Source organism: Eschrichtius robustus, chromosome 16 (assembly GCF_028021215.1).
Source record: "Eschrichtius robustus isolate mEscRob2 chromosome 16, mEscRob2.pri, whole genome shotgun sequence".
NCBI lineage: Eukaryota > Metazoa > Chordata > Mammalia > Artiodactyla > Eschrichtiidae > Eschrichtius > Eschrichtius robustus.
The window spans coordinates 78,080,379-78,204,603 of record NC_090839.1 but is presented as its reverse complement, the minus strand read 5'-3'; the positions used below and the strand labels follow the sequence as shown (position 1 = coordinate 78,204,603).

General features: G+C 42.1%; 2 protein-coding genes and 2 pseudogenes across 3 annotated transcripts; 2 read left to right on the top strand and 2 right to left on the bottom strand.

Annotated features, from left to right (window-relative positions):
• The first annotated feature begins 12,720 nt into the window (after positions 1 to 12,720).
• On the top strand, positions 12,721 to 13,268 carry LOC137778403 (large ribosomal subunit protein uL6 pseudogene; annotated as a pseudogene).
• Positions 13,269 to 19,917: 6,649 nt separating this feature from the next.
• GUSB (glucuronidase beta) lies at positions 19,918 to 33,703 on the top strand. Of its 2 annotated transcripts, XM_068565430.1 has the most exons (12): positions 19,918 to 20,184; positions 21,656 to 21,841; positions 22,138 to 22,319; positions 22,479 to 22,621; positions 23,042 to 23,229; positions 23,933 to 24,085; positions 24,341 to 24,519; positions 24,602 to 24,748; positions 26,049 to 26,133; positions 28,160 to 28,336; positions 31,358 to 31,493; positions 33,318 to 33,703. In XM_068565430.1, exons 1-12 carry the CDS (start codon positions 19,972 to 19,974, stop codon positions 33,485 to 33,487), a joined length of 1,959 nt encoding a protein of 652 aa, XP_068421531.1. In that variant the 5' UTR covers positions 19,918 to 19,971; the 3' UTR covers positions 33,488 to 33,703. The 2 variants fall into 2 exon arrangements, with proteins under 2 accessions (XP_068421531.1, XP_068421532.1); XM_068565431.1 differs by lacking the exons at positions 19,918 to 20,184; positions 22,138 to 22,319; positions 22,479 to 22,621 and having other exon boundaries at positions 21,664 to 21,841.
• Positions 33,704 to 35,315: 1,612 nt separating this feature from the next.
• Positions 35,316 to 94,968, bottom strand: VKORC1L1 (vitamin K epoxide reductase complex subunit 1 like 1). Its single transcript, XM_068565437.1, has 3 exons — positions 94,757 to 94,968; positions 42,975 to 43,084; positions 35,316 to 39,175 (listed from the first exon to the last, which is right to left on the bottom strand). The coding sequence occupies exons 1-3, from the start codon at positions 94,948 to 94,950 to the stop codon at positions 38,949 to 38,951; spliced, it is 531 nt and encodes a 176-aa protein (XP_068421538.1). The 5' UTR covers positions 94,951 to 94,968; the 3' UTR covers positions 35,316 to 38,948.
• Positions 94,969 to 100,546: 5,578 nt separating this feature from the next.
• On the bottom strand, positions 100,547 to 101,101 carry LOC137749999 (large ribosomal subunit protein uL22-like; annotated as a pseudogene).
• Positions 101,102 to 124,225: the final 23,124 nt, after the last annotated feature.

Sequence of the window (124,225 nt, the reverse complement as noted above, 5' to 3'; positions counted from 1 at the left end):
AAGCTCAGTGTGTCCTAGTATTGATTTCCTATTGCTGTAACAAAGTACCACAAACTTCATGGCTTAAAATAACATAAACACTATTTTATAATTCTTGAAGTCAGAAGTCTGAAGTGGGTTTTTTGTTTTAATTTTTTTAATTTATTTTTGGCTGCATTGGGTCTTTGTTGCTGCGCGCAGGCCTTCTCTAGTTGCAGCGTGCGGGCTTCTCATTGCGGGGGCTTCTCTTGTTGCGGAGCACGGGCTCTAGGCATGCAGGCTTCAGTAGCTGCAGCACACGGGCTCAGTAGTTGTGGCTCGAGGGCTCTAGAGCGCAGATTCAGTAGTTGTGACGCACAGGCTTAGTTGCTCCGCGGCATGTGGGATCTTCCCGGACCAGGGCTTGAACCCATGTCCCCTGCACTGGCAGGTGGATTCTTAACCATTGTGCCACCGGGGAAGTCCCTGAAGTGGGTTTTATTGAGACAAAATCAAACCTCAGCAGGGCCTTGCTTCTTCCAGAGACTAGAGGAAAATCTGTTTCCTTCTCTGTTCCAGTTTCTAGAGGCCACATGCATTCCTTGGCTTATGACCCTTCCTCCATTTTCAAGGACAGCAATGTAAAATCATCAAACCTCTTTGACCCTCTGCTTCCATTGTCACATTATTTTTGTTTTTAATTTATTTTTTATTTACGTGTAGTTGAATTACAATGTTGTGTTAATTACTACTGTACAGCAGAGTGACTCAGTTATACATATATATACATTCTTTCTCTTTTCCATTATGGTTTATCACAGGATATTGAATATAGTTCCCTGTGCTGTACAGTAGGACCTTGTTGTTTATCCATTCCATGTATACCAGGTTGCGTCTGCTAATCCCAAACTCCCAATCCAACCCTCTCCCACCCCCCGCCCCCTTGGCAACCACCAGTCTGTTCTCTATGTCCCTGATTCTATTTCTGTTTCATAGGTAGGTTCATTTGCATTGTTACATCTTCTGACTGACCTTTCTACCTCCTTATAAGGACCCTTGTGATTACACTGGATCCACATGCATAAACCAAGATAATCTTGTCTCAATATCCTTAACTTAATCACAACTGCAAAGTCCCTATTTATCATGTTAAGTAACATAGTTACAAGTTCCAACAATTATTATTCAGTTTACTACATTCTGTCTGGCTCTCAAAGATTTATGTCCATCCCACATGCAACATACATTCACTTGATCCCAAGGTCCCCCAAAGTCTCAACTCATTACAGCATCAACTCAAGTTCAAAATTTCATCTAAATCTCATCAGCTCAAAAGTCCCATATCTCATCATCTAAAATGGGTTTGACTGAGATTCTGGATATGATCCATCCTGGGGCAAGATTCCTCTCTATCCATGAACCTGTGATTGTGCTGAGGATTAAATGAGTTCACACAGAAAAATTCAAGAAATAAATTATCTACTCACTTTCTAAAGTAAGATGCTGGTTTAGGTACAGTATAACAGTTGTAGACATTTCAATTTAAAAAGGAAGAAAATGGGAATTCCCTGGCGGTCCAGTGGTTAAAACTCAGCACTTTCACTGCCATGGGCCTGGTTTTGATCCCTGGTTGGGGAACTAAGATCCCACAAGTTGTATGGCGTGGCCAAAAAATATAAATAAATAAATAAATAAATAAAAGGAAGAAAATAGATAACACAATATTGTAAATCAACTATACTTCAGTTAAAAAAAAAAAAGGGGGGGGCTTCCCTGGTGGCGCAGTGGTTGAGAGTCTGCCTGCCAATGCAGGGGACACGGGTTCGAGCCCTGGTCTGGGAAGATCCCACATGCCGCGGAGCAACTAAGCCCGTGTGCCACAATTACTGAGCCTGCGCGTCTGGAGCCTGTGCTCCACAACAAGAGAGGCCGCGATAGTGAGAGGCCCGCGCACCGCGATGAAGAGTGGTCCCCGCTCGCCGCAACTGGAGAAAGCCCTCGCACAGAAACGAAGACCCAACACAGCCAAAAATAGATAAATAAATAAATAAATAAGTGAAATTCTTAAAAAAAAAAAAAAAAAAGGAAGAAAATGGAAAGAGAAAAGGAGTCACTGGTTCCAAGCAATTTTGAAATCCAGCCTAGCAAACTCCATTAGGTTTCAAGGCCAGGAAATAATCCTCCATGGCTCTCAGCTCTACCCTCTGGACCTGCACCTCTGGACCTGCACCTCCATCCTCACAGTCACCACTCCTTTTTCTTGAAGGGTAGCACATGTTTGTAGCTGAGTAACATATAAGCATATTAGCATATTTCCTAATATTTTGAGAGAACTTTTAGAGCTTTCTTTAATTTCCCCCTCTCTTGTTCCTTTTAGTCCTTGCCAGCAGAGTTTTTGGTGATATAACATCCTCAAGAACTTTGTGGGTCTCCTGTGTATGTCACAGGACACTTCACTGGACAAGAGAGTCCTCCTTCCTAGATAATCCCATCTCTCTTCCTGGCTTCTGCTGAAATATCTGGAGGGATCCATGAGTCATGTGCCAAATCTCTTAAAGAGCACTCTTAACAGGATACTCTGGCCTTCTGATCCTTTCCAGGCAGTAGCAAAAGTTTGTCCAACCACACCCTAGGCTTTCTCTCTAAAGCATGTTTTCCTGACAGTGAATCTCCTAATTTTACCATATTTTTGCAATCTAGATAGGCTGAGCATTTCCCAAATCATCAAATCATCAAGGCCTGGTTTCTTCTTGTTTACCAGTTCTTACCTCAATTTATGTCTTTATTCTTGCATTTTATACTTAAAGCTGCAAGGGATGCTGAGGAAGCAAGTACCTGGCAAAAGGGAATGAGGTTGTCTTACTGGCTCTTATACTAAACTTTAATCATCCCTTGGGGACTGGGGCAGGGCCCACTTCACTGTGCCTGTTGTCTCTGAACAATATTAGGGTCCATAACTAAGGAAGAAGGGAGAGGAGCAATGACTGTTCATTTAGCAGACAATGGAGTCCAGAGTGGGTGATTACTGTCCTGTTGAAGCACCAAGATGGCACTGACATGTTTGGCAATCACAAAGTTGGTAGACTTCACAGGACCGGGGTCCGGTGTGGACAGCCCTTCATACAGGGACACAGGGCACGGCTGGAAAGGCAGCCACCCCCTTGCCCATCACGTACTGCACGTTTGTGGGGAAACTGGTGCTAGATCATTCGTAGGCGACCTGCTTCTGGGCCGGGGTTTTGTACGTAGCAGAGCAGCTCCCTTGCCGCCAAACTTTTTTTTTTTTTAAACTCGTGATTTTTTTCTTTTTTTTTTTTTTAATACATTTATTTATTTATTTTATTTAAAAATTTTTGGCTGCGCTGGGTCTTCGTTGCTGCACACGGGCTTTCTCTAGTTGTGGTGAGCGGTGGCTACTCTTCGTTGCGGTGCACGGGCTTCTCACTGCGGTGGCTTCTCTTGTTGCCGAGCACGGGCTCTAGGCGCACGGGCTTCAGTAGTTGTGGCTCACGGGCTCTAGAGCACAGGCTCAGTAGTTGTGGCACACGGGCTTATTTGCTCCGCGGCATGTGGGATCTTCCCGGACCAGGGAGCGAACCCATGTCCCCTGCGTCGGCAGGCGGATTCTTAACCACTGCGCCATATCTTTTTGAACTATAGTGTTGTCTGGGTATATACCCAGGAGTGGGATTGCTGGATCATATGGTAATTCTATTTTTAGTTTTCTGAGGAAACTCCACACTGTTTTCGGTAGTGGCTGCACCAACTTACATTCCCACCAACAGTGTAGGAGGGTTCCCTTTTCTCATACCCTCTCCAGCATTTGTTATTTTATAACAGCTCTATTGAGCCATAATTCACATGCCATAAAACACAACATTTTAAAGTGTTCAGTTTAATGGTTTTTAGTATGTTCACAGAGTTGTGCAATCATCACCACAATCAATTTGAGAATATTTCATCACGCTAAAAAGAAGCCCACAAGAAACTTGCCCTTCAAAGGAAGCAAAAAGACACACAGAACAGGTGTGTGTAAATCATATACCTGATATGGGTCTCGTATGCAGAATATAAAAAGAACCTTTAAAACTCAATAATAGAAAAGACAAATAACCGAATTAAAAATGGACAAAATATCTGAATAGGCATTTCTCCAAAGAAGATATATAAATGGCCAATAAGCACATGAAAATATGTTCAATATCATTAATCATTAGGGAAGAGCAAAGCAAAGCCAAAATGAGAAATTACTTTATACCCACTAGGATGTGAGTTAATTTTTGTATATAGTGTGAGGAAAGGGCCCAACTTCATTTCTTCTCCATGTGGAAATGCATGTGTCTCATCACCATTTGCTGAGATGACTGTTTGTATCCAGTTGACTTGTATTAGCACCCCTGTCAAAAATCAACTGACCAGGAATTCCCTGGCAGTCCAGTGATTAGGGCTGGGCACTTTCACTGCCAGGGCTGGGTTTGATCCCTGGTCGGGGTTCTAAGATCCTGAAACCTGTGTGGCACAGCCAAAAAAAAAAAATCAACTGACCAATATAAGTGAATTGTATGGTATGCGAATTATACCTCAGTAAAGTTGATACCCTTCCCCTAAACTGATTATTCTTTTATTTTTAACAAATAAGTGTTTTCTACATGTGCCAGATGCTGTGCTGAAGGCACACGAGTCTATTCAAGTATTTGTGGGATTCACCTTCTTCCCATTCGTGAAAACTTAACGGTCCTTCCAGCCTACCCTGGCTCACCAGCAGCTACCACATTGCCCACAGTAATTCTGAAAAATCATCAGCTTGTCCTCAGTTACCCTGATCTCTTACCAACTCCTGTGGCCGTCTGAATGTACAAGGTTGGGCTTATAAGCTCAGCCAAACATTTAGTTTTTCACTTATTCCTGCTCAACTTTTCCTGCCCTCCCCTGAGGGGAGCTAATCCAAAGATTTCACACCTTCTTCAAGCTCCCAACCTGATCCAAACATCTTCCCCAAACCCCCAGAAACTACTAATCTACTTCCTGTCTCTGTGGACTTGTCTATTTGACTTTCATACAAATGGAATCACATAGTATATGGCCTTTTGTGCCTGGCTTCTTTCACTTCATTCATCCATGTTGTAGCATGTATCAGAACTTCATTCCTCTTTATGGCTGAATAATACTCCATTGCATGGATATACCACATTCATGAGTTGATGGAAATTTGAATTGTTTATACTTTTTGGCTATTATGAATAGTGCTGCTAAGAACATTCAAGTACAAGTTTAACAAAAAACCTCTTAATAACAAAATCCCCTTCAGTCCTTCCCCTACTTGACCTCTCTGAGGTTCCTGACACTGCTGACCATTCCTTCAATAAATCTTTTCTTTAAAAAAAAAAAAAAAAAAGTGCAATATGCCACAGTTTTAAAAATAACAACATTAAAAGGATTATATATCATGACCAAGTGGGACTTTCCCCTAGAATGCAAGAATGGTTCAACATACAAAAATCAATCAGTGTACTATACCACATTAACAGAATGAAGGGGAAAGAAAACCACATGAATATCTCAATTGATGCAGAAAAAGCATTTGTCAAAATTCAATACCCCTTCATGATAAAAATACTCAACAGACTAGGAATAGAAGGAAACTAACTCAATATAATAAAAGCCGTATATGAAAACATATACACAGCAAACATCATACTCAATGGTGAAAGAAAGTTTTTCCTCTAAGATAAAGAACAAGATAAGGATGGCTCACTCTTGTCACTTTTATTCAACATAGTACTGAAGTCCTAACCAGAGTAATCAGGCAAGAAAAAGAAAAGTCATTCAAATTGGAAAAGAAGAAATAAAATTCTCTCTGTTCACAGATGTTATGATCTTATATGCAGAAAACACTAAAGATTCCACAAAAAATCTGTTAAACCTTATAAACAAATTCAGCAAAGTTGCAACCTACAAAGCAACACACAAAAATTCAGTTGCATTTCTATACACTAACAATGAACAATCCAAAAAGGAAATTAAGAAAATAATTCCATTTATAATAGCACCAAAGAGAATAAAATATTTAAGAATTAACCAAAGAGGCAAAAGATTTATACCATTAAAACTATCAAACATTGCTGAAAGAAATTAAAGACATAAATAAATGGAAAGACATCCCATGTTTGTGGACGCTAAGTGATCTATAGGTTTGATGCAATCTTTCTCAAAATCCCAATGACATATTTAACAGAAATAGAAAATCCCATTGTAAAATTCATAATGGAATCCCACGGGACCCTGAATAGCCAAGCAATCCTGAAAAAGATGAACAAAGTTGGAGGTCTCAAGCCTTCTGATTTCAAAACTTACTACAAATCTACAGTAATCAAAACAGTGTGTTGAAAGATCATTGGCATAAAGACAGACATATGGACAATGGAATAGAGTCCAGAAATAAACACTTGCAAATATAGTCCAGTGACTTTCAACAGGGGTGTCAAGACCATTCAGTGGGCAAAAGACAGTCTTCAATAAACGGTGCTGGGAAAACTGGATATCCATATGCAAAAGAATAAAGTTGGACCCTTACCTAACACTTTATACAAAAATGAACTAAAATTGATCCATGACCTAAATGGAAAATCTAAAACTATAAAACTCTTAGAAGAAAACGTAGGGGAAAAACTGCATTACATTGGATTTAGCAATGATTTCTTGGATATGACACCAAAGGCACAGGCAACAAAGGAAAAAATAGATTGCACTTGATGAAATTTTAAGAATTTTGTGCATCAACAGGCATAGCAACAGAGTAAAAAGGCAACCCACAGAGAAAATATGGGAGAAAATATTTGCAAATCATATATCTGATGAGTTAATATCCAGAATATATAAAGAACTCCTTAATAATAGAAATAAAGTGCACAATAAATGTAAAAAAAAAAAAAAAAGAACTCCTACAACTCAACCACAATTAAAACAAACAAACAACCTGATTCAAAAATGGGCAAAGGGGACTTCCCTGGTGGTCCAGTGGTTAAGAATCCGCCTTCCAATGCAGGGGATGCGGGTTTGATCCCTGGCTGGGGAAGTAAGATCCCACGTGCCGCGGGGCAACTAAGCCCTCACGCCACAACTAGAGAGAATGCGATGAATGCGATGTAGAGCCTAAGCACCACAACAAAGACCCGACACAGCCAAAAAAAAAAAAAAAAAAAGCCAAAATACATTAAAAAAAAAAATGGGCAAAGGAGTTGGATAGATATTTTTACAAAGAAGACATACAGATTGCCAATAAGCACATGAAAAGATGCTCACCATCACTAATCAATAGAGAAATGTAAATCAAAACTACAGTGAGATACCACATCACACCCATTAGGATGGCTACTATCAAAAAACAGAAAACAGCAAGTGTTGGCAAGGATGTGGAGAAATTGGAGCCCTTTTACGCTGCTGGTGGGAAGGTATAAGAACGCTAGTCGGGCTTCCCTGGTGGTGCAGTGGTTAAGAATCTACCTGCCAGTGCAGGGGACACAGGTTCGAGCCCTGGTTGGGGAAGATCCCACATGTCGCAGAACAACTAAGCCCATGTGCCACAACTACTGAGCCTGCGCTCTAGAGCCTGCGAGCCACAACTACTGAAGCCCACGTGCCACACTACTGAAGCCCACATGCCTAGAGCCCATGCTCTGCAACAAGAGAAGCCACCAGAATGAGAAGGGCACGCCCTGCAATGAAGAGTGGCCTCCGCTCGCCACAACTAGAGAAAGCCCGCGCGCAGCAACGAAGACCCAATGCAGCCAAAAATAAATAAATAAAAATAAATAAGGACACTAGTCATTGGATTTAGGGCCCATCCTAATCCAGTATGATCTCACCCTAATCCATTACGACCCCATTTTAACTATAACATCTGCAAAAACTCTATTTCCAAATATGGTCACTGTCATGGGTTAAATTGTGTCACCAAAAAAAAAGGCATTTGAAGAGGAAAAAAAATCAATGAAACAAAAAGTTGGTTCTGACTTCCCTGGTGGCACAGTGGTTAGGAATCCGCCTGCCAAGGCAGGGGACACGGGTTCAAGTCCTGATCCAGGAAGATCCCACATGCTGCGAAGAAACTAAGCCTGTGCACCACAACTACTGAGCCTGCGCTCTAGAGCCCGCAAGCCACAACTACTGAAACCCATGCGCCTAGAGCCCGTCCTCCGCAACAAGAGAAGCCACCGCAATGAGACGCCCGCGCACCGCAACGAAGAGCAGCCCCTGCTCGCCGCAACTAGATAAAGCCCACGCGCAGCAACCAAGACCCAACGCAGCCAAAAAAAAAAAAAAAAAAAAAGTTGGTTCTTTGAAAAGCTCAACAATATTAACAAAGTTTTAGCTAGACTGTCTTAGTCTGGTCAGGCTGCTATAACAAAATACCACAGACTGGGTAGCTTATAAACAACGGAAACTTATTTCTCACAGTTCTAGAGACTGGAAGTCCAAGATCAAAGCGCCACCGTGATTAGGTGAGGGGCCTCTTCTAGGTCGCAGACTCTCATTATCACATGTGTAAGGAGCCAGGGATTTCTCTGGAACCTCTTTTATAAGGGCATATATCCCATTCGTGAGGGCTTTGCCCTTATGACTTAATCACCTCCCAAAGGCCCCCACCCCCTAATACCAACACATTCAGCATTAGGATTTAATAGACGAGTTTTGAGTGGACATAACATTCAGAATATAGCACATACTTAGAAAGGAAAAAGAGAAAGCTGCAAATAACTGAAATCAGAAATGAAAATGGGGGGCTTCCCTGGTGGCGCAGTGGTTGAGAATCTGCCTGCCACTGCAGGGAACACGGGTTCAAGCCCTGGTCCAGGAAGATCCCACATGCTGTGGAGCAACTAAGCCTGTGCGCCACAACTACTGAGCCTGCACTCTAGGGCCCACGAGCCACAACTACTGAAGCCCACGTGCCACAACTACTGAAGCCCAGGCGCCTAGAGCCCATGCTCCACAACAAGAGAAGCCACTGCAATAAGAAGCTTGCGCACCACAATGAAGAGTAGTACCCACTCGCCACAACTAGAGGAAAGCCCGCGCGCAGCAACGAAGACCCAACGCAGCCAAAAATAAATAAATAAATAAAATACAGCTAAGAACATAGTCATAAAAAAAAAAAAAAGTGAAAATGGGGATATTATTACTGAGCTTTTTGAGATAAAAAGGGTTTATAAGAGAATATTCTGAACAATTGCACACCAACAAATTAGATAACCTAGAAGAAATGGACGAATTCCTTGAAACACACAAATTACCTAAACCAACTCCAGAAGAAACAGGAAATCCCAACAGGCCTATAACAAGAGATTGAGGGCTTCCCTGGTGGCGCAGTGGTTGAGAATCTGCCTGCCAATGCAGGGAACACGGGTTCGAGCCCTGGTCTAGGAGGATCCCACATGCCATGGAGCAACTGGGCCCATGAGCCACAACTACTGAGCCTGCGCGTCTGGAGCCTGTGCTCTGCAACAAGAGAGGCACGTGCACCGCGATGAAGAGTGGCCCCCGCTCGCCGCATCTAGAGAAAGCCCTCGCACAGAAACGAAGACCCAACACAGCCAAAAATAAATAAATAAATAAATTTATTTTTAAAAAAAAGAGATTGAATCAGTAATCAAAAACCTCCCAACAAAGAAAAGTCCTGGACCAGATGGCTTCACAGGTGCATTCTACCAAACATTTAAAGAAGAGTTAACACTAATTATTCTTAAACTCTTCCAAAAAACTGAAGAAGAAGGAGCAGTCCCCAGCTCATCCTATGAGGCCAGCATTACCCTAATGCCAAAGCCAGATAATGACATCACAAGAAAATAAGATTACAGACCAATTTCCCACATGAATATAGATGCAAAAATCCTCAATGAGATATTAGCAAATTGAATCCAATAACATATTTAAAGAATTATTCACCACGACCAAGTAGGATTTGTCCCAGGGATTCCAGGGTGGTTAAACATAAGAAAATCTGGAAATTCCCTGGCAATCCACTGGTTAGGACTCCGTGCTCTCACTGCTGAAGGCCCGGGTTCAATCTCTGGTCAGGGAACTAATATCCCACAATCTGCGCAGCGCAGCCAAGAAAAAAAAAGAAAGAAAGAAAAAGGAAATTCAATCAATGTAACATATCACATTAGCAGAATGAAGGAAACAAAACTGCATGACTATCTCAAACGGTGTAGAAGAGGCATGTCACAAATCCAACATCTTTCTATGATAAAAACTCTCAGAAAAGTAGGAATAAAGGGAATATTTCTCACCATGATAAAGGCTATTTATGAAAAACCCACAGCTAACATCATACTGAAAGACTGAAAGCTATCCCCTTAAGATCAGGAACATGACAAGGATGCCTGCTTTCACTGCTGCTATTCAACACTGTATGGAAGGTTCTAGCCAGAGCAAATACAGTTGACCCTTGAACAATGCGGAGGTTAGGGACACCAACCGTCTGAGCCATCAAAAACCCACATGTAGGGCTTCCCTGGTGGCGCAGTGGTTGAGAGTCCGCCTGCCAGTGCGGGGGACACGGGTTCGAGCCCTGGTCCGGGAAGATCCCACATGCCGCAGAGCGGCTGGGCCCGTGAGCCACGATTACTGAGCCTGCGCGTCGGAAGCCTGTGCTCCGCAACAAGAGAGACCGCGACAGTGAGAGGCCCGCGCGCCGCGATGAGGAGTGGCCCCCGCTTGCCGCAACTGGAGAGGGCCCTCGCACAGGGGCGAAGACCCAACACAGCCATGGATAAATAAATAAATAAATAAATAATTTAAAAAAAAAAACAAAACCCACATGTATAAGTTTATAGTTGGCCCTCTGTATCAGCGGTTCTGAATCTGCTTGTTAACATTTTATCTCCTTTTTTGTGTGTGTTTTGCCCCTCTCACGCTCTCACTACAAGCCAGGTCTCCATTTGGCACTGGACCTTTGTTTCTGTCATCCTTCTACTCCAGCTCAGCCAGAAAAATTCCTTTCCCCACCCTCGGCTCACTTGAGATTGTCCAAGTAGAATCTGGATTTTGAGGTCTCCAGAGCCATCCTCCTCCTTAGAGTATCTACTTCACACCACGAGTTGGCACTCCAACAGGCGCTCACCTTCTTTTTTTCAGGATCTTAGTTCCCCAACCAGGGATCGAACCCACGCCCCCTGCAGTGGAAGCTCATAGTCCTAACCACTGGACCGCCAGGGAAGTCAACAGGCGCTCACTTTCTGGTCTTGTCCTAGAGTCATACGATTCCTGCCCAATATTTGAGACAAAGGATTGTCATTTTTGCTGGGTAAAGGGGCTATGGTGGAAGCAGGGACTTGGTTGACCTTCCCTAAAGGTGAAGTCAGAGGGAGAGGATCAGTTTGACAAGTTCCCTCCTGAGGGTCAGGACCCAAGCAGAGCTTCCATGTACCACCTTAGCAGATGTCCGTCCTGTGGCTGATCTTGAAGGACACCCCATCCGCTGAAGTACGCTGGGGCCCCCCTAGGCAGGCTTGAGAGCTGGTTGGGCCTGTTGGCAACTGCCTCATCTTCAGCCCTTGCTCTGACAGTGTTCCCTCCTCCAGGCAACGGGACTTTCACCTCTTCTCCACTCTTGTCTCTCTGCATGTCCACCTCTAAGGTGTCCTTGGGCACTCTTCCTCTGGCAGGCAGCTCTGCAGTCTGCACGTGGGGGAGGAGAGGCAGCCCTGACCCACCTTCCAGCCTTTGCACCACAAAGGTGGGCTCAGACCCCATAGCAGGCAGGGCCTGGAGATCAGGGGTCTGGATGATGAGAACCTCAATAAAAATTCAAAATGTCCCAAATTCCCTGGGTTGTTATTTGTCCTTCTTTTCATTTTGTTTCCCCTAGAATGATCTCCTAAAGAAAGAGTCTCTGGGCTTTCCTTCAGAGAAGGGAGAAGAAAATATAACTTACGGGTTTGCTATAATGTTCTGCTAATCTTGAAAAACGTGTAAAATCACAGAGTTAAAAGCACTGTTTCTGATGAATTCTGGTATAAAGCAGAATTACAGTGTAAACACATTTAATTTAAAAACATTAAGAGGCAAAAGATCACATATTACATAATTTACATAAAACATCCAGACTAGCCAAATCTGTGGAGACAAAAAATAGATTAGTGGTGGTTTAGGGCTGGGTGGGAGGGATAGAAGGATAGATAACTAAAAGGCACAGGGTTTCTTTTTGAGGTGATGAAAATATTCTGAAATTGATCATAATGATGGTCATACATATACACAAATATACTAAAAATCATTCAATTGTACACTTTAAGTGGATGAATTATATGATATGTGAATTATATCTCAATAAAACCGTTTAAACACAACATTGTAAATCAACTATACCCCAAGAAAAATTTTTTTTAAACTGCTTAAAAAATAAACCTTAAGGAGACTTCCCTGGTGGCCCAGTGGGTAAGACTCTGCACTCCCAACACAGGGGGCCGGGAGTTTCGATCCCTGGTCGGGGAACTAGATCCCGCATGCACGCCGCAACTAAGAGTCTGCATGCCACAACTAAAGAGTCTACATGCCACAACTAAAGATCCCGAGTGCAGCAACTAAGGAGTCCGCATGCTACAACAAAAGAGTCCGCATGCCGCAACTAAAGATCCCACGTGCCGCAACTAAGACGTGGTGCAGCCAAAATAAATAAGTAAATTAATTAATTAATTTAAAAAAACAAAAACAAAAAAAATACCTTAAGATGCTCTCTTTTCTGAATCCACCGTGAGAATGAAGACTATTTTCAGCAACCAGACTGTCGACATTCCAGAAAATGTCAACATCACTGTGGAAGGACACACAATTATTGTGAAGGGCCCCAGAGGAATCCTGCAGAGGGACTACATCAGTATAGAACTCAGCCTCCCTGGGAAGAATAGGAAGGGACTCCAGGTTGACAAACAGTGGAGAAGAGAAAGGAACCGGCTCGAGTTCATGCAGTCCCAAGTCCCATACAACACATGATCAAGGGTGTTCCACTGGGCTTCCATTACAAGAGTACGTCTGTGTGTGCTCACTTCCCCACCCACGTCTTTATTCAGGAGAGCAGGTCTCTTGTTGAAACTGGAAATTTCTTAGATGAAAAATCTGCAGGGCTCATATGAGGCCAGGCATTGCTTATTCAGTATCTCAAGCCCAGGAAGTGATTTGCACTGATCTTGCATCAAATTCAGCTGCTTTGATTCAGCAAGCCACACAGTTAAAAATAAGGATATCAGAACATTTTGGATGTTATCTGTGTCTCTGAAAAAGGAACAAATCATCAGGCTGATGAATAAGATCTAAGAGTTGTCTTGCTATGGAAACAAGAAGATACCAAATGATTCCCAGGACCTCTTTGTGATATCTTTAAAATGCAATGAAACTTATCTATTGGAAAAAAAAAATAAGAAGTCTCACACTTGTGCTCTGATCAGCTGAGTGTCCTGTGACTTGCTTGTTATGCTCAAGGCTGGAACCCTCACATCTTTGCATGGACATTTTGTGTTGATGCACCTCACCACCAGGGGGAGCTTAGTCTATCAATATTATTTTCTGTCCTGGACATAGAAAGTCCTCTGGATGCAGGGTAATTTGGGGGAAGGAGAGGAGTGAATGTGCCAGCAACAATGGTAAATGTAGGGAATTCCCTGGCGGTCCAGTGGTTAGGACTTGGCGCTTTCACTGCCAGGGCCCGGGTTCAATCCCTGGTCTGGGAACTAAGATCCCGCAAGCTGTGCCAAAAAAAAAAAAAAAAGTCAATGTATTTTGGGTGTGTTTCCTTGAGCAAGTCATTTCATCTCTCCTCTCAATTCAGCCTCAATTTCCTCATCTGTAGCAGAGAAAGAATAACTCCATTTTACAGTCTTTCAGAGCTGTAAGAATCTCTTAGCAGAGTGTCTGCTGGCGGGGGGCGGTGGGCTGCTGATACTACTGTTATCAAGCGGTAGGAGTCCAGTGGGCACCCTATAGGCCCCAGGTCACCTGTACCCAAGTGATACTCTGAATGCTGTCACCTATGGCATGAGGCCCACATCACTGTGGTTACGAAAGGAGGATCAGTTGCCAGAGAGTCACGGTTTGGCTCAGGCCAGGTGGCCGGGACTCCAGTTCAGGACCCTGACTACAAATGCAGTGACAGCTGCTTATCCTAGGAGGAAATCCTGTCCCCATCAGGAAACAGAAGAGCTGGCATGTGAGCCAAGCTTAGAAAAATGACCCAGAGAAGACGAGAAAGAACTATGCCGCCTTCAAGACAAGCCTGGGAAGGTATTTCTGGGGCCAAGGAGCAAGTATACCAGTAGAAGGGCACCCAGGGATGGGGGAGATGCATAGAAAAGTCACTTAGAATAGACTTACAGTCAAATAGCATCATGACTCCATGCTTCAGATATATAATAAAGACGAATAAAATACAAAAAGAGAAAAGACCCAGATCTAGTCAAGATAAAAATAAGCAAGACCTCTTTGTGAACCAGACACAAGCAGAAGCGGTGAAAGGGGAGACACAGGGGCCTGCGCTGGGTCCAGCGAGGAGCTGGCGGCTGGGTGATTTTCTTCATCTTCCATGGGGTAACTGGGAGTAAAAGCACTGGTGTGCACAGCCCCCGTGGAGAGTGCGCTCAGCCATAGTAAAGGGGAAGATGCACAGGGCCTCCAGCCTAGCAGCAACACCCCTAGGAAACACCTGGGGAAAGTCTCACGTGTGAGCACAAGGTCAGGAGGTACATGAGGAATGTGTTGATGGAAAGTGAAAAAGGGCAACAACCTAAATGCTCAACAGGAAAAGGGGTGAAATCAGTGGTGGTGTATTCACACAATGTAATTACTCTCCAGCCATTAACATGGATGGGCCTGAGCTACATTTGTCAGCACGGCTAGAGCTGGCCAAGGCATGCATCTGGCTATGCCGGCATTCTGGAAAGGAAATGGGCATGGTCGTTTCAGATTGTGAGAAGTGTCAGGGGTAGATCAGGGAGAGGTGAGAAGGTGATGGGAGAGGTGCTAACTTCTATCAGGTGTATCTTTTTCTTTTTTTTGGCTGTGCTGCCGGCTTGCGGGATCTTAGTTCCCCCGACCAGGGATCGAACCTGCCCCCTCAGCAGTGAAAGTGAGGAGTCCTAATCACTGGACCGCCAGGGAATTCCCTACCAGGTGTATCAGAGAAGAACGTTACATGCCCCTTATTCCTCTGACTTAGAATTCTCTTTTGCCTTTTTCCTTTCCATTGGGTGGGTTTGGAGCTCCCCGGAACTTTCTTTTCTCCAGGTGCTAATGGAAAGCTGGTATTGAGTTTTGAGAATGTTGCAAGAGAAAAGGAATGTCAGGAACTTCCTGTTTCCAAGCAGCAGAGGGTAGACACCATTCCAGGTCATAAAATTGGTTCAAAGACTCTTATCTGAATAAAGTATGGAATTGAGAATAGTTACGAAAGTTCTGCCCAGAACCGAAAATTGTTCTATTTTCTGTTACTAAAAACTGTCCTTGGGAATGACATATTGACATGTGCAATAACATGGAGAATCTCAAAAACATTTTATTGAATGAAAGAAACCAGACACAGAAAAGCACCCTGTATCATTCTGTTTATGTGGCACTCTAGAAAAGCCCAGTCTACTCTGTGGTGACACAATGTCGATCAGTAGTTGCCTGGGGCCAGGGGTGGAGGTAGGACAGACTGGACAGGGTCAGGAGGGAGCTGCCTGGAGTAATGGAACTGTTCTGTATTTTGATAGTGCTGGTAGGTACTCAGGTGTGGACATCTGTCAAGCCTTATCAAACTGTACACTTAGAATGCACGTGCACTTCATTATTTGTAAACTATACGTCAAGAGAGTTTGTTCTAAACAATTAAAAAAAGAAGTCCTTGGAAGTATTTCTACAAGGTGGGGGAGGGTCTTTTTAAGACACTCAGACTTATTTTCAGATCTTGTAAAAATAACCTTTAACTTCTAAAATATTTGTTATTCTAGGGAATTCCCTGGCAGTCCAGTGGTTAGGACGCCGTGCTTTCACTGCTGTGGCCCTGAGTTCCATCCCTGGTCGGGGAATTAAGATCCTGCAAGCCACATGGCGCGGCCAAAAATTTTAAAAAAAGAAAAAAAATTGTTATTCTAACTGGTTGCTATACTTGATAATTGTTGTCCTGGTATTGATATTAAAATAGCAATCAATATATCAAGTGACATCCTTGTATTCCTAAAAGATACACACACACACACACACACACACACACGCACACACACACATTCTCTCTAAGGATGAAAACTGGCAGTTCCCTTTTCTCTATATATGTATGAATATGTAATAAAACTCATGACTCTGTCAATTCCTTGTTCAAACATGAGTTTGAACGTCTTTTAGAGGCCGTATAGCAGAGTGACCAAGAGCATAAATCTCTAACCAGGTTCAAACTCTACCTCTGCCCTTTACTTAACTTTTCTCACTCACTGTATTAGTAACGTGGGAATAATAATAGTACCTACTTCATGTTGTGAGAAGTGAATGAGTAAATACAGGTAAAACACCCAGATAAGTACCTGGCCCTATAGTGTATAAGTCTGGATAGGCTAGTTATGCTGTAATAGCAAACAACCCCACAATCTTAGTTGTTTGAAACAATAAAGGTGTTTTTTATTTTTTTTACCATTTTATAATTTTTTTGATTAGAAATTGCCAGATTCTTGATGCACACTTCTCAAATAAAATTAGATTATAATCATTAGCATGATTCTAAACATGCTAATTTATAGATAAAGTAATGCCAAAGTTAAGACAAATTTGAAACCTATCATTGAGAAGAAATAGGAAAGGATTTTGAATTTATAAAAGCACAAGTTCTACCCCGAATTTTGCTACAGGTTTTTCTCTGATCTTGGCAAGTCACTAGCTCTATTTGTCTTAGTGTTCCCATCTGTAAAACTGTGGTGGTCATGATCCTTGACACTGCCTTTCTTAAAAGAGAATGTTATGAGGATGAATAAGGTAATGCCTTGTGGTAGAAATAATAAAGGTTTATTTCTCTCTCATGCCACACATCCAACACAGGTTGGAAGGGAAGCATTGATCACCCTCAGTCACTCAGGAATTCAGGCTGATGGAAGCTCAATTTGGACACATGCTTCCATGATCGCCAAGGCAGGAAAAAGGGATGTGGCAGATCAGCACTGGCTTTCAAATTTCTGCTATCAAAATCTCATTTGGCAAAAATAGTCACATGATGACACCTAACTTCAAAGGGGCAAGGACCATGTGTCTAGAAAGGGGGAGGACCAGAAAAACGTTTGGTGAAAAGCACTAACGACTACCATGGTTAACTTTTTTTTTTTTTTTTTGGCTGCACCTTGTGACATGTGGGATCTTAGTTCCCCCGACCAGTAGAAGCGTGGAGTCCTAACCACTGGACCACCAGTGAAGTACCATGGTTAACTATTATAATTGAATTTTAAAGTAGGCAGAGGAGGAGAACTCAAAGAGGAAGTGACATTTAAGCCAACGCCTGAATCACAAAAAAGGGGAAACTATGAGAGCATTGTGTGCAAAGTCCCTAAAGCAGGAATGGGCTTGAAGCATTTGAGGAATAGGAAAATGGCTCAAGTGTTTGCAAAATGGTGAATAAGAGTGAGAGCTGGCAGGGCTGGGTCACACGGGCCCTTGAAGGCCATGATAAGGAGTCTGAATTTTACTCCAAAGTGTACTGGGAAGCCACTGTTTAACCAGATAACATGGTATAATTTTTATAAAGACCACTCACTCTGCTTGCTCTGGTGGGATGGGCAAGTATGGGGAAAGGGAAATCAGTGAAGAGGCAACAGTCCAGGTGAGAGATGCCTGTGGTCTGGGCCATACTGGTCTGGGCCAGTATGATGTTGTGTGGAACGCCCAGTCCTTGTAGACTATACTGACAGAGGATTAAGAGAGCGTAGGCCTAGGGCTAGACAGTGAATGTCTACCACTGCCCCATATAATTACGACCTGCTTTTGATCCTGTCTCATTGCTGAGGATTGAAAAGAACACATTTACCACATCATTAGCCACATATCAAGTGCCAGAGGCTGTGTTGATATATTCTAGCAAAGAAACAGCTTCTGAGGGGCTTCCCTGGTGGCGCAGTGGTTAAGAATCCACCTGCCAACGCAAAGGACACTGGTTCGAGCCCTATGCTCCATGCTTCATCCCCTGTACTCATAATGTGGGGTGTCTTGGGGCTAATGTTTGGACCTGTTCTCCATCCACACTCATTTCTTTGGTGACCTCATCCATTCTCACTGCTGACAATTCCCAAATTTTCATCTCCAGATCCATATGTTTGTACCAGGCTGCAAAATTAGTGGGGAAGGAAACTGGTCAATGGGCTTTACCCATCAGGGTCTCGTCGTCAGGTTCATACGTTCAGAAACCAAGTTTTATTTGATCTCTATTAACAGTCAACTTGTAGGACTTCCCTGGTGGCGCAGTGGTTAAGAATCCACCTGCCAATGCAGAGGACACAGGTTCAATCCCTGGTCCGGGAAGATCCCGTATGCTGCAGAGCAACTAAGCCCGTGTGCCACAACTACTGAGCCTGCGCTCTAGAGCCCGCGTGCCACAACTATTGAAGCTGCTCGCCCTAGAGCCTGCGCACTGCGACCGCAACTACTGAGCCCACGTGCCGCAACTACTGAAGCCCGCTTGCCTAGAGCCTGTGCTCCGCAACAAGAGAAGCCACCGCAATAAGAAGCCCGTGCACCGCAACGAAGAGTAGGCCCTGCTTGTGGCAACTAGAGAAAGCCTGCGCGCAGCAACGAAAACCCAACGCAGCCAAAAATAAAAAATTAAAATTAAAAAAAAAAAGAAAATCAACTTGTACTAACTAAATATATATAGGTTGACTCGCAAATGGAAAATCAATTTATTAATTTATAGAAGCAGATTGACCTTTACTTATTTATTTTTGCCCATTTGCTAGTTTTAAAAGGCTCATTGGTTTGATTCTGATTATAAAAATAATGCATGTTCACGATAGAAATTTTCACAAAATCAGAAAATACGAAGAACAAAATGAAAATCATCTATGACACCCATAATAACACTTTACAACTATCTAGATCTGTGTGGATATAATTTTAGCACTATTGGGATCATACTGTATATACTTTTGCATCTTACTTTCTCTTATTTTTATATGGTAAGCATTTGCGGAAAAGAAAAACCTGTAAGCCTTGTCATTTCTTACAATATATTTATTTTTACCACCCTGGGAACTACTTTGTTTACGGCGTCAAGGTCCATTACCAGAAGGTTGCTTTGGTGAACATGAAATCAGAGCAAAAATTAATAAATTAAAAATAGAGTAATTGTACGAACAATTGCATCCAGGCCAGGTTACCGGTACCATAGACCCCCTCTCCTTGCATCTTTATGTGTGTGCCCGCAATGCCAAGAGGGAGTGCCGGGCCCCTGGGTAGGGGTTCGGGGCCCAGGGGACCGCAGGTGGAAGCCCAGGGTCAAGGCTATAAGCCAGGTGGGCCTGCGCGAAAGTCACTAGACATGTTGAGGCTTCGTCTGAGCTCACCGGTGTCCCGCAAGCATAAGCGAGTGGAGGTGTCCCAGGTCGGCCTCCTTGAAGCATCGGGGGTAACCCGGCCGTCTCCCGGATTTCGCTGCGGCCCGCGTCCCTGGACCAGCCGCTCTGGGCACGAGCAGCCGGGGATGGGACGGCGGGGGAGGGCGGAGGACGGCAGTGACCTCGCGGGCGCGGAGCCTGCGACCTCCGCCCTTCGGGGCCCGGGGTGGAGCTCGGGCTCCCCGCGGGCCCTCCCCTGCCGCCGCTCTCGGTCAGGAAGGCGGGCCTGGAACGGCCTTGTGGGCGCGGCCCTCCGGCGGAAGCCTGGCCGCGGAATCGCCTTCAACGAAGATGGCGCGGGGGCGGGACACGTGACTTCAGGCTCCACCCCGGCCCCGCCTCCCGCGCTCACGGCACCGGGCGCGGGGCTGTTGGCAGCTAGGGGCCCGCGGGAACCATGCTCCGGGGGCTGGCGGGCGCCTGGGCCGTGCTCGGCCCGCTGCTCTGGGGCTGCGGGCTGGCGCTGCTGCAGGGCGGGATGCTCTACCCCCGGGAGAGCCGGTCGCGGGAGCGCAAGGAACTGGACGGCCTCTGGAGGTTCCGCGCCGACTTCTCCCAGGACCGGCGCCAGGGCTTCGAGCAGCAGTGGTACCGGACGCCGCTGCGGGAGGTGCGGGCTCTGGGGACGGGGACCAGGGCAGGGAAGCTCCTGGAAGCCGGGTCGGGGGTGTGGGGAGACTTCCCCTGAGCCCTCGGAACTGCCGGCCAGGAGGAGGTTAAAGATGGACGGGCCTGTGGGGCTTGGGGTCGACCCACCCGGAGAGTGACCGGGAAGGAGGAAACGGGCGGGCCCGATGTCGGTGGGGGAGGCGGAGCCGGAGCAATGTCCCGGCACCGACCTGGGGGCGGGTGGCCGCGCAGTGGCAGGAGGGGAGGCTTTGGACGTCTTGGGGCCAGCTCTGCCCTGGCAGGAAGGACCTTGGGTTCCAAGGTTCAGGTAGAGGACGGGGCTTGGCATCCAGCCGAGGACCCCCCTTAGGTCTCCCCTCTGACTTGGATCGGGTGGGAACTGAGAACTGGGGCAGGGGCAGGCCTGTGTGCCCATCCGACACTCACCTCCCTTAGATCCTCTTTTTTCAGTCTTGGCCGCCCAGCCCTCATCGGCGGCGGAGGAAGAAAGGGGCGGGCGGAGGCTGGTGCCAGGCACTTGCCCCACTCAGAGTTTCCTCAGGGAAGCGGCCCATGCGCCCCGGCCAGCCTCCCTCCCTGGGGCAGTCAGTTGATCATCTTCCTCTTAGTCAGGGACTGGTTTGTCTCTGCAGATCCTTCTTGCCCTAGGCTGGTTGTGGCCATAGGCTCACCCCATTCCATGGAGACCCTGGTGCCTGCTGCCCGCTACCCTGAGAAAGAACTTATGGCCTCACCAGACTTTGGACACAAAGCATCCTAGCAGTTGGTCTCTCATCAGCAAGTTATCCATCCATTCATCCAATATTTGTTGAGTCCTTACTATGTGGCAGGGCTTGTGCCGGAAGCTGGGCAGACAGCTGTGAGGGACAGGAAATCCCTGCTTCCTTGGAAGTCACATGTGTCTTCAGGAAGCTCTTCCCCAGGCTGCTTCCAGACTCCCTGAGCTCTCTGCCCCACTCCTGCCTTGCCTTCTCCCTGAGGTGTTCAAGGGTGCGGAGGTTCAGGGGATTCCCTGCGGGGCTCCGATTCACCTGGTTCTGCCGGGACGTCCAGAGGTCGTATCTCAGGGGCCCTGGCCCTCAGAGGCCTTCCCTGGCCCCTAAGATAGTCCCCCGCCATGCTCCATGCTCTCTTCGTAGAGCTGCTCACCTGGCAGCAGAGGCCTTGTTCACTCTTTCATTCCCAGTGCCTGAAACAGCACGTACGTGTTCACTGTGCGCCACTGAGTGAGTGAGTGAGTGAGTGCGTGCGTGACTGGGTCTACTTCATGGAGTCGCGAAAATTAAATGAGTCCGTAAAAGACATTGGTCAGTTGCTGGTGGGGTGGCCTGGAATCCGGGAGGGTCTGGGAGAAGTCATCTCGTCCAGCTTCTTCCTGTAAGTGGGGTTGCCGGGGGGGCCCCTTAGCTTCCCAGGTGATCTGGACCTGATTCCAGTCCTTGTCTCCTCAGTCGGGCCCCAGCCTGGACATGCCGGTTCCCTCCAGCTTCAACGACGTAGGCCAGGATGGGCGGCTGCGGAGCTTCGTTGGCTGGGTGTGGTATGAACGGGAGGCCACCCTGCCCCAGCGATGGACCGAGGACCTGGGCACAAGAGTGGTGCTGAGGATCGGCAGCGCCCACTACTACGCCATCGTGGTCAGTGCAGCAAGCGGCAGGCGGAACGAGTAGGGTGCCTGGATCCCAGCCGTCACCTGACAGCCTAACTCCTGCGGTGCCCGCGGGGTGGGGGGCACACTCACGCCCCGCAATGGGGTTCGTGCCCTGGGCGGGGGGAGGGTGGCCTCATCTGTTCCCCCGGAGATCCCTTCCTCCACTTCTGAGGCGGGTGGCAGCTGGCAGCCCATCCCGCCCGTTCCCCCCATACTGCACTTCTACGTGAGGGAGCGCCTGAGATGGCAGGGCCCCCTCCTCATGTATCCCTGTGTCTGCAGTGGGTGAATGGGGTCCATGTGGCAGAGCACGAGGGGGGCCATCTCCCCTTCGAGGCTGACATCAGCAAGCTGGTCCAGAGTGGGCCCCTGTCCTCCTGCCGCATTACCATCGCCATCAACAACACGCTCTCCCCCCACACCCTGCCGCCAGGGACCATCCTCTACAAGACGGACACCTCCAAGTGAGCAGCACCTCGCCCCCCTCCCCGCTCTGCCCAGTGGTCTTCCCGTCAGGGGCAGGGTGGCCTTAACAGAGGTGAGGCCCTGGCTCTGGGAGGCCAGGGAGACGTGTGAGCTGAGGTCGAAGGACCCAGGGCAAGGCCACTGCCCTCCTATCCTAGGTACCCCAAGGGTTACTTTGTCCAGAACACAAACTTTGACTTCTTCAATTACGCGGGACTGCATCGGACTGTGCTCCTCTACACCACGCCTACCACCTACATCGATGACATCACCGTCACCACCGACGTGGACCAAGACACTGGTGAGGCTCCTGGCAGGGTCTGCCGTCAGCCAGGCCCCCAGCGGCTTTGTTCCCTGTTTGGAAAGATCCCCTAGGAGAAAGACTGTCCCATCCACCTCAGCAGCTGGAATCCAGCCTGTCTGAGCTGGCAGAGGCTGCGGAAGTCACCCATCTGCTCTGACTTCACTTTGGGAGCAAGTGGGGCTTGCCTCAAATCATAGCTCATGGTGAATAATAGCCCAGGATGCAGGAGAACCCCGTGTCTGTTCCCCACTGTGCCGCCCTCACTTCATCTCCCCTCACTGCAGATTGAGCTCAAGAAATAAACGGCTGTCAGCTAGGGGCTCCTCAGAAAGGTGGCCTCAGGGCACTCTCATCTGTGTGACCCCAGGTCACATCCCTCCCTCCTCTCTCTTGTCTGATCTGTCTTGTCTCCTGCAGGGCTGGTGAATTACCAGATCATCGTCCAGGGCAGTGAGCACTTCCAGCTTGAAGTGTGTCTCCTGGATGAGGAAGGCAGGGTCGTGGCCAAGGGGACAGGGGGCCGGGGCCAGCTGCGGGTGCCCAGTGCCCACCTCTGGTGGCCGTACCTGATGCACGAGCACCCTGCCTACCTGTACTCGTTGGAGGTAATGGTGGTGAGGATTGGGCTGTGGGAGGCCTTTTCCCCCCATCCAGCAGCCCTGGCTTCAGCAGGCATGGTCCTCTGATCTTCCTAGTCAGTTGGATTGAAGAGTCCCCAGCCTGCTTTTTTCCAACCCTTGTTGGGGAGGCCCAGTTTGAAGAGCAGGCCCCAGGGGCAGGGTGGGCAAAAGTTCCTTCTTTTTTTAAAAAATTTTTTATTTTTTAACATCTTTATTAGAGTATAATTGCTTTACAGTGGTGTGTCAGTTTCTGCTTTATAACAAAGTGAATCAGTTATACATATACATATGTTCCCATATCTCTTCCCTCTAGCATCTCCCTCCCTCCCACCCACCATATCCCACCCCTCTAGGTGGTCACAAAGCACTGAGCTGATCTCCCTGTGCTATGCGGCTGCTTCCCACTAGCTATCTATTTTACGTTTGGTAGTGTATATATGTCCATGCCACTCTCTCACTTTGTCCCGGCTTACCCTTCCCCCTCCCCGTATCCTGAAGTCCATTCTCTAGTAGGTCTGCATAAAAGCTCCTTCTTGTTCATGGCGGATGCCTGTACTTCCTGCATCTCTCTACTTGCCGTCCCAGAGGTGGGCTGCCGTGGTTTGCAAGGGGCCATCCTGCCGACGTGCGGGCTGCGTGGGGTTCAGGCTGTCCAGGATGCCTCATGCCCAGTGCTTGGCTTTTGCAGGTGAAGCTGACCGCACAGACGGCTGCTGGGTTTGTGTCTGACTTCTACACCCTCCCCGTGGGGATCCGCACTGTGGCTGTCACAGAGAGCCAGTTCCGCATCAACGGGAAGCCTTTCTATTTCCACGGGGTCAACAAGCATGAGGATGCAGACGTGAGTTGGGGCTCCTGAGTCCCTGGGGGGAGCCATTTCTTGCCATCCCTTCCTCCGTGTCCCTTGAAGTGGTTGAGGGCGGCTCAGAGCAGTGAAGCAAACCGCTCAAAACCACTGCTCAAAACCACGATGGGGCCTGTGCTTGGCCTGGATAGCGGGCTAACGGGGTGACTCTTGAGGGGCCCAGCTCTAGAAGGAAGCGCATCTTCAGCGGGGACAGGGGGCAGGGGCTCACGCTGCTGTGCTGTCCCCTAGATCCGAGGGAAGGGCTTTGACTGGCCGCTGCTGGTGAAGGACTTCAACCTGCTGCACTGGCTGGGTGCCAATGCCTTCCGCACCAGCCACTACCCCTACGCAGAGGAGGTGATGCAGCTCTGTGACCGCTATGGGATCGTGGTCATCGACGAGAGTCCCGGCGTGGGCATCGTGCTGGCGTGAGTGCCCGCCGCCCGCACGGCCCAGCCCGCCCAGCTTGGCGCCCTGTGACCCGCTCCCTTTCCTCCCCCTGCCCCGCAGCCAGAGCTTCAGCAACGTGTCTCTGCAGCACCACCTGGAGGTGATGGAGGAGATGGTCCGCAGGGACAAGAACCACCCGGCTGTTGTGATGTGGTCTGTGGCCAACGAGCCCGCTTCCTTCCTGAAGCCGGCTGGTTACTACTTTAAGTGAGTGCCCCTGCCTTCCCCGGGTCAGGGGTGAGACCTCAGCCCGCTGGCCCAGCTCAGCCTCGGCTGGCAGCTGCGGGCGAGCTGCAGTGGGCCCTGGGGTGGGTGTGGGCTGTGAGAGGGTCAGCACCTGCTCCCAGCCCAGGTGCATCCATACCTGGTCAGTTCAGGGGACCAAGTACCCACCCACCCAGATCGTGATTTTAACCCAGTGTCTTCCTTGACACACCTGAAGTGAAACCCAGAGTTAACCTAACCTATTTATACACATAACTTCAAATTAAGAAAGAAAAAGAAATAGTGACGTGGCCTAACCATAATATAAAGGAGAGTCATTTGTAAAATAATCCGTGAATGCATGGGCCTAGACTCCCCAGAAGATCCAGTGAAGGGGTCAGGAGCTTGCACCTAGATGTGGCATCTCCCTGACAGCACAGCTACAAAAGCTGATGACGGGGGCTGGAAAGCATAGCTGGTGACTCTGATACCGTGAGCAGCGTTTTCTTCAGTGCTGCCCTTTTCTAAAACACTGAGCCACCCCAGGTAAAGTTGCAACCAAAACCAAGTATAGTCTTCCCTCGATTTTTATGGTATCTCCGTTCCTGGGAAATTTAGTGCGTGTTTGTTAAAACTGCACAAAACCACTTTGTGATGCTTCGGGTTCATCTGTAAAGGGGAATTAAGCTTTATAAAGCCGGCTTACCTAGGCATGTAATTATAAACAGGTTTTCAATGACGTGCACGTTCTAACCATTCTAAGTTACATTGTTGGATGGGACCAGGCCATCTAAAGTTCATGGTCCGTTCACTGAATGCGAATAGCTTGTAATTTGTTACATTCGCCTGTGTGGCTTCACTCCTTGGAGCTTCACAGCTATTTAAGTCTCTAGTGAGTGCCCAGCGCACAGCCTGCCTCCCAGCCCCCGACTTAGGTGTTAATATCCATCCTAATCCACACCCCGTCCTATTTTCAAGAGCTTCGCCAGAGATGCAGAGCCCAGCTTTTGGCAGTGCCCAGCCCAAGGACCTCTGCTCTGTGCCTCCCACCCCTGGAGGATGGCCCCTCCTCTGGGAGGGATGGGGGACTAGGATCTGGGGAGGGAGGAAGGAGGAAAGAATGATGTCAGGGAACGTGATGCCTAGAAGAACATGTTTGCTTACCTGAAATACACTGGAAGGCAGGGAGGAGAGCGGTGTCTTGGGGCTTTTTTTGGCTGGGAAGATGGGAAGGAGAGGATGCGGGATGAGAGCCCTCCCTGGACTGACTGACGGTGCCCTGTCTTCTGCCCTCCGTGGACAGGACGCTGATTGCCCACACTAAAGCCTTGGACCCCTCCCGGCCCGTGACCTTTGTGACCAACTCCAACTATGAAGCAGACCTGGCGGTGAGCCTGGGGGTCTCCATGCCACGTCTCCTCTCTGCCTGTCCTCTCATCCTGCCCGGATGCTGGCTGACATGAGCCGCTGGGAGGGACCACGAGCAGCCAGTCCAACCATTTCCATAGATGGTCTTTAGGTTAAAGAGGACTGCCCGTCGATTTGCCAGGCAGTGTGGCTTCTTGAATCTAAGGAGGCTGGGCACAGGGAGGTCGAATTCATTCTCAGTTCAGACTCAGAAGTTTTTATGCACCTCAATTTAATTTTATGCCCCTCAGTTTAATATGCTCAGAAAAGGGTAGAGGTTTAAGGGAGCCTAAAGTCATCTTTGTCCCGTGTTTCTCAAACCTGGCTGATCGTCAGAACCACTAAGGGAAGCTTTTTGAAAGTGTAGATATCTGGATTCTGAGATTCTGATTTAGTAGAGTCCAGGGTGGGAATCTGGGTTTTAAAAAAACTCCTCAGTGATTCCCGTCATCAACCCAGCTTTGGGAACCGGACTAGACTAAACTAGATCCAGACCCTGGGATTGAGAATCAAAGGAACAGGCCACACAGCCGGCCAGACCCCACGGCCACCCTCACGGTCCCTGGGCGCAGCAGCCCCTCGGAAACCATGTTGAGTTGCACAGAAGCTGTAAAACATGGGAGCAAGAAGATGCTCTTCCACTAGAGAACTGAGGCCAGTACTTAAAAGTGCTCCAGAGAGAGGAATCATCTAAAGGAGAAAGAATGGATGAGAAAACACTATGCACAAGTATAAATTGTGAGCACTGTCATTTTGACACGGATGGGACAGTTTGTAGCCCTGGTGTTCCTGTGCCATCCCTCGACAATGCCCCCTTGAAGGAGTGCGAAGACTGTGGTCAAATACCAGTGTGACACAGGCAGACCTGGACTTTCTCAGAGCCCAAGTGGTGTCCCTTCCCATTCTAGTGGGCAGGGGAGCCTGTGCCGGTCCCCCCAGAAGGTTGCCAGGCTCACCTGGTGGGGGGTGTGTGAGCCACAGTCATGGTCACGTGCCCACCCAGAGGCACCGCTTTCCACCTGCATCTTTCCGCCACCAGTTCGGAAAGGTGCCGAGGTCACTTGGGAAAGACGGACCACGACAGTCACAGTGCAGACTTTGGAGGTGAGTGTGGGTTCAGGTGAGCTCTGCTGCCCACTGTGCACCACACTGTTCAGACTGGAGGCAGTCCCGCCCCATCATCCGGGCTACCCTCCTAGGAGGGAATTTTCCAGCCACTTTATGGCCCACAGTCCTAGCTCAGGAAGGTGAATCAAGAGCCTTTGTGAGGAGAAAAACTGCCTTTGTCCCTTAGTTGGGAACACTTTTCCAGGGCCGGGGGACAGCCAGTGACAGGAGCACAACCTAAAGAGGAACACAGTCGGGTTGGGATGGGCCCTGGGCTCCCACTGGGGCCAGCGCGCTGGGCACCCTCCCTTGAGCCCAGCTGCAGCCAGGTCAGGGGCACCAGCCCAGAGTTAGAGACTTGTTCCATTCAAGTCTCTTCTAACTCCATGTCCTATACGTGTGAGCATCCAACTCATTTCTTTTTTTAAATTAATTAATTAATTAATTATATTTTGGGCTGCGTTGGGTCTTCGTTGCTGCACGTGGGCTTTCTCTAGTTGCGGCAAGCGGGGGCTACTCTTCACTGCAGTGTGTGGGCTTCCCATCGCGGTGGCTTCTCGTGGCGGAGCACGGGCTCTAGGTGCGCGGGCTTCAGTAGTTGTGGCACGTGGGCTCAGTAGTTGTGGCTCGTGGGCTCTAGAGCGCAGGCGCGGTAGTTGTGGCACACGGGCTTAGTTGTTCCACAATATGTGGGATCTTCCTGGACCAGGGCTCGAACCAGTGTCCCCTGCATTGGCAGGCGGATTCTTAACCACTGTGCCACCAGGGAAGTCCCCTAACTCATTTCTGCATCCCCTTCTTAACTGCTGTGCCAGAAGCGCCGCCCCCCTGCCCAAGTGTTAAGTCCGAAGGCTATCCTACACTCTCCTGGTTCTTGAACACGTTTTAACACTCTTCCAGGTGCCGTATGTGGACGTCATCTGTGTGAACAGTTACTACTCCTGGTATCATGACTACGGGCACATGGAGGTGATTCAGCTGCAGCTGGCAACCCAGTTTGAGAGCTGGTATAAGACCTACCAGAAGCCAATTATTCAGAGCGAGTACGGAGCAGAAACCATCACAGGGTTTCACGAGGTAAGTAGTGTAGAACATTCGAGTTATTTTTTCACTCTCCTGGACCGTGATGTCATTCACTGCCCCAGGCTAGAAAGGTGCCTCCTTCCCGGTCCCTCACTTGTCCTGATGACCTCCTATAGCTCACCAGGCTCACCTTAACCTACCCCTCCACACGGCTGCCCTGGACTCAGCCTCTGCCTCACTTGAGTGGTCCTCAGACAGCCTCCCACTAGCTGCCCAAATGGTCTTTGGAACAAATCCAAACCTTGGGAGTTCCGTCACTGGCTTCTGGCCCACAGGACGAAGCCCAAATCTGTGGTCAGGGCTGTCAACATCCTTTGCCCTGTGCCATCTCCCAGGTCTTCATCCTCCTCTGCCTTCAGTCCTGGACCCTGGCCTGTTTTCACTGTGCTCACTGGCTTCTGCTCTGGCTTGGCCTGTTCCTTCTGCCTAGAATGCCCTTCTTAGCACCATAATCATCAACTAATGGATTCTGTTTTTTTTTTTTAAGGGATTATTTATTTATTTATTTGTGTATTTATGTATGTATTTATTTATTTATTTTTGGCTGCGTTGGGTCTTCGTTGTGCCGCAGGCTTTCTCTAGTTGCGGTGAGCGGGGGCTACTCTTTGTTGCGGTGCACGGGCTTCTCATTGTGGTGGCTTCTCTTGTTGTGGAGCACAGGCTCTAGGCACGTAGGCTCAGTAGTTGTGGCGCACGGGCTTAGTTACTCTGCAGCATGTGGGATCTTCCTGGACCAGGGCTCGAACCCGTGTCTCCTGCATTGGCAGGTGGATTCCTAACCACTGTACCACCAGGGAAGCCCAACTAATGGATTCTTACTCAGCATTCGAGCCTAAGCTTAGGTGGCCCCTCTTTGGTGAGGTTTACCCCACCTGCCTGGGCAGAGGAAACTCTTCCCCCTGCTCCATCTCTGTCTCAGCATTTCTCAGTGTGCGCTGTCATGATCTCTTTGGCTCTCTCCTTGACCAGACCGAGGGCTCCAGGAGGGAGACTAAATCCTATTTATTGTTGCTTCCCAAGCACTCAGCAGGGTCCGGCACACAGCTGGTGCTAAATGATACTTGTTAAGGGAATGAGTGAGATCTTGGAGCAAGATTTTGGTTTTTTTGGGAGTTTTTTTTAGCTGCGTCGCACTGCATGCAGGATCTTAGTTCCTAGACCAGGGATTGAACCCACACCCCCTGCATTGGAAGCATGGAGTCATAACCACTGGACCACCAGGGAAGTCGTTGGAGCAAGGTTTAATCACTAGCTTTTTCTCATTGTTTTGTCCATTTCCTCACCAAAGATAGGCTGTTTTGTCTTGTGGGGATTGTTTTCATGTGGATTCTTGAACCCCAGCCAGCTGACACTCACCTGTCACAACGGCTGGGGTTCCTTGTTGACACATTTCTTCATTTGCTGATCCTTCGTAGGTTGAACAGTAACCCAAATGGACTCTCTTATTCTGTTCACACCCTTAAATTCATCTTGCCTACACAGAGTGCCACTTGGACAGACTGCTAACGTAGGGGGAAGTATCTTATGAAGATAAAGTATGTACATTTGTCCTCCCTCTTTAAAAAGGTGACCAACTCTGAATTTTTAACAAATTCTGAAAAGGACTTCCCTGGTGGTCCAGTGGTTAAGACTTCCCCTTCCAATGAAGGGGGTGTGGGTTCGATCCCTGGTCTGGGAGCTAAGATCCCACATGCCTCCTGGCCAAAAAACCAAAACATAAAACAGAAGCAATATTGTAACAAATTCAATAAAGGTTTTTAAAAGAAAAGGAAATTCTGAAAGAGTCTGGGTCAGCACTCTCTGATAGCGCCTTTGTGGTGATGGAAATGTTCCAGATCTGCACCGTCCAGAAGGGGAGCCACTGCCACGTGTGACTTCTGAGGACTTGGAACGTGACTAGCGTGACTGATGTAGTTTAATGTAGTTTTAAATTTAAATAACCTCATGTGGCTAGCATTAGACAAGGCAGGGTCATTTCCATTAAAACACAGTAAGGAACTCGACATCTTGCCCTGCCCTCAAATTCCACTTTGGAACTGCAACAAAACAGGGCTCAGTGGTACAGTTGTATCTTCGGTGTATAGTAGCTTTCACTGTTGTTGTTGTTCTGTATCTTTTTTTTTTTTTTTTGGCTGCGCCACGAGGCATACAGGATCTTAGTTCCCCGACCAGGGATCAAGCCTGTGCCCCCTGCAGTGGTGCAGTGGAAGCACAGCATCTTAACCACTGCACTGCCAGGCAAGTCCCTATAATAGCATTTTTTTCCCTATAATAGCATTTTTATTTATTTATTTATTTATGTATTTTGGCTGCACTCGGGATCCTCACTGCGGCACACGGGATCTTTAGTTGTGGCATGCGGGATCTAGTTCCCTGACCCTATCTTTCTAGTTTGCCACTTTGTCTCCAATACCTGCCATATAAGCAGATACTAAATAATTATTTGTTGAATGAATGAATGGGCTAAACAGCAGCTACTTACCCAGACGAGATACAGATGAATCTGAGGCGAGTTAAATCTGAGTCACACTAGTTCTCAAATTATACACTGGCAGCTACTTCAAACTTGAGTTTTAAATTTATTATCCAGAGACATACTTTTACTCCTAGTGTAGTTCAGCTTTAAGACTGCACTGGGGAATAGAGATGTTAAAGATAAAGCAAATATTAAATTCTGTTTATGGGAATTCCCTGGCGGTCCAGTGGTTAGGACTTGGCACTTTCACTGCCGTGGGCCCCAGTTCAATCCCTGGTCAGGGAACTAAGAACCTGCGTGCCATGCAGTGTGGCCAAAAAAACCCCCAAAACAGTTACTAATTAAGGTTTTGTTTTTTTTTTCACCCTGGGCTATGTCATACCCTGGCTGTGTCCCTACACCAGCATCAGCAAGTCCTGCAGTCACTATAGCCCACCATGAGGACAGATATTTTGGTCATCACGTGGATCTTTATTTTTATCTAACATTTACAGTCCTGCTTGTTCTGAGTCCTAAATTCTCTTTGCCTTGACTTCCAGGATCCACCTCTGATGTTCAGTGAAGAGTACCAGAAAGGCCTGCTTGAGCAGTATCACGTGGTTCTGGATCAAAAACGAAAAGAATATGTGGTTGGAGAGCTCATCTGGAATTTTGCTGATTTTATGACTGACCAGTGTAAGTGGCAGTTCGGTGCATGGAATGTACCGCTTCTCCTTTTTTCAGGTTGGCATTTCAGTTCAGGACATTTGGTTGTAAGAACCCTGGAAACAAGAGGGGGGAAAGCTGATGTAATCAATGCAGGCTACATAGAGGATTCCCTAGGAAAAGTAAGTTGTGTTTAGCAAGCAGCCATCACTTGCTGGCTGCCTAAATCATTTTATGGTAAACAAGCAAATGGGAGAGGCTACCGTCTCAAGGCAGAGATGGCTAGCTTACCTCTGTGTTTCACCACAGTACGAGGAAAAAGTGGACCTCGTACTGGATTTATTTGTGGGATATACTCATTATTCCAGAATAAGGTACAAAGCCCGAGAAACTTCAGATATTTCAGTCTGTTTTATATTATTCACTTACAAAAGGCAAGTTCGCCAAATACAGGTAAGTGTCAAAGGGTTTTGAATGTGGGAGTGTTTAAAAGCCTTCAAAGTGAATACGATCTGTACTTTCTCAAGTGGGGATAATGAGGGCTACTTCACAAAAGTTCCAAATGAGTTTCCCATTTCTTTCTACCCCTCTAGGTAACTAACTAGCTTCTTGATATACCATAAACTTAGGATAGCAATCTGGGGAGGAAGGGAAGGATTTGGTAGTAGTGGGAATTACATTACATTACTTACGGGGAAAGACAGGTTTTTAGAAGGTTAAAGTTTTGTTTTGTTTTGATATATTTTTATTTATTTATTTGGTTGCACCGGGTCTCAGTTGTGGCAGGCAGGCTCCTTTGTTGCAGCTCGCCGGTTCCTTAGTTGTGGCACGCGAACTCTTAGTTGCAGCATGCATGTGGGATCTAGTTCCCTGGACCGGCATCAAACCCGGGCCCCCTGCATTGGGAGCACGGAGTCTTAACCACTGTGCCACCAGGGAAGTCCCTAGAAGATTAAGGTTTAATTAAAAATCCGAATGGGAGAGGTGAAGAAGAGAAAGCATGAGCCTCCACTCTGCTTGGCAAATGAGATTCACAGCTCCTGGAAATAAGCTTGGATGGAAGTCTAGTTCTGTGACTAAGTGCACTGCTTTGCGTAGTAAGGAATTAGCTGTGTGACCTTGTACAAGGTACCTACCTTTTCACAAGCCTGTAAAGTGGGGCTAACGCCTACCACCTTGCAGGTTGATGCAGGGATTCCATTTGACGAAGCGCTTGGCACAGTGCCTGGCGTTTGCTTTTCGTGGAAGAAATTATTGTTTTCTTGAACTTTTCAGTGGGAAAGACCTGCTTTCCATTTAACAGAAGCGGTGGTTTCTCTAGGAGATGGAGGGGTTCTCTGGAGTGTAGCTGCTCCCTTCCCAGCTCCAGCTCTGGCGGACCTGCCACCAGGGGTGGGGACCCAGCTGGAAGTCTGCCCAGCAGGACTTTAAAATCTACGAGTAGCTCCCACTTAGGCGCCTGTGACTGGTCAAGACTCTGGCTCCCACTAGCACAGTTGGCTCCTCAGAGAGGCGCAAGCCTTTCCAAGGGGAACTTCGTCTCAGCCCCGCTCCAGTTACCAGGCAGGTGGGTACCCATAATGTCTTAAACCTTATTTTGCAAGTAAAAGATAAATAATTTTGGATTATTTCCCTAAAAGAAGAAAAATTAACACACCAGGGAGCTCAGTGTTTTGGGGGAGCAGTGGTGTTTTAAATCTTTAACCCGTTAAGGGGCCACTTCATCAGATACCGCTTCAGACCAAGCATCTCTAAACCATGAGGACCTCACTGTTTAGTGCCCAGCTTGGCTCCAGGCTGGTTCTGATTTGGCCCATCAGAAGTCATCTGAAATACCTTTTGCCTTGTTTTTAGCACCACAGAGGGCGATAGGGAATAGAAAAGGGATCTTCACTCGTCAGAGACAACCGAAAAGTGCAGCATTCCTGTTGCGAGAGAGATACTGGAAACTTGCCAATGAAACCAAGTACCACGGGTCAGCTGTGAAGTCACAGTGTGTGGGAAACAGCCCGTTTACTTTTTAAGCAAGAACTACCTCTCTGCCGACACGGGCTCTGTCAGCCCCTCCTTCCCAAGCAGGGGGCGACTTCCACAGGACACAGAGCAAGCGCTTCCTGGACTGTGCATGGCAGACCGGGAAGTTTCTGGTCTGGATTTTGTGGTCATTTGCTAGAAGGGAACGTTAGAGGTGAAAATAAAGGCTTCTGGAGTATGAGAATAAAGAGTTGGCTTAAAAGTGACCATCCATAAATTCAGTGATCTGTACCGCTGAAGCATCTGAAATTGTTCTTCTGTGTCAGGCTGTTTTCATGGCCTTAACCGAGTACGGAGTCTTGAGAAACCTCTGCTTCAGCACTCGCCACAATCAGAGTCGCTGGATACAGACTGTGTGCTGCCACAGGAACAGCCCTACCGCTTTAGGGCCACCTGTGCTCAGGTGCCACCTGTGCTTTAGGCCAGCCTTGACTTGAGTGGGTGACAGTAAAAGACAAGTGCTAGTAACTCCACAGATAAGCCGAAGTCCCAGCAAATTCACAGAACGTAGTATCATGCTGGAATAATGCACAAGGTCGAGGTACCAGTGTCCAGAGTTAAGCTGACATGTAAGCATAAGAAAGGTAAGAGTTGAGGAATGTCAGAATTGGAAGGGAGCTGAGAGGTTACCAGTTCTTCTGGGACGTTCTTCCAACCTCAGCCATAGTTTTTTCTGGACTGAGGGACAGATGGGCGTAGAAGCCCACTGGGCCATCACAGCTGATTCCAGTGAATGTGATAAGGCCTCTTTAAACGGGCTGGGCCTGCAGACAAGTAGGACAGGCTTTTGTACCTCTGGGTGACGCCACCCGCACTGCTCCTGAGGATGGTCTTTCCTTATGGAATCTTTCCTCCTCCTCCTCTTCCACAGGCTCCATTAAGGCAAATAAGGCACACTTTGTAAGAGTTCAGTGTTCACCTATCTTGGTTTAAAGCTGAAAGCTTTGGAAAAATACTGTCCAATCAAATAGAAGACCATGAAACAATACAATTCGTAATACAGAGCTTGATCTACTTCACTTGCGGGGGATTTCACATCTCAACACATGCCCTTTTTTACCCTTCCTTTCCAAGCTCCATGAAAGAAACAGTACAGATAATTTAACCTCATTTTAGTGGCCATCTTTAGACCATTTTTAAGAAATGAGAGTGTAGTCAGTTCAAATAATAAGTTAGGAATTCTAGTGGTTACATATTTCTTTCATTACCACTAAACTTAAGTCCCTTGAAGTAATCAAGTTTTGTGTTCCAGTTTAATGTCAAGGAATAATATATAAAACTCTTTACTTGACAGACATTTAAAAAAAAATTAAACATCACAAACACACTTAAATGTTTTACAAATTAGAGGTAAGGTCCATTTCTTAAGTCCTAAGGTTCTAACACAGGGCACATTTGTTCTATTCAATAAAATATGGCTAACTGCATTTCAAATGGAATCATCTTTCTTACAGATGTTAACTTTTTAGAAGTTTATAACAGTGGAGTGTTCGAGGTGAGCTAAAGTAAAGCAGTGGAAAAACAGCTGATTAATACATTCTATGTGCTTACAGAACTGTAAGCAGTAACATCTTTTTCATTAATTCTCGACAACCACATACATCATAAATCAACAGGAATTCCAAGAACTAGACTCTCTGAGAATTCTGCTTGTGTCTCCTCTAAGTTACATATAATTTAAGAGAAGAAGAATCAACTCAGTACACCTGTAGAAATGAAGCTACAGAAACAATTTCAAGAATAATTTATAAGACTGAATTCATTTCTGTTGCTTTTTTGAAATGCAATACTGCAGTATAAGAATGAGGGCAGCACAACTTCCACAGGTAACTTCTACATTTATTTTATACCAAAAAGTTATGTGCAACAAATAAACATTCTTACATATTTACATTTGTTTTTACCAGTTAGCAAAACTGTGTCCTAAATCTCTGATAAAGAATATTTCTATCTATATTAAAGGGGAAATCTGCCCAGTGAACTCCATTTTAAATGAATGTTTACTCTGGAGCTTAAAGCACTAGTAATAAATATTTTTGATGGAACGTACTATACAGATCATACACCTAATACTTAGGCCATGCTTAATAGTTTTATAACAAAACATTTCACCTTTTCTGGGCTAATTTGTCGAAAAAAATGTTTAACCAAGTAGCCTGGACTCCTACCTCCGCCCCCTTTGATTTATTGAAGGGTAGCTCTCACAAATTAGGAATCATAAGTGCTGCCTAAAATATCTGAATAGAAATGTTTCACCAGTGCTTGCCTGTTGGGGAGAAATACACGAGGACAAAGACTGAATATTAGGTATTCCTTCCCAAATAGGTTACCAAAAATGATAGTGGGCTTCTTGTTGGCATTTGTTCAATACTGATTTTTCAGGACAAGATCTGTCAGCATTCATTGGTGTCAAGCTTTGCTGAAGACAACTTTGCACTTTTGCTGATAGTCTTAAAAATAAATGAAATACAAGAAAACTAAAGCCAACTAACAGTTTTAATTTCACTGTAGTCTTGGTCCTGTATCCTACCTAGTAGGTCCAAGGATCTCTTGTACCAAATGATAGATCTTTGTCTCTTTGTAAGAAAATAGTCAATGCTTTCAACATCCTTAGAAGTAATGGATTTAAGGAGAGGCTCTATACATCAAGTAAAAGTAATTCCTGGCACACAGCTAGTTAAACCTGAGTTACTTCACCAGACGTTTACCCTCACTGATAGCAACTAGCTGCAGTGAAAAATACCAAACCCTCCAAACCACCTAGATTCCCTAGAATTTATCATCTAACCACAACTTCTCTTATTTCTTCAAATGATAGGACTGTCAAGTAGATAAGAGGCTTCATTGTTACAAATCATTTTGAAAACCAAGAAGCAGAAATTCAATTTCTTCCCTAATCTGTTCTTCCACATTGGTGGCTAATAATGTTGCAGTGTTTAAATATTCTGTCTAAAATAGTCAAAATAGCCCTCAGATTTTATAACATGGGGTTTTCCCCCTCTTCTGGGATGTAATTGAGGATGTAGAGGGAAGCCTAAATTCTTCCCGGGCAAAAATACCAAATCACACGCATGGGGGAGGGTGGGGCGCGGGGGACAGGGGCAGGTCCTTTGCTTACAGCGATACGGGTGTCACCACGCTGGTATTTCAGGCAGCACCCAGTGAAAAGAAGGATATTAATTCTGGGGTCATAGGAATGTGGCAACAATTTTTCTACAACTGAAACAGTGGTTTCCCCAAGGCTTAGAAAAGCAAAGGAAAAACTCGAAGGGTCTGGCTGAACACTGACATTCTCTCATGTAAGAGTTGAAGATGTTCGCAAGAACGCAACATCAAGACAAGCTTTAACTCTACTCTGCTGATTGATACAAAATATGGTGAAAAACAATTTTAAATTGGGACACGAGGAACTTGTTTAGCACGACCAGAGTTATATATACCACGAAGTCTTCACCGTGAAGCCAGTTCCACTCTAGCGGAGAAAAGAGAAGCAGTAAACTGCTGGGTAGGCGGGAAGCACTGCTACAAGACGACCTTGTTGCACGGTTCTCCAGCGTTAGGACTTGTTTCTCCATAAATATCAGACATCTAATCAATGCTTTCTAGAGTTCTTTAACTATAGAAACAAGAACAATACATAGATAATAAAACAGGCATTGAAATATTCACATTCTTGGGAGAACATAAGCCTTGATGAAATCTGAATTAAGCTATCTTTTACAAAACTGGTTTAAACTGGTTGAAAGTACATTACAACTCAGATTTTATACCTGCCTTGGGCCAGAAGAATACATTGCATCAATTATGACAGTTAGTTGGAAACTGCTGAACAGTTGCTGACTCTGCACGTTACAGTTTACAGAGCAGAGCCTGTCCCCTCCCTTCAAAAGAAGGCAAATAAAGCACTCAAAAGTTACCGGTCTCTTTTTAACATAATGATGAATGGAATTGGAAGCAAAAACATGGCTACTACTTCTCAATCTAAGGAATAAAATGATCATACAGAACCTTTCTATAGAATGCAAGTTTTCTACTTCATGCTAAGAAAGGAAGGAAGGACACTTCTGCCCAAGTTCAACACACAAAATATTTGGTTTGAGATTTAAGACAGAAGGCACTTTGAACAATCTGATATAAGATGTTAACCATAGAAACATACTGTCACTATTTCATTTGGGTTTATTCAGATCACTTTCAAAAACTCTGCATTTGGGTAGTTATTAGAAAGAGTACTGTATTTCACCTTGAGATATTTCTACCTTTAGTACTCCTCCCAGTTAAGCAAACTGAGCAGCATGTCAGCCCTAAAGTTTACAAATCCAGTATCTGACTCTAAAACAATTAAACTAGACGTCTGGTTAATTAGTGTAGAAAGAAACGGGGAAAACACTACAGAGTTACCCAAGAGCAATCCTACTCTGGAGCAACTGGGCTTATACTGATGATTTCAAAGTCAATACTGTTTGGTTGACTGGCACCAATGTTAAGGAAAATAATCTGCATGAAAATTCAACTGTTGTAAGAGATTTTACCTAAAAATGCCATATTAATATTTCCAGCTTTTCTCCAAAGAAATCTACCCATTTTCCCATCTTTGGTATCCTGAAGGCCTTGGACTTGAAAGTCTGGTCACATGACTCATTCTGTAATGTTATAATTGATCCAGTTTTATGACTAGGTACAAGCTTGACTTGAATGTCCAAATTTAGTTTCCTCCTTTCAGAGGAAGGAGATGAAAGGGAACCAATCACCCTATTATTTTTGCTGTCAATACTAGACCCACAGCTCTCAGTGCTTTTCACAAGATGCTCTGTATGGACTTAACTATTTTCACTATTTCTTCAGTCAACGTTGAGCTGACATTTCTTCATTGCTACACTTCAACTAAACTGTACAGTAAGTTCTGCAGGGATGGATCCAATATTTCTACCTTTATTTACAAATATCACATGAATGGATTCTAGTTGAATCTACATGTTTAAATCCATCAGCTAAAAACATTACATATTGTAAACATGGCAATATTTAATACAGTATCTATTCTAAAATATTTTCATGTCATGATCACATTTGTTATAGCTGAAATTTAATTTATACACATTAGAGAATTACTAGCAATGGTTGCTCACTTTACAATTGAGGGAAGGAGGCTAGGGCTACATTTATTATTTCAGAAACATCTCCAAAGTAAAGTTAAAGCTTGTCTTTGATTGGCTCGGCGTATCCTCTTTGTTTTTTTGTATCCATATTTAAAATGAAGATTGACACAGAAAATAGCTAGAGCCCCTTCTAATTTACAGGATTTTAAAAAATCAGTTTAAGATTCTTAGGGAAAGTGTCTGTTGTGAAGAATTAAAAAACAAAAACAAAAAAAAAACCAACCAAACTGCTGCAAAATAAACTTAATGGAAAAAGGGACTTCAGACTGTCAGTTAAGAGTTCGTCAGGTGGTTAGTCCTGCTTGGGCTGCAGTTGCCGTTTCCAGGCCTCATTCAAGTAAACTAGTCGTTTGTAGTTGATGATAAGAAGAATGAAGTTCAGCACGTATGTGATGACGCAGATTATGCAAAACTCCTTCAGCACAAAGTACAGGATGTAGGCCAGGTACAAAGACCCCACTACAGACATGATGGAGGACGTCATGAGGATTAAAGCTGCAACTGCACTTGCTGTCAGGCCTGCAAGAGAAAGAGACATGTGGCTCAATCAGACCTTGACACTGGAGAGAGAGTTTCTGAGTTAAAAGGTAACATTTTGTGATTTGCTGCAGTGTTGGAATACTGATCTTACAACAAAACATTCTGAAATTGGAGGACAAAAACTACAGGTCTATTTTGTTAAGATTATGCAGGTTGACTCTGCACATAGGATACCAGTTTTATAGCTGCAATATTTTTGACTTGTCAATATTCTAGATGAAATATTAACTTATTTCATAAACCAGCCTCAGTTAAGGCACACAAAGAAAATATGCAGTCTCTCAATCACATTACGCAATGAGCAGATTTGTAAAACTGACAGCCCTACCTCCTCTAATGAATAAAGTAACATGAGGACCACAACCTTCTCATCCAAGCAGGACACATTTGGTGAGACCCTCCCCCTGGCCTTTTCGCTATAGGTGGACTCCCCACCTGTGGAAAGTAAAATTTGCTTTCCCATGTTCAGACAAAAAAAAAAAAAAACCCATAATGGGAGATGATTACACCAACATGCTGCTGAAGAAAAAAAAAAATCATGATAAACATTTCAGAAAGGGCTCACCCTGGGGCATAACGGAAACCGCATTTGGCCAGTTGGCCACATGTGGGTCAAACCAGATCAAGAAAAAAGGCAGTTATGTGTGCTAAGCTTGGTTCTCAAGACAAAGGCTTGCCTGAATTTTTGATGCTATCTGACATCTTCACATGTACTGTTTTGTAATTTCCTGTAGCCAACAGTATTGAGAACATGTGCATTTATTTTCAAGGACAGAGGAGACAGCAGAGCATATTAAACTACCTATACCCTCCTACCCAGCAAGTAATGGATAAGGATCACAGAAACAGGAAAAAATAAGAAAAGGTGATAGTGGTTTGAAAAGGTTAATTAAGAAGCTGAAATCCCCGCTGCAAGTAGAATGAGAAGTTGCCTGTGGGCTGCAGCTTGGCCATGGGGGCCAACTTGCTCCAACACCAGTCAGTACTAGAGAATATGATGCTTTAACAAGGCTGTTTAAGACTAAGATGCTGTTGCATTACTTATGCCACCTGCTTTTGTAAATAAAGATTTATCGTAACCCAGCCACGCTTATTCATGTATGTAATGTCCATGGCTTCTTTTGCACTAGAGTGACAGAGTTGAGAAGTTGCAACAGTCAGAAAAGCCTAGATTATTTCCTATCTGGCCCTTTACTAAAAAACATAGTTTGCTGACCTCATCTATGCTAACATCTAAAACCTCAGAAGTTAATGCTGTCAGGGACTTCCCTGGCGGTCCAGTGGTTAAGACTCCGCACTTCCACTGCAGGGGGTGCGGGTTCGACCGCCGGTTGGGGAACTAACTAGAGTCCCACATGCCGTGTCGTATGGCCAAAAACTGGAAAAAAAAAAAAAAATTAGTGCTGTCACCTTAATTTTACCTAAGAAAGTTAATTTCAAAATGATATGGGCGAGTTATTTACTCTCTCTCTGCAACTCTTTTCCTTAACTGTAAAACTGTGATGATAATCATGACTGCCTCCGAAGACTGTTGTGCAGATTAAAAGAGCTAATAGGATGGGAATTCCCTGGTGGTCCAGTGGTTAGGACTCGTCGCTTTCACTGCGGTGACCTGGGTTCGATCCCTGGTCGGGGAACTAAGATCCCGCAAGCCGAGAGGCGTGGCCAAAAACAAAAAACAAAACAAAACCAAAAAAGGCTGTATCTCGAACAACTTAGAAGGGAGTGAAGATGATGTGCTCTGGAAAACTATGTTTGAGGAGTTCAAATGTGCCACAGTGGTAAAGACACTGACACTAAAAATGCATGTGAATGCATAAAATGTGAATAGAAAAGATACATATGGGGACTTCCCTGGTGGCGCAGTGGTTAAGAATCCACCTGCCACTGCAGGGGACACGGGTTCGAGCCCTGGTCCGGGAAGATCCCACATGCCGCGGAGCAACTAAGCCTGTACGCCACAACTACTGAGCCTGCGCTCTAGAACCCGCAAGCCACAACTACTGAAGCCCGCGTGCCTAGAGCCCGTGCTCCCCAACAAGAGAAGCCACCGCAATGAGAAGCCTACGCACCACAACGAAGAGTGGCCCCCGCTCGCCACAACTAGAGAAAGCCCGTGCGCAGCAATGAAGACCCAACGCAGCCAAAAATAAATACATAAAAATAAATTTAAAAATAAATTTATAAAGATGCATATGATACACATGATTTAAAATGTGTATATAATGAAATTAACAAATTAAATATTGTAAACAGAAATTTGTTTAACCCCTATCTCCAAGAATTAACATAGTCAAAGCTTTTCTTAGGTTATTTTAATATGGGCTTATACTTTATATTCTTTAGAAATCCAAACAAAACAATTAAATGAAATAAAAAGTGAAAGTCTCAACCCTGGCCCCCAACCACCACACCATTTTCTGTGCATTTACATGCATATATATAAACATATACTTATCCTACATCTATTATACCACAATTTGCTTTTTTCACTAAACTAGTCTGTATCTTCCAGGGTTTGTACACCTACTTTTCCCTTCAGTGGCTACATAGTATTTTCTAGTATGCTTGTAACCTAATTTATTCAACCATTACGTTTTGCTAAGCTACTTCCAATTTTTTGCTATTTTAAACTGTACTGCTGTGAATATCCTTGTGCATATTTTCATATTTCTGCAGGATATACAGATATGGAATTGGGCAAACATGAGGGAGTATTGAGAAGAATTGATACACAATTTGCCTTGTAATAAATCTACTGCAGCTAGACAGAAGACCTGGCAGATAACAGGATAAAATAGTAGCAAGGACAAAAAAGGATGGATTTAACTCTAAAAGTATGAAAACTTTTGTACAATCAGAACTCACGAAACTAACATTAAAAAGGATAAAGAATGGGTAAAATGTCTGTAACAAATATGAAGTGTACTATTATCAGGATCCCAATAACTAAATTGGCAATAAAAGTAAATTAAAATACAGTAAAATTAAAATAATGGCTACTAATATATAACTACTGAATTAGAAATTTTACAGAAAAAACTTTAAAAAATGAGGATGGATGAAGCTTTGGGGAAACCTGACAACTGAGGGAAGAGCAGTTTGGTTATACCTATTAAAATCCATACCAAAAAAAAAATCTATGTTTGTTGATTCATTCATCCTACAGTTACATATTTATTTTGCAGAAATAATTCAAAGAGGGAAGGGGGTATGAGAAGGGGACTTTAAACAAAGTTGATCACTGCAGTGTTATTTAGGATATTAAACAATCTGAAGCCTTGATGTTCACAATAACAAAACACTTAAGAGGATAGACAATATAAAAGAGTTCACATACAATTAAGTGAAAAAAGTAGACTACAATGGCAATAGTGGCTATGTAAAGGTGATGGAATTATGACTGAATATCATATACCATTAATGTTTTCTCGATGCATAATATTTTAAAATAGTTACAGAGTATACAAAATAATAAGGGAAAAGGTTTCCAGGGCAAACTGTTTGGAGTAATAATTTCCCTGAATGGGACTTGTTTTTCTAGGCATCATGGGATGCTGCTATCCCTGATTAAACACCAACAGATACCAAGTTCAGCATGAGCTTCGTCAAAATCTTAGTGAACCAAGTTTTCACAACACCAAAATGTATTACAAACCAGTGGTTCTATCACTAACATATGCTTTTATTTAATATAAAGACACACATCAGGGCAAAGACACAAAGTACTAAATGAAATATAACAAACTTATTTTTGTATTGCTGTATAAATACTTACCAAGTAATAACTGTAGTATATAAAATATAAGTCCAAAGACACTGTTTGGCTGGTTTAATACACCATCCTTTCCAAAAATGGAACCCAAAAGACCAAATCCTCGACCCCATCTGTAAAATAAAGAAAACCAGTAACCCTATACTTGAGTTTTCCTATTTTAAAAAATGTAGAATTATCTGAGTATATCATGCCCACATACCCATCTGAATCTCTAAATTGCCCATTTCTATATAGTCTCTTTTCCTGACAGCATTAGTATTTGCAGAGGAAGGGCTCTTTCGATTTAAGCCAGGGTCTCTTAGCAGCAGCACCACTGACACGCTGGGCTAAACGCTTCTTTGTGGTGGGGGGCTATTCAGTGCATTACAAGATGTTCAGCGGTATCCGTGGCCTCCACCCCGCTGCCAGTTGTGCCTCCCAGAATGTCGTCAGCCATTGCCAAATGTCCCCTGGGGGCAAAATCACCACCAGTTAAAAGTCACTGATGTAAGCTCTCCTATTTCTTCATTCAAAGTACATAGACCATAATGTTGCTTCCTGACCGGGACATGCATGAGGAAACATATCCTGGGAACATACCTTTAAATGTACGATAGAATATCAGAAACTAATGTCTTTCCTAGAATCTTATCTCAAGAGTAAAAAGTTGATACGTTATTTGCCCCATCAGTTTTTATTTGCAGTTTAACTGAAAATTTTGCATTTGACTTTACATTTTCAGAATCTTATTTTCTTATTAAAATTTAAATTCTGATTTAATAAAATTTGATACTAATATCAAACTAACATTTACTTTGGATAAAAACCTTTGAGAATAACTTTAACTCTGAATGAAAGTGCTTTTTAAAATACCAAAAAGAAAATGTTTTCAGTCTGTAGCAAATTACTCAATAAAATCTAAACTTGGGTTCTGAAGACAAACTACCTGAAAATAAGGATAAATAAGTGATTCTTTACTAGTCACACGACTTTAGTGTCTAAGAAAGAGAGTGAAACCTCTTCGTAATGATGATGTTGGGAGATAACCCCAATTTTACAAGCAAGTGAGAACCATGAAGATTGTTATTATACAATTATATGCGTCAAGGAACACAAAATAATCTCGATCATATTTGTATATTCTTTTACACATCAAATACTCATTGAGCGTGTTCCAGGTGCAGACAGTGGGTCAGGTGCTGACTTGTCCAGAGTGAACAAGTCAAAGTGGTGCCCTTGTGGGGCTCATATTCCATTTAGGGAAAAGTAATAGACAAGTAAATGACTAACTTATCTTCAGAAATGGATGCACTATTAACAGGAAAGTTGAGAAGGTGGGTTATTCTAGATAAGAGCTTTTGAAAATTTTAAGCTGCATGCAATCACCTTGGAGTTTTGTTAAAATGCAGATTTTACTGCAGCTGGTCTGTGGTGGGGTGGAAGACTGCATTTCCAAACAAAACAAAATAAAATGCTCCCACGTGATGCTTATGCTTCTGGTCTGAGGACCACACTCAGCACCACTGCTCTAGACGGAGAAGGGGTGGAAGGAGCTACTCTAGCTAGATGGTCAGGGAAGGCCTTTTTCAGGAATTAAATCCTGAATGAAATCCTGAAGCAGCCAATCTCATGAGGAGTGGCAAGTACAAAGGCCTGGAAAGAGCTATGAGTGTGTAAAAGAAGACCATCAAGGCTGACACTGATGAGGGAGAGTGGCAAGAGAATGAGGCACCGTTCCATCATTTATATAATTTATAGCCTTGTTTGTAGGCCATGATGAAGAGTTTGAATTCTATTCTAACTGCAATGGGAAGGCATTCAGTGGCTTTTAAACAGGAGAGTAATATAAGCTTATTTATGATCACTCTTGACTATTGTGTAAAGACCAAACTGCAGGAGGGCAGGGACAAACCATGCAATCACACTTTGAAGCCCTGCTCATCTGAAGTAGGAATTCAAATGTAAATCACCAACTTTGGCACTGGAAATAACTGGGCATAGTGCCAGAATTATCGTACATAAACATAATTTTTATATTCTAAGCATTGGTCTATGCCTAATTATTCACATATGATCATGTGGATATTTTCCTTGAAAGCAAAGCAGTAATCCATAGAATGAATGCATCATTTTATCAAAGTAATACATGCATAAGGTTTAAAAATCAAGTAACACTAAAAGCCTTATAAAACAAAATAGAGCTATTTCCTACTCCAGGCCTCTCCACACTCAGCTCTGATCCCCATAGGCAACCACTTTGATGCCTTTTAACTGTTTTCCCCTTCTATTTACTTCCACGTTTCTAAATAATATGCTTACACTGCTATTTCGTGATTTATCAGTTCTAAATGCTATCTTTTGACCTTCTAATATGGTAGACCAAAACGTTGCTTTAAAAAAAATAAAAGCATTTTGACATGGAAAGCTTCAAATGTATATACATAAAGTGAAAAGAACAGTGTAATAACCTCAGGTCCCTATCACCCAGTTTCGAAAATTGTGCCTTTCTTGTTTTATCTCCACCTCTACCCCCAACCACCTGATGATTATTTTTAGATTTTTTTAAGGTAAAATGTACATACATTTAATGCACAAATCTTAACTGTATAATTTTGACAAATACATACACCTGAGTAACCCTGGTATACAAATTGTAATCCTGGTATACTAGTCCTGGTACAGCAATTCTGGAGTGTGAAGTAATTCCAGGAGTGTGAAGTGAGAATGTAAGTACCTTTCATAAAAAAAAAACAAACAAAAAAACACCTCAACATTCTATAGAGTGCTTCCATCTCCCAAATTAAATTGTTAGTCGCTTTCCAGCAATCCACACTCCTCTCCACCCATGAGCAAGACGCATGTGGCTGCCTAGGCTTGTAGGAATCCAGTCTCGGAACCAAAATTAGATCTCTGGTCTCCTGGATCACAGTGCTGTGCTCTTTCTCTCATGTTGCATTAAGTTATAAAATGCAGTTACCATTCCAGCATTTTCAACCGAACAGAATAATAGCTTAATTCCTTGATAAATACAATTAATAAAGTTGAATAACGCTTAATAAACTTTGATAAGGCTGATGGAATAACTGTTAGCAAGTGAAATCACTAGCAAAGTAGACTGGCATTACGTAAGATTATTTTCCTAGGAAAGGTGAATAAGAGCAGATTTTCATTAATGACACTATACTTCACAATTGCTAAGGATGGTGTGAGTAATTAAAAACCCTTAGTGAATCTTTTTTTCAAGTTGGAACATTTGAAAATACTGTAGTTTACTCCCACTTCTAAAAGCTATACAAAAGTGTATGAAATAAATTTTATGTGCTAACTTTATGCTTGGCTTTATCTTAGTTTCTAACCTTTTTCTTCTTGTCCCATCTATATTCAAAACTCTATTATACTACTTATCTGCAGAGTTGCCCCAAGTACTTTACAGAACAAGACGGCATATTAACCAACGGTGCAAAAAGAAATGTGTTCTTAAAGTACTACTTATACAGATGTTCATTTTGCTTCAGTATAGTATTGAATAACATCAATGAAGTGATTATGCAAATAAGAACTCCTCTTTAATCTCTGACTCTAAAAAAAGGTTCATCTTTGACCCAAATAGTAACTTCCTTGGATATTCTGTATTTGAGTGCATAAACAACCCATACCTCTTTCCCTAAGGTATTATGAGAAATTGTTGAAAGGTTTCTAAACACTCCTAATTTTGCCAGAAACAACAAATCTTAAAACTAATTGCTCTCCAACTTGGGTATCCTAGGTCCCTGAGGATAAATCTAAGACATTATTTGCCTCCTTCATTATCATTCTCTCATAAGTGTATAGGGGAGTTTTCCAAAGGCTACATGCATCACATGTGATAATGCAATAGACTGAATATAGGAGCTGATGTGAGAATCCAACAGTCTTATCTTATGGCAGGCTTTAAAGAGATTTGCAATAAGAGAAACTACGCAAGTCTTTCCACTATTTTGTGTGTGTGTGTTTGGAAAAAGTTATTATTCATGAAAATATTTTGTTAACATGTAATGGGTTTATTACGTTTCAATGAATGAATACATATTTAAATAATTTCTCAGTTTGTAACTTCTAATACAGTAAATACCAAAGATATAGGGGCTTCCCTGGTGGCACAGTGGTTAAGAATCTGCCTGCCAACGCGGGGGACATGGGTTCGATCCCTGGACTGGGAAGATCCCACATGCCGCGGCGCAACTAAGCCCGTGCGCCACAACTGCTGAGCCTGCGCTCTAGAGCCCGTGAACCACAACTACTGAGCCCATGCACAACTACTGAAGCCCATGCTCTGCAACAAAGAGAAGTCACCACAATGAGAAGCCCGCACACCGCAACGAAGAGTAGCCCCCGCTCGCCACAACTAGAGAAAGCCCGCACACAGCAACGAAGACCCAACGCAGCCAAAAATAAAATAAATAAATAAACACCACAAAGATATAACCCACACAAACAAAACCTTTTAGGGGTATTCAATAATTATTAAAGATATAAAGGGGTTCTGATATCAAAAAGTTTGAAAATCACTGCTTTTGACCAATTCTCCCCCCCCCCCAACAAAAAACAAATCACAGGTCAGACAAAATTTTAAAAACTGGGGTGAGATAAAGTAGAAATAGAACAAACAATCCTAAAATTTTTGTGAAATCACAGAAGACCCTGAAGAGCCAAAGCAATGTCGAGAAAGAAGAACAAAGCTGGAGGCATCACAGTCTCTGATTTTCAACTATACTACAAAGCTACAGCATTCAAATCAGTATGGCAGTGGTATAAAAAGAGACACATAGATCAATGGAACAGAATAGACAGCTCAGAAATAAACCCACATATATAGGGTAAATTAATTTATGATAAAGGAGCCAAGAATATAAAATGGGGAAAGGATAATCTCTTCAATAAAGGGTGCTGGGAAAACTGGACAGCCACATCAAAAGAATGAAACTAGAGCACTATATACACCATACACAAAAATTAACTCAAAATGGATTAAAGACCTGAATGTAAGAACTGAAACCATAATACTCCTAGAAGAAAACATAGGCAGTAAGCTCCTTGACATTAGTTTAGGCAATGATTTTTTGGATTTAACACCAAAGGCAAAGGTAACACAAACAAAAATAAACAAGTAGGATTACGTCAAACTAAAAAGCTGCTGCAGGGCAAAAGGAACCATCAACAAAATGAAAAGGCAACCTACTGAATGGGAGAAAATATTTGCAAATCATATATCTGATAAGGGGTTAATATCCAAAATATATAAAGAACTCATACAACGAAATAGCAAAAAACCAAACAATCTGATTTTAAAAATGGGCAGAGAAACTAAATAGACATTTTTCCAAAGAAGACACAGATGGCTAACAAGTACATGAAAAGGTATTTAACATCACTAGTCATCAGGGAAATGTAAATCAAAACCACAATGAGATAACGCCTCATTACCTGTTAGAGTGGCTACTATCAAAAAGACAAGAAATAAGCATTGGTGAGGATGTGGAGAAAAGAGAACCCTTGTACATTGTTGGTGGGAATGTTAATTGGTGCAGCCACTATGGAAAACAGTATGGAGGTTCCTCAAACAACTAAAAGTAGAGCTACCACATGATCCAGCAATTCCACTACTGGGTATTTATCCAAAGAAAACAAAAACATTAACTGGAAAAGATGTGTATTATGTTCACTGTAGCATTATTTACAATAGCCAAGGCATGGAAACAACCTAAATGTCCATCAATGGGTGAATGGATAAAGGAAATGTGCTGGCTGTGTGTGTGTGTGTGTGTGTGTGTGTGTGTGTGTGTGTGTGTGTGTGTGTATAATATATATATAATAGAATATTATTCAGCCATAAAAAAGAATGAAAGCTTGCCATTTGCAACAACATGGATGGACCTTGAGGGCATTATGCTAAATGAAATAAGTCACACAGAAAAAGATAAATACCGTATGATCTCACTTATATGTGGGACCTAAAAAAACAACAAATAACAAATGAACAAAAAAACTGAGCTCATGGATATAGAGAACAGATTGGTGGTTGCCTCAGGGAGGGAGTGGGCAAAACTGGTAAAGAGAGTCAAAAGGTACAAATCTCCAGTTATAAAATGAATAAGCCCTGGGGATATAATGTATAGTATGGTGACTATAGTTAAGAATACTGTATTGTATATTTGCAAGTAGCTAGGTAAGTGGATCTTGAAAGTTCTCATCACAAGAAAAGAAATTTTGTATACCTATGTATGGTGATGGATGTTAACTGGACTTATTATGGTGATCATTTTGCAATATATACAAATATCAAATCAATGCATTGTACACCTAAAATGATGTCAATTATACCTCAATAAAATAAATAATATACCTTTTAATAAATTATGTTTTTATAGATTCCATGGCTATAACTTTTTTTTAAAAAAAAGAAAATAACAAATGTTGGCGAGGATGTGGAGACATTGGAACCCTTGTATACTGCTGGTGGGTAAAATGGAGCAGCTGCTGAGGAAAACAATTTTTTGGTTCCTCAAAAAGTTAAACATGGAATTACCATATGACTCAGCAATTCCACTCCTAGGTATATACCCCAAATATTTGAAAACAGGTATTCAAGAAAGTACAAGTACTTGTTCACAGCAGCACTATTCACAATAGCCAAAAGATGGAAACAACTCAATGCCCATTAACTGATGAATGGATACACAAAACACAGTATATCCATACAATGGAATATTATTCAGCCATAAAAAGGAATGAAGTACTGATACATACTACAACATGGATGAACCTTGAATACATTATGCTAAGTGAAAAATGCCAGACACAAAAGATCACATTTATATGAGAGTTCCAGAACAGACAGATCCATAGAGACAGAAAGTAGGTTTGTGGTTGCCAGGGGCTGGGGGAGGGGGCAGTGAGAAGTGATTGCTTAATCGGTACAATATCTCCTTTGGGGGTAATTAAAATGTTTTGGAACTGGATAGAGATGATGATTGCACAACACTGCAAGTATACTAAATGTCACTGTACCCTTTAAAATGGTTAATTTTGTGCCAATCTTTCTCAAAGTCTTCCAAAAAATTTGAAGAGGCCAAACTCATCTTATGAGGCCAGCATGATCCTGATACCAAAGCCAAAAAAGGACACTACCAGAAAAGAAAATTACAGGCCAATACCCTGATGAATATAGATGCAAAAACTGTCAATAAAATACTACTAGCAGGGGCTTCCCTGGTGGCACAGTGGTTAAGAATCCACCTGCCAATTCAGGGGACACAGTTTCGAGCCCTGGTCTGGGAAGATCCCACATGCTGCGGAGCAACTAAGCCCGTGCACCGCAACTACTGAGCCTGCGCTCTAGAGCCCACAAGCCACAACTACTGAGCCCGTGTACTGCAACTACTGAAGCCCGCGCACCTAGAGCCCACACTCCGCAACAAGAGAAGCCACCGCAATGAAAAGCCCGTGCACCGCAATGAAGAGTAGCCCTGCTCGCCGCAACCAGAGAAAGCCTGCGCGCAGCAACGAAGACCCAACGCAGCCAAAATAAATAAATAAATAAATTTATTTTAAAAAATATTACTAGCAAACCAAATTCAGCAGCATATTAAAAGGACCGTTCACCATGAGCAAGAGGAATTTACATTCGGGATACAAGGATGATTCAGTATATGCAAATCAATCAGTGTGTCATCACATTAATAGAATGAAAAAAAAATCATATAATAATCTCAATAGACAAAAAGCATTTGATAAATTTTACTGCAAACAATCTCTTTCATCATGGAAAATCTACCAAGGCTCTAATATCATGATTAAAGCATTCAGGAATACAAAGTTAGTAAAGAGAAGAAGTGAATAAAAATATAGGAGCTCCCCTGGTATTTTCCTTACTCTGAGGAAGAATTTGTTGAGATGCTTGCTTACACATACCACTTAAAAATATTCTCTTCTGGTTGGGGAACTAAGATCCCAATCCTACATGCCACACGGCATGGCCAAAAAAAAAAAAAAAAAAAAAAAAAATCTTTTCACTTGTAAATATATGTAAGGACTTCTCTGGTGGCGCAGTGGTTAAGAATCCACCTGCCAACACAGCGGACACGGGTTTGAGCCCTGGTCAGGGAAGATACCACGTGCCATGGAGCAACTAAGCCTGTGCCCCACAACTACTGAGCCTGCGCTCTAGAGCCCACAAGCCACAACTACTGAGCCCGTGCGCCACAACTACTGAAGCCCGCACACCACAACTACTGAAGCCCACAAGCCTAGAGCCCGTGCTCCGCAACAAGAGGAGCCACCACAATGAGAAGCCCGTGCACCGCAGCGAAGAGTAGCCCCCACTCACCACAACTAGAGAAAGCCCGCGCACAGCAACAAAGACCCAACGCAGCCATAAATAAATACATGAATAAATAAATAAATAATTTTTTAAAAATCTATGAATTGCATTTTTTCCCCTGGAGACATCTTCCGTGTAACCCTTGACCTTCCTGATCCACTCTAGAGGACTTGATTTGGGCTGGCTGCTCTCTGGGCTTGCTGCACAGCTGTCATCCTAAGACTTCCAATCTCTTCCTTACACTGAATCTTTCATTTCTTAGGTTTGGCATGCACCTTTCCCCCTTAGTTTAACGACCTGTTTTGGTGAAACAATCTTCTAACAGCTTCCTTGAGAAAACACATACTAGAGGTAAAATTTCTGAGATGTTGAAAGTCTAAAAATATCTTTCTAGGGAGTTCCCTGGTGGCCTAGCGGTTAGGATTCAGGGCTTTCACTGCCATGGCCCAGGTTCAATCCCTGGCTGGGGAACTGAGATCCTGCAAGCCGTGTGGCGCGGTCAAAGAATATATATATATATGTATTTCTTCTACCATCACACTGGACTGACATTTTGTTTGGGTATATAATTACAAATTTAAATAATTTTCCTTCAGAATTTTTAAAGACATTGTTCCACTATCCTACTTCCAGAGTTGGTCCTTGAAAAATCTGATGCCACTCTGACCTTTGAATATGACCTGTTTTTGTCCCTCCATGCAGCTTTAAGAAACTGCATGTTAATTCTAGGGATATAAAATTTCACAAAGGATGTGCCTTGGTGTGGGTCTTCAGTCATTCATTGTGAAGGGCCCTTAGTAGGCTCTTTCAGTATAGAAATTTGTGTTCTTCAGTACAGACAATTTTCACATATCATGATTTAGACAACTGCTGGACTTGTAAAACAGAACCTCTAATTTTCTTTTACCTTTCCTTCTATTTGCCATCTCTCTTTCCTTTGGTTCCATTTTCTAGGAGATTAACATGATGTACTCTTCCAAGCAATCTTAATTCATTTATTAAACTTATTGCTACCATACATTGGATTCTTATTCTCTGATGGTTCCTTGTACATAAATAGCATCTTGCTTTGTTTATGGGTAACCACTTTTTTTTCTTAGATTTAAGGAGATAAAACCATTTATGTTTAAGTTTACTTCAGGCAGCTTCATTTTGTTTCCTCTGAGTTCCTTGGTGTGTGTCTATGTGTGTCTGTCTCTCATATTGAAGACTTTTCTCAAATGTCTGAGGACCCTTAACTGTCAACTCATCTGTAGACCAAGGCATTAAAAATATGAATGCTGGGACTTCCCTGGTGGCACAGTGGTTAAGAATCTGTCTGCCAATGCAGGGGACACAGGTTCGAGCCCTGGTCTGGGAAGATCCCACATGCTGCAGAGCAACTGAGCCCGTGCACCACAACTACTGAGCCTGTGCTCTAGAGCCCGTGAGCCACAACTACTGAAGCCCTCGCGCCTAGAGCCTGTGCTCCGCAACAAGAAGCCACCGCAATGAGAAGCACGTGCACCACAACGAAGAGTAGCCCCCAACTCGCTGCAACTAGAGAAAGCCTGCGCACAGCAACGAAGACCCAACGCAGCAAAAAATAAATAAATAAATACATAAATTTATAATAAAAAAAAATATATGAATGCCAATTCCAGTGCTGGACAAAATAGATTATACCCACCATAGCCTCTCCCTCTCACTGATTACAACTGAAAATTGGAAAGAATATGAAAACCAACCACCTGAGTACTCTAAAAAGTAAAAACAGTAAGTGAACAGGGGAGAGAAGTTGAAACTTGAACAACCAGTACTGTGGAGTTTTCTGGGGGTTTCCCCCTCTTCTATCTTCTGCCTTTGAAGCAAGAGTAGCTCAAGTTTCAGAATTGCCCAGGGGTAGTAGACAGCCAAAAAAGCCCCTCTTTCTGGCTAGAAGATGAAGAAAAGGGACCCATGTGAGCTGAGTAGTGTGGGGGGGGGGGGCAACCACAGTTTGTTTTCATACTATTTTTTCTCTCCTGGCCTTGCTTAAAGGTGAGCAAGGGTTCTGAAACTGCATCTCAGGGATGACAGTCCAGGTACCTCAAATTGAGAGAAAACCTGTCTCTGCCTGGAAGAAATGAGAAAAGGGGCCCCTGTGGTCTTAAGCAAGTAAGGGGAATCCTGTCATTTTTGTTCTCTTTTCTCTCACTGCTTTACCCTGAGGGTGAAATCTGTCATGTGGAACTATGTGACAGCAAGGGGAGTAAAATGCTCTGTGAGAAACCTGTCTATCTAGCTAGAGGAACTGGAAAAGGGGCCGCTGGGAACCAGAGGTTAGGAAGAATATCCCAGCAAGGAGGAAGCCAAAGAAAGGATCTCCTAATTCTGTGTAGCAACTAACACAAGTCCCAGCCTCACCCCTGAGCTGCAAATGCATGGAACAGAACCAAAGAAGCCCACCAAAGTCTTTGAGAACTAAACACCACTCAAGTTGCAGACTGACTGTTGAGTGGGGCATGTGAGGGCAAAGGCTTTGAAAATGGAAGTGACACTGAAACTATCGCCCACAGAGGAGATAGAACTTGTAGTCTTAATCTAACTGGGTTGATTGCATGTTAAAACAAAAATCAATATTCTCAAGATTTTAACAGAAGCCAGAGTCTAAGAGCAAAATATTCAAGATACATTCCAAATGAGTTGAGGATATATTCCAAAATTATATGACGTACAATGAACCGAAAAAAGAAAAAGCGACCAATTCTCAGGGGAAAAAAAAATGTCAATCCTAAAATGACATAGATATTGGAGTTATCAGAAGAAGATTTAAAACAGTTGTATCTATGTTCCACAAGGTGAAGGTAATGAAAAATGACTGGAAAGATGGAAGTTCTCAGAAGAGAAAGAATAACTATAAAACAGGAACCAAATGGAAATTATATAACAATGAAAGATCTGAAATTAAAAATTCACTAGATCAAGTCAAAAGCAGAATGAAGATGGCAAAGGGGAAGATTCAGTGAGCTGAAAGATTGATCAATAGAAATTATCCAACCTGAAGAACAGAGAAAAAGAAAAAAAAAATGAACAGGGACTTAGGAACTTGTAGGACAATACCAAACAGTCTAACATTCATGTCACTGGATTCCCAGAAGAGGACAGAAAAAGAGATTGAGGCACAGAAGTTTTTAAGAAATAGTGGCTTAAAACTCCTCAAATTTAGCAAAATATAAACATTATGGGTTAAAAAAAAAAACTCATGGACTTCCCTGGTGGCACAGTGGTTAAGAATCCACCTGCCAATGCAGGGGACACGGGTTCGATCCCTGCTCCAGGAAGATCCCACATGCTGCGGAGCAGCTAAGCCCGTGTGCCACAACTACTGAGCCTGTGCTCTAGAGCCCACATGCCACAACTACTGAGCCCGAGTGCCACAATACTGAAGTTCGTGTGCCTAGAGCCCGTGCTCTGCAACAAGAGAAGCCACCGCAATGAGAAGCCCACGCACCGCAACGAAGAGTGGCCCCTGCTCGCCACAACTAGAGAAAGCCCACGCACAGTAACGAAGACTCAACACAGACAAAATCAATTAATTTTTAAAAAATTTAAAAAAAGAAATATTAAAAAAAAAACTCAGTGAACATGAAAGAGTTGATAAACTCAAAGAACATCATACCCAGACCAACCTGATCTGACATCTGTAGAACATTCCACCCAACAACAGCAGAATATATATTCTTTTCAAATACACATCAAGATAAACCACACTATAAACAAAACACAAACATATTATATACAAACCTTAACAAATTTAAATAATTGAAATCACACAAAGTATACCCTCTGACCATAATGAAAATTAAACTAGAAACCAGTAATAAAAATGTATCTTAAAAATGCCCCCAGTTATTTGGAAATTAAACAACACACTTCTCAAAAAATAAAATCCACAGGTCAAAGACAAAGTCTCAAGGAAATTAGAAAATATTTTGAACTGAATAAAAATATAACATATCAAAAGTGGTGGTATGCAGCTAAAGCGGCGCTTAGAGGGAAATTTATAGTATTAAAAGAAGGAAGGAGGGAAAATAAGATTAGAGCAGAAATCAATGAAGTTGAAATAGAAAAACAATAAAGTAAATGAAATAAAAAGCTGGTTCTTTGAAATGATCAATAAAAATTGATAAATCTCTAGCTACACTTGACAAAGAGAAAAAGAAAAAGAGACAGAGAAGACAAAAGGTATCAGTATCAGAAATGAAAGAGGGGATATCATTACAGACAGGTACAGACATTAAAAGGATAATAAGGGAATACTATAAACAATTCTATGCCCACAAATTTGACAACTTAGATGAAATGGACAAATACTTTGAAATTCACAAATACCAGAACTCACTGAAGAAGAAAAAGAGAATCTCAATAGCACTATTAATAGTTTAGAATCTTTCAAGAAAACAAAAACTCTCTAGGTCTAGATGGTTGCACTGGCAAATTCTACTATATACATATATATACATATATATATATACATATGGAAGAAATAATACCAGTTCTTCACAATCTCTTCCAGAAAACAGAAGAGGATGCAATACTTCTCAACTCAACTTATGAGGTGAGCATTATGTTGACATCAAAACCAGACAAAAACATTACAAGAAACAAACAAAAACAAAAAAAAATTACAGAACAATATCTCACTCATGAAAATAGACACAAATATCCTCAACAAATATTGTAAATCAAATCCAGCAATATACATATAGGACAATACATCATGACCAAGGGGGATTAATTGTGAGACTGCAAAGCTGGTTCAACATTCAAAAATCTATCAGTGTGATTCATCATGTTAACAGACTAAAGAAAAAAAACCACATGATGATCTCAGTAGATACAGATAATGCATTTGACAAAATGCAACATCCATTCATGATTTTTAAAATGCTTAACAAACTAGGAAGAGAAGGGGTTTTTGTTTGATCTGATAAATGTCATCTACAAAAAACCTACAGCTAACATCACATCCAACAGGGAAAGACTAAACCTTTTTTTCCCTAAGATCAGGAACAAAATTAAAGATGTCTGCTCTCACCACTCCTATTCAACGCTGTACTGGAAGTCCTAGCCAGTACAATTAGGGAAGAAAATAAAGGCCTACCAATTAGAAAGGAAGAAATAAAACTCTATTTGCAAGACCACAGATTGTCTACATAGAATATCCCAAGTGAGAGACTGAATATACAAACGGACAATAGCCAGACCACATCCAAAAACAACTCTGACCCACAGCCTCTGCAGCAACCAGTCCAGGAAGCCAAACCACAACTTCTGTAGCAATCAATTCCAAACAGCCAGGCCTTGATCAATAACTGCCAGCTTCCCTAATTTTTGCCCCCACTTCCAATTTAGGACCAACCAGAGAAAGCCAAATATGCTCCCCTAACCAATCACACAGGATGCCCTACTTCTAGTTAGGCCTGCTTCCAGCTTCCCCATGCCAACAACTTCCAATTAAGACAATCTGAAGCTTTGCCTTTTTTCCATTCTAAAGCTTTTATACTCTCCTTTTAGATTTCCTTTTGAGTCTGTGCCAAATGCAAGTAATGGTGGCTGGTGCCCTACTTGTTCTTATTTGGGTGGTCTTCATTTATTTCCATACCATGAATCTACTAAAAAGCTCCTAGAATTAACAGGTGAGTGAGTTTATAAGGTTATACAACACAAGGTCAGTATACAAAAATCAACTGTATTTCTATATACTAGAAATGAATTATTGGAAATAAAACATTCAAAGTTATCATTTACAATAGTACACAAACACACAAATAAAATACATAGGTACGAATCTAACAACATATGTGTAGTATCTGTATGCTGAAAATTAGAAAACGTTGATAAAATAAAGAAGACCTACATAGATGGAGAAAGACTGGAAGACTCAATATTGTTAGGATACTAACTCTGCTCAGACTGCAATGGAGACTCAATGCAATTCTAATCAAAATACCAGTGGGATTTTTGGTAGACAGTGACAAATATTTACATAGAAAGGTAAAGGAGGGAATTCCCTTGCAGTCCAGTGGTTTAGGACTCTGCACTTTCACTGCCAAGGATGCGGGCTTGATCCCTGGTCAGGGAACTAAGATCCTGCAAACCACGTGACTCGGCCCCCCCCCCAAAAAAAGGTAAAGGAACTAGAAAAGCCAAAACATTTTTGAAAAAGAATACAGCTGGAGAAAACACTAATTTCAAGATATTGTAAAGCTACAGTAATCAAGATAGTGTGCTACTGGAAAAAGGACAGACTCAGAGATCACAGAGCAGAATATAGAGCTCAGAAGTAGATACAATTGGTGATTTTAACAAAAGTGCAAAGACAACTTAATGGAGAAAGAAACCTCAAGCACTATTCTCAATAGAGAAGATTAGAAAGTGGACTTTGAAACTTAAAAACATTTGCTTTGTGAAAGGCACTGTTAAGAAAATGAAAAGAAAAGCCAGAGACTGAGAGAAAATACCTGGACATTACATATAAAACAAAGGACTTTTATCCAGAATACATAAAGATCTCTAAAACCTCAACCATAAAAAACAAAAAAACAAAAAAACCCAACTTAGGTTAAAAAAAAAAAAAAGCAAACAATTTCAATAAGCACATCACCAAATAGAGATGACATATAAGTACATGGAAAGATGCTCAACATCTTCAGTCATTAAGAAAAATGCAAATTAAAATTCCAATGACATACCACTACACACCTACCAGAATGGTAAATATACACAATAAAACAAAACATACACACCTAAGTGTTCATAAGGATTCAAAGCAAATGGAACTCTCATACATTGTTGGTTGTCATGCAAAATGGTATAGTCATTTGGAAAACAAACTGGCAGTTTCTTATGACGTTAAACGTACACTTATCATATGACCCAGCACTCCCATTGGTTGTTTACCCAAGAGAAATGAAAACTTACGCTCACACAAAAATCTGTTTGTAAAAGTTTATAATAACTTTATAATGGCCAAAAATTGGAAACAACCCAATTGTCCTTCAATAGGTAAATGGATGAACAAACTAGTACATATCACGGACTATCACTCAGTCATAAAAGGAAATGACTACTGATACATGCAACAACATGGATCAACTACAAATACATTATGCTAAGTTAACAAAGCCAAACTCAAAGCTAGATACTGTAAAATTACGTTCAAATGGTATTTTGGAAAAGGCAAAACTTATAAGGACAGAGAATAGATCAATGTTTCCCAAGGGTTAGGGATGGAAGAGGGCTGACTAAAAAGGGGAACTGTTCTGATGTTGATGGTACTGGTGGCTACCTGATTGCATCTGTCTAAACTCAACAAACTGGAAACCAAATAGCAAATTTCCTTTATGTAAATTTAAATTAATTTTTAAAGTAATTTAGATTTTTAAAGCAGAATGGAATTTTTATTATTGTGTATGGTTTTGTCACCATTAGATGTTACTACAGGTGGGTTATTAGGTAGAGAGCTAATCATATCATTAAAGGTCCCTGAATGATCAGTATCTGTACTTTTTTTTTTTTTTGGAAAATAAATGTTTCTCTAGGGAAAAAAAAAAATCCACCAGTCTCCTACTGCTAGGGGTAGGGATATGGCTGAAGATGCCTGGCTGCTAGTGTTCTTAGAGCTGCGTCTACTTTCCCATTCTTTTTGTCTTTGTGGTTTTATACAATTTCTTTTATTCCTTTACTCTCATTTCCTTGGAATTTCCTGAGGGTGTAGAGATAAACACATGCGTAAAATCCATTATGTTTATCCAGAAATCTAAAATTCACTTATTCAAATTTTATCAAATTTATCAAAGCAGTAGGTGTTTGAAGCAGTAAGGCTGTGAAGTTGGACATATAAATGCATGAAGCACAGTCCATACCCTCAAGAAGCTTTGTCTTAAAGAATAGAGAGAAAAATGACATCCAGAAACATAATGCAAACTAATAAACACTGTAAAGTACCTATGTTCCTAAGTGAAGAAGGTTTAATTCTGCCTGAGAAGGTTAACAAGGGATTGTGGCACTGGTATATAGCACAGACAGATCCAAGGGGTAAGAATTCGAAATAGTGAGACCAATTTGTAAACTACTGTAACAATTTAGGGGAAATATGAAGGTCTGAGCTAGAAGTAAGAGTACTAAAGATGGATCCAAAGGATCGTTAGGAAGTAAAATTGAGAGGATTTGATAATGTACTGAATTATGGAGGAAGGATGACTGACCCCAAGTTTCCAGGATGACTGGGTAGACGGTGAGGACATTCATGAGACAAACACAGGAGGAAGAATGATGGAGGACGGAGTTGAGTCTTGACATTTTGAGTTTTCATGTCTCTGAGCCACACACATAATTGTGTTTAATAAGTAGCCAAAAATAAAAATCTGAAGGATTATAAATCGGTCTAAAATGTGGATTTAGAAGTGTGGTTCTAAAAACTACAGCCACGAATAAGATGGCTCAGGGAGTCAAGTTAACTGGGACAGATCATGTGGCCCACAAAACCTCAAATAATTGCTATCTGGCCCTTTAAAGAAAAAGTCAGCCACAGAGAAAGACAAATATCATAATCTAAAAAAAACAAACAAAAAAAATTATACTAATGAACTTATTTACAAAACAGAAACAGACTCACAGACTTAGAGAATGAACTTATGGTTACCAGTGGGGAAGGTTGAGGGGGAGGGATAGATTGAGAGTTTGGGACTGACATGTTCACACTGCTATATTTAAAACAGATAACCAACAAGGACCTACTGTTAAAAAAAAAGAAAAAGTCAGCCAATCTTTGTATTTGACCAGAATAATGTCACTATTGATAAAGATTATGCAGTTACAGAATGTAAAGATAGACTGTCCAGACTAACAGAGGGTAAAAACTAACCAAAAAAAAGAAAAGAAAAGAAAAATACCAACTGTGAGGCCATCAGAGGTCTCACAAATTGGTATTTAGCTTGGTGCATTGGTCATGGTCAAGGGCCTCGCTTTGGGTTTCAAATCTCAAAACCCTGAAAAGCCTTGAGAAGCTATTTCCAGCCTCAGTAAGCCATGAATGAAGATATTAGAGCATTGAGTCTCCACTGCGAAGCCTGCCCTCGCTAAGTCACCCTATCCAATAAACTCATAAGAACCAATACATTAAAGCACTAGGAAGGCACCACCTCATTTCCCCATACCTGAAGGGGAAGCCTTCATAATCAGGAGAGGAAATCTGGTAGGCCGTCTTTATCTCAGAAACTATCAGGACCCTTCTCATTATGCCTCATGTCATCCCTTTTACCTGTCACTGCCAGAAGGTCAGACTTGCTACATCAGGCATCATCACGTGAATCTCACACTGCTCTGTACTTCCCATTAAAATCTAGTATCTCATTCTTCTCCCCTACCTCCCAAACCTCTCAGTTATATCTTCTGAAATCCTGTTCACTGACCCGTAAGCTCTTCACTTTTAAAAAACCCTCTTCTGCCTTCTTTAGCCCTCTGACAACATGAATTCCTTTACAGCCCATTCAAATGCTGACATGTTTTTGTCTCATAAGCATTTGTCAGAGCCAGGAATGAAAATATGCTCCTTTCTTCTAATTTTTGCTTTCAAGTCTTTACCTCTCTTTCCCTCTTGCAAAACTCCCTGCTCCTTGCAGTTGTGTTTCAATATACAAGCCCAGCCACCACTCTCACTGTTGCCACCTACCAACCTTGTAATCACATCGACGGTCATACTCTCACACCCTTATATTCAAGGAAGCCTTTGGCTCCTGCTTCGTAGTCTTTCTCTCCTCCCCAACTCCCATAATCTTTTTGAGAGACTTCAACATCACAGAGATGAACCAGCCAACCACATCAATTACCCACTTAGTAACTCCAAGTCAGTCATCCATTCCCATGATCAAACCTTCCACTCTGTTGTCACCAGAAACAGAGGAGAGAACAGGACAGAAACAATATTTGAAGAAACAGATAATGGTTAAGAATTTTCCAAAACTGAAGACAAATATCAAGCCATAGATTCAAGAGGTGCTGAATCCCAAGCAGCATATCTAAAGAAAAACACACACAGGAATATCATAGTAAAACTCCAGAAAACAAAAGAAAATTAGACATCTTAAAAAGCAGCCAGGGTGGGGCTGGTGGGCATAAAAGGACACACTACTCTTAAATCAACAACAATAAGACTGACAGCTAACACCAACAGAAAGGGAAGCCAAAAGACAATGAACTGCCAACCTACAATTCTATATCAAGTCTAAATATCATTTGAAAATGAAGGGAAAATACTTTCTCATATGAGTAAAAACTGAATGTGTTCACTAGAAGACCCACACTAAAAACAGTTCTTCAGGCAAAAGAAATATGACCCCAGACAGAAGCACTGCAAACTGGAAGAATGAAGACAAAAAGGAGAAATATGAGGGAAGAGCTAAATGAATATGGACTATGTTATTAAACAATGTTAATATCTTGTGGGGTCACAGATATGTAGAATTAAATGACAGTAACAACATAAAAGGTAGGATTGTGGTAGATGAAGCATAAATATTCCAAGGTCCATGCACTGACAGAGAAGTGATAAAACTATTAATTTATACTAGCCCTCAATAATCCAAGGATGCATGGTATAATCTGTAGGGTAGTGACTAAAAGGATATTAATGAATGTATATGAATAAGATAACACAGTGGGGAAATGGAATAATAAAAATGTTTGATTAATCCAAGAGAAGACAAGAAAGAAAAATAAACACAACTGGTGGGAGAAATAGAAATCGTTAGATGTTATTTTTAAATTCAAATATATCAGTAATTAAACTGACCACGTAAAAAGTCTGTTAAAATACCTACTAAGAATATCACTACCAACAGTTGTGGGTTTTAGCTAACACTGTTTAAAGGGAATTTATAACCATAACTGCATGCATTAGTGATATAATTATTAATTTCAGAAAGTTAGAAAAATAACAGCAAATTAAACCTCCCCAGAGCGGAGGAAACTAATAAATGTAAGATAAGTAGTCAATGAAATAGGAAGCAAGTATAATGGCACAAACCAAAGATTAATAAAAGGGATCAATGCCTATAAAGGCCCATCTTTAATTAAAAAGAGAGGAAAACAGTTTCAGGAATGAGAAAGGGTAAGCCACTTACAGAAACTACTTAACTTTCATCTTTCAGATCCCAGCTTTTGACACTTGACCAGGGAAGCGCCTCCCCAGCCCTCTTGTCGGCTTCCTAGGTTTTATACTCTCATACAACCAAGCTCCGTTCCTGGAGAGCTTTTATCTCAGATTCTGTACACACACTGATGTGCTAATTACTGTGTTGCTGTACTAGTCTATGCTCCATACTCCAGGAGGACAGGGATCACTCACTACTGACTACCCAAGGTCTAGCACAGTGTACAGCATGCCATAGGGCAGGCACTCAACACTCATTTCCACAAATACTGAAAGCCCACCATGTGCTTGGTACTGTTTTAGGTGCTCAGAATACAATAAGCAAAACAGACAAAATTCTATGTCCTCATGGAGTTTACATTCTCATGGAAGGAGAGACAAGCAAACAAGTAAAATATATACTATGCCAGATGGGGATAAACAGAAACAAAGTCGAGATGAGTTTAGGGCTGAAAGAACTGCAATTTAAACTTTACATTTAAATTGTGAAGTCAGGGGGGGGTCAGGGAAAGCCTCCCTGAGGTGAAAAAGCAAACCATGCCCACCTGGCAGGTTTGAAGAACAGTCAGGAAGTATGGATGGAACAGAGTGAGCAAATGAAAGAAGGTAATAGGAGATAAAGTAAAAAAAAAAAAAAAAAAAAAAAAAACCAGGGCAAGGGTCACAGAAGATCATGTAGGGTGTTTAGGCCATTATTATGACTTTGACTCTTACTCTGAATGAAACAGGAAGCTAATTTGCGGGTTTAGCCACTGTTTATATATATTTTTTTTTTATAATACTACTTATACTTTTTTTTTTAAGTTTATTTATTATTTATGGCTGTGTTGGGTCTTCGTTTCTGTGCGAGGGCTTTCTCTAGCTGCGGCAAGTGGGGGCCACTCTTCATCACGGTGCGCGGGCCTCTCACTATCGCGACCTCTCTTGTTGCGGAGCACAGGCTCCAGATGCGCAGGCTCAGCAATTGTGGCTCACGGGCTTAGCCGCTCCGCGGCATACGGGATCTTCCCAGACCAGGGCTCGAACCCGTGTCCCCTGCACTGGCAGGCAGACTCTCAACCACTGCGCCACCAGGGAAGCCCCACTATTTATATTTTTAAAGGATCACTCTGACTGCTGTATTTAAAACAGTCTACGAGGGAGAAAGGTGGAAATAAGGAGTCCACTTATGAGATTACTGCAATAATCCCAGAAAGAGATTATGGTGGCAGATGACGGCAGTGGAGATGACGGCAAAAAACGGTTATTCCCAGGATAAATTTTGAAGGTATAGCCACCAGGACTTGCTCACAGACTGGTTGTGCAGTGTGAGACAACGAAAATGGTCTAAGATGATACGAGGATTTCGACTTGAGCTGCTAGAAAGCTGGTTATTTTGAGATGTGAAAGAGAAGACTTTAGGGAAATGATAAGAGAGAGAATCCAGTTCTAGAAACATCAAGTTTGAATTGTCTTTTATATATCCAAGTAGAGATGTCAGGTAGGCAATTGGATTTATGAGTTTATAGTTTAAGAAATTTGGGAGTTGTCAGCATATAGGTGGTATTCAAAGTCATGAGACTGAAATGACATCACCAAGTAACTTTTGACATAAATGAATCAATTCATCAATCAATGACTAATAAACATGACTATTAGTCATCAGAGCTGTCAAGGATGAAAAAGTGGTGGTTAACTTGGGAACCAGGGCTTCCGTTGGAGTGAAAAAAACTATGCTATTTGTTTTGGTTTTTAAAGAATCTTTCTTTGCCTTCAGATATTCTCAAATACCACCTTCAAGGAAAAAACTGCATAGCCAACATTAAGGCAAGGCAAGTTTCTTCTTATGTGTTCTCCAAAGTTGGTAGATTTCCCCTTAACTGGCACCATGTTATCTGCACTCTGTATATACCTTGAAATGGATGCTGTACATGTCTTATCAAATCCTGGCTGCAAAAAGTACCCTTTGTGGGGAGTGTTTGAAGATCACCCCAAACATTCATCTATGGATTTTAATTTGAAATCAACTTGGACCATCAGAAATCTATGCTTTTGGACAATATTGTCTCTATGTAAAGTTGCTTGCAGTGAGTTTCATGTTGGCATTATGTCTTGGTAATTCCTAAAGGAAACAGTCATATGAATGAACTCCTTTACAATTGACCCTTGAATAACACAGGTTTGAACTACATAGGTCCACTTATATGCAGATATTTTTCAATAAATACCTATAGTACTACATGATCTGAGATTGGTTGAATCCGAGGATGTGGAACCATGAATACGGAGAGAGCCGACTGTGGGCCTTGAGCATCTGTGGATTTTAGTATCCACAGCAGGTCCTGGAGCCAATCCCCTGTGGATACCGAGGGAATACCTGTACTTTGTTTCCTATAGGAATGCTGCTGAAAACACTGTCTACATGTCTCTGTGTCCTTTATGTGAAACCCTGCAAGACATTTCTTATATAGTTAATAGGGAAAAAACTGCCTCCCCTGATGAGTTATAGGCAATGTTTTGTTTTGGTTTTTTTAGACAAGACTGCCATGAAGTATATAATGTATGGTCCCATTTATATGATATTCTAGAACAAGCAAAACTATAGTAGAAAAAAATCCCCACACCAATGGTTATCTCTGGAACGTTGGGGGGTAAGGGGGGGATTGACTGGCCAGAGAAATGATGAAACTTTCCAGGGTTATGGTAATGCTCTACATCAAGATTTCTCGAAAGTGGCATTACAGACACAGAACTGTAACTAGACTCTACCCACTAGGTGTCAGCACTACCCCATCCTTACCCTGCCCAGCTTGGACAACCAAAAATAGCTCCAGACATTGTCAAATGTCCCCTTGGAGGCAAAACTGCCCCTAAATGAATACAATCGCCCTATATCTTGACAGAGTTTTGGCTTACATAGGTTCATGATTTGGTAAAACTCAGAGAACATACACTTGTAATCTGTGTATTGCATTGTATGTGTATTTTAGCTCAAAAGAAAACAGACTGTAAACAAACAATAAACTCTAGTTAATGATATGTATGCTGACGTTTTTAGGAGAAAGTTTTTAGTGATAGTTGGATAGAGGTATAGATACCTGTATAGGCATGTAATAATGCAAGTATAGTAAAATGTTAAAGGTAGAATCTACGTGGTGGGTATACAGGCACTCTATAAAATTCTTTAAACTTTTCTGTATGCTTGAAATTTTTCATAACAAAATGTTGGGTTACTCTTACACATTTCATCACACATTCTCATCCATTACATAAATCAGAAGATACCCAGTGGTGCTAGTTCAGAAACATGGGGGTAAGTATGCACTGAAAAGTGTCAGCTGTAGGCACTGTGATCTTGGAAAGAGCCACAAGTAACACCACACAGTGGTTCTTTTCTTGATGGCTTCTTGGGGAAGAAACAATACTGTACAGCTGCACCATCACTAATAAGTTACATTTGCAAATTCACATCTCACAAACATTTAAGAACAGCTCAAATCTATTTTAAATGTTCTGAAATTCCAGTTAAAACAGTAGATGCCTGCACATTTTTTCACAAAAGCACTGTCAAATATTTGAAAATTAAAGTATAATAATGACTAAATATAAGTATGGCATTTCTTATTGTTTCTAATAAGATATTCTTTTACCTTAATATTATCTTATTATGGAATTATATCTCAATAGTGTGTAATGTGCTCTGTTACGTCATGCAATAGGTATCAAATAAATCCTTTTAAAAGATGCAGTGAAACTGATTATTTCCTATAGATTTAAGTACCAGTGCACATAAAGCACTACTCTATTGGTAGTCCACTGCCTTTGAAAGCATGGATCGCACACCAGTGATGGTCTATGAACTATTTGTTATAGATCCGTGATGAGATCAGTTCAGAAACTGAAACTAAGCACTTGGAAGCTTTTACAGACATTTGACATTGCCATGACATCAAAGCACATGATTAGTGGATTTGTCTTGTTGAAGAGCATACAGATAGATCCAAGTGTTATCAAACTTATCAATTCAATAGTGAATTGCATGTGGCATGACGTGCTAGTGAGGCATCGTAGAACAAAGTTACATGTAATATTTTAAAGTTATTTTGTCAACTACCTAAAGGTGTATAAAAATCTGAGAAAAAACACAGGTTTGGGGCTTCCCCGGTGGTGCAGTGGTTAAGAATCCACCTGCCAATGCAGGGGACACGGGTTCGAGCCCTGGGCCAGGAAGATCCCACATACCGCGGAGCAACTAAGCCCGTGCGCCACAACTACTGAGCCTGCGCTCTAGAGCCCACGAGCCACAACTACTGAGCCCACGTGCCACAACTACTGAAGCCCGCAGGCCTAGAGCCGGTGCTCCGCAACAAGAGAAGCCACCGCAATGAGAAGCCCCCGCACCGCAACGAAGAGTAGCCCCCGCTCGCCACAACTGGAGAAAATCCACATGCAGCAACGAAGACCCAACACAGCCAAAAATAAATAAATTAATTAATTAATTTAAAAACAAAAACAAAAAACCCCACAGGTTTACTCATTTTTAATAACTAGTTAATTTTATAGACATTTTAATCTTAATCATGCCTGCTTTTTAATTTATAATTTAGTATCATTAGCTAAATGAGAGAAGTGAAATTTATATTATTTTTAACCAAATTTACATGGGGACAAACAAGCTTCAGTGGATTTTTCAGCGTTGTTTTAGTGGAAAAGACACACTTTTTCTGAATGCACCAGCAGTAGTAAACCAAATAAGGGTAAAGGAAGTGATTCCAAACAGATGAAGACCAAAGAGGCCTTCTTTCATTCAGGAGTATGATCCCTTATATACTGAGTTCAGTTTTGTAGCCATAATTGATGGTGAAGTGCTAACATCAGTGTGTTAACTGCAGAGATATACTAGTTAATGGAGCAACAAAAACATCAAAATTTAAGGAGCATTCACTTACAAAACGTACACAAAAATAAGCTCACAGACAAAAGAATTTTTTGAAAGAAAGAGCACTGAATTAAAAAGGCTAACGGAAGCAGATATTCAGTATTTCATCGATAAATGTTGGTTTTACAGGCTTCCTATCCTTGCACTTTGGATTGCAAGACTAAAGTGCTAAATACAATTGTTAAGAGACAAGTGAACAAGTACATCAAAGATATTTGCTTGGAAATACTGGGTCAATCTGCACTTTCCAATGATAGCACAGCTCACCACATTTAGAAACTAATGACATGGAAGACCAACTTGCAAAGTATTTTTCATTGCCCCTTGACAAGCTCACAGATATTGCTATTTGAACATGATGGTGATATGGAGGAAGAACTCTTGTTCTCAGTTTTATAGCCAACAAACACAATCCGCTCTGGAAAACTATAAAGAATTACACCATCAGCAAAGGTTGTCTGGAGTTTTGTAGAGAAGAATGTTCTGATGGCACAGCTGCAAAGACAAGAAAACATTCTGGAGAAGTTCCCCAGATTAAGAAGGAGCACCAGAAAGTAAATCAACACAGTACTTCTTTTGTTGACAAAGTCTTGGTACAAAAAAAGTCAGTTGAACTAAACAGCATGTTTAGTGTCACAATAAAAATCATCAAAATGTTAATGCTAAAGCATTAAGTTAGAGATCATTCTCATTATTATATAATAATAAAGAAGTATCTTATAAATGACTGCTAATGAATTAAACGTTAAAACAATGTCAATGTTAAAACAATAGTTTTTTTAAAATTTATTTTTATTTTTTTTTTTAATAAGTATTTTAAGTTATTTATATATTTATTTTATTTTTGGCTGTGTTGGGTCTTCGTTTCTGTGCGAGGGCTTTCTCTAGTTGTGGCAAGTGGGGGCCACTCTTCATCGCGGTGCGCGGGCCTCTCACTATCGTGGCTTCTCCCGTTGCAGAGCACAGGCTCCAGAGGCGCAGGCTCAGTAGTTGTGGCTCACGAGCCTAGCTGCTCCGAGGCATGTGGGATCTTCCCAGACCAGGGCTCGAACCCGTGTCCCCTGCATTGGCAGGTAGATTCTCAACCACTGCGCCACCAGGGAAGCCCAAAACAATGGTTTTAAGGGGGGGGTAAACTGGAATTACAGAACACACTCTTAGTGTTTCTACAAGACAAAAAACAGGCTGCTTCCAACTTTAAAAGATGTAAATTGGATAACCAATTTGTCTAATATCTTCAGTACTTTTTTTTTTTCAACAAATTAGATTTTTTTTTTAAAGATCAAATTTATAGAGAGAACGTTTTGCTTATCTCTTTTAAATTTTATTTATTTATGGCTGTGTTGGGTCTTAGTTTCTGCGCGAGGGCCTTCTCCAGCTGTGGCAAGTGGGGGCCACTCTTCATCGCGGTGCGCCGGCCTCTCACCATCGCGGCCTCTCCCGCTGCGGAGCACAGGCTCCAGACGCGCAGGCTCAGTAATTGCGGCTCACGGGCCCAGCCGCTCCGCGGCACGTGGGATCTTCCGGGACCAGGGCTCGAGCCCGTGTCCCCTGTTCCGGCAGGCGGATTCCCAGTCACTGCGCCACCAGGGAAGCCCCTCTTCAATACTTTTAACAACCTTAAGACTTTCTCACAAGGAGGAAATGACGGGTGCTTTTCAGTGACGGGTAAGATTAAAGGGAAAAACAAAAACTGGAAACTTGAAAGAACCGTTTCTACAGATTACCACCGTACATCTTATAAATGTCATAGACCATTTTGAAATTTAATTTTCCAGCCAAATGAGATTCACAGATAGTAAATGTAATAGAACTAAACCCATTTCTTTCATTTAAAGATAATATAACTATTCACTATATAAACTGTTGGAATTGGCTACTGTTCAATGGTAAAGGATACATTTGCGACTACAGCACCATTTTTTTTGAATAAAATTCTAAATGAATATACTGAGCTTGAGGAAATTGCTTTTAGTATCTCTTCTTCCAATCCCATCAGCATAACTCAGTAAAGATAGTTTCTCTACTTGAGTATTACTAAATCAAAGCACAGCAGCAGTTTAGCTATGTTATTACCTGAAAGTAGTGCTGTCTTCCACCCAACCTACATAAGTTAACAAGCAAGAAGTGAGCCTGTCACATCAAAACTTTAAATAGTGATAAAACAGTGTTTGTTCAAGTGTGTTAGGTGTTTAGAACACCTAATTGCTATTGCATAACTTTATTTAGTTACAATCACAAAATTACATTAAGAATATATCCGAGAAATTCACCCTAGTAATTGACTATACATACATAGTGGTTTTTTTTACAGTTTTTGTAACTCTTTGTATTCTACTGTTATTTTACTGATTAATCAGTGAAATGTAATTTTGTGAGATGACTAAACTACTTGAGCTTGTATTTAGCATGTCTGTTGTTTTCACCTATTTGTTAATAATTCATTTTATAAATATACCTGTCCATAATGGACTGGAAATTTCACTCTTCCTTCATCACAGTTTGAGAAACACTGGGCTAGCCTCAAACAGTGAATCCAAACTTGTATCCTGAGTTTGTGTCAACAGAGTGAATTCATGTAAATCCTGAACACATCTTTATTGAGATTTTGTGAAGTAAACCTAAATTTTTAAGTATCTAGAAATTTGACGGGTCTAGGAAAACATCTTAACCAGTTGTTGGTATTTATATGCAGAGTACTCATGGCCCCCAGGTAGCGGAGGAGTTAACAGGCCTCACATATTGCTTGCTTGTTTTCACAGTAAATAATGAAAGCTCAGACTAGAGCACATTTTCATATTTAATCCAGTGTCCTATCCATTGAAACTGTTGTCTCTGATAGGAAAAAACAGAAAACAAAAAAACAAGGAATATTCCCTTAAGAACAAAACTTATCTAGTTTAGAGTTTAACAAACTGAAGAAAATTGTCTTTGGAAATATCAAAGTGTTCTGATTTTAATGTCAGACCCCCTGAAGTTTAAGTATATTTCAACTTGAAAACCAATTAAACACCTGGTTCGGAGATCTGCAGATCATTAGCCAGCTAGTATTGATGAGAATATTAGACCTTTCCACCACGATTAAAATACAAAACAAAAAACAAAACCAGTAGTATTCACAGTGGCATATTTGGCAGTCACCAAAACTGAACACTAGGAGGTCTACTGTGGGTCATTCTGTGATGTGAAAGCAAATCTAAGCCATTCTTTCAAGACAGTAATCAGTGTTGGGAAAGAGGATGCCAGAGGCCATCAGAAATACTGTTACCATGAATAGTTTTCAGGTATGAGGAAAAACATTTTAAACTTCCATTTTAACTTGAGGTTTTAGTAATTAATTTCACATTAAATATGAAAAGTAACGAGGATTCTAGCAGTTATATGCACAAAACTGAGTTTGATTGTCAAGCACTTTGTTGCTCAGTCCCATTTTCCTCCAAATCACCCTATCGAGTCAACACATTACTGTCATTTTCTACCCCTACATGAGGACTCACACTACTAGAAAAAAAAAAAAAAACCTTAAGCATTAATTTGTAATTTTTTTACTCATCCCAGGTTCAAGTCTATTACTCCAAAATGCAATCTCAAATCTCCTTCGCTCTGCATAAACCTCTCCTGGCCTCTCTCAGTAGAAAATGGAAACCAAGAATTATGGATCTGCCTCACCATCTGGTCCACCGCCACCGCCACCGCCACTGCCACCACCACCCTTCTGTCTAATGCCAGACAAAGGTGATGGACTCCTTGAGAACAGAACTCTTATTCACCTCGGGGTCCCCAGGGTCAAATTCCAAAGTGTATGTAATTAAGAAAAGGAATAACTCCAACTCTTTCAAGTTCTGAATATGTGGTCTTCTCAAAAATAGGTAGTTTGTATTCAAACTTTCTTTGATCACTTGTTTCTTTGATCCAGTTCTCTACCTTTGGAGGTCTCAAAAGATAGCTCAAAAAGTAGGTGTTTTCTAGAATACTCCCACATGGAAATATTTGCAAATAAGAACTCTTGAGCCTAAATTTCTACTACTAAAAATCTTGTGATACCACATTTAAATTGTGCTGAGGCGGTTGAAGTAAAGGAAAAAATGACAAAACTAATCAACATATGGACACTTTATTTTCTTTTATTTCCCATTGAAGTTTAAATTCCCTAGAGCTGACAAAAAGATATAAAAAACTGAGTCTCAAAAAGCTGGTATAAATTGAGGAGAAAAATAATAAAATGCAGAGTACTTAATGTTTTAAAAGAATTTGAGGGGCTTCCCTGGTGGCGTAGTGGTTAAGAATCCACCTGCCAATGCAGGGGACACGGGTTCAAGCCCTGGTCGGGGAAGATCCCACATGCCGCAGAGCACCTAAGCCCACACGCCACTACTACTGAGCCTGCGCTCTAGAGCCTGCGAGCCACAACTACTGAGCCTGCGTGCCTACAGCCCGTGCTCCACAACAAGAGAAGCCACTGCAATGAGAAGCCCACACAGCACAATGAAGAGTAGCCCCCACTCAACGCAACTAGAGAAAGCCCGTGCGCAGCAACAAAGACCAAACACAGCCAAAAGTTAATTAATTAATTAATTAATTAATTAAAAGAATTTGAGAGAATTCTGCCTATGTAAATCATCACAAAGTGGGAATAATCTAAGATGAGGAAAGATTTCACAGAGATGTAAAGATTTTCCAAGATGAAAAACATGATTTGCCAAATTTGAAGTAACAATAGAAGCAGTGAATGGCAGATGAAATATTACCAAGTGAAAATCAGTGACATAATAAAATAAATGGATAAATTATCCCACAACTCTAATCAAAATGACAAAATAGATCAATAAAATGAAAGAAAAAAAGTCAGAATTATACAGATCAACCTTACCAATAATAAGAGTTGTAGAAAGAAAAACAGTATTTATTCTTCTACAAATTTATTGAGCATTTAGTATACTATAGCCAGGCACTGAGGAGACAACAGTGAACAAGACAGACATGGAAAAGTTCACATTCTAGAACAAATGAGGCTGAAGCAATAACCAAAGAAATGAAAACTCTACTGCTGAAGAAGAGAGAAAGGAAGAAAAGAAGGAAGGAGGGAAGGAAGGAGAAGGAAAAATGTCCACATTTTGTCTTCCAGCTAAATTTAATACAAAGACATTCTGGTAGAATTTCAAACTTCAAAGATAAAGTATCCTATAAGCATTCAGAGTGGAAGTCAAGTTACCTACAATTAAAAAAAGAAATCTGATTGGCAATGTTTAACTAATATTACATGTGGACAAGGATGAGGTTAAATTGGCACTCCTATATGCTATAGAGGGAACATAAATTGGTAAAATTTTCTAGAGATAAATTTGACAATTCCACTTCCAGGAATATAGCCTAGAAAATAACCAAGGAGGTAAAGATTTACATAAAAGTGTACGAGAGTGCTCATCACAGCATTATTTAAAATGGCAAATTAAAAAACAACCTAGGACTTCCCTGGCAGTCCAGTAGTTAAGATTTGCGCTTCCAATGCAGGGGGCGCGGGTTCGACCTCTGGTTGGGGAACTAAGATCCCACATGCCATGCACCACAGCCAAAAAAAAAAAAAAAAAAAAAAACTACATGGCAAACAATCTAGGATGAAACAAATCACATTTTGGCCATTCAGTGGAATACCATGCAGACATCAAAAGCTGTTTTCAAATATTTTATTACATGTCAAAATGCTTACAATTCAAAATTAAATGAAAACAAAGAGCACAGTCTCAACTTTGTTTCTTAAAAAAAGCACATATTTATGTGTATACGTAAACATTTGTATGAATATACATATTTACATGTACATATGTATACACATACATATGTATAGACAAAAATCAACTGGAAGGAAGTGCACTAAAAATGTTAATCGTGGTGACACTGGAGATAATATTTATCTTCTTTACTTTGCAAATTTTTAAAAAACCAGAATAAAATTTTCAAGACCATTTACACTCAATGTAATGACAGACCAATACGTCTCCGTTTAAGTCTACCATCTTGCTGTTTTCTATTTGTCCCATTTGTGCTTTGTTCCTTTTCTCCTCAATTCCTGCCTTCTTTCGGATTAACCGAGTATTTTTTAGGATTCTGTTATATCTCCCCAATTAGTTAACTAGCTATACTTCTGTTTAATTTTTCTAGTGGTTGCTCTAAGCTTTATATTATACGTATTTAACTTCTCATTCTACTTGCCTATGGTATACCTCTTCATGTATAATGTAAGAACTTTACAACTGTATGCTTCCATTTACCTCCCTCCCAACTTTTGTGCTGTTGTCAAATGTTTTACTTCTACATGTTGTAAAACCTATGTCATTATTTTTGTTTTAAAAACAGAGCATCTTTTTTTAGCTACTCTCTAATTCCAAAACATTTCCATCACCCCAAAAGAAACCCCTATACCTGTTGGCAGTCACTCTCAGTTCAATCGCCTTTTAAAAGGATTAAAAAATAAGAATAAATTTCTGTATATTTGCCCCCACATTTACCACTTCCAGTACTTTTTAATCCTTTGCAAAGATCCAGATGTCCATCTTAAATAATCTTCCTTCTGCCTGGAAAACTTCTTTTAACGTTTCTTGTGTGGGTCTGCTGGCAACAAATGATTTTGGCATTATTAGCTTATTCAAAAAGTATTTTGCTCCCACTTCTGAAAGGCATTTTCCTAGGTAAGGAATACTAGGCTGTCAGTTTTGTGGGTTGTTTTTTTTTTAAGCACTTTAAAGATGTCTCTTCACCATCTTCTTCTTTTTTTATTTTTTTTAAATTTTATTTTTGGCTGTGTTGGGTCTTCGTAGCTGTGCTTTCTCTAGTTGTGGCCAGTGGGGGCTACTCTTGGTTGCAGTGTGCAGGCTTCTCATTGCAGTGTCTTCTCTTGTTGTGGAACACAGGCTCTAGGCGTGCGCGCTTCAGTAGTTGTGGCACGCCGGCTCAGTAGTTGTGGCTCTCGGGCTCTAGAGCTCAGGTTCAGTAGTTGTGGAGCACCGGCTTAGCTGCTCCACAGCATGCGGGATCTTCCCGGACCAGAGATCAAACCCGTGTCCCCTGCATTGGCAGGCAGATTCTTAACCATTTGCCACCAGTGAAGTCCCTCTTCACCATTTTCTGATCTGCTAAATTTCTGATGAAAAATCTGCCGACATTCTTATGTTTGTTACTCTATACATAATGTGTGTGGTTTTTTTTTTCCTACCTGCTTTCGGGATTTTTCTCGTTATCACTGGCCGTCAGCAATTTGACTATGATGTTCCTTGGTGTGGTTTCTTTTATATTTATTTTCCTTGGAAATTTATTGAGCTTCTTGGGTCTGTGGATTTGTAGTTTTCATTAAATTTGGAAATTTCCGGTCATTATTTTTAAAAGTATTTTTTGTCCTCCCCTTTCCCTCTCCAAAAAGGGCTCAAATATATGTACATTAGACTGTTTTTTGTTCCTGACTTCTGTCCATTATAGTCATTGGTGATCTATTAATTTTCCCAACATTTTTCTTCTTCTCATTTCAGACACTTTCTATTGTTACATAAGTTCACTGATCTGCTGTGCCTCATTGTTGTCAGTTCCATCAGAGTTATTTTTTCATTCCATTTCCATCTCTAAAAGCTACATTTAGGTCTTTTTTATATCTTCCATTTCTCTCCCCATTATGTTAATCATTTTCTCTACCTGCCTGAACATACAGAACATATATATATTTTTTAACATCTTTATTGGAGTATAATTGCTTTACAATGGTGTGTCAGAACGTATTTATAACAGCTGCTTTAACATCCTTGTTTGTTAATTCCATCATCTCTGGGTCTATTTCTACTGATTGATTTTTCTGATTATAGGTCATATTTTCCTGGTTCTTTGCATGCCTGGTAATTTTTGATTGGCTTGTGAATTCTATGCTTTGGGTGCTGGATTTTGCTATATACCTTTAAATAGTGGCTGACTTTGTTCTGGTGTACAGTTAAGTTTCTTGGAATCAGTTGGATCCTCCAAGGCTTGCTTTTGTGCTTTATGAGAGTGAGTCCAGAGCAGCCTTTAATTTAGGGCTAATTTAGCCCTATTACCGAGGCAATACCTTTCTGATGCCCTGTGCATGCTCTGGCAAGTGAGAACTTAGACTCTTCCCAACCTGAGTGAGCTCCCACCTACCATTTTCCAGTGAAGTTCTTTCTTTGGCCTCAGGGGGTTTCCTCTCATGCATGTGCAGATCAGTACTCAGCCAGACTCAAGGGGACACCTCTGCATATCTCTGGAGTTCTCTGTGCAACTTCCTCCTCTCTTGTCTGCCCCACAAATCACAGCTGCCTTCCAACTCCTGTCTCTGTCTTCTCAACTCAGTGAGACCACTGGGCTCTATTTGGGTTCCCCATTCCTGCTCTGCAGCCTGTAAACCACCTCCAGATAATAAACTGAGGCAACCATAGAGCTCAGAAGGTTTGCTTCTCTTCTTTCAGTGATCACAGTTCCTGTGCTGCCTGTTATCCAATGTCTCTTAACTGTTATTTCTTACATTGCCTAGTTTTCTAGTTGCTTAAGGTAGCAAGGTAAATGCAGTCCTTGTTATTCCCTCATTGCTGGACAGAATAACTTTTGTAAATCAACTAACGATTTTACAATTTCCTATCTAAAGCCTTTTTCTTAGTTCATTCAGCTCTACCTCTTTTTAAAAAAATATCTAACAATGCTAACTACTCCTTTTTTTTCTTAGAATCTGCTCCACTCTCAGTTTGACACTAAACTCTTTTAATTCTGCTTCTCTGATTATGATTTATTCTTGAATCCTCAAATACAGGCAAGTTTCCAAAGTTCTGTCCTTGCCACATTTTGTTCTCCATCTGTGCAGGATCTCACCATGTGTAATTTCAACAAGCCCCCCAGTTTCCTTTATGACCTCTTTTGCTGCTGACTCTTAACACAACAGAAGCACCATATGTAACTGGCCTTGGACTTCTTCATTCATGAATAGAACACAAATAAAAAAAGGCAGAATACAAAATGTAAAATCTCAACTGTATCTTAAAATGTGAGTTGATTTATGTACATTTATATGTATGTAACCATAAAAAAACCCAGGAGTTAATTCAATTAAATGTTAAGAATGATTATCTGTTTTATGAATACTTTTTATTCTATATATTTTTCTGTATTTTCTATACACATAAACAATAAATTTATAATAAGAAGTTTATTTTCTAAATCCCCATGTCTAGCTCACAGCTCCTGCTATTTCATAGGCCAGCATCTCAAACCAAAATTTTCAAAAACCAGTCACATATCTTCCACCTAGAGCCTGCCTGTCCCCCTCTGTTCCATTTAATGGTACAAAGTCCTCCCATAAACTTCAAAGCCACTTCAACTTGTTCCTTTGTCTCCACATCAATCCCCACAGTCAACAATTCCAATGAAACAATGAGTTTCAATTCACAGGAAACAAGATTACTGCAGAAGGCTCTAGACTAATGATCTCAAGCAGTACTGAACAGCTAGCAGAATGAGAAACCCTCTTAAACAGGTCAGAGATAGAGGAGAAATCTGCAAAGAGGAAGCAATGCCCTTGGCAGAGAACCAGGCTGTGCCCGGGGTAAAGAACTAGATTTTGAGAAGACCAAAGTTGGACAATAAGCCCAGGGGAAAAACTACTGAGCAGACTGAGGGTCAAGAGACTGGGGACTTGATAAGCCTGCATTTTGGTTGGCACCTACAGATGAAAAAAGGAGAAACATGAGGTGAAATAAAGCTTCAAATGGCACGTTGGCGTAAAGTCGTTTTGCTGCCAAAACTGGCATTAAATTTTGGTTAAGGTGAATAATACACAGTATCAACTTTTTACCATATAATTAGCCAGCTCTGAATAATAAGCTCATAACTTTTTATTTTAATGATCTTTTAAAAGTAAGTAATAAATGAACAAGGTATAGAATTCAAAGGTCACAAAATAGGTTAAATGAACCTTGAGGACATTATGCTAAGTGAAATAAGCCAGTCACAAAAAGACAAGTACTGTGTGACTCTACTTTTATGAGGTATCTAGAGTAGTCAAAGTCATAGAGACAACAAAAGTAGAATGGTGATTGCTAGGGGTCAAGGTGAGGAGGAAATGAAGAGTTATTTAACGGGTATGAAAAGGTTCTGGAGACTGCTTGCACAAAAGACGTGAATATACTTAACAGTAAGTATTGAACTGCACACTTAAAATGGTTAAGATGGTAAATTTTATGTTATGTGGATTTTGCCACAATTAAAAATTTTTTTAATTTAAAAGTCACAAAACAGTATGCAGAGCAAGTATCTCCCACTTTGCCCCCAGCCACCCACTTCTCCTCAGAGAAAGCCAGCATTAATATGTTTTTCTATCCTTCTAGAGATATTCTATTTATATATGCTTGTATGTACATGCCTTAAAAGAAAATACCCAAATGGAAATGGTAGCATACTACATATAGTGTTCATGCACATTGGTCTTTTCATTTAATGTATCTTAGAAATATTTCTAAAGGAGTTCATATAGAACTGCCTTACTCCTTTTAAGAGCTACTACTAATCATTGTATGACTATACCATTAGTTATTTTACCAGTTCCCCACTGATGGATAAATAGGTTTTGTCCAAAATTTTACTATTACAAACACAGCAGTTAATATGCTCATATTATTTAACCCCCATATATACAAATGTGTATGCTTATGTATGTGTGTGCTTACAAACATAGAAGGGAATTGCTAAAACAAAGGTATATGCTCTATGACTATGTATATACACTTTTTATTTTAAAATTGTTATTGAAGTATAGCATACATTCAGAAAAGTACACAAATCCTAGGTTTATAACTTGATGAATTTTCCCAATGTAAACACAACCGTGTAACCAGCGCCCATATCAAGATACAGGACATTACAAGCCCCTCAAAGCCCTTCTTGTGTTCCCTTTCAGTGAGCCCCATCAAGGGTAACACTACCCTGACTTCTAACACCACAGATTAATTTTGTCTGGTTTTGAACTTAGGTGTCTGGCTCTTCCACTCAATATTACGTTTGTGAGATTCATCTATACGGTGTATGAACTGTCATTCATTCTTTTTTTTTGCTGTGTCACGCAGCATGTGGGATTTTAGTTCCCTGACCAGGGATCAAACCCGCGCCCCCTGCACTGGAAGCACGGAATCTTAACCACTGGACCGCCAGGGAAGTCCTGTAATCATTCATTCTTTCTCTCTGTAATATTCCATTGTGTAATACATCACAATTTATCCATATTACCCTTGAGGTACATGCATTCTTAATTTTAATGGATATCGTCTGCCCTCCATAGTTTACATCGATATAGACAGTGATGAGGAGCCCAGGGGTGAGTTACTTTCTCTTCGGGACATTGAACGCCTTCATAAAAAGCTAAAGTCTGACAAGGAGACAAGACTAGCAACTGCAATGGCTGGAAAAACAGACCGAAAAGAATTTGTGAGGAGGAAAACCAAAATGAATCCATTTTCCAGTTCCACGAATAAGGAGAAGAAAAAACAGAAGAACTTCATGATGATGCGGTATAGTCATAACGTCTGGTCAAAAAATAAGCGTTCCTTCCGAGAAAAGCAGCTGGCGTTACGGGATGCTCTCTTGAAAAAGAGAAAAAGAATGAAGTAACTTCCAAGCAAGTTTTCCATTCCAAGGAGAATGCTAAATTCGTGTCATTACTCTGAAAACTAGTACATTAAGAATGTTTACATTAAAAAGTCCAAAAGCAAAAAAAAAAGAATCCTACCATTACTAAATGGAAGTAGCTATTTCTCTAGATCTTAGCTACATTAATCAAACTTTTTTCTCTTTGCCAATCATATATATTAAAAATGCTTTCAATTTGCTTTTCTCTTATTATAATTGAAACTGGGGATCATTTCCTGTTTAAAATTATTTGTTTTTACTTTCAACTATCTTTGAATGTCCTGTCCCACTTGTCTGCTGAGTTGTTGGTCTTTCCTGAATTGATTTAAAAGGATTCCCAGGTTTTTTGTTTTTTTGTTTTTTGTTTTCTTTTTAAAGAAAGTTAGCTCCTTAAATATGATGCATGGCAAATTTTTTTCCCAGTTTATCTTTGGAGTTCCAACTTTGTTTTATGCTAGTTATTGCCACACATAGGTTTTGTTTGTCTTTATGTGAATTCATCAACTGTTTTTTCTTTATGGTTTCCGGGGTTCTGCAACACTTAGGGCAACTGGAACTGTCATACGTTGCTGATGGGTATAAGCTGGTACAGTCACTCTGGAAAACTGTTTGGCAATATATACTAAAATTAAACATACACATATCCTATGACCCAGCATTTCCACTCAATTCCAACAGAAAATGAGCACTTGTGCTCCCCCCACAAACATGTACAAGAATGTTCTCTACAGTTTTATTCATTTTATCCCCAAAAATATAAACAACCAAAATTTCTATCAACAGTAGAATAAAGTGTGGCATATTAACACAACATAATACGACACAACAGTAAAAAAAGAACTGCTACATGCAACATAAATAAATTTCACAGACATAATGTTAGGCAAAAGAAGCTAGACACAAAAGAAGACTTACTATATGATTCGCTTTATTTGAAGATCAAAAGCAGGCAAAACTAATCTATGGATAGAGGTCTGAATAGTGGTTATCACTGGTGGAGGTGGTATTGACTGGGAAGAGCATAATGGAGAATTTTGAGATGTTGGAGATAGTCTATATCTTGATTGAGGCGGTGAGTACTTTGTGTACACATACATAAAAATTTGTTGAGTTGGTCCCTTAAAGTATGCGTACTTTCCTGTGAATTGTATCTCAATAAAAGATTTTCTTTTTTAAAGTGAGATAGCAAGCTAGCTTTTTTTTCCCAAATGGCTACTCAGTTGACCCCATACTATTTACTGAAGAATTGTTTTCATCCTTATCACATATAACATTTCTATAAATGAGGCCACTTCAGTACTCTCAACTCTATCCGGTGATAACTTGTCTACTTTGGTGCTCTTAATTACTTTAGCTTTAACACAGACTTTAATAGCATTAATACCTCCTTCATGAACACTGGTTTTCATAATTCTTATGAAAAATTCCACATATGTCCTTTCATATGAACTTCAGAATCAAGTTTTGAAAACCCTGTTTGAGATATTGTTATTACACTGAGTTTACAGATTATATTTTATAAACTTCAAGATACCTTCGATGTGAAACTAACACAACACTGTAAATCAACTATACTCCAATAAAAACTTTAAAAAAAGATAACTTCGATGTAAGATTTACAATTATTTTATGTAGCACTAAAAAATAAGACATTGCCCAGCTATGACATAATGCTGAGGATTTTCATTTTATGCCTATTGTTAAATTACCTTTTTCTCTTCAAAAATTCTGTTAGGAAGATATGCAAAACCTCTATTTAGAAATCTATAAAACATTATTGAGAAAAAAATTAAAGAAGACCAAAACACATGGAGAGAAAATATTCATGAATTGGAAGACTCATCGGTGTAAAGATTTCAATTACCACTAAACTTATCATTGTGGAACCTCACAAGCTGATTCTAAAATGTATATGTAAATGCAAGGGGCTCAAAATAACCAAGAATTATCTACTGCATGTCAAGATTTATAAAACTAGAGTAGTAATTCTCCAACTTTTTGGTCTTATACTCTTACAAGTTATTGAGACTCTAAAGAGCTTTAGTTTATGTGAGTTGATTTTTTTTCACATTTGAAACTGAAACAGAAAATTCTGAAATATTTATTTATTCATTTAAAAATAAGAAACCCATTACATGCTAACAGAAATAACTTTATGAAAAATAACTGTTTTCCAAAACTAAAATATTTAGCAGGAAGAGTGGCACTGCTTTACATTTTTATAAATCTCTTTAATATCTGGCTTAATAGGAGACAACTGGATTCTCAAATCTGCTCCTTTATTCAATCTATTTCAATATCACATGTCATACATCCTCTGGAAAACCTACTGTAGACTCATGAGAGAATGAGAGTGAATAAGGCAAATAACATCTTATTATTACTACGAAAATAGTTTTGACCTCAGAGACCCCCTTAAAGGGTCTCAGGGACCCTACATGGTCCCAGGAGAACTACTGAAATAGACTATTTAAGACAATGGCACTTTGGCATAAGGACAGACAAAATAGAAAAACGGAAGAGGAGAGCCCAGACAAATCCTTGTACATACAATCAGCTGATTTATGACAAAAGTGACTCTACAGAGCAGGGGAGAATGGACATTTTAAAAAGTGGTGCCACAATAATAGTAATTGGACAGTCATATATGAAAAGAATTAAACTGACCCCTATCTCACACCATTAAAAAAATTCCACATAGATTGTTGATCTAAATGTGAAAGGCAAAACCTAACAGAAAATAATATAGAATATATCTTCATCACCAGGATACAAAAAGTTCTAATTATAAAGGAAAAGACTGACATACTTAACTACATTAAAATTAAGAATTTCTGTTAATCCAAATATACCTTTAAGAAAATGAAAAGGCAAGGCAAGCCAAAGAGTGGAAGAGGATATCTGCAATATGAGTATCTGAATACACATACACATACACACACACACACACACACACACACACGACAAAGAACACCAGATAGAAAAATGGGCAAATGACTTTAATGAGCCTTTAATGAGCCTTTCAAAAAGGCGATGGTCAATAAACATATGAAAGGCTGCTCAACCCTACTGGTAATCAGGGGAATGCAAATTAAAACCAAAGAGGAGTGTTAAATAGTACAACCACTTTGGGAAACTGTTCTGTAGCTTCTAATGAAATCAAACACCTACCTGATGACCCAAAATCCACTCCTCGATATATAGTCAAGAGAAATGAGTATGTATATATAGAAAGATGTGCATGAGAATATTTATAGCAGCTTAATTCACAATAGCCAAACTTAGAAACAATAATCAATAAGAAAATGATAATCATAAAATGGGACTAAGCAGTAAAAAAAGAATATCTAATAAAACCAACAACTTGGATGAATTGCAAAAAACATTATTATGCTGGGCAGAAGAAGCCTGACACAAAAGAGTTCATACTGTTACAAACCCATTTACATGACGTTCAAGAACAGGCAAAACAAATTTATAGTGGTAGAAGTCAAAACAGTTTTGTCAGAATAACAGCTTCTGACTGGAAAGGAGTATGAGAGAACTTTCTGGAGTGATGGAAATGTTCTATATCTTCATCTGGATATGGTACATGCATATGTAAAATATTCTTCAAGCTGTACATTTAAGATTTTTGCAACTTATTGGATATGACATATACCTCAAATTACACACAAAACTCCATTACATATAAACCAGAATGGTTACTTTAACAGATTGACAATGTCAAGGCTTGGCAAAGAGGTGGAATAACAGGAATTCTCATACACTGCTGGTAGGAATCTAAACTAGTGCAACCACTTTGAAAAATAGTCTGGCATTATCAACTAAAACTAAAGAATCACAAAAGTGTTCACAGCAGCATTATTCATAATTGCTGCAAAGTAAAAACAATTTAAATACCCATCCAAAAAAAGAGCAAAAAAATCAACCGTGATATATCTGTATAAAAGAACATTCCGCAATGACAAACTACAGCTCCATCACACACAGATGAATCTCACAAAATAATGTTGAATGAAAGCAGCCAGAGTAAAGAATACAAAATGAATGGTTCACTTATATAAGGTTGAAAAAGCAGGCAAAACTAAACTACCAAGTTTGGGTGCAACCTTAGGTAGAAAAGTAAGAAAGTGATTATCATAAAAGTCAGGGCAGAGATTATTCTAGTGAAGGAGTAGAAGTATAGTTCATAAGAAGAGAGTTTAAGAAGGGCTTTCTGCAGCGCTGAAAATTGTCTGTTTAATGACCTGAATGTTGGTTACAAGGCTTATGCTTTATAACCACCACATCAAAAAAAGATGCACAGATCAATGATTTTTCTGTATGTAACAGAACAAAACCAAAAAGGTTACAAATCAGAAAAAAGGTTTAAAAAAGTCAACTGGACCTGGTGACTGATTGGGTTGGGGTGGGGGTTAGTAAAGGCAACCAAGGAAAACACCCGGGTTGCTGACTTGCAGAACTGTTTGGGTGGGATGCCTTTCACTGAGATAGGAAACAGCATTTCAGGGGAAGAATATGAATTAAACTTTGGACATGGTGAATTTAATAGTTCCTTTGAGATATCCAAGCAGAGATGTCCAACAGGCAATTAGATATGCAGATCTTGAGCTCAAAGGAGAGGTCCAGGCTAGAAATAAAAATTTTGGATTCATCTATAAGTGAAATCATGGACAGGGATGTGATTGTTTAGGGAAAGAAGACTGACGAGAGGGTGTACGGCTGATCCCTGGTATGTCAACATTTAATGGGCAGGTACAGGATGATAAACCAGTACAGAAAACTGAGAAGGAAGCAATCGGTGGGAGGACAATCAAGAACATGTCATGAACCATTAAGCAAGGGAAGAGAACATCTCATGAGTAATTAGTCATTCACTGCATGTTGATGCATAGTTAAGAAAACATACGGGTTATGTGCAATACTCAGCAAGCCAGTTTTTACTCCACCTCTCTCTGGCTGATTTGAGAGAAGCAACACCCAGAGAGAAAACCAATGCTTCTGAGAATGGTTGCAAGTTTTTGTGTTATCTTTAGAAGCGAGGAATTAAGGCCCCTCTCACTCTTCTCCCTGACTCTCAGGAAGGAAGAAGACAGATTTGGGAGCACTGATAGGTCTCTGTGCTGCTGGGTAGAATCACCATGAAAAGGTCAGTACACACGTGTGGGCTCATTTTTCTGCTTCTTCCATGTGACTGAAGTGGTATGAGACGCCTTCAAGAGAGGACTTCCTCTATTCCAAGTGACAGGCAGGGCCAAACCTACTACTTGGGCAGAAAAGGCCAGAGGCAGGTGGCCAAGACCAGATAAGCAGTCAGCCAGGGCAAATGGGCTCTCTCTGGTTACAAGGCCCTGAGCACTGATAGGAATGAGTTAGGGCAGCTTTGCCCACATCACAAGGGAAAGATTTAGCCACGTTTGAAAACTGGGGAGATGGAGGGTGTCCATCCCATGGCCTGTTTCAGTTTGAAACAAATGAAGCTTAACTAAATTGAGAAAAACAGCATCTCCACATGAAGCAGCTGGGTTCATTCCAGTCTTCTGTCTTAGAGTTTGATGCCCAAGTCCTACTCAAGAATAAGATGCAAAGTATTTTGGTTTTTCATTGCTGGTACAAATATAAATCTCTCCCTTTGGGACCCTATAGACTTGGAAATAATGGCTGTGGACTGGAGGGAATTCTAGTATTCCTGGATCCCACTGGAATACCATCATAAAACTTCTCAATTTCTAGCACCACATAAATCACATACAAAACAAAACCAAACTACAATGGGCATTTGGTTAAAATGGCATCAGATTAGCAACTCCAGAATAAGTAGAAAGTCACAATATGTTTGTTCCTTGATATAAAGATTTTAGTGAAGGTTGTCTCCTTCCCAAATCATCTATAAATTCAGTACAATTCTAATCAAAATCTCAATGGGATTTTTTTTTTAGAGCTCATCAAAATAAATTCTAAAATTCACCTGAAACAATACATGCATGAGAATAACCAAGAAAAATTTGAAAATGAGCATATTTGCTCTATCAGGTATCAAACTGTATTATATAAAGCCACAGGGGAAAGGGGGACTGTGGTAATGGAATCCTGCAGAAACATACACAAACAAATCACTGGAACTGAACTGAGAGTCCAGAAAGAGGCCTTATATATATAAAGAAATTCTTGCACCATTTCAAATGTGGACAAGTCAATAAGTGGAATTAGGCAAAAGCCTATCAATTTAAAAAAAAGTACATTAGATCCCTACCTCACATCCGACAAAAAAGTAAATTCCACACAAACTAAAAGAGTTAAATATGAAAAAACAAATTTCAAACATAACATACGAGAGTTTAAAAAAAACTCTTGGGGGGACTTCCCTGGTGGTGCAGTGGTTAAGAATCCGCCTGCCAATGCAGGGGACACGGGATTCGAGCCCTGGTCCGGGAAGATCCCACATGCTGTGGAGCAACTAAGCCTGTGCGCCACAACTACTGAGCCTGTGCTCTAGAGCCCACGAGCCACAACTACTGAAGCCCACGCGCCTAGAGCCGGTGCTCTGCAACAAGAGAAGCCACCACAGTGAGAAGCCTGCGCACCGCAACGAAGAGCAGCCCCCACTTGCCGCAACTAGAGAAAAGCCCACGCGCAGCAAAGAAGACCCAACGCAGTCATAAATAAATAAATAAATTTATAAAAAAGAAAATCTTGGGATTTCCCTGGCGGTCCAGTGGTTGGGACTTCGCCCTCCAGTGCAGGAGGGTTTGATCCCTGGTCGGGGAGCTGGGATCCTGCATGACTTGCAGCCAAAAAACCAAAATATAAAACAGAAGAAATATTGTAACAAATTCAACAAAGACTTTAAAAATGGTCCACATCAAAAAAAAATCTTAAAAAAAACCAAAACACACTTGGGATGGTAGAGATTTTGATAAACAAGATTAAAGAAAAAACAAAAAAACTCAAAAGCTACAAAGAAGTCGAAGATGCGACCACATAAAAAGTTTAAACTTCTGTATGAATAAAAATACCACAATGAAATTTAAAGACAACTGAGGGCTTCCCTGGTGGTGCTGTGGTTGAGAATCTGTCTGCTAATGCAGGGGACACGGGTTCGAGCCCTGGTCTGGGAAGATCCCACATGCCGCGGAGCAACTAGTCCCGTGAGCCGCAACTACTGAGCCTGCGCGTCTGGAGCCTGTGCTCCACAACAAGAGAGGCCACGAAAGTGAGAGGCCTGCGCACCGCGATGAGGAGTGGCTCCCGCTTGCCGCAGCTAGAGGAAGCTCTCGCACGGAAACGAAGACCCAACACAGCCAAAAAATTAATTAATTAATTAATTAATTAATTAATAATAATTTTTTAAAAAAAGACAACTGAGAAACCAGGAGAAAATATCTGTAATACATATAACAAAGGATTAACTACTGTGATATCTAAAGAATTCCTGCTAACCAATAAGAAAAAGAGACAACACTGAAGGGAAAAAATGGGCAAAGGCATGAACAGGCAATATCCAAAAGGAATACGAATGCCCATTAAACATATGTCTGTACAAAAATTAGGTTACAGACTCATCTAACACCTGATAAGCTACATTCTAGATGATTAAGAAATTAATTTTTTCAAAACTAAGAGAAATTATAAATTCATCTGATATCAGAATGAGAAATGCCCTTCTAAACTTAAACCTATGAGAAAAAACTACAAAGAAAAGTAATTAAATTTTATATACTTAAAAAAAACCCGTAGTATTGCAAAAATTAATGAAATAGAACTAAACTGGCAAAAACATTAACAAATATAATAAAATATTCATATCCTTTAAGTATATAAAGCATTTGTCTAAATCAATATAAAAATTCTAAGATCTATACAGGCAAGACTGGAGAAGAAAGGCAAAGAGTTAATAAAATGTGAAAACCATTAAATCTTACTTATACTTTGGGGGGAAATGCAAGTCAAAACAATGAGATGACATTTTTCATTCATGAAACTGATAAAGGTCTAAAAAATGAGAATGCCCAATACTGGCAGGGGTACAGGGCACTTGACATTCTCTTACATTACTGGTGGAATTTTTAATGACATAAGAAAATAGTTGTGACATGTTAGATGAGGAAAAAAGATATAAAATACGTACAGTATGATCCCAACCATATTTTAAAATAAGAGCTAAGTTTTATGAGCACTTACTTCTGTGCCTAGCACTGTGCTAAGACCATTTACAGGTATTGGTGCATTGGTGCACTTCATACAATAATCCTGAGTTAGACGCTATTATTATCCTCATTTTATGGAGGAGGAAACTGCGACAAGATCAAGTTATGGAACCAAGGTTTCAACCCAGTTACACTTGCTCTAGAATCTGTGATCGTAACTATTAGCACAATGCAGAGGAGGAAATAAATCAAACTCCTAAGACAAAGTGATGTTGAATATACTCCACTTAATTCCTATTTTGCCATGGATTTTCCATTATTTTACTTCTCAAACACAGCGATGGTTTTTAAAAGGTCAATAATCACACAACAGTGACAACAGCATCCTTGAAATGCCCCTAAGTTACAGGTGCTAACAACAAAAGAAACTTTATAGATCATAATCCAGCGGATTTAAAAATGTTGTTTAGCAAAAGAACTTTTTTGTAAATGAAAATTTAAATGGATCTATGATACGAGAAACAGATTAAAGCAGTATTGCATTGTATTAGTGTATTTGAAAAGCTCAAATTTATAACATTTACAATGAAGCTCTTCTGGTGAATACAAACTTCAAATTATGAATGATTAGGGCAGTTGAATTTGTTTTGTTTGATTGCCCAGTATCAAGAAAAACCTGATTCACAGAGAGTAGCAGTTGCAAATAAGAGTTTTTGTGATTCTTTAAAAAACAGCACATAAATGCTATCTGAGGATTTTATTACACCTGTCCGGAAGTCCAAGCAGAACATTTCTAAGTTAAATCTCTAATAATATTAGGAATGAGAATACTTGGTAACCACAAATATTTTGGTAAAAAATAAAAATCTTAAAATATATACTAATCATGACATCAAGACATTATACATAAGGCAGTCACATGTTATTGCACAATGCAATGAGAGTTGTCTACAGGAGCAAACTTGCTCATGTAATTTTACATAAGCAAATAAGGACTGGTCTGAATTTTCAAAAGACCAGTATAAAGCTACAATCTTCCCAATCAATAAAAATTTTAAAAATTCAAGTATATGCACAAAGAAAGCAATAAACACTACTATAAGTATTGTTATCTGGCTGTTGGCATTATGGATAATTTCATTTTTTCTTTTTGCTTATTTCCCCTCTAACACCCTAAATACACTCTTTTTTTTTTTTTTTACTCTTTTACTTTTATTTTAAAAATAGTTATAAATCACAGGAATTTGCAAAAAAATGTACAGGAAGGTCCTGAGGACCCTTCACCTAACTTCCTTCAATGGTAATATCCTACATAACTCTAGTGTAAGATCATAACCAGGAAACTGACCTTGGTACAGAGTTTACGCATATTTCACCACTTCTACATTCGTGTGTGTGTGTGTGTTCTCTGCAATTTTATCACATTTGACATTTGTAGCTTCGAGTAACCACATTTGAGATACAGAACTGTTCCCTCCCCACAAAGCTCTCTCGTGCTGCCTCCTTAACCACCCTTTCCCCCATTCCTAACTCCCAGCAACAACTAAGGTATTCTCCATCTCTATAATTTTGTTATTTCAATAATGTTATATAATGCAATCATATAGACTGTAACCTTTTAAGACTGACTATTTTTTTTACCTAGATAACCCAGCAGTACAAATCAGCGGTCTCTAATGTAAAATTTAGCATGAGATACATCTGAGTGTATATAAATGTTTATAATGTTTTAAAGTTTACAGTGTTAAAAATGTGACTCAAATGCTTATGAAATCCCTGTTGTATCACCACAGAACTAGGATTCTGGGGAATTAATTTTTAAAATTGATAATCTGATACAAGTCTAGTGCAATCTAGTACAAACACAGTACAGAAGAGAAGCCCAAGGCACAGTGCTTGTTAAGTTTTATCTATGTTTACAAGAACATGTGGCTTACAAGAATGCCTGGTTTTGCATTTTTCTGGCCAAGCTCTAGATTCCAGTCCTTCCCTAACCCAGGTAAATCTATATTACATTCAAATATGACCATTTGCTATTCCCCTCAAAATGGTCACCGTTTTCTGCCTTTCCTCATGTTGTTTCCTAGAATCCTTCCAAGTCATCAAGGAAATGAATCCCTCTTAAATTCCTGGTTCTGGTGATTTAACCCCACCACACCCCAGGCCCAATTCTTCTGTCTCTATATGCAGTAGGTCCTTATGACTCAACACCTCTCTCAGGAAGGACTACCCCAGCCCAGTACAAATTCATACTAACATTTTCCCCTCCCCTCTACACTCCAGGTACCTAGATCCACTTTATCTTTCTTCCCTCGGCTATTCTGTTAGGTCTTCCTGATAGCTCACCCCACTGTATACCTGTTCACTCACTAGGTGTGACAAATGCCTTATCTTCACAAGTTTAGACTTAGAAGGCAAACACTCCAAGGATTTACTTCTTGAATACCGTGCCTTCAGAGTAATGTCCTTGCTTTTCCAAAAAGATTGCTCCCAATAAGTAAAAGCTAAAACACAAACATACAGATGCAAAAAAAAAGCATAGATGTTTGCATATTTTTAAAAATTTGGCTGATATGGGTATCACTATATCAAAATCAGATCAAATGGAATTTAAAGTAGTGGTAAAGAGCCAGACTGCCTGGGTTAAAATGTGGCCTCTGCCACTGTACTATCTAAATCAAGTTTCATTTACATTCTGTGTGCCTCAATTTTCTCACTGTAAAATGGTGATAAAAGTGCCTCACAGGACAGCTGTGAGAATTAAATAAACTGCATTTAGAACACTGCCTAGTACACAGTAAACATTATCCAAGTATTAACAATTATCTCTAATGCATGGCAATCCAGGTTCACCTCTTTGTGATATTCCTCTATTCCCCTTACATTCTTTGAAGTCCATACTGCTTCTGAAGTTTCCAAACCAAGAAACAATGGTCACATGAGAACCTGTATTTTATTTATTAAATTCATCTTGGTCAAAACTAACCAGTAGAACAAATTGTTTTTTACATAATGGTAGCAGTTATTAACATTCACCAAATATGAATGTAAGCACTTAAAAGTATGGTGGTGATGGAAAGAATGCTAGCAAAGAGTAAAGTACAGATCAGAACATAGAATATGGTAGTTTTATGTGTAAAAAATGGGGAGACTAATATGGTCATATTTATGCTTGTATATGCATAAAATGGCTCTGTAAAGTTTCATGTCTGCTTAAGGAAAGGGAGAACTACAAGTCTGGGGGCAGCGTTATGAAGGGGGCGGTTCACTATATATGCTTTAGTATCTTTCAAACTTGAAGCAGTGAATATATTACCTATATAAGATTTTAATTTTAAAAATGGAGGCGGGTGGGGGGGTGGTCCCTCTAAACAAGTACTCTGGAAGCCAGGCTTCTAGTCCCAATCTGCCACTAACTGTGTTACCTTGCACAAGTCATTTAACCTCTGAGTCTAGCTAAACTAAGCAAGGGGCAGCACAGATTCCTAGGTTCTATTCTAATTCTAAAAATGTATCTCAAAGAGGGGGGTAGTAAACAGATGGTACTATTTTTAAGACATGAGAGGGGTACTAGTCCAACATTTTGCGAAATAAGGCAACTTTTTGAGGACATGAATTGTCAAGCCTCTTCATTTCAAAATCATTTTTTTCTTACATAAAAGCTCTTCTTAGAAGGGGTCTAATGCAACGTATAGGAAATACCTATAAAGAATATTCTACACATTATTTTGTGTCTCTTGTCACACTTTTGGAGTTGTTTTAAATGGATTTTAAGTCTTTATACTATGCCATGGAGTGAGCAATAAAGTACTCTAAAACAATTTACATTTAAAATACATAAATGACTACACCTAAGACAAGTAACTTGTACTACTTAAAGGCGTTTATGATCAGACACTGCAAAAAAATAATCATACCACCTCCAGTCAATAACAGCCATAACTAATGGAGTACATACTTTATTTCAAGTATCATCCATTTATTTATTCCACGTATCCTCTTTAATCCTACCCATTCATCTGGCAAAGTCGGTTTTAATATCCCCATTTAACCGAGAAGCAACTGTAGCTCCATGAAGATGAGTGACTAGCTCAAGGCCAGCTAACAAGTGGACGAGCTAGGAATCCACCCAGAACCTTTGGATCTGAACTTAGTGCACTGGACAGGGATTAGCAGGCAGGCTGGTGCAGACTTGCAACAAAGTTTTTAGTAATTTAAATAAAAATGAGGAAAAATAAGAAGTAAACTTTTTAATAAAGCTAAGTGATTCAATTTAAAGATCCTTCATACTGAGATTCAGTTCTTTCTAATTATTTGAGTTAAAATATCCTTATTTACAATGAAATGACAGTGACAGTAGATAGTGGTATGGCTTACTGTTGCTGTTTTTATTGACTATAGCCAACAGGACAAACTGGCACCTCTACTGCAGCCTCCCAATTTGGGGGGGAAATACTTCTTTTGAAATCCAAAAATCTGGGAACTACTTCCTTAGACAATGATGCCTCCCAAAATAATAGAGGACTTACACACACACACACACACACACAGCCCTCAAGATTCTCGTATTAATCTCTACTTTATTTGGATTAGAACTCTTAAGGATTAAGAAATGAGAATAAAGTGAGTTTCAGCAATCCAAAATCACATGAGTTAATGTTGGATTCTGGCAGAGAACTTTCCTCAGGATTTCCTTGGTTAATTTTTCTCATCCTTTATCTTTAATTCTACTCAAACCTGGGCTCAAACTTTCTGTTCCTGAAATAGTCACACTTATGGACTTCCCTGGCGGTCCAGTGGTTAAGACTCCACGCTTCCAATGCAGGGGGCGCGGGTTCGATCCCTGGTCAGGAAACTAAGATCTCACATGCCCCTGTGGCATGGCCAAAAATAATAAAATAATAATAATAATAATAATAAATTTTTTAATAAATAAAATAGTCACATTTTTTACTACTACTGCTAACTAGCAATCAATACTTAAGTCAAATAAAAAGAACTACTACTTGAGGTCTCCAATAATCTGCTTTTATTTAAAGCCTTTTTCACTTTGACAAAATGAAAACTTTTAATTATGTTTAGTCTACCTACTTCCAAAAGAAAACTGATCTATAAATCAGACTCAAGCCACTTTAATTTCCAAATTTCTGTGTCTCCATCATATATATATAATATATATAGTTTATATATATATATATAGTGTATATATGTATTGATATATATGGTTTTGCAAGCAGTTTATAAACAGGTTGGTCAAACTGTCTAAATTTCTTGAATTTTATTGCGTACACAGCAAATAAGCTATTTATTCCTCTTATTAGCATGTCTTATTTCTTACCTATCTTCCTTTAGTGAGCATCAAATTTAAAATATTCTATGTACACAGCTACACAATTAAACACTAGTGTCAGTCACAACATATTAAGTTCACATTTAAAACTATAAAGAGATCCAGATATTTTTAGTCTTACACATATACTTTATATATAATCTCACTTGATGTTATTTATATTATCTTATGGTGCTTTATTAAACAGAAATCAGAGCACAAAAACCTGGACCTTGCAGGACACATAACTGAAAATATTTATAATCTATACTTATTACATGGTTCAAAAACACTCTTTTTTAAAGGAAAGCCAATTTTAAGAACTTAAACATACAGTCTGGATAACATAAAGCACTCTTTCCAAGTCCAAATGTTAAAAGGTCTAGTTAAATTTATGATAGAATACAGTGTTTCCAAAAGCTAGAAGTGGCAATAATTCAGCTTAAATTCCATATTAATCTAATATCAAAAGTTATTTTTATTCCTTTTTTCAAATACCTGAAATATACTGCTGCTTAGTCTTTTCATTATATATTTAGTTAGCTAACTTTGGGTGCAAGGTACTTTAAGTATAAAAGTCCTTTCCAATGGATAGTGAAAATAATATAAAAATGTTTGTATAAAGTACACTCAGTGATTCTCAAAGGATATCTGAGAGTCTGTTAGGTCTATTAACTTGGTTCAAAATACCCAACAACAAATGTGAGGTTTTGTCACATTGACATATTTTAACTGTTAACTGGTATCTACATTTTAAACACATTATGTCTAATGTAGCAATAATGATGACTATTTTCCCACTAAAAAGCTACAGGATTTTGGTTTAAGGGCAAATGAGAAAGAGTACGTGGCTCACCAAGAAGGCGGTCTAAGTGGAAAAGATCAGCAGCCTGAAATTTGCAAATAGTAACAAGACAAACTCCAATGCTAGGTCGTTCATGTAATCACCAATATGTAGGTCAAAATAAACTAGTGAGCTATACATTACTGTCTACCTAGTAATTTACAGATCAATATGAGAGGAAGAAACTGCTCAAATGTGACTACTGTTAACAAACTCAAAATATTAGGCATAGTATGCCTCTATTAAAATTATAACCTATCAATTGTGAAATAATTGAAATAATTTCTTTCACTGTTGCTACTTTTAAAAAATGAACCTTCCTCAATTAAAAAAAAAAAAAGAGCAGCCACTTTTAAGATGTAAATTCCTCTTTTTTTCAAAGTAACGTGCCCAGAAAAATCTAATGCAGAAAATAAAGTGTAACAGATAAATCGACTACAACATTTTAAAAAACCTAAAAGTATCAGTAAAACAAACCAATCCCTCCAGTTTAGCAATGCGTGTATTTTTAAGCTTCGGTGGGTATTCCATTATAATAACCAACAACATTGAAAAGGCACCCTAATGCCCCAAACATCATCATTACACATGACATACTCGTATTTTACTCAAATTATGCTTAGACCAGATCCAAACTCAGGCCATTCCCCCTCGCGGGCACACTGAAATATACGAGGGGGAATCCAAGAAATCAGATATGTTAAGTGCAGGTATCTCCTTCCAGAGTAGGGTCAAATTCTTGTTTGCCCGCAAATGTCACTCTCTCAAGAAGTCTGCAAATTCTCATTAGCGCTACAGAGTACAAAGAGGCCTGACCACGGAAACACCTGTCCTAGCACCGGGAAGACAGTGGGAAATGCAAACCCCGAGCCCACGCCGGCCGTACAGCCTTGGGCAGCAGCAGCGACCCCAGACGAGGGGTGGACACTGACCTCATGGCTCCCTCGGGCAGGCTCCCACACCCCCGACTCGCCTCCCCGGGCGAGAACCACGAAATCTGTCAAGCCGGCCGGGACCCACCCTCCGCGAACCCTGCTCGCTCCCTCCCAGCCCGGCCCCAGCCTGCCCAACTGCCCCCGGTCCGCTCCGGCCTCGCGGCTGCACTCTGCCACCTCATCCCTCCTTGCCGGTCTCGCGGCCCCGCCACCTCAGCCTCGGCGGCCTGCACTCGGGCCGCCCCACCCCGGCCGCCGCCCCCCGGCCCCGGCCGAGGCTCCCGGCCAGGCTCACGGCGCCGTCGGTCCCTTCGCGGCCCGATCCCCGCCGCCCCCCAGGCCCGAGCTCCCGCCGCGCGCTCCCCACCCCCAGCCTCCGCCCTCGCCCCGCTCGGCCGCTCCCGGCCCGCTCCCCCTAGCCGGGCTACCTGGAGGCAAGGGCGGCAGAGCACTTCACCCAGGGCCCCAGGTCGCAGAGGGCCCGGTGCTCGGGGTCCCGCTCCTTCTCCCGCTCCACGTGGTAGGCGTAGATGGAGAGCAGGATCCCGGCGGCGCACACTGCATACCGGGCCACCCGCTCCCAACGCGGCACCGACACTCTCAGCAGGACGGGCGCCGCCATCTTCCCCCCTCCGCCGCCGCCGCCTCCTTCGCCGCCGCCGCCGCCTCCCTCCGCCTCCACCTCAGCCGCCGCCGCCCGTCGGGGCCCGACCCAGCCGCCGCCGCTACCGTTACCGCCTCCGCCGCCGCCGCCACCGCCGCCGCCGCCGCCGCGCCCCATTGGCTCGACCGCCTCCTCCGGGCCCCGCCCCCACAGGCGCGCAGCCCAACCGCCCCAAAAGGAGAGATCCTGGCGGGGCGGGGAAGGCGCGCGCGGGCGCGGAGTGGGGGACGGAGCGCGCAACCTGCCGGGAGGCCGGCCGGGGGGCGGAGCCAGAGGTAGTGCGGCGCGCGCAGCGGGCGGGGCCGAAGGAGGGGCGGGGCCAGGGGAAGGGAAGGGCGGGGCTCTGGGAGGGGAGGGGAGGGGAGGGGAGGGGAAGGGTGGCGCGGGAGGGGAGGGCTGGCGCGGGAGGGGAGGGCTGGCGCGGGCGGGCCCTAGGGTACCCGGTGCAAGGAATAAATTTCAAAGATACCAACATGTGTGACTGGATAAGCCCTTGGCACCACCTCCTGGGGGTGGTAATCAATTGCCATACTTTCTGCCTTTTTTTTTGTCATTATCACTTGATATTTTCTGACCCAATCCAAATTAGCCTTGGCCATTTCCCAGAGCTCCAGAGCCAAGCTCCAGAGCGACGTTTACATTACCTGATCTTCCCCATCACCACCTCCACGCACTTCGTGTTCAACAAGTGCAAACTTAACTATTTTTGAAACATTATTTCTGAATGCCTTGCTTCCCTGTAAGCTGAATTTGAGATGGCTTAACATAATTCGTGTAATATAGTAAAGTATAAAAATGAACTAAAAAATCAGGACGAAGAAAAAGACAAATCAAAATAAAAGACCAGGGGCTTCCCGGGTGGCGCAGTGGTTGGAAATCCACCTGCCAATGCAGGGGACATGGGTTTGAGCCCTGGTCCGCGAAGATCCCACATGCCACGGAGCAACCAAGCCCGTGCGCCACAACTACTGACCCTGCGCTCTAGAACCCGCGAGCCACAACTACTGAGCCCACGTGCCACAACTACTGAAGCCCGCACGCCTGGAGCCCATGTTCCGCAACAAGAGAAGCCACCCCAATGAGAAGTCCGCGCACCGCAACAAAGAGTAGCCCGCCGCAACTAGAGAAAACCCACCCGCAGCAACGAAGACCCAACGCAGCCAAAAATAAAAATAAATAAATTTATTAAAAAAAATAAATAAAGACCAGGAGTAAGAACACAGACAAGGGACTTTGCTGGTGGCACAGCGGTTAAGAATCCGCCTGCCACTGCAGGGAACACGGGTTCGATCCCTAGTCTGGGAAGATCCCACATGCAGCAGAGCAACTAAGCCCATGCGCCACAACTATTGAGCCTGTGCTCTAGAGCACACAAGCCACAACTACTGAAGCCTGCGTGCCTAGAGCCGGTGCTCCACAAGGGAAGCCACAGCAGTGAGAAGCCTGCGCACCGCAACGAGGAGTAGCCCCCACTCACCGCAACTAGAGAAAGCCCACGCCCAGCAACGAAGACCCAACGCAGCCAAAAATGAATGAATGAATGAATAAATAAATAAATAAAATGCCTTAATGGCTCAGACCGATTAAAAAAAAAAAAGAATCCGTCCTGCAAAAAAAGAATCCTTCTTGCAATGCAGGGGACTTTGGTTCATCCCCAGTGGGGGAACTAAGATCCCACATGCGGTGGGGCAACTAAGCCCTCACACCACAACTACTGAGCCCGCGCTCCTCAACTACAGAGTGCAAGCGCTCTGGAGCCCACACACCACAACCAGAGAAGCCCGCATGCCACAACTAGAGAGAAGCCTGCGCACGCACTGCAATGAAGTGAAGAGCCCACCCTCCACAGCAAAAGATCCCGTGTGCTGCAACTAAGACCCGACGCAGCAAAAAATAAATTAATTAATAAATTAATTATCAGCTCTGTGCTTTGTGACCACCTAGAGGGGTGGGATAGGGAGGGTGGGAGGGAGGGAAATGCAAGAGGGAAGAGATATGGGAACATATGTATATGTATAACTGATTCACTTTGTTATAAAGCAGAAACTAACACACCATTGTAAAGCAATTACACTCCAATAAAGATGTTAAAAATAAATTAATAAATAAATAAATTAATTAATTTTTAAAAAAAGAACACAGACAAGCAGGCCATCGAGTATCACATAATTATTAAAACCAAGCCATAAACTTGGCTCTGAGCTTCCTGGTGGCCAAAACTAAAAGAAAAATACATGTATGTTATTCTCACTGTCTCTAAGAAGAAACACACTGTTCTTGGAGATTGCTAGATTTTTCCTGGTTGCCGCTGGCCAAGAGATTTCAGTTTTATATAGTGATTTTGAGTAATTGATGTCCTATTAGTTATGTATTGTTGGGTAACAAATTACCCCAAACTTGCAGCTTAAAACAACAACAGCAAAAATCTCTTATTTTCTCATAGTTTCTGTGGGTCAGGAATCTGGGTGTTATTTAGCTGGGTCCCCTGGATCAGGGTCTCTCACAAGGATGCAGTCAAGATGTTGGCTGGGGCTGCAGGCATCTCAAGGCTGGAGAATCCTCTTTCAAGCTCACTCACAGGGCAGTTGGCAGGCCTTACGTCCTCTCCGGCTGTTGGCTGGATCCATCAGTTCCTGGCCACTTGTACCTCTCCATAAGAAGCTGCTAGCTTCCCTTAAAGCAAGGAATAAGACAGAGTGAGGGAAATGGAAGTCACAGTCTTTTTTGAAACCTAATCTCAGAAGAAACAGCCCATCACTTTTACATATTCTGTTACTTAGAAGCTAGTCCACCAACCTAAGTGTCCATGGATAGATGAATGGATAAAGGAAATGTGGTATGTACCCACAATGGAATATTATTCAGCCACAAAAAAGAAGGAAATCCTACCATTTGAGACAACAAGGACAAATCTTGAGGGCATTATGATAAGTGAAATAAATCAGACAGAGAAAGACAAATACAGTTGACCCTTGAACAAGGCAGGGGTTAGGGGCACCAGCCCCCCTGTGCAGTCGAAAATCCAAATATAACTTTAGAGTCAGCCCTCCATATCCAAGGTTTCACAGCCACAGATTCAACCAAGGATCGTGTATTACTGTCCTATGTGTGTATTGAAAAAAATCCACATATAAGTGGACCTGTGCAGTTCAAGCCTGTGTTGTTCAAGGGTCAAGTGTACTATACAATCTCACTTGTGGAATCTAAAAAAGCTGAAATCATAGAAACAGAATTGATTGGTAGTTGGCAGGGGCTGGCAGGTGGGGGAAACGGAGAGATGTTGGTCAAAGGGCACAAACTTCTAATTATAAGATAAATAAATTCTGGAGATCTAATGTACACTATGGTATCTATAGTTAATAATATTGTATATGTGAAAGTTGCTAAGAGAGTTGCTAAATCCTACATGTTCTCATTCCCTCCCTCCAGGCCAAAAAAAAAAAAACGGTAATTATGTGAGGTGATGGATGTGTTAACTGATCTTATTGTGGTAATCATTTCACTACATATGTATATCGAACCATGTTGTACATCTTAAACTTTCACAATGTTATCCGTCAATTATATCTCAATAAAACTGGAGGAGAAAAAGAAGCAAGTCCCTAGGTCCAGTCTACACTGAAAGGGAGGGGATTACACAAAGGCATGAATACCAGAAGGGGAATCACTGGGATCATCTTTTTTTTTTTTAATAAATTTTTTTTTTTTTTTATGGTTGCTTCGGGTCTTCATTCCTAGTTGTGGCGAGCGGGGGCTACTCTTCGTTGCAGGGCTTGGGCTTATTGCGGTGGCTTCTCTTGTTGTGGAGCACGAGTTCTAGGCACGTGGGCTTCAATAGTTGCAGCATGCAGGCTCAGTAATTGCAGCACGCGGGCCCTAGAGGGCACGGGCTTCAGTAGTTGTGGCTCGTGGGCTCTAGAGCACAGGCTCAGTAGTTGTGGCGCACGGGCTTAGTTGCTCCGCGGCATGTGGGATCTTCCTGGACCAGGGATCGCATGTCTCCTGCATTGGCAGGTGGATTCTTAACCACTGCACCACCAGGGAAGCCCTCATTGGGATCATCTTAAAGCCTGCCTACCACTGTCCTCAAAAAGATCGACTCTCTAACTCTCTGGTGGTTTTCATACTTCTGAGTGGACTCATTCTCCTGTAGCCCCCACCTTCTGGATTCCTTTACTGACTTGATAAGATCTATTGATTATCTGGTTTCTTTTACTCATCATTATGTCTGTGAGGGTTTTCCTATGTTATTGTACACAGCTGTGTAATAGTCCACTATATAACTAACCACAGTTTTATTTATCCAGTCTGTCCACTGTTGATGGACATTTGGCCAGTTTTTAGCTATTATGAATAAAGCTGCTGTGAACATTCTGTAAACGTCTTTTGGTGGCTGTATGCAGTCATGTCTATTGGGAATACATCCAGGGGCGGAATTAGAGTCAGACAGTATTAGTTATACTGCCTCAGCCAATTTAGGTCCTCCAAGGAGGAGATGCCAAAGTGAAATCAGATGTGTAAGAGACTGACAGGGGGCAATTCCTGTGAAGGATAAAGGAGACAGGGAACAAGAACAGGCATGGAGCGCCTCCACATCATCACAAAGCAGGTCTGACCACTATGAAAGCTCTGCAGTCTCATCCAGGCTGACAGGGAGCAAGGCAGGAGTAGCCCCTATCTAGTAGCCCTGCCAGGCACAGTCATGGGCTGGGAGCAGCCTGAGACTGCATGGTCTCAGCTTGAGAGCATGGCCTCAGCATGAGTGCTGTGATCGATCCAAAGGTGTAGCCAGCCACTGGAGGCTACTGGCCAGCTAGCCTCTTTGCAGCAGACTCTCTTGAAGGGAGACTGACTGGTGTACCACCAGGGCCACCACACTACCAAACAGTCTTCCAAAGGGGTTGTACCAATTTAAGCTCCCATTAGCAAAGTATGAGAGTTCTGGGTACCCCACATCCTCACCAATCCTTGGCAAGGTCAGTGCTTTCCGTTTTAGAAAATCTGGTGGCTCTCTAGAGGGATCGTGGTGGTTTTAAAATTGCCTTTCCCTGAAGACCAACGAATTTGAGCTCCTTTCATATGCTTTTTGACTACTTAGATGTTCTCTTTTGTGAAGTGCCTATTTAAGCCTTTTTCGCACTTTAAAAAATGGGTCGTCTTTTTCTTATTGGTTTGTAGAAAGAAAGTCTTTACATATTCTGGATACAAATCTTTGTCAGTACGTGTATGGCAGATATCTTCTATGCTTTTTTTAAAAAAATATTTATTTATTTAGGCTGCGCCGGGTCCTAGCTGTGGCAGGCAGGATCTTCATTGCGGCATGCAGACTTAGTTGCAGCATGTGGACTCTTTAGTTGCAGTATGCGAACTCTTAGTTGTGGCATGCATGCAGGATCTAGTTCCCCAACCAGGGATCAAACCCGGGCCCCCTGCATTGGGAGCACAGAGTCTTCCCACTGGTCCACCAGGGAAGTCCCACCTTCTCCTATACTTTGGCTTGCTGTTTCCCCCTTTTTTTTTTAAATTTTTATTTGCCTTTATTTTTTTGCAGCATTTATTCCTGGGCCATAAGTTTCTGTTTCTACAGTTTCTTCTGGGATGTCTTTTTCTTCTGTGCAACGTCCTCTTCTGGTTTAGGAACAATCTGTTCTTTTTTAGTAAGGATCATCTCAATGTGGCAGGGAGAGCTCACGTATGGTTTGATCTGACCGTGAACTCTGTAAGTTCTGTGCCGCATCTTGGGGGCTTTGTTCAGCTGGATGTTCTCAATGACCAGAGAATCTACATCTAAGCCCTTAAGTTCAGCATTACTCTCTGCATTTTAGAGCATGTGCAGTAAAAATTCAGCACTCTTTTTGGGTCACCGACCCTGCGTCCAGCCCCACTGTTTGGCCTGGGCACACCTACCAACTCCACCATTGTAACAATGGAATGGCACACGTTGCTTCTTTAAAGTGACATCCTTCAGATACTTGGTGGCTTTTTGGATACGCATACCCTTAACGGCCTGGGCAGTTTCACGAATGTTCTTAAAGTGAACACGAAGATCTGAACCTCTTGATTTGCATGATTTTGTGGGGTTTTCTGGGTCAAGTGAATAGCACACCATTTTTAGAGGTCACCTCAGGCCGCTTACCGGAAAAAGTGCCCTTTCTCCTTCTTAATGGTGTTTTTTGCTGAACAACTGAAGAGACTTCTTTGAATTCCTCATACACATTCTACCACCTTCACCTTGGAGCTTTCAAACTCCTACTTACCCACATTTTAGATACCTCTTTCTCCTTGAAGGCTTTCCCACTTCTATTGTACTAATCGGGCTCACTAGGCCAGGGATTCAAACCCCCTCAAGACTCTCTCTGTCCACTTCCTACCTCTATGTGTCAATTTTGTTCTCTCAGGCCAGTTGTTTGCCTATAGAAGGAAAAGTGGTCCCATAGTTCCTCCATTTGCATCTTTGTTTTCTCCTGCCAGTAAGGGACTGCCTCTCCTCCCTTAAATCCAATTTTTAAAATCCTGATGAAGAATTCAGACAGCTCGACCAGCCTCAGGTCACTCATGAGCCCTGTAGCTAGAAAAGAAAGAGTGCTGGAGATGGCAGCCGCCCCCCCAGACCTACAAGAGAGTCTATGTAAAACCAGTTCTCCTAAAAACAAGAAGGTGCTGTTCCCAGAAGCAGGACGGGGTAGCTGGGCAGACCCAGCAGGAGGAAGCTGCTGTGGGAGGATGCTGGGGGAGGCTGCCACTGTTGGGGGCTCACAGGGAACAGCCCTTGTCTCTGTCCAGAAGAAGCTCTTCTGCTCTGTAAAGCGGTTCATCAACCTTTCTGTAGTGCCAAGAGGCAGCTGAGGCCTTCTGTACTTGGTGGGCACAACTCTGGGAGGTCACTTTGTGCCAATCCAAGAATGTGAACTTCAAAACTTGTACATAGGGAATTCCCTGGCAGTCCAGTGGTTAGGACTCTGAGCTTTCACTGACGAGGGCCCTGGTTCCATCCCTGGTCAGGGAACTAAAATCCCGCAAGCCACGCAGGGCGGCCAAAACAAACGAACAAACAAAATAACTTGTACATAGATGGAAACTTCATACATTGCTGGTAGCAGTGTAAAATGGTGCAGCCCCTCAGAAAACAGGTTGGCAATTTCTCAAAATGTTAAACATAGTTACTCTATGGCCCAGCAATTCCACTCCTGGCTATATTCCCAAGAGAACTGAAAACATGCGTCCACACAAAAACTTGTACATGAGTGTTCATCACAGCATTATTCACAATAGTCAAAAATGACCATCAACTGATAAATGGATAAACAAAATGTAGTATATGCATACAATGGAGTATTATTATTCAGCCATAAAAAGGAATGAAATGGGGAGTTCCCTGGTGGCCTAGTGATTAGGATTCTGGGCTTTCACTGCCATGGCCCCGGTTCAATCCCTGGTTGGGGAACTGAGATACTGCAAGCCACACAGCGTGACAAAAAAAAAAAGGAATGAGGGCTTCCCTGGTGGCGCAGTGATTGAGAATCTGCCTACCAATGCAGGGTACACGGGTGCGAGCCCTGGTCTGGGAGGATCCCACATGCCGCGGAGCAGCTGGGCCCGTGAGCCACAATTACTGAGCATGCGCGTCTGGAGCCTGTGCTCCGCAACAAGAGAGGCCGCGGTAGTAAGAGGCCCGCGCACCGCGATGAAGAGTGGCCCCCGCTTGCCACAACTAGAGAAAGCCCTCGCACAGAAACGAAGACCCAACACAGCCATAAATTAAATAAATAGTTAAATAAATAAATAAATAAAGCATGACACAAATTAAGGAATGTGAATACCATCAAGCTTTAAAAAAAAAAAAAAAGTTAAAAAAAAAAAGGAATGAAATACTGATATATGCTATAACATGGATGAATCTTGAAAACATTATGCTAAATTAAAGAAGACAGACCCAAACATAAAAGGCTACGTATTATGTCATTACTTTATTTTTTAATTGAAGTATAGTTGCTGTACAATATTAAATAAGTTACAGGTGTGCAACATAGTGATTCCCAATTTTTAAAGGTTATACTCCATTTATAGTTATTATAAAATATTGGCTATATTCCCCCTGTTGTGCAATATATCCTTGAAGCTTATTTATGTAACATTCCTTTTAAATGAAATGTCTAGAGTAGGCAAGTCCCTAGAGAGAGAAACTAGATTACTGGTAGCCAGGAGCTGGGGTGATGGAAAATATGGAGTGATTGCTAACGGGTATGGGGTTTCCTTTTGGGGTAATCTAACATTCTGGATCTAGACAGTGGTGGTGGAAGCACAACTCTATGAATATGCTAACACCACTCTAAAAGGGTGAATTTTATGGTATGTGAATTACACCTCAATAAAACTTATTTTTTAGGGACTTCCCTGGCGGTCCAGTGGTTAAGACTTCGCCTTCCAATGCAGGGGGTGCAGGTTCAATCCCTGGTCCGGGAGCTTAGATCTCACATGCTTCACGGCCAAAAAAACAAAACAAAAAAAAGAAAAGAAAACTGTTATTTTTTAAAATGTGTACATAGAGCTTCCGTGTTGTAATTGCTCACTTAATGTCTGTCTCTACCAACTGCAAATTCCGTGAGGGCAGTGGCTGGGTCTTTTGTATTCCCAGCAGTTGGAGTAGTGCCTGGCACAATAACACGCGCTGAAGAATTATTTGGTGAATGGATGACTGAATGAATGATACCAGCTTAAATGCCACCTCATTCAGGAAACTCCTCCCCCCGTGCTCCCGAAGAGCACCCCCCTCCCCCACCATTCTCTTTCCTGGAAGGACAGACTCAGGCTGGGAGGAGTCTCCACTCCAGTTTATCACCCCAGCTTCTGGGGCCAACTCCCTGGCCACATCCCCCTGGGCCACTGCAGCTACAGCACTTCATTCCTGGGGCTGGTTTTAGGGTCCCTTTCATCAACACCTGGAGATGTGCCTTTCTTCCTACTGAGCTCAGCTATGTGTTTAAGCTTTTCTTCTTTCTTTCTTTTTTTTTAAGATCTCCTATTTATTTATTTATTTTTAATTTTTGGCCGTGCCGCGTGGCTTATGGGATTTTAGTTCCCCAACCAGGGATCCAACCCAGGCCCTTGGCAGAGTCCTAACCACAGGACCATCAGGGAATCCCCTAAGCTTTTTTTCTTAGAAGGTTTTATCTCGTATTTCTGTATTTGTATTTCTGTAGTTTCTGTGTTGGCTCAATCCATCATACCAGAACCAGAAATCCCAAAAGGCTTCTATAAGCTTGTTCATGACCCCAAACTTGCTTTGCTGGGTTAGAACACTGTATATTTTCTGTCCAAGTTTTGAGAAAGGTCACAGCAAGGATACAGCAGGACGCTGTAGGTGTGGCAGTCGCTGGCTAGAAATCTTTTTTTTTTTTTTTTTTGGCCACACTACGCAGCTTGTGGGATCTTAGTTCCTCGACCCGGGATCCAACCCGCGCCCTCAGCAGTGAAAGCCCAGAGTCCTAACCACTGGACCGCCGGGGAATTCCCTAAAAATCTTTTTATAACAGAGTCTGTGAAATCCCAGGCCTCCCAGTGTCTTTTGGGAAAATCCCACTCAAAGTGAATATCCTATTGAAAGGGGATGGATGTGTCATCTTTGCTTTCAAGCGATAATGGATTCTGATATCATTTCATTATTGTCAGCACAGATGAAATGCTCTTTTTATAATACTGGATGAAGAGTGGACTAGTAAATATCCTATGTACATAGATGACCTGCCGACCCACCAGATGAAGAGGCCGTCCACTGAGCACACATCTACATACCAGGCACTGTGTTGGCTTCTGATATGTTATATTTAAATTTCATAAGCTCTGTACAAGGTAGGTATCATTATCTCCAGTTTCCATGGGAGAAAAGTAAGTCTCAGAGGGCTAAGTACCTGGCCCAATTACTGTAAGAGGTAGAGCTTCAATTAGTACCCAGGCCGATCTGGTTTGTGTTCCCCATCTTTCCACCAGCCCGTGTGGCTTCCCTCTGAGAAGGCATCTCTCAATTTGACATGGGTGCTCTGTTTGTTCCCAGATGTATGAATAGATTATTCACCAACCCTCCCCTTCCATTCTACTCTATGCGTGTAACCAAGTTCCAAGGTCTTTCCCTGTTCCTGCCTCAGTGTAAAAACCAATATATCCCTGTGGTCTGTGGTAGGCTGGACCCAGGATTAAATGCTGACGTCTGCTGAAATTCCATCTGCTCACTGCCATCCCAGATACCACGCTGGGGCAGCCTGAGGCTCCACTGAGATCATTTCCTCCCAAGATCCATGAATCTCAGCATGGCCACCCTGACCACCCAGCCTAAACTTGGTCCCAGAGCTCCAGTAGGAACCCTGAAGCTGGTGACGTTCCCCACCAGGCCCTCACCCCTGCCATCCTGTTCTCAAGATCTTTACCTGTATTTAATTCCGACAACAACCTTTGATGTAGGAATTATTGTTTTCTATGTTTTACAGATAAGGAAACTGAGGCTCAGAGAGGCTAAGTAAACTGCCAAAAATCACACAGCTGATAAGTTGTAGAACTGGGATTCAAGCTCCAGCAGGCTGGCTTCCTGATCTATGCTCTTAGCTTCTGTGCTATGAGCTAATATACACAGAGAATTTAGATTTCTTTTTCCTTAGCATTTACCACCATATAACATAATATATATTAATTTTTTAAAAATCTCTTTTATGTCTGTCTCTCCCACTAGAATATAAGCCCCCCAAAGGCAGAGATCTTTGTCTGCTTTGTTAGCTACTGTATCAGCATCTAGAACAGGACCTGACCACAGAGTAGGTACCCAGTAAGTACATTTTGCATGAATGAATGAATGAGCACTGAAAGAATGTTAGCTATCAGTATCTTTGCACAAATAATAAGCCCACAGCAAATATCTTTTTCCAAATAAAAGAGAAATTCTCCTCCCAGAGACTACTTCTTTCACCACCCGGTAACAAAAGGCAAAAACTCAAGAAAGCCTTTATAATAGAATTTGACCTCTCTGCCTTCAGCACACCTCTCTCAAGTCCTCTGCTTTCCTGAGGATGTCAGTGTCCTTGTGAATGGCCATGCAACTCTCCTGACTCATTGTCCCATATCTTCCTCAACTCTGATGACCTTTGCTTCCATTCTACTTCAGCTGCCCACAGGAGTGGTCCTTGTGATCCTTTTGAATGGCCAGATTTCTGAAATCTTAAACACCTATACTCTGCTCTTTGTTCTTCCCTATTATAGCAGATTGCATTTTCCAAGATGTCAGCAATAAGGTCTCCCGTCCTACATGCTCTTCTTCACTGTGATATTGGCCCTGCTCCCATCCAGAGTTTGGGGCTATGTTCCTTCCCCTTAAATCTGAGAGTCTGACTGTGGCAGAAATGATGCTCTGTGCTTTTTGAGGTCAGATCGTAAACCATTCCTCCATGGTTTTCTTGGGGTGCTTGCTTGTTGAAGCCAGCCACCATGCTGTGAGGAGCCCCAGGACACATGGAGAGGCTGCATTTAGGTCTTTGAGCCAACAGCTGCAGGCCTTAACTGACAGCCAACATCAGTCGCCAGACATGGGACTAAAGAAGCCTTTAAGATAACGCCAGACTCAGCCACAGCAACAGTATCAGAGACCCAAGTGCAAACCACCTAGTGGAAGCCAGTCAACGCCCAGAACCATGAAAAAAAAAAAAAAGACTATTGTTTTAAGCCTCTAAAGTTTGGGGTTTATACATTATGAAGTAAGAGTAATTGAAACACCCTTCTTTCCTTCTAGCTCTCTGATTCTCTCACTCACCAAACCTAGTCTCTCCCTAGAGACCTGCTGTGTCCTAATCAACGTTTTCCCCATTGTCCCAGCAGGAGACAGGTTGGGACATCTCCCTGATCTTCATGGCTATTTCAAGACCATTTTTCATCCTGCTTGGTTAACCTAAATGTCTCTCTCTTCTCCCGCAGTCTATCACCTTAAATACTCAATCTACGTAGCAAGCCCTGACTTTGCCGGGTTCCCTCCCTAAGAATTTCTGAGATTCTCTGAGGAGGGTCATATGCCACCCATAAAGAGATGAGTTAATTTGTCCAGGGTCCACACTCCAGCCAGCAGTGAAGCCAAATACAAGCTGCACCTGGCCCTCCCTGCACAGCACACTTTCTCTTCTTGCATATATTTTCTACACTGTATGAGGATGAGAACACTTTTGAGCTAATCAATGTGCATGCTTTCTGTTTAAAGGAAGACAATAAATAACCCCTGCCAAGTTGCTGAATTCCTAGTGGGATTGAAACCCAATCCCCCTAAAAGTGAGTTCCCTTATGGAGTCCATGATTAATCTCTCTCCAAAACTTTATTCCCTTTCTTATCCCCTCTGACCTCAATCCTCTGCTAACTGAACACTCATCAGAGTCAGATGACAAGAATGGCTATTGTCAGTAACATCGTTAATGTGCTAAAATTGTTATTATAGATATCATCTTAATGTACAAACTCAGGTTGTTTCTCCAGAGCAAGATGAGCTAACGGGCCTCGAGCCATGGACCACCTGGCCAGAGAATCATACACCAGATACATCCTGACTCCCAAAACTGTGATTAAGAAATGTCACAGAAAGCAACCAACTCAGCCAGCTTTATTTGTGAAACAAGGAAATAAAGGCTTACTTCTCTTAAAAGAGAAAGAAAGGAAGAAAGAAAAAATGAAAGAAAGAAAGAAAGGGAGAAATGTCACAGAAAATTGGTGTAGCCACTAAGGAAAACAGCATGGAGTTTCCTTAAAAAACTAAAAATAGAGTTACCATATGATCCAGCAATCCCACTCCTGGGCATATATCCAGAAACAATGAAAACTCTAATTCGAAAAGATACATGCACACCAATGTTCATAGCAGCACTATTTACCATAGCCAAGATACGGAAACAACCCAAGTGCCCATCAACAGACGATTGGTTTAAGATATGATACACACATACACACACACACACACACACACACACACACACACACAGAGGAATATTACTCAGCCATAAAAAAGAATGAAACACTGCCATTTGCAGCAATGTGATAGACAAAGAATATCATACTAAGTGAAGTAAGTCAGACAAAGACAAATATTATATGATATCACTTATATGTGGAATCTAAAAAATAATACAAATGAATCTATATACAAAAAGAAACAGACTCACAGAAATAGAAAACAAACATATGGTCCCCAAAGGGGAAAGGCAGGGGGGAGGGATAAATTAGGAGTATGGGATTAAGAGATATAAACTACTATACATAAAATAGATAAGTAACAAAGATTTACTGTATAGCACAGGGAACTATATTCAATATCTTGTAATAACCTATAATAGAAAATAATCTGAAAAAAATATATAACTGAATCGCTTTGCTGTACACCTAAAACTAACACAATATTGTCAATCAAACATACGTACTTCAATTTTTAAAATGTCACAGAAATGTCACAAGATGATGATTAATCTCAGCCTTTTTGTTCTTCTCCTTTAAAAAATCCCCAAACTCAAAGCCCAGGATGGAGTGGATCTGAGGCTTGTCTCCCACTCCCTTGCTTGGTGCCCTGTAATTGCAGTAATTCTGTACTTTGCTGCAAACTTCTGCTGGCAGTTTGGCTGTCTGCACCGCAGGCACATAAGCCCTTTGCTCGGTTTCAGGATCAGGTGTTAAAAACAGTTGCCTTCAAATATAACTCTTATGAATGTTTATTCTCTGTTTATTTTAAAACTTCCTAATTAGAGTCTTTCCAAGATACTCTGTGAACTCCTCAACAATTCAGAGGAAGTCCAAGAATAAATTATTCAAAAATCATTAACAAAAGGCTTTACCTTCTCTCACAATTTAGTTGGCAATCTTTTCTTGCTGGTATAGAAAATATTTTTTAGAAGAGGCCTCTGTGTGTTAGGAACAAGGCTTCTTCTATCAATCTTTTGGCCAAGGAGATAGCAATAGTACCCGTCTCAAAGTGCCTGAGGAGGATTAAATGCATGGTGCCTGGCACATAGTAAGTGCCCAATAAATGCTAATTATTGTCACCTTAATCCTTGTCTCTATAGGTAAAAGAAAAATGAAGCATTCGGTGAAATTTAATTCTTCCATAAGCGATGGCTTAAAATAAACTGCTATTTGAAAACTAAAATTATCATGTTGGGTAAATGCTTTCCAAAATTTAACTGATCTGTATTTCAATAACTCCATGAAACACATAAATTTGTGTAGTTACTTAGAAGAACATTTAACAATTAATTTTTTTTTGGCCACACTGCACGGCTTATGGGATCTTAGTTCCCCCACCAGGGATTGAACCCGCACCCTCGGGAGCGAAATCGCAGAGTTCTAACCACTGGACCGCCAGGGAATTCCCTTAACAACTAATTTAAAGTGCACATTCCTGGGCTTTGCTTCTTCCCTGATTCCCAGCAGAGGAGAGACCTGGGAATGTGTATTTTTGTCAAATCCTCTAGGTGATCCTTACAATCAGAAAAATTCTGGCAGTAATATCGATTGGAGGGTTAATGAGTGCACGGCTTTCCTGGGGAGGCTAATTAGTACCCCTACCTTGAATATTCTCCAGGTTAAATGATGTTGGCCCTAGAGTGGCTGTTTTCAAATTCTAATGTGCTCAAAAATCACCGGAAAAGTTGTTAAAAATTCAGATTCCTGGTCCTACCACCAAGAGATTCTGATCCAGAGATGGGGGGGGGGGGCAATCAGGAATCTACATTTTTCAACCAGCCCCTCCCCTCCAGGGTGAGTCTTTGAGAAGCACTTTCAACACTGGTCATTCACACGCTAGAGAGAAGCTACACATATTTTTTTTAAAAGAAAAAGTCTGACTTTGCTGTGTAATTTGAATTTCCCAGACCTCATCAATGTGTGCAAATAAACAAGGTTACCTTAAAATTGTAACTGAGGCTTGTGAATTTTGAACACCAGATGATTGTGCAATAATCAGTTCTCCTCCCCAGGTTTATCTGGAGATCTCAAAAAAAGTGTCTTCGGGTATGCGTGTGTTGTCTTTTTATTTGCCACACTGACGGTTCCAATCTCAGCTCCATTACTTAACAAGGGGGGCAAGTTACTGTTGCTTATCTATTGCTGCCTCACGAATTATCCCAAAACTTAGTGGCTTAAAACAGCAACAACCGTTTTCTTATTTCTCAACGTTTCTGTGGGTTGGGAGTTTAAGAAGGGCTTGGTTGGTGCAGTATCTCCTCATATGGTTGAAATCAGACAGGGGTTAGAATTGGGGCAGTAGGGGGAAGGAGAAGCAAGGGCTGGCTGGGTATCTCTCACTCTCCATCTTCATGTAGTTTCAGGACCTCTCTGTGTGGTCATACCAGATGGATTAGTTTGAGCTTCCTCACAGCATGGCTTCCTCAGGCCACTCCTTCCATGGCAGCTCAGGGTTTCAGGATAAGTGTTCCAGTAAACAACTTGAAAAGGGCATCTCCTTTTCCGACCTAGCCTTGGAAGTCACACTGCCTCATTTCTGCCGCATTCTGTAGGTTACAAGGGAGTCAGAAGCCTGCCCGGATTCAAGCAGAGGGGAACAAACACCATCACTCAGAGGATCAAGGGCACATTGCAGGATAACATGTGGGTTAGGCAATACGGTGGCAGCTTTGGAAATCTTTGGAAATCTCAATCTGCGACACAACAACCTCTATCCAAGCCTAACTTTCTCATCTGTAAAAGAAGGATAATAGTAGTATCTACCTTATAGTGTTGTAGTGAGGACTAAGTGAATAAATACATGGAAAGCACTTAGAATAGTATCTGGCATGCTCCATAAACACTAGCTATTATTATCACCAGTACTATCATCAATATTTCCATTGCTCACTGAACCAGGACTATGCAGTCATGGCCCTCCTAGGTCCTCAGAAGTGCCTGAGTCCAAGTAAACCACTGCCTCTGGCCTCTATTTCCCTAATCACTGTCACTGTCTGTAAATCTTCCACCATGGCTAGTGCCCCTGTTGGCTGAGCCAAGACCCTGCAGCCGCTGGTTCCCATAACTTCTCAGAGATGCCAATGAGTGGACTGCACAGGACTGGCTGCAATCCACTGCTGTCACTGCCTCAGTGTAATTATTGCCACAATCCCAAACTCTGGCAGGCAGCCCAATATTTCCACAGAGGAGGGTGTGGGGAGACCCACAGGCCTTGTGTCAGGGACAGTAGATGCAATGGCAGCATTAGTTTCTGGAGGTGACAGTGACAGGGTTCTGGTGCCAGTGGGGGGGCAGGCCAGGGGTCCAGCTAGGGCACCAGGGAGGGGTGTCTTCACCAGAGCAGCTCCCAGACAGGACCTGGGCCCTTGTTGCTGCCTATAGAGCTTCCCATCATGTTTTCCCTGACCACCCAGCAATTTTGCAAACTATCCAATATCCTTTTAATAAATTTCTGTTCTTTTTAAATTAGCCAGAGTTGATTGTGATGCTTGCCCATAGTGCCTCGACCAGTACTGGAACTTTTAGCATTTTTTAACTTCAGAAGCTTCAGAGCACAGTGCCCTCAGCAGGGACACCAGCTCTATGAGAATGCCCTGGACCAGAAGACGTAAGGCCTGCCAAGGGGCTGTGGGCATTAACCAAGGAGGCCAGAGCAGGGGGAATGAACATGGTGATGCCCTGGGGTAACAAACCTGCCAGTTCTCAGGAGTACCAATAAGACACACTAGAAGGGCTTCCCTGGTGGCACAGTGGTTGAGAATCTGCCTGCCAATGCAGGGGACACGGGTTCGAGCCCTGGTCTGGGAAGATCCCACATGCCACGGAGCAACTGGGCCAGTGAGCCACAATTACTGAGCCTGCGCGTCTGGAGCCTGTGCTCCGCAACAAGAGAGGCCGCGATGGTGAGAGGCCCGCGCACCGCGATGAAGAGTGGTCCCCACTTGCCGCAACTAGAGAAAGCCCTCGCACAGAAACGAAGACTCAACACAGTCATAAATAAATAAATAAATAAATAAAAGAACGTGAATTTCTAAAAAAAAAAAAAAAAAAAAATCTTAAAAAAAAAAAAAAGTAATCAGCATAAAATAATCCTTAAAAAAAAAAAAAAAAAAGACACACTAGAAGACTCCCTCCAAGGGCAGGAGGAAGATCCTATGACAGCAGGTGAGGCTAAGACCCAGAGACATTTGGGATGTTCATAACTATTGACGTGACCTTCTATTTACCCACAGGCTGAGGCAGGCCCTAGGAAACCTGTTAGTCCACAACAACCTCCACGAGCCACCAGGAGACCTGTTGCCCAGGTCCTGGCCACAGTACGTAACCTCAAAATAGGGGCCATCAAGGCTTGTTAGAATGTCTGGGGTTGAGAAGGAAAGAATTCTGAAATTCCTTGTTTGTTTACATTTTTAAAAAATTATTTACTTATTTTTGGCTGCGTTGGGTCTTTGTTGCTGCATGCAGGCTTTCCCTAGTTGAGTCGAGCGGGGGCTACTCTTCGTTGCAGTGTGCGGGCTTCTCATTGCGGTGGCTTCTCTTGTTGCAGAGCATGGGCTCTAGGTGTGCAGACTTCAGTAGTTGTGGCACATGGGCTCAGTAGTTGTGGCTCAAGGGCTTAGTTGCTCCATGGCATGTGGGATCTTCCCGGACCAGGGCTCGAACTTGTGTCCCCTGCATTAGCAGGCGGATTCTTAACCACTGCACCACCAGGCAAGCCCCTGAATTTTTAATTGATATACACATATATCAACTTGGTTTTTTTTAAAACAATGTTTGTTTGTCTTTACCCGTAGCAGATGATACAGGAAGGTGGTATAAAGAGAGGGAGAAAGGGGCAGAAAATAGGGAAAATAGAAAAAGAGAGAGGGAAAATAGGTTAAAGCTGACGATATCACTTTCATACAACTCTAGAGAATTTAGGTAGCAGCATGAAATGTCCAAGTCAGATGATTCAGGGTGTGCTGGTAGCATCATCACCATCCTCAGGGAAGCCTAGAGTTCATTTCTCAATGAAGATACTTCAAGGTTGGGATGCCCAGCCATAGGGAGGGAGGAGTCCAGGATCTGGCCAGGAGTGGGTCACTTACCCTGTCTTTGCCTCAATGTCCTCAAAGGAACAAGACAAGTGAGGACCCAAGCACCTGTTCTCGAAGAAGAAAGAAAAAAGGAGTCTCAGGAGTATCTTTAACAATGCTACGGGACTTCCCTGGTGGTGCAGTGGTTAAGAATCCACCTGCCAATGCAGGGGACATGGGCTCAGGCCCTGGTCCGAGAAGATCCCACGTGCCCGGAGCAACTAGGTCCGTGCACCACAACTACTGAGCCCACGAGCCACAACTACTGAAGCCTGTGTGCCTAGAGCCAGTGCTCCACAACAAAGAGAACCCACTACAGTGAGAAGCCCGTGCACTGCAATGAAGAGTAGCCCCCGCTCGCTGCAACTAGAGAAAGCCCGCGCGCAGCAACGAAGACCCACCACAGCCAAAAATTAATTAATTAATTAAAAAAAAACCAATGCTACGGGACAGTTCAGTTCAGAAACAGAACTGCTAAAGTACAGTTTGTTCTGTAAAGGAGCTACTGCAAAGGAGCTTGTAGGGGTCACAACTGCACACCCTGCTCCTGAATCCGCTCACACCAGCAGCCCTCTGCACAGCTGGCCAGTTAATCCTGTACCAGCAACTGTGGCCACTTAAGCCTTCTTATTTCATGAGGATGAAAAAATGAATGCTTGTTTTTTGGAGCAAAGAATGTGTCTCTGAAAATTACAGCTGAGAGGAACTTTCTAGATGACTGAGTCCAACCCCTTTGATAGCAAATTTCAGTCAAATTCAATCTAAAAGCAAAACACTTGATACACTAAAAGGAGTTCTGGTCAATAAAACAATGTTAAGAGAGTGACGGTTTTTGACAATCTTGAATGATGTATTGGTTATTTACTGCTGCATAACAAATTACCCCCAAACCTTAAACCTTTAGTGGCTTAAAACAACAATAGTTATTGGAACTTCCCTGGCAGTCCAGTGGTTAAGACTCTGTGCTTCCACTGCAGAGGGCATGGGTTCGATCCCTTGTTGGAGAACTAAGATCCCACATGGCTTGTGGTGCAGCCAAATAAATAAATAAAAATAAAACAACAATAGTTATTATCTCACAGTTTCTCTCAGTCAGGAATCTAGGCTCCCAGGAATCCACAGCTTAGCTGTGTCCTCTATCTCAGCGTTTCTCACAAGGCTGTGTCAAGGTTTCAGCCAAGGCTGCAGTCTTATCTGAAGGTTTGACTGGAGAAGGGGCTGCTTCAAACCTTCTTCACATGGTTTTGGCAAGATTCACTTCCTCACTGGTTGTTGGACTGGGAGCCTTAGTTCCTTGATGACTGTTGCCCAGAGATCAACCTCAGTTCCTTACTATCTGAGCCTCCCCAGGTGGCAACTTGCTTCATCAGGGTAAGCAAGCAGAGAGAGCAAGAGAGAGTGCCAGCTAAAAGAAAGTGGTAGAGATGGAAGTCCCAGTCTTGTGTAAGTAACCTAATCATGGAAGTGACATCCGATCATCTTTGTGTATTCTATTCCTTAGAATCCAGGAATCAGGTCCAACCCACACTTAAGAGGAAGCTATTACACAAGGGAGTGAATACCAAGAGGCAGGATTATTGGGAGTCATGTCAGAAGCTGCCTACAGATGGTGTATAGAAGGTAGGGAAGGGGTTAGAATCACAGAAATGCAGAATTTTCTGGTTGAAAAGAAAAGGCCCTGTAAATCCCGCCACCCACATGATGCCTGAATTCCCAATATAGCTCCCTGCCAAGAGGCTTCTCATTCCACATTTGCACAATGACATGGTTAAGAAATGGTCTCCTAGTCATGCTGGACGAGAAGCCATCTGCCTATGATGTTCACCCATGCCCGTGCAGGCACCTTACAATTTGCGAAAATGGTGGAAAGGTCAGAAGATTCTATTCTCTTTAAATGATGGCTAGCTGCTTTCGCAAAAGCTGAAAGGTAAATTACAAATAAAGATTTGGTCTAATTTTTAAAGTAACCTGGAATATGTAGAATGTTTCTGCAATTATTAGTCCACATATTTTGACATATAAAACACCAAAGATCTCTCAAAGGAGCTGGACAAATCAGCAAGTGTTAAAGAAAACAGCAGTGGGAGTGTCTAGTACAACCAAACCAGTCATCAAAGTCAGCAGTTAAAAATTCCAGAACCAAGAAAATAAATGGATCAAAAGAAAGGAAAGGCCCTTGTGCTTTACTCCTTTCACATAAAGGATATTTTTCATGTGTAATTCTGAATTTGGCAAGATGTCTGAACTGTGGCTCAGTGACTGGCAGACAGCATTTCAGAATTTACAGCACGCTCTCTGGGAAACTGTCATAGCCAAAGTTATGGCATCATGTATGACCCTCACTTATCCACAAGACCTGGCTCAAACGGCTGTTCATAAACGTCAACTTTAGTGTCAAAAGACATAAGATTGTAGAAGGTAATTAAGGTTATCAAAAAGCAATGAAGGGCTTCCCTGGTGGCGCAGTGGTTGAGAGTCTGCCTGCCAATGCAGGGGACACGGGTTCGAGCCCCGGTCTGGGAAGATCCCACATGCCGCGGAGCAACTAAGCCCGTGAGCCACAATTACTGAGCCTGCGCGTCTGGAGCCTGTGCTCCGCAACAACAGAGGCCGCGATAGTGAGGGGGCCCGCGCACCGCGATGAAGAGTGGCCCCCGCTTGCCACAACTAGAGAAAGCCCTCGCACAGAAACAAATACCCAACACAGCCATTAAAAAAAAAAAAAAAGCCGGAGCGCAGCAACGAAGACCCAATGTAGCCATAAAAAATAAATAAATCCAGTAATTAAAAAAAAAAAAAAAAAAAAAGCAATGAAGCCAAGAAGGAAGGAAAAAAGGAAGGAAAGGAGGAAGGAGGGGAGGAAGGTCTCTTCCTTCAAGTACTTCCCCCTCATTTTGGATGAATCCAAGAATATAGGAATACATTAATACCTACCTTCACGACCACAGCACTGTTTTGGGGTGTGTGCTTATTGGAAAACCAATCAACTAATTAACTCATAGAATGGCCAAGATGAAAAGGATCTTGAGGAACATGTGGTCTTATCCCTAATTTCAAAGATGAGGAAATCAGGTTCCACAGAGGCTAAATTACTCACCAAGTAGACAGAGAAGAGGGACACTTAGGTCAACCATTCCCACAAGGGGTCCAACGAGGAACAGCTGAAGCCAACACAGTAGTGTCTCCTCCTACAGGGACAACCAGTTCCCTTTGCCTCTCGCACACCCTCCAGCAAGCAGGATTTCTCAACTTTGTGTTTGTGCAAACCCTTGAGCAGCGCCAGCTCCTGCACCAAGAGGCTCTCCACTCTGTTTGCAATGGAGGGCAAAGGCTGCGATGGTTCGGCGCGCTCCCAACTCTCTCCACAGAGGCCTGAAAACACATTTGTTGTTCCTAGTTAGGTGAGTAGAGACTAGGCTCATCGAGGAGGGGTAGAAGTGGCCAGACCAGACTCAGGGATTGTGAGGTCCTATCCTGATCCCTCTGATGGCTGGAGGGGGCAGTGAGGACTGGGCCATCCAGAATGACTGCCCAGCACCACAGCCAGCAGGTCCCTGGGGGTCCAACCCAGGAGGCACCTGCCAGTCCTGACTGAGTGCTCTGAGCTGGGTGGGCATGCCAAGTGACATCCCCAGGGGGCCTCCAGGGTGCCCCCCAACTCCAGGATGAAGTCAAGGTCAGCCCCAGGCGCACACGGTACTGGTGCACAGCAGTAAAAGAGGACAATGCTGGCCCAGATCTGGCTGAGGGTCAGTGGGGACAGTTGTGGGCCTGGAAGAACCCCCAGGGAGAAGCCAAGGCCAAGAGCAGGCAAGGTTCCGGCCAGACGCCTCCCTAGTGCAGGGCCTTTTCTCCTCCTGTTCTTTCTCTGCTTGGAGTGTGATTCCTCACGTGTGCTATATCCCATGCACCCTGTTGTAGGCCTCTCCTTCGGGTATTTTGTCACCCTGTGCTTTTCCTTGCACTTCTCTCTGAAACGAGCTCATTCCCTTAAAAAAAAAAAAAAGAGGGGTTAAAGTTACTTTCCTCTTGAAGTAAAAGAAAAATAGTCAACCAGAGGAGAGCATTAACTGTTATTATTCTAGAAGACTTCACTGGCCACCACAGATGGGAAAGGGGGTAAACCCCCAAAGAATTTTGAAGCTAATGTTAGTGAAGGTTGAAATAATTTGTCTGCTTTTCTATATATTTTCCCTCAGCCCAAATGAAACCTAACTTTTAGCTCTAGATGCAAGATCGAAAAAACACGGAAATGCAAGACAACACGTTGAAAAGACCAAAGAGTGGAAGGAAGGCGGTTGTATCCAGAGGTGTTCAGTGAACTCTGATGCTAAGAGATCAGGAAAGGAGAAAATGGAGGGTGAAGAGGGGGACATTTCAAGAGTTGAGCAGGTTATTTTTTATCAGACATAGTGTTTACTGGACTCTCCTCCATTAAAATATTGCCCATGGAAATAAGATTAATATTTATTCCCTATGGTTCCCAGAATACCAAAAAAAAAAAAAAGAGGGGAGAGAAAGACAGGGGAGGAAGTTAAAAAGAGAAGGAGGGTTTGAAGGAGAAGTGGGGAAATCCCCAGAAAATTCCAGACAGGTCTAAGCCCTTGCTTCACTATTCTCCCCTCCAAATCTGTATTTACCTCCAGAAAGGATTCCAAGCCCTATTTTGACTTCTCTCTCCCATTTCTCAATCCATGCTTGTTCCTCAAGTATTTAGTTAGGGAGGAAAGCTGTGAGCTAGTACAATCTGCTCCCCTACCACCTCTGGAATTTTCCCTGTGGAAATTGGACACAATAAACTCAGACAATGGAAGCATTCACTCCAGGGCAGCCAGGGATGCCTTTGTTCTGGTGAACCAGAATGAAGCTTAACTAAATATGCCAGGGAGCAACTTAAAGTGGAAATGGAAAATGACTTTCCACTTGGAGAGAGAGTAAAACACATTAGCAAGAGATTTGGGGTCTAAGAAAATCCAATGAGTTACAAAGGATCATTTTCATTCTGGCCTAGTGAGATCACGGTCGAAGTAAGTTAACGATTAAAGTTTGAGAAAAGTGCCTACGTATTTCATTTCTTTAAAGTAGTATTCCCCCCCACCACTTTATTGAGGTATGATTGACATATAGAAAGCTGCACATATTTAACGCATACAACTTAATGTGTTTGGGGGTACAACTGTGTCCTCTTTTGGATCATATGGTAATTAGAATGCTTAAACATTTTAGACACACAGACATGGTACCTGAATCATTTAAAAGGCAATGGGTCATTATACTAGGAAGTGTCTAAGTTTAGCTGTTTTGTAGAGAGTTCTATCTCTGATTAAAAGAGGGAGTTTATATCACCTCACACCAGTTAGAATGGGCATCATCAGAAAATCTACAAACAACAAATGCTGGAGAGGGTGTGGAGAAAAGGGAACCCTCTTGCACTGTTGGTGGGAATGTAAATTGATACAGCCACTATGGAGAACAATATGGAGGTTCCTTAAAAAACTAAAAATAGAATTACCATATGACCCAGCAATCCCACTACTGGGCATATACCCAGAGAAAACCGTAATTCAAAAAGACACATGCACCCGAATGTTCATTGCAGCACTATTTACAATAGCCAGGTCATGGAAGCAACCTAAATGCCCATCAACAGACGAATGGATATAGAAGTTGTGGTACATATATACAATGGACTATTACTCAGCCATAAAAAGGAACGAAATTGAGTCATTTGTTGAGACGTGGATGGATCTAGAGACTGTCATACAGTGAAGTAAGTCAGAAAGAGAAAAACAAATATCGTATATTAACACATGTATGTGGAACCTAGAAAAATGGTACAGATGAGCCGGTTTGCAGGGCAGAAGTTGAGACACAGATGTAGAGAACGGACATATGGACACCAAGGGGGGAAAACTGTGGTGGGGTGGGGATGGTGGTGTGCTGAATTGGGCGATTGGGATTGACATGTATACACTGATGTGTATAAAATTGATGCCTAATAAGAACCTGCAGTATAAAAAAAAAAAAAAAAGAGGGAGTTTAAAAGACTCCAACTAGGAACTATTGCACTGCTCTGGGCCAGAAATGATTATCACTAGATTGAAAGTATGATGGTGGGGATGACGGAGAGGAAGAGGCAGACAAGAGAGATGGTCCAGAGATACAACCAAACGGGACCTGGAGAGCAAGTGAATCTGGTGGCATGGGTAAAGGGAGAACTCAAGAAGGCTCCCAGGTGCCCGGGGGAGATGGCCAGTTACGGCACATGGCAGTGCCAGTCACTGAGCTGGCAGATAAAGCTGGGAGAATACATACCATCACTCAGCCAGTCAATACACTCTGACCTAGAGCCTGCAGAGGGCCGCGTGTCTCCAGCCCCATGACAGACATCTCACCTGCCCTGATTGCCTGTCTTCACGATTACAAAATGAAGCTTGTTTTAAGAATCCAATAACATCATTGTGTTTAACAGTTGGTGTAGATATTCAGAAGTCCTCAGACAGTGCACATTTAATGAATCTTATAAGTAAAAAAATTAGATAAAAGGAAGTGAACTCCATGAAGCCAAGAATTATGCCTTTTGGATGTTCCATTTGGTAATCCCTCCTTCTGCACCCTATGCCACTTAACAAGCATGCTGGGAGAACAGGGGAGGGAGGAGACGTGCAAGGGGCAGGGGGACACAAACCACGGTGACACCCTCCTCCATCGGGCCGCCAGTTTGTCCAGTTCTTTCTATAATCCACTCATTTAAAAACAGTTTCCCAAGTGTAAAATATCAGCTTTGTTCAATGACAAAATGGATACTCAAGGTTCGAATTCACTGAGAAGGAAAACAGCTCAAAGACCATTTGGGAAATTTTAAATTCAAAGAAACTGAAAAAAAGTTCAGAGACAACAGTGGAAGTAAAACCAATTTTAAAGGACACTGTGTTGATCCAGGGAAGCCTGGTTGGTTTCTTGGCCAATCTCTTCCCTATGTCTTTGTCCCTCTCAAAGTGTGGGTGTCATTTTCAAACTTGGGAAAAGAGCTATTGGGGAACTCTTGTTCTTTAGAAGCCCACTGCTGCCGAAAGGCTGTTTTGACTCATAACTAAGCCACACCAACTGGGAGGCAGCCTGTGACAATGATTTCTGTTTGAGCAACACATGCTCTTGAACTAAGAGACACTCCACTCTGTTTGCAATTGGATGAAGCAGGTGTCTGAGGAGAGACAGACCATTGTCTCCAGTATCGAAGGAATGAATTAAGATGTTGATTTCAAGGAGCCAACAGTTTCCCGAGAAGCCTCCACAGTCTGGCCCCACTGGGCCTCCCCGGACACTGAGGGTGAGAGTGAGGGGACCTGGGGCTGGGCCACGTTTTCTCCGAGGCCCTGCTGAAAAATTGGCCTGGAGTGAAAAGGAGCTCCTCACCAGTTATCCTCCTCCCTCTCCCCTCCTTGTCCAGTTTCTGGAATGTTCTTTAAAACAAAGATCAGTTACTTCTCAGCTCACAACCTTTCAACAGCCTCCCATAGTTCTTAGAGCAACGACCAAAGATCTTACTAGGGTCTCAGAAACCCTTCCTGACTGGCCCCTGTTATCCCTGTGACCTCATCTCCTGCCTTTCTGTCCTGCTGTGGCCATACTGGCATCCCAGCTATTCCTTAAACACACCAGGCACACACCCTTCTCAGGGTCGTGGCACTTGCTGACCCATCTCTCTGCGGGAGGACTCTCAGATCTTCCTGTGGCTCCATCTCTCACTTCATTTGGGTCTTTGCTCCAGTCACCTCCTCAGACAGGTCTTTCCATCTAAAACAGTCCCCCTAAAATACTCTTCATAGATGTATCACATCCTAATATTACATTGTATCTTTAATACTTATTGTTTGTTTACCTCCACCTTCTGGGAGAAGGAATCTTGTGCTTGATGAATGAACGAATGAATGAATGAATGAATGAAAAAAGTGAGGACAACCAACAAAAGTTTATTCTCTTTTAATTAGTCCAGATTCAATACTAGGAAATGCCATCAAATGGAAAATTTCAATGCTTGCTAGGATTTCCATATAAAGGAGGTAAATCACAAAATCTCCCTCCCTTGATACGCATTCATTCTAAAGACGTTTATTGTGTGCCTACTATGTGTCAATTACTAGGTTCTGAGAATGAACAAGATGAGACTCCTGCCATGTGGAGCTTATGTTCTAATTTGGGGGGAAGAACATAACAATTTTTTTAAATAAACAAATAGTGAGCTAATTTTTGAGTGTGGTATCTGCTCTGAGGGAACTAAGCAGGGTGGAGTGACCAGAAGGAGGATGAGTTCCTCCTTTAGACAGAGTGAGAGAGAAATCGTCTGCAGAGGTGATGCTTGAGCTGAGGCCTGAAAGACGAGAAAGATCCAGCCATGGAGAGAGGTATGGGAAGTCCATTTCATGCAGGGAAGAGCATGTGCAAAGGTCCTGAGAAGAGGAAACACTTGGTGCTTACAGGGCTGGAGCACAATGAGCAAGAGGGAAGAGATAGATGGAAGGTGGGGCCAGATCATGCTAGGATTTTGTTTTGATTTTACTTTAAACTCAATTCGAGGGAATTCCCTGGCAGTCCAATGGTTAGGACTCTGCACTTTCACTGCTGAGGGCTCGGGTTCAATCCCTGGTCGGGAACTAAGATCCTGCAAGCTGCGTGGTGTGGCCAAAAAAATAAAAAAATAAACTCAATTCTAAAACATTCAATGCTGTCAAGTGGGGGAGTCACATAATATCATTTATATTTGAAAGTCACTCAGTGTGTCAGTTATCTATTGCTGTGTAACAAACCACCCCAAGCTTAGTGATGTAAAATCACAATCACAACACTCACTATCATTCTCACAATTCTGGGGGCTGACTAAACTCAACTAGGTGGTTCTTGATCAAGGTCTCTTATGTGGTTGCCTTTAAACAACAGCTGGGCTGGAGTCATCTCAGGGTTTCCTCGCTCAGATATCTGGTGGTTAAAGTGGGCTGTTGGCTGGGACCTCTGCTGGGGCTGTCCAGTGCAACATCTACAGGTAACCTCTCCACATGGCCTGGGCTCACTTAAGGAATGGGGAGTGGGTCCCAAGAGCAACGATCACAGGAGAGAGAGACAGGTGGAAACCATATCATCTTTTACGATCTAGCCTTGAAGGCATGGGTATTCTATTCTTAGAAGCATGTGACTAAGTCTATATTCAAGGGAAGGGGAACTGGATTCCACATCTTGATGACAGATGCGTCAAAGAATTTGCCAACATGTTTTAAACCACCACATCCTGGTTCCTAAGTGGAGAATAAATTATAGGGGGGCAACGGTGGAAGAAGGGAGACCAGTTAGGAGTCAGTGGAATATCCAGGCAGGAAATAACAATAGGGTGGAGATGAAAGAGGTGCAGAATGCTAGGGCACACTTGGGAGGTAGACATAATAGGGCTTGGGTAGTGGACTGGACGTGGGGCGTGAGGAGAAGGATGTCTGTGAGGCCTTTTGCTTGAGCAACAGGGTGAATATTGGTGCCATTTACTCTAATGGAGATGATTGAGGGAGGAAGAGTGACTGGGAGGTGGGAGAAGAAAACCAAGAAATTCGTATAGGACATTTGGATTTTGAGATACATATTAGCTTTGCAAGTGGAGATGTCAAGAAATCAGCTGAATTTTAATTTGAGTTCAAGAGATAGGTGTGGGCTAAAGGTATAACTTTGCCAGTCATAAGCATCTACATGGCATTCAATCATAGGATAGAAGAGATCACCTAGCCAGAGGATGTAGGCAGAGAAGGGAAAAGGACCAGTCCTAGAGATGCTGCAGCATTTAGAACGCTGTTTGGAAGAAAATGCCCCTACAAGTGCTTTGCACTATAGATGAATCAGTAAATAAGAGCACAAGGACAAGAAAATAGCACTCCAGAATGAGATGAAAAGGGAAATTATAGAACTAAGGAAGCAGAGAGGGAATTCCCTGGCGGTCCAGTGGTTGGGACTCTGCACTCTCACTGCCAAGGGCCCAGGTTCGACCCCTGGTCGGGGAACTAAGATCCCACATGTGGCAAAAAAAGAAAAAAAAAGGAAGCAAAGAGAGGACCAAAACACCACCATGAAAATCTAATCAATTAGACACAAGGAAGAGAACCAACATGATCAAAAATCAGAATTATTAACGAAGGACGTGCTTGAGATAATCATAGTGAATTCACAGGAGAAAAGAAATAGATAAAAGCACCTGGAAAAAATTCATAATTGTGGAAATTAGAAAGAGACGATCCAGGGCTTCCCTGGTGGCTCAGTGGTTAAGAATCCGCCTGCCAATGCAGGGGACACGGGTTCGAGCCCTGGTCCGGGAAGATCCCACATGCCGCGGAGCAACTAAGCCCGTGCGCCACAACTACTGAGCCTGCGCTCTAGAGCCCACGAGCCACAACTACTGAGCCCACGTGCCACAACTACTGAAGCCCGCGCGCCTAGAGCCCGTGCTCCGCAACAAGAGAAGCCACCGCAATGAGAAGGCCGCGTACCGCAACGAAGAGTAGCCCCCGCCCGCCACAACTAGAGAAAGCCTGCGCGCAGCAACAAAGACCCAGTGCAGCCAAAAATAAATAAATAAAATAAATAAACTTATAAAAAAAAAAAAGAAAGAGACGATCCAACACTTGGTTGTAATTGATGACTCAGAGGCAGAGAACCTAAAAAAAGGAAACAGGAAAAGTATGCAGAGATATAGAAGGAGGTCATCAGCAGTCAAAGGGCACATCAAATGCCTTGAAAAATTAATAGAGTGACTGGCCCAGAGCCAATCCTGGCTAAGCTATTGAACTTCAAGGAAAGAGAAAGCATTCCACAGGACTTCGGGCAGGAAAGCATGACCTACATCTGAGAAGAAACTTCAGCTAACTTCAGAACTTTCCATAGCCTCTACCAGCTCAAGGGAAGGGCTGGAAAAAAAAATGAATCAACAATATTCCATCCAAAATGATGTCATCCCAAGTATGAAAGCTTTAAGCAGAAACTCTCAAACGTACCAATTTTGGAAATAAATATGAGCTAAAACGGACACTGTAGTTTAAAAAGAATCATCGTATTTTTTATGATCTTTTTTTCACAACCTTAATGAATCTCAAAGAAACAAATATCACTTGTACATAAGCATTTCTCTGAAGTTCAGAAAATCTTTCATCTTACTTTA

Bases quoted from the DNA above. Each gene is read 5' to 3' on its own strand.
- GUSB (XM_068565430.1), top strand. From the start codon at position 19,972: ATGCTCCGGGGGCTGGCGGGCGCCTGGGCCGTGCTCGGCCCGCTGCTC. The intron at 21,842-22,137 runs GTCAGTGCAGCA...CTGTGTCTGCAG, and splicing joins CCCACTACTACGCCATCGTG to TGGGTGAATGGGGTCCATGT. The intron at 23,230-23,932 runs GTAATGGTGGTG...TGGCTTTTGCAG, and splicing joins CCTACCTGTACTCGTTGGAG to GTGAAGCTGACCGCACAGAC.
- VKORC1L1 (XM_068565437.1), bottom strand. From the start codon at position 94,950: ATGGCGGCGCCCGTCCTGCTGAGAGTGTCGGTGCCGCGTTGGGAGCGG. The intron at 43,085-94,756 runs GTAGCCCGGCTA...TTTATTTTACAG, and splicing joins TCTGCCGCCCTTGCCTCCAG to ATGGGGTCGAGGATTTGGTC. The intron at 39,176-42,974 runs GTAAGTATTTAT...TTTCTCTTGCAG, and splicing joins TATACTACAGTTATTACTTG to GCCTGACAGCAAGTGCAGTT.